The 143,428-nt window shown below is 43.5% G+C and overlaps 3 protein-coding genes and 1 long non-coding RNA gene across 5 annotated transcripts; 3 read left to right on the top strand and 1 right to left on the bottom strand.

The window, feature by feature from the left end:
• The first annotated feature begins 40,009 nt into the window (after positions 1-40,009).
• OGT (O-linked N-acetylglucosamine (GlcNAc) transferase) lies at positions 40,010-91,097 on the top strand. Of its 2 annotated transcripts, none has more exons than XM_045847374.1 (22): positions 40,010-40,265; positions 43,121-43,271; positions 44,326-44,569; positions 52,890-52,958; positions 56,225-56,341; positions 59,179-59,258; positions 60,085-60,280; positions 60,541-60,681; positions 62,307-62,407; positions 62,558-62,711; positions 62,801-62,902; positions 63,250-63,429; positions 64,809-64,967; positions 65,123-65,212; positions 70,097-70,222; positions 71,461-71,631; positions 71,747-71,863; positions 71,954-72,124; positions 74,660-74,812; positions 85,216-85,468; positions 85,923-86,046; positions 88,816-91,097. In XM_045847374.1, exons 1-22 carry the CDS (start codon positions 40,229-40,231, stop codon positions 88,988-88,990), a joined length of 3,111 nt encoding a protein of 1,036 aa, XP_045703330.1. In that variant the 5' UTR covers positions 40,010-40,228; the 3' UTR covers positions 88,991-91,097. The 2 variants fall into 2 exon arrangements, with proteins under 2 accessions (XP_045703330.1, XP_045703329.1); XM_045847373.1 differs by having other exon boundaries at positions 43,091-43,271.
• Positions 91,098-91,391: 294 nt separating this feature from the next.
• Positions 91,392-116,672, top strand: GCNA (germ cell nuclear acidic peptidase). The gene is made up of 15 exons (XM_045847377.1): positions 91,392-91,423; positions 92,793-92,850; positions 96,103-96,299; positions 102,130-102,166; positions 104,974-105,052; positions 105,975-106,031; positions 107,523-107,662; positions 107,832-107,933; positions 108,204-108,282; positions 108,945-109,194; positions 112,072-112,216; positions 113,393-113,528; positions 114,862-115,066; positions 115,348-115,504; positions 116,595-116,672. Exons 1-15 carry the CDS (start codon positions 91,392-91,394, stop codon positions 116,670-116,672), a joined length of 1,752 nt encoding a protein of 583 aa, XP_045703333.1.
• Positions 116,673-118,429: 1,757 nt separating this feature from the next.
• On the bottom strand, positions 118,430-121,199 carry CXCR3 (C-X-C motif chemokine receptor 3). Its single transcript, XM_045847449.1, has 2 exons — positions 120,960-121,199; positions 118,430-119,977 (listed from the first exon to the last, which is right to left on the bottom strand). The coding sequence occupies exons 1-2, from the start codon at positions 120,969-120,971 to the stop codon at positions 118,880-118,882; spliced, it is 1,110 nt and encodes a 369-aa protein (XP_045703405.1). The 5' UTR covers positions 120,972-121,199; the 3' UTR covers positions 118,430-118,879.
• A 13,899-nt stretch (positions 121,200-135,098) lies between these two features.
• Positions 135,099-138,377, top strand: LOC123824402. The gene is made up of 3 exons (XR_006786684.1): positions 135,099-135,231; positions 136,388-136,570; positions 137,881-138,377. It is a non-coding gene; the product is annotated as an uncharacterized LOC123824402 (long non-coding RNA).
• The last annotated feature ends 5,051 nt before the right edge of the window (positions 138,378-143,428 follow it).

Genomic DNA, 143,428 nt, shown 5'->3' with positions numbered 1-143,428 from the left:
TAATCATGCATATTTTGTCAGAAAGGAGTTCATACTATACATACTACTCTGCAACTTACTTTTTACACTTAATCCATTGTGAATGTGTCTACACACATACTTCATTGTTTTTTAATTGAAATTTGTATTGAGATAATTGTAAGAAATAAGAGATCCCTTGTCCACTTTGTCCACTTTGTCCAGTGACGACATTTTGAAAACCTATAGTATAATATCACAAGCGGGATACTGACATTGATACAACCCAGCATTTCCCATTTGCCTCCTTTTTTTAACATCTTATTGATGGCCACTTAATCTTCCAGTTTTTTCCCAATTTTTTGGTCTTAACAATACTCATGTTTCCTGGACTCTACTTAGTTGTGTTTAATCTTTTTATTTATTTCTGGACCACTATAAAACTGTTTTATTTACTATGCATTTAATTCTATCTGGTGTGTCAAATGACTTTATTATTCATCCTTTAAAGTATTTTCTTTGGCTACTGTGGTAGACAGATGGCCGCCAGAGATTCCCACCTGCTGGTATTCTTGCCTTTGTATAACTCCTTCCTCTTTAGTGTGGGCTGGACCTAGTGACGTAACAAATAGAATATAGCAAAGGTGATGGGGTGTGGCCCTGGCTGGTGTGGCTCAGTGGCTTGAGTGAACGGCCTGTGAACCAAAACGTTGCCAGTTCAATTCCTCATCAGGGCACATGTCTGAGTTGTGGGCCAGGTCCCTAGTTGAGGGTGTGTGAGTGGCAACCAAGTGATGTTTCTCTCGCACATCGATGTTTCTGTCGCTCTCTTTCTCTCTCCCCGCCATTCTCTCTGAAAATAAAGAAATGAAATCTTTAAAAGAAAAAGGTTATGGGATATTACTTCCAAGACTAAATTATAAAAGACCGTGACTTCCATCTTGCTAGCATGCTCTTGCTTGCTCACTCAGAGGAGCCCAGCTACTGTGTTGCGTGCTGCCCAATGGAGAGAGCCCACAATGGCAAGTACCTGAGGCCCTCAGTCCAAAAGTCCACGGGGAATGAATCTTGCTGTCAACCACCGAGTGAACGTGAAGGCAGATCTTGCTCTAATTGGACCTTGAACTGACTGCCGTCCTGGCTGCCAGTCTGCGGCCATGCGAGACTAAGCTGTAGAGCTTAAGTAAACAGTGTTCAGTTTCCTGACTCATAGGAATAATAAGATAATAAGTGTATGGTTTTGCTTTAACTTTTTATTCGGAGATAACTGTTGACTCCCAGACAGGTGTAAGAAAATATAGAAAGCCCAATTATCCTTCTCCTAGGTTCTCCAATGGTGGCATCTTGCAGAATGATTAGGCAACACTATACAACCAGGAAATTGACATGGACACAATTCACAGAACTTATTCAGATTTCACTGCTTCATGTAATACTCGTGTGTGTGTGTGTGTGTGTGTGTGTGTGTGTTTGGTTCTATGCAATTTTATCATATGTGTAGATCTGCACAACTACCAGCACAGTCCAAATACAGAGCAGGTTCAACCCTGGATGGCTCGTGCTACCCTTTTATCACTACCTCATGTGGAATCGAGGTCGGCAGGTGGGGGGGGGGTTTATTTCTTTCAGTACTGAAGAGATGTTTCTCCACTAACTTTTGGTTTGCATTTTTTTTCTGACAAGAAATCTCTTGTCATTCTTAACCTTTATTCCTGTGTACAGAACATCTTTTTTCCTCTGTAAGATTTCATCACCGGTTGTAAGCTCTGTAATTATGATGTGCTGTGGTGAGTGGGTTTTTAAAAATTGTGGTAAATATTATAGATATACACACACACATACATAGAGTTTTCCATTTTAAGTGTGCAATTCACTGGCATTCATTAGTTTCACAATGTTGTGCAACCATTGCCACTATCAGCTTCCAATATCCTTTATCATTTGAAATAGAAACTCTGTACCCATTATGCAATAATTCCCTGCTTCCCTCTGACCCTGGGTCCTAGTAATGACAATTCCACCTTCTGTCTTTATGAACTTGCCTACTCTAATCACCTCCTGGGAGTGGGATTTTACGGTACTTTGTCCATTTGTGACTGGCTTGTTTCACGTAGCATAATGTCATAAGTTTTGTGTGTGGATTCTTTAGGGGCTTTTTCTCTATGCAAAATTGTGTCATCTGTAAGTGGAGATAGTTTTATTTCTTCCTTTCTACTTTGAATGCTTTGTACTTCTTTTTTTTTTTTTTTTCCTGATTGCTCTGGCTAGGACTTCCAGTACTATGTTAAATACAAGTGGTGAGAGTGGACATCCTTGCCTTGTTCTGGATCTTAGGGGGAAAGTTTCTAGTTTTTCACCGTTCAGTATGATGTTCGTGGTGGGTGTTTCAAATGTTGCCTTTATCATGTTGAGGAAGTTCTCTTCTATTCCTAGTTTATTGAATTTTTTTTTATCATGAAAACATATTAGATTTTGCCAGGTTCTCTTTCTGCATCAACTTGAGAGGATCATGATGTGCCTTCTTTCTTCATTCTCTTAATGTGGTGTTTTATATTCATTGCTCTTCATATGTTAAACCACCCTTGCGTTCCTTGGATAAACCCCTCTTGGTCATGGTGTATAATCCTTTTAATATACTGCTGAATTTTGTTTTCTATTATTTTGTTGCAGTTTCTGAATTTATATTCATAAGGACTATTGATCTGTAGTTTTCTTGTAGTGTCTTGGTCTGGCTTTGGTATCCAAGTAACGTTGGCTTTGTAGAATGAGTTAGGAAGGATTTCCTAGCCTTCAATTTTTTCCCAACAGTTTAAGAAGGCTTTATGAGCCCTGGCTGGCATAGCTCAGTGGATTGAGTGCGGGCTGCAAACCAAAGTGTCGCAGGTTCAATTCCCAGTCAGGGCACATGCCTGCGTTACAGGCCACGGCCCCCAGCAACCGCACATTGATGTTTCTCTCTCTCTCTCTTTCTCCCTCCCTCCCCTCTCTAAAAATAAATCAATAAAATCTTTAAAAAAGAGAAGGCTTTATGTTAATTCTTTAAATACTTGGTAGAATTCACCAGTGAAGCCATACGGTCCTGAGTTTTTCATTGTTGGGAGGTTTTGATTACTGCTTCCATCTCCTTGTTAGATTTTTAAAATTTTTTCTTGACTCAACTTTGAGAGTGTGTGTTTTTCTATAGATTTGTTTTATCTAGGTTGTCCAATTTGTTGGCCTACAGTTTTTTCATTTTACTTCTGTGAAGTCTGTAGTAAAATCCCCTCTTTCTGGTTTTAGTAATTTAAGTCTTCTCTCTCTCTTTATCTTAGTCTAAAGGTTTGTCAATTTTGTTGATCTTTTCAGAGAAGCAAATATTGGTTTCAGGGAATCTCTTTATTGTTTTTCTATTCTCTGTCTGGTGTGTCTCTTCTCTGATCTTTACTTCCTTCTGCTAGCTTTGGGTTTAGTTCGCTCTTCTTCATGGCGTCGTTTTCCTCATGTTTGTGGTGCTTGGGATGGAGTTCCTTGGGATAGTTTTCATCACATGTGGAAAAATTTCACCCATTATTTCATCAGATATTTTGTCTGTCCTCCTTCCTTTAGGGACTTTGATAGCACATATGCAAGGCTGCTTGGCACTGCCCCTCAGCTCACTGGCGCTCTTCTCTGTTCATCGTTGTTGGTCTTTATTTCCCTCCGTGTTTTACTTAGTTTCTATTTCTAGGCCTTCAAGTTCAGTCATCTTTTTCTTCTGCAGTATCTGACCTGCTGTTAATCTCATCTAGTGTATTTGTTTTTCATCTCAGACATTATTTTTCCATCTCTAAAAGTTTGATTTGTACTTTTTTATATCTTCTACATTATCTACTTAATATACTCAGTTTCTTATCTACCACCTTAAACATATGAAATATACTTATGTAATAACAGTTTTATTGTCCTTGTCTAACTTTGCGCCACTATCGCCTGTGCCACTTCTGAGTCTGTTTCTATTGATTGATTTTTCTCCTCATTGTGGGTTATATTTTCCTGCTTCTTTGCATGCCTGATAATTTTTTATTGGATGTCAGACATTGTGAATTTTATCTTTTTGGTTGCTGGATATTTTTGTACTATATACTATATATGTGCTTCAACTTTGTTTTGGAAAGTTAAGTTACTTAGAAACTATTTGATCTTTCTGAGGCTACCTTTTAAGTTTAAAAAAAATCCTCACTCATTGTTCATTCACTTTAGAGAGAGAGGAAGAGAGAGAGGGAGGGAGGAAAGAAAGGGAGAGACAAACAGACAGACAGACATCTATGTGAGAGTGTATGAGAGAAACATTGGTTACTTCTCATACTCTCCCTGACCGGGATCGAACCCACAACCTAGGTAGGCATGTGCCCTGACTGAGAATCAAACCCACAACCCTCTTGGTGCATGGCATGATGCTCCAACCAACTGAGCCACCCAGCCAGGGCACTTTTAAGCATTTTTTGAAAGCCAGAATCAAAGCAGCCTTTTAGTCTCAGGCTAATTCTACTGCACTACTGAGGCCAAAACCCTTCTGAGCATTCCACCCAGTGTCTTGCAAATTACAAAGTTTTCTCACTTGGGCAGGTGGGGGCACAAACTCTCTGGTCCCTGTGTGAGCTTTGAGTATTTTTCTCTAATCTGCTCAGGTGGTTCTTTCTCCAGCTTCATGTAGTTTCTTTATACACATTCACTAACCCATACTCAGTTGAAGACTCAAGGGGCATCCTCTGCGGATCTCCAGAACTTTCTCTCCATGCAGCACTCTGTTCTCCAGGACTCTGTCTTGTGATCTTTAGAAACCTTGGCCTCCCTGGACTTCTAGCGGTCCTCTCTGCACAGAGAGACTGCCAGCCTCTGCCTGGGCTTCATCTCTCTGCCCTTTGACTTAGAATCTGTCTCACACTAGCTATCCTGAGACCCATCTTGTAACCCTGGCTGGTGTGACTCAGTGGATTGAGTGCCGGCCTGTGAACTAAAGGGTCACTGGTTGGATTCCCAGTCAGAGCACATGCCTGGGTTGCGGGCCAGGTCCCCAGTAAGGGGCGCATGAGAGGCAACCACACATTGATGTTTCCCCCTCTTCTCCTTCCCTGCCCTCTCTCTAAAAATAAATAAAAATCTTTAAAAAAAAGACTCATCTTGTTTCACAGCTCTCTGAGATCGTCATCATGTGCTGCCTGATGTCAAATGTCTGAAAACTGTTGCTTCATACAGTTTGTCCATTTGTTATTGTCGTTTCAAGCAGGAGGATAAATGAGTCAGTCTTGGCCACAAGTGAGAAAGTCCTCTCTGGCTTTTTGTGAGACTGGGATTTAAGATTTTAGGTATCATATTTTTCTGGCCAATAAAGAAGCCCGGGATGGCCTCTGAGAGTGAAGGCCGAAATGGAATGGAGAACAAAGTTCCTGGAGTAAAACCCCAGCCAGTGTGGCTCAGTTGATTGGTTGGATATCGTCCTGCAAACCGAAAGGTTGCCAGTTCGATTCCCGGTCAGGGCACATGCCTGGGTTATGGGTTGGTGGTCCCTGGTCGGGGCAGTGTTTCTTTTTCACATTGAGGTTTCTCTCCCTGTCTCTCTCTCTCCAATCAAAAAGTAAGATAAAAATGAAACAAAAATGTAAAAGCCCTTGTAGTAAAGGCAGAATAGGAAGTAGAAAGGTAGGTTGTTAAATGCATCATTCATAGGGCTGCTCAACAGGCAAATTAGGCGCGGGGTGGAAACTGGTATTACAGAGGGATGAGAACGGTAAAGGGCCTCGAGGAACACATTAGCCATTAGCAGTGCATTTGCAGAACTGTAGAGTATTTTCTACAACTGGAATATAAAGTACCTGAGAAGCCGTGTCAGGAAATAAAGTAGACTGGTGACTGTGTATGAACGATGCTATCTGTCATACTATGAAATTTGGATATTTCCTTTTTTTCGATTGCTTATTCTATTACAGTTGCCCCAGTTTTTCCCCTTTTGCCCCTTTTCACCCAGCCCACCCCTCTAGTTGAAGCCAATCCCCTCTCCCTTGTCCTTGCCTGTGGGTCATTCACACAGGTCCTTTGACTAGTCCCTTCCCCTTCCTTCCACCATCCCCCGTCCCTCCTCCCCTCCTACAGCTATCCGTCTGTTCCGTATTTTATTGCTAGCAATTGAGACTGTCAAGAAATTGGGAAGCCAGGACTCAGATGGTTATCTAGATTAATCCTGGAGTTTTCTACGTGACCACAGGACACGGGGTAGAAAAGAAAACTGAAAGCTGGATTTAAAACTTACCGAATCAGGAGGCTGGGATGCCAGTTTTGAGTTTGTGTAGACAGTTATAAACCCAGAAACCGTGAGCCTCACAGGAAGAGAAATTGTTTACCCCGTCAGTGGTAGGCGTGGCAGTAGGGAGCAAAGAGAAAGCTTCCCTTATCAGCTGCCCCCCCCGGCCTCTGCCCCCATCTTTGTGGTAGAACGTGAGAGAAGAAGCAATCCCTTCCTGCAGGGGGCTGCAGGCAGGCAGGAGCTTCCGGAGACGGAGACAACCCCAGTTCAGTTAAGGCAGTGGATGGAAGGGAACGTTCAGTGAAGAAAACCAGGGTGGAGGATAGTTTGCTTTTTCCAACAGCAGGGAAAACAAGCCGAGGGTGGTTGCGGAGGAAAAAGAGCATCTGACATTCTAATATTAGTTTCCGCCTCTCTTCCAATGCTGCAAAGGTGGCAACGGCTCCTCTGTAGTAGTCTCCCCTTCTCTGTAGCTTCGCTTTGTGTGGTTTCGGTTACTGGCAATGAACCATGGTTTGAAAATATTAAATGGGAAATTCCAGAAATAAACAGTTTATGAGTTTTAAATTGTGCACCACTCTGAGTAGCGTGATGAAATCTCAAGCCATTCCACTCTGTCCCGCCCGAGTCGGGAATCATCCCTTTGTCCAGCATCTCCACACTCTGTGCTTCCTCCCTGCCAATTGGTCACTTAGTAAGCCGTCTCTGTTATCAGATCAATCATCAAAGAAACAGAGACCGCATACACAGAACTTTTATTCCAGTACATTGTTATAAACTCTTCTATTTTTTTTTAACTAGTATTTATTGAGCATTTTTTTCAAATCTTGGAATTAGATGTCTTTTTTTAAAAAGATTTTATTTATTTATTTTTAGAGAGGGAAGGGAGGGAGAAAGAGAGAGAGAGAGAGAGAAATGTCAATGTGCGGTTGCTGGGGACCGTGGCCTGCAACCCAGGCATGTGCCCTGACTGGGAATCGAATCTGCGATGCTTTGGTTCGCAGCCCGCGCTCAATCCACTGAGCTATGCCAGCCAGGAAACTCTTCTATTTTCGTATTAGTTATTGTTGTTAACCTCTTGCTGTGCCTAATTTAGAAATTAAAGTTTATTGTAGGCGTGTATGTATAGGAAAAAACATAGTATTCCGGTTGGGGCAAAAGTAGGTTTACAGATGTTTGTATAGAAAATATTGATAATACAATAATCAAATAATAATACAAGAATGAACTGTTTCACATACAACTGTAAACCTACTTTTGCCTCGCCCTGTGTATAGAGTTCAGTACTATCTGCGGTTTCAGGCATCCTCTCAGATAAGGGAGGACTACGGTATTGTCATTTTTTCTTTTAATGACATTCTTTTTTTTTTTTTTAATCTTCAGCTGAGGATGTGTTCATTAATTTGAGAGAGGAAAGAGAGAGACAGAGAGAGAGAAAGAAACATTGATGTGAGAGAGAGACACTGATTGGTTGCTTCTTGTACATGCCCTGACCGGGAATCGAACCCACAACCTAGATATGGGTCCTAACCGGGAATCAAACCCTCAACCTTTTGGTGTACAGGATAATGAATGCTCCAAACAACTGAGCCACCAGGCCAGCGCTAATGCCATTCTTAATGTGCTGCATTACAATCGATTTTATTTTCACTTGACCATATTTCTAACTCCTTGTTTTCTGTTTAAAAACTATATAATCAGATTAGAATGTTCCTAAGTTAATACTCTCTCTAGCCCTTAAGAAATGTGCTCTCTCGGTAGCAGAAAAACCCAGTCATTCTAATATCTTAAGTCATGGTGCAAAAGGCCACGTTTTCTCTGATACCATCAAACAGCTAGGCGTTCGCCCCTACTCACATGCGCCTGCTCTTCCCAAAGCCCTGCTTTCGGTTGGAGGACAAAATGGAAATGCCACCTTATGTACCCAAGGTTTACAGCTCCCAGGCATCGTTTCGTAGAAGTGCTTTGCAGCTTCCCTGTACAAGTGCCCTTCAACTGTGTCTGAGGCACCAGGAGCAGACAGAGATCAGAAAGTGTGATAGATTCTATGACATCTTCCAGATTCACAGTTCTGGACGACAGCACCCATCCCCTTTCACCGTTCCTTCCCGTACAGTATTTCAGTTTTTGTATACATAATTAATGTATAGTGCCAAGATTAAAATCTACAAAAAGGTACCATGTATAATGTACACTTTCTTGCACAAATTTTTAAGGGGAAAATAAGGATGCGCATTATACATGGGTATAGTGATTACACACACACCATGGGTATAATAATTGGGTGTATAATGCGCACAGAAACCGCGGGTGTGCATCATACAAGTGAGTTCATTATACACGGCAAAATACAGGTATATGGTAAAGAATAAGTTTTCCTCCCCTCTCTATCCCCCAATTCATTTTCCCTCCCTGGAGGCAACCATGATTATCAATTTCTTGTGGGTTCTTCCAGAAATACTTGATACATTTACCATGTGTCTGTCTGTATACTCCTTGAAAAAAAAACACAACTTGTAGCATTACATGCCCACTGTTTCGCACCTTGCTTTTTTCACTCAACAGCATGTGCTGGAGGTCTTCCCAAGTTAGTCCACGGAGAGTTGCTCATTATTTTGGGGACTGCATAGTATTACACTGCTAGCGGTACCATGGTTTATTTAATGAATTCCCTACTGGTGGAATTCTAGGTTACTTCCAGTCTTTAGCTCTTATAAACAATTGTTTTAGTGAATATTTGTGTGCGTGTGTCATTATTCAAACATATTTACAGACTATATAGAGAATACTATATATACTCTAAAGATTCTTTTGAATTAGTGTTTCAGGGTTCTTAGGGTATAGTCCCAGCAGTGCAATTGCTGGGTCAAAAGGCAGTTCCATTTTTAGTTCTCTGAGGAAAGTCCATACTGTTTTCCACAGTGGCTGCACCAGTCTGCATTCCCACCAACAGTGCCCTAGGGTTCCCTTTTCTCCACATCCTCGCCAGCGCTTGTTGGATGTGGATTTATTGATGATGGCCATTCTGACAGGTAAATTTTTATTGAATTTATTGAGGTGACATTCATTAATAAGATTATATAGTTATCAGGTGTACAATTCTATACCACGTCATGGGTGTATTGTGGTATGTGTCACCACTCAAGTCAAGTCTCCTTCTGTCACTGTGTATACCCACCCCCGCCTTCCAGCCTCCTTCACCCCCCATTACCCTCTGGTAATCACCATACTATTGTCTGTCTATGAGAGGTTTTTTTTTTTGGGGGGGAGCGGTTGCTTAGTTTCTTCACCTTTTTACCCAGCCCCACTACCCACTCCACTCTTGACAACTGTCAGTCTTTTCTCTGTATCTGACTCTGTTTCTATTTTGTTTGTTAGTTTATTTTGTTCATTAGGTTCCAGTATAAGTAAAATCATATGGTATGTGTCTTTCTCTGACTGGCTTATTTCAATTAGCATAATAATTTCCAGGTCCTTCCATGCTCTCACAAAGGGTAAGAGTTCCTTCTTTTTTATGGCTGAGTAGTACTCCATTGTATAAATGTACGCAGCTTTTTTAGCCACTCATCTACTGATGGGCACTCAGGCTATTCCCAGATGGTGGCTATTGTAAATAGTGCTACTGTGAACATAGGGATACACATATTTTTTCAAATTAGTGTTTTGGGCTTCTTCAGATATATTCCCAGAAGTGGAATTTGGGGGTCATAGGCAGTTACATTTTTTAATTTTTTATATTTATTCATTTGAGAGAGAGAGAGAAAAACACCAATTTTGTTGTTCCACTTATTTATGCATCCATTGGTTGATTCCTGTATGTGCCCTGACCAGGGATTGAACACACGATCTTGGCATATCAGGATGATGCTCCAATCAAATAAGCCACTCAGCCAGGGCCCAATTTTAATTTTTTGAGGTAACTCCATAGTGCTTTCCATAGTGGCTGCACCAGTCTGCATTCCCACCAACAGCGCATGAAGGTCCACTTTTCTTCACATCCTCACCAGTACTCATTGTATGTTGATTTATTAATGATGGCCATTCTGACAGGTGTGAGGTAGTATCTCATTGTGGTTTTTTAATTTGCATTTCTCTGATGATCAGTGGTATTGAGCATCTTTTCATATCTCTATTTGCCATCTGTATATCCTTTTTGGAGAAGTGTCTGTTCATGTCCTTTGCCCACTTTTTAATTGTATTTTTTTCAGTGTTCAGTTTTTATAAGTTCTTTTTTTTTTAAGATTTTATTTATTTATTTTTAGGGAGGGAGGGAGAGAGAGAGAGAGAGAGAGAGAGAGAGAGAGAGAGAGAGAGAGAAACATCAATGTGCAGTTGCTGGGGGTTATGGCCTGCAACCCAGGAATGTACCCTGGCTGGGAATCGAACCTGGGACACTTTGCTTCCCAGCTCGCGCTCAATCCACTGAGCTACGCCAGCCAGGGAGTTTTTATAAGTTCTTTATAAATTTTGGCTATTAACCCCTTATCAGATGTGTCATTGGCAATTATGCTCTCCCATGTGATGGGTTGTCTTTCCATTTTGTTGATGGTTTCCTTTGCTGTGCAAAAACTTTTCAGTTTCATTTGTTTATTATTTATTTTATTTCCCTTCACCGAGTTAATAAATCCGAAAAAATATTGCGACGAGAAATGTCTGAGATTTTACTGCCTATGTTTCCTTCTAGGATTTTATGTTTTCAAGTCTAACATTTAAGTCTTTAATTCATTTTGAGTTTATTCTTGTGTGTGGTATAAGAAAATGGTCTAGTTTTTTTGTTTTTTGGTTTTTTTGCACATTTCTGTCCAATTTTTCCAACACTATTTATTGGATAGACTGTCTGTACCTCACTGTAAGTTCTTGCCTCCTTTGTCAAATATTAAGTGACCATAAAGGCATGGTTTTTTTTCTGGGTCCCTATTCTGTTTCATTGATCTATGTGCCTCTTTTTATGCCAGTACCATGCTGTTTTGATTACTATGGTGTTGTATTATAGTTTGATATCAGGTAGTGTGAGTCCTCCAACTTTGCTCTTCTTTCTCAAGGTTGCTATGGCTACTCAGGGACCTTTGGCATTCCATATACATTTTTTGAATATTTGTTCTAGTTCCTTAAAATATACCATTGGTATCTTGGTAGGAGTTGTGTTGAATATATAGATTGCTTTGGGTAGTATGTACATTTTAATGACGCTAATTCTCCCTATCTATAAATGTGACGTGTGCTTCCACTTAACTGTGTCTTCTTGAATATCTTTCTTCAGTGTCTTATCATTTGAGTACAAGTCTTTTATATTCTTTGTTAAATTTATTCCTAGGTATTTATTTTTGATGCAGTTGTAAGTGGGGTGGTTTTCTTACTTTCCCTTTCTAACAGTTCATTTATTGGTGTACAGAAATGCAACTGATTTCTGTATATTTATTTTGGATACTGCTGATTGAATTTATTTTTCAATTCTAGTATTTTTGATGGAATCTATAGTGTTCTCTATAATACAGTATCATGTCATCTGCAAATAATGACAATTTTACTTTGTCCTTTGCAATTTGGATGCCTTTTATTTCTTCTTGTCTAATTGCTGTGGCTAGGATTTCCAGTACTGTGTTGAATAAGAGTGGTGAATGCAGGCATCCGTGTCTTGTTTCTGACCTTAAGGGAAATGCTTTTGTTTATTTTTATTTTTATTTTTATATTAAAATTTTTTATTTATTTATTTTTAGAGAGAGGAGAGGGGAGGGAGAAAGAGAAGGAGCGAAACATTGATGTGTGAGAGGGACATTGATTGGTTGCCTCTCATATGCAAAAATGCATGTGAGAGGGACCTGGTCCTCAACCCAGGCATGTGCCCTGACTGGGAATCAAACCGGTGACCTTTCAGTTTGCAGGAGATGCCCAATCCACCAAGCAACACCAGTCAGGGAAAAGGAAACTCTTTTAGATTTTGCCCTTTGAATATGATATTGGATATGGGTTTGTCATATATGGCCTTTATTATATTGAGGTTTGTTCCCTCTGTTTCCACTTTGCTGAGAATTTTCACCACAAGCAGGTACTGGATTTTATCAAATGCTTTTTCTACATCTATTGACATAATCATGTGATTTTTGTCCTTCATTTCTTTATGTTTATATTTATAATGTTTATTGATTTGTGGATATTGTACCAACCTTGCATCCCAGGAATAAGTCCCACTTGATCATGGTGTATGATCTTTTTATTGTATTTCTGGATCCAGTTTGCTAATATTTTGTTGAGGATTTTAGCATCTATGTTCATAAGGGATATTTGCTTATAATTTTCATTTTTTGTAGTGTCTTTATGTGGTTTTAGAATTAGGATAATGTTGGCCTTGTAAAATGAGCTTGGAAGTCTTTCCTTCTCTTGAATTTTTTGGAATAGTTTTAGAAGGATAGGGGTTTATTTTTGAATGTTTGGTAAAATTCTCCTGTGAAGCTATCCAGTCTAGGACTTTTATTTGTTGGGAGTTTTTTTTGTTACTGCTTCGATTTTACTGGTGACCTATTCAGATTCTCTGATTTTTCCTGATTCAGTTTTGGAAGAATGTATGTTACTTTGAATTTATTCATTTTGTCCAGATTGTCCAATTTGTTGACATATAATTGTTTGTAATGTTTTCTTACAATCATTTGTATTTCTGTGGAGTCAGTTGTTACTTCACTTTCATTTCTGATTTTATTTATTTGGGTCCTCTCTTTATTTCTTGATGATTCTAGTTAAAGTTTTGTCAATCTTGTTTATCTTTCCAAAGAACCAGCTCTTGGTTTCATCGATCTTTTGTATTTTTTTTTTAACTTTATTTCATCCCCTGACTGGTGTGGCTCAGTGGGTTGGGTGTTGTACTGCAGACAAAAAGGTTGCTGGTTCGATTCCCAGTCAGGGCACATACCTGGGTTGAGAGCCAGGTTCCCAGTTGGAGGAAATGCAAGAAGCAACTGATCAATGTTTCTCTCCCTCTCTTTCTCCCTCCCTTCCCCTCTCTCTAGAAATCCATCCATCCATACATACATAAATAAAATCTTCAAAAAATTAAAACTTAATTTTGTTTCTGCTCTGGCCTTTTTAAAAGGGATTTTATTTATTTATTTTAGAGAGGGGAAGGGAGGGAGAAAGAGAGGAAGAGAAACATCAATGTGCAGTTGGCTGTCATGCACCCCTTGCTGGGGACCTGGCATGCATCCCAGGCATGTGCCCCAACTGGGAATCGAACCGGCAACCCTTTGGTTTGCAGGCCAGTGTTCAATCCACTGAGCTGCACCAGCCAGGGCTGATGTTTTTCTAAAATATATTTTAATTGATTATGCTATTACAGTTGTCCCATTTTTTTCTCCCCGTTATTCCCCTCCGCCCTGTAGCCCCTTCCCACCAGCATTCCTCCACCTTAGCTCATGTTCACAGGGTCATACATATAAGTTCTTTGGTTTCTCCATTTCCCATACTATTCTTAACTTCCCCTGTCTATTTTGTACCTACTATTTATACTTCTTATTTCCTGTACCTTTTCCTCCATTCCCTCCCTCCCTGCTGATAAGCCTCTATATGATCTCTATATCTGTGAATCTGTTCCTGTTCTAGTTGTTTGCTTTCTTTTTAGTTTGTTTTTTTTTTTTAGGTTTGGTAGTTGTGAGTTTTTTGTCATTTTACTGTTAGTATTTTTGATCTTTTTTTTTCTTAGATAAATCCCTTTAACGTTTCCTTTTTAAAAAAATTTTTTTAAAGATTTTTATTTATTTATTTTTAGAGAGGGAAGGGAGAGAGAAAGAGAGAGAGAAACATCAATGTGTGGTTGCTGGGGGCCATGGCCTGCAACCCAGGCATGTGCCCTGACTGAGAATTGAACCTGCGATGCTTTGGTTCACAGCCCGCATTCAATCTGCTGAGCTATTCCAGCCAGGGCCGTTTAACATTTCTTATAGTAAGGGCTTGCTGATGATGATCTCCTTTAACTTGACCTTATCTGGGAAGCACTTTACCTGCCTTTCCATTCTAAATGATAACTTTGCTAGATAGAGTAATCTTGGATGTGGGTCTTTACCTTTTATGACTTGGAATACTTTCCAGCTCCTTCTTGCCTGCAAGGTTTCAAATCAGCTGACAGTCTGATGAGAACTCCTTTGTAGGTAATTGCCTCCTTATCTCTTGCTGCTTTTAAGATTCTCTCCTTATCTTTCATCTTGGGTAATGTAATTATGATGTGCCTTGGTGTGTACTTCCTTGGGTCCAACTTCTTTGAGACACTCTGAGCTTCCTGGACTTCCTAGAAGTCTATTTCCTTTGCCAGATTGGGGAAGTTGTCCTTCATTATGTTTTCAAATAAGTTTTCAATATCTTGCTGTTCCTCTTCTCCTTCTGGCACCCGTATGATTCAGATGTTGGAATGTTTATAGATGTCCTGGAGGTTCCTAAGCCTCTCCTCATTTTTTGAATTCTTGCTTCTTCATTCTGTTCTGGTTGAATGCTTATTTCTTCCTTCTGCTCCAAACCATTGATTTGAGTCCAAGTTTCCTTCCTTTCACTGTTGGTCCCCCGTGTTTCACTTTGCATAGCCTTCACTTTTTCCTTTATTACCATACTCAACCATTTCTGTGAGCATCCTGATTACCAGCATTTTGAACTCTACATCTGATAGGTTGGTTATCTCTTCATTGCTTAGTTGTGTTTTTTTCTGGAGCTTTGATCTGTTCTTTCCTTTGGGCCATGTGTTTGTCTCAGAGTACCTGTTATGTAGTAAGGGGCGGGGCCTTAGGTATTTGCCAGGCCAGCGGGCCATCACTGTGTTGTGGTGCTATATGTGGGGGAGGGTTCTGAGAGGGAACAATCTGCTTGCCCAGCTCTGTGCCTGCTTTCAGTCACTTCTTCTGCTACCCACAAGCAAATTGGGCCCTTCTGGTGCTGATACCTGGGTGGGTGGTTTTGTGTACATTCTAGAACCCTGTGGGTCTCTCCAACAAACTCTCCTGTGAGGCTGGGAGTTTCTCCTGCCATCTCAATCCCCACAGGTTTTCTCAGAGGTATTGAGGCTTTATTTCCCCACACTGGAACCCTGAGTTGTGCAGTCTGTCTTGCTCTCCAGTAGTTCCTCCCGGTTTATCTGCATGAAAATGTGGGACCACCCGCTCTGCCAGCTGCCGCCTTGCCAGGAGTTCTCTCCACCTTGGCTGCCCATGTCTGCCCCTCCTACCAGTCTGGGTGAATATTTCTTCTTTAATTCTTTGGTTGTCGGACTTTCATACAGTTTGATTTTCTGGCAGTTCTGGTTATTTTTGTTTTTAAATTTGTTGTTGTCCTTCTTTTGGTTGTGGGAGGAGGCAAAGTGCATCTAGCTATGCCTCTATCTTGACCAGAAGTCCATATTTCTTTTTATAGTTCCTTTAAGTGTAAAGTTACGTTATTTATTTGAGATTTTTCCTGTTTGTTTCTTTAGGCCTGTAATACTATGAATTTCCCTTTTAGGACTGTTATTGCTGTGTCCCATAGACTTTGGGTTGCTGTCTTCTTATTTTCATTTGTTTCAAGGTATGTGTTGATTTCTTCCTTGATCTCATTAACCTATTCATTGCTTAGTAACAAGTCATTTAGCCTCCTTGTGTTTGTGTGTTTTGCAGTGATTGATTTCTGGTTTTGTACCATTATGATCAGAGAAGGTACTTGATATGATTTCAACCTTCTTAAATTTACTGAGACTTGTTTTGTGTCCTAACATGCTGTCTATACTAGAAAATGTTCTATGTGCACTTGAAAAGAATGCTTTATATATTTAGGTGCTCCTATGTTGGGTGCATAAGTATTTGCAAGAGTTATATCCTCTTGTTAGATTGATCCCTTTATCATTAGGTAGTGTCCTTTGTCTCTTAGTGTAGCCTTTGTTTAAAGTCTATTATGCAAAATATAAGTATTTCTACTCAGCCTTTTTAATTTCCATTTGCATGACCTACCTCTTTTTGCATCTCTTTAGTTTTAATCTGTGTGTATCTTTCTTTCTGAGGTGGATCTCTGGGAGGCAGCACATATAAGGGTCTTGTTTTCTTATCCACTCAGCTACCCTTTGTCTTTTGATCAGAGCATTTAAGCCATTTGTATTTAAGTGATTAGTGATAGGTACCTATTCATTGCCATTTTGTCCTTTTAACCATGTTCCTTCTCCTCCTCCTCCCTCTACCCCTCCTCCCTTCCTGCTCATCCCCTCCCCCTCTTCCCCTTCTTCCTCCTCCTTTTAACATTTATTGTAATAGTTGTTTGGTGGTAATGAACTCCTTCAGCTTTTTCTTGTCTGGAAAGCTCTTGAATTTCTCCTTGAATTTTAAACGATGACCTTGCTGAATTAGTTTTGGTTGTAGAGCCTTGATTTTCATCACTTTGAATATTTCATGCCAGTCCCTTCTGGCCTAAAATGTTTCTGTTGAGAAATCAGCTGACAATCTTGTGGTAGCTCCCTTTTAGGTAACTGTCTTTCTCTTGCTGCTTTTAAGATTGTTTCTTTGTCTTTAATATTTGCCAGGTTCATTATGATGTGTCTTGGGGTGGGCTCTTTGGATTCATCTTGTTTGGGACTCTCTGCTTCCTGGACTTGTGTGTCTTCCTTCACCAGGTTAGGAAATTTATCTTTCTTTCTTTTTTATCTGTCTTTCTTTCTTGCTTTCTTACTTGCTGGCTGGCTTGTTTTTTGGCTTGCTTTCCAGCTTTCTGGCTTTCTGGCTTTCTTTCTTCCTGGCTTTCTGGCTTGCTTTCTGGCTTGCTTTCTTTCTAGTTTTCTGGCTTTTTGGCTTTCTTTCTGGCTCCCTGGCCCCTTAGCTCCCTGGCTCCCTCCCTCCCTCCCTCCCTTCCTCACTGGACGACATGCTTATTGATTTTAGAGAGAGGGGAAGGGAGGGAGGGAGGGAAGGAGAGAGAGAGATAGACAGACAGACAGACAGACAGACATCAAAGCGAGAGGGAAACATCAATCAGTTGCCTCTTTTATGCTCCCTGATCAGGGACAGAACCACGACCCAGCCATTTTCCCTGACCGGAAATCGAATCTGTGACTTTTCAGTTTATGGGATGACTCTCCAACCAGCTGAGCCACACTGGCGAGGACCAGTATTATTTCTTCAAATAGGCTCTTGATCCTTTGTTCTCTCTCTTCACCTTTTGGTGCAGATGTTATTATGCCTCATATCCCAAAGGTCCCTTAAACAATCATCATTTAAATTCTTTTTCTTTTTGCAGCTTTGACTGGTATTTTCTTCAGCCTTGTCCTTCTAATTGCTGATTTGATCCTCTGCTTCATCCAATCTACTGCTGATTCTTTCTAGTATATTTTTCTTTTTTTAAAAGTTTTATTTTATTTTTAAATTAATTTATTTATTTTTAGAGACAGGGGAAGGGAGGGAGAAATAGAAAAAGAGAAACATCAGTGTGTGGTTGCCTTTTGTGTGGCCCCCACTGGGGACCAGGCCCACAACCCAGGCATGTGCCCTGACTGGGAATCAAACTGGTGACTCTTTGGTTCACAGTCCTCTAGTATATTTTTCATTTTAGATATTGTATTCATTTCTGACCCATTCTTTTTTTCTTTTTTTAGATGTTATTTATTTATTCTTAGAGACAGGGGAAGGGAAGGAGAAAGAGAGGGAGAGAAACATCAGTGTGTAGTTTCTTTTCATGCTCCCCCCACCAGGGACCCAGCCTGCAACCCAGGCACGTGCCTTGTCTGGGAATCAAACCAGTGAGCCTTTGGTTTGCAGGCCCGCACTCAATCCACTGAACCACACCAGCCAGTGCTGACTTGTTCTTTTGTATAGTTTCTACGTCCTTTTTTGTGCTTACTATCTCTCTAAGTTTTCAATGATTTCATTTATTCTTTCCCTAAGTTTTCTGAGCATCCTTACAACCATTGTTTTGAACTGTATATCTAGTAAATTCCATTTCATTTAGCTCTTTTTCTGGAGATTTCTCCTGTTCTTTCATTTGGGCCATGTTTCTTTGTCTCCTTGTTTTGGCAGTGTCCCTGTGTTTGTTTCTGTGTATTAGGTAGAGCTTCTTTGACTCTGTCTTGGAAGGGTGCCCTTACATAGTAGGTGTCCTGTGGGAGCCTTTGGCACAGTCTCCTTGGTCATCTGCACTGGGTGCTCCTGGAATGTCCTTTGTGTGGGTTATGTGGGTCCTGTTGTACTTGGATCTTGATTGCTATTGGTCCATTCATGTGTAGCATTGACCTTCAGGGTGGCTGACTGTGAGGATATACCAACCTGTACCTCATTGTATGAGCTACTCTGCTGGTGCTGCCCACACAAAGTGCATTTGACCTCTGCAGGATCTGGTGCCTGCTGAGATCTCCCTGTGGATGTGCCACTTGGGAAGCTAATTGGATCCTGCTCTGATATGGTTTGAAAATGGCCACTGGGTGTGTTGGTTCTGGGGCCTCTTGAGAGGGACTCTGGTGCAGCCCAATTCCAGACACTGCCTGTGATTGGCCCTGGGCTACTATTTGGAGCTACATAATGATCTACAGTTTGTGACCACCTCTGCTGAGCCTATGTGTTCACAGGAATGATCAAGCTGTGCACCAGGGTCAGCTTCTACCAGCACCAGGCCTGGGGGCATGCCAGCATAATTCCCTAGGAACCTGGAGGTCCACCTCTGCATGCCTCCATCTGTGAGCAACATGTTAGGCTCTGTCACAGAAAGATCTGGTGATACTGGAGTTGCCTGCAACAGGTTCTCAGTGAGTCACCAGGTAGGGGCAAGAGGTGTTCTCTGGATCTTTGCAGGTTGAAACTTGGTGGCAGTGCTGGGTCAGAGGCCACTCAGCAAATATCCCAAGGTATATCAAGTCTAGCTACTACTCGCCGGGCACTTGCACACCTTTGTGGTGGGGCAGGGTCTCAAGGATTAGTGAGGGTGAGGCCAGCATAGTTTATCAGGCCCAAACAGGCCAAGATTTGGCCATGTGAAGGGGAAACTCTGCACTGGTTGGGTGTGCAAGGGAAAAATTTCCCCTGAGTTTCCACAACTCAGTTTGTTTCAGATTCTGCCAGGAGCAGATCTCAGCAGGGTGGGGCCACTGGGAGTCAGGAAGGTGGGGCTAGTGTATCTCCCTTGAGAGGGTGGTGCCCCTCAGGCTTGGAGGAAGTTGGGTGGTATGGTGTCCCCCTTCTCAAGCCATACAACTCAGTCTATCCTGGATTCTGCCCAGACCTCGGCAGGGTGGAGTCACCAGGAGCCAGAGAGTGGGGCTTACGCATCTTTCTTGAGGGGGTGATGCCACTCAGGTTCATGGGAAAATGGGGGGAGTCGCCCCTACCCCAAAGCCATGCCACTCAGTTACTGACACCCCCTGAGTCAGCCTTCTGGGAGGTAGAACATTACTCTCTACTTCTTTTTTCTTTTTTCAAGTGAGAAGGAAAGGAGTTTATTTAATGTTTTTTAGGAGCCAGTGTAGTCCAGTCATGTGCCTTCAGGGCAAAGGTCAGCCCATGGTAAGGTGAGCTCTGGAGGAGGCCCAGCGTGTCCTACAACAGCCCGGAGGCTCGGGATGGGCGGTGAGCCTGGGATGATTTGTTACTGGACAGAGGCTGAGACAACTTGGGAATGTAGAAGAGTGAGTCCGTGCCCCCTCAGCCATCCCCGAGCTGGGTGTGCGTACTGACTTCTAGAGACTGAAGTTTGCAAAGGGGGAAACAGTAACTTTATCATGGAGAATTCCAACACACATGACCTCAGTCAGATGGTCAAGACCAACATCAACAGTGAAAAGTCATGTTGATACTATATGTCATAGCTAGGATGCAGTGGAAATGGTATTTGACTTCTGTGGCTTTCTCCCCGAAAACCTATAACTCCAGTCTAATCATGAGAGAACAGCAGACACATCCCAGTTGAGGGCCATTCTAGAAAGTATCCAACCAGCACTCAACACTATTGAGGTCATCAAAAACAAGGCAAGTCTGAGAAACTGTCGCAGCCAAGAGGAGCCTAAGCAGACATGACGACTAACTGTAAGGTGGTGTTGTGGATGGGATTCGGGAACAGGAGAAGGACAGCTAAAAACTAAGGAAGCCTGAGTAAGTGTGCTTTGGTTAATGATGATGAATCAAAATTGGTTCACTAATTATAACAAGTGTACCATACAGTGTAAAATGTTAATGATAGGAAAAGTGAGTGTTGGGTATATGGGAACTCTTTGCACTATATCCTTTGTTTTTCTGTAAATATCAAAATGCTCTGAAAGGATGGTTTATGGAGACAATAAAAAGAGCAGTGGTTGCCAGAGGCTCACGGGAAAGGCGGGAGGAAGGTTGGATAGGTGGGGCCCTAGGTGGTTTTCATGTCAGGGAAACTATGCTGTATGATGCTCTAACGGTGGATACGTGTCATTGTCAAGGCCCATGGAATGTGCAGCACAAAGAGTGAATACTAATGTAAACAATATGCTATTATACTGTCATAGCGTATTAATATTGATTCATGAATTGTAACCAATGTACCACACGATCGGAAGATGTTCGTAATTGGGAAAACTGCAAGTGGAGATGAAAGTGGATGGAGGTGGAGAGAGAAGGTAGGGTTTATAGACCTTTGTGTAATATCTGCTGGATTATTCTGTAAATCTCAAACTGTACTTAAAGAAAAATGATGTCTACTAACATAAATGAGCAAAGGAATTGAATAGACATTTCTCCAAAGATGATACACAAACAACCAACAAACACCTGAAAAGATGTTCAACACCACTACTCATTAGGGATATACAAGACAAACCCATAATGAGAGAAAACTTGACGCCCACTAGGACGCCTGTATTTTTTTAAAGGAACCTGTTTTGGTGAGATGTGGGGAAATTAGAACCTTCCTGCATTGCTGGTGGGAATGTAAAATTTCTAGAGAGCAGCCACTATGGAAAACAGTTGGACAGTTCTACAAATGTTTTCTTAAAAATAGAATCACTATATGATTTAGCAGTTCCACTCCTAGGTATATATCCAAAGGGACTGAAAACAGGGGCCCTGGCTGGGTAGCTTAGTTGGTAGGAGCATCATCTTGATACAACAAGGTTGTGGGTTCAATCTCTGGTCAGGGCACATACAAGAGTCTATCAACACATGCATAAATAAGTAGAACAATAAATCAACATTTCTCTCTCCTTTTCTCTCTCTCTAAAAGTCAAGGAGTAAAAATGAAAATTCAAAGAACTGAGAGGTCAGTATGAACTTCCAGTCAAGATGGCAGTGTAGGTAAATGTGGTACTTGGCCTCCTCCCACAACCGCATCAAAATTACAACTAAACTACCGAACAGCCATCATTCAGAACCACCTGAAATCCGGCTGAATGGAGGTTCTACAACTAGGAAATTAAGGAAGAAACCACATCGAGACTGGCAGGAGGGGCAGAGACATGGAACAGCCTGGTCCCACACCCACGTATGGCAGATCAAAATCAGGAGGGATATATCGGCTAAGGAGGTGCCCATTGAGGAGTGAGGGGTCCCAGGCCCATGCCAGGCTCCCAGCCCTTGGTTCCAGTGCCAGGCAGAGAAGCCCCCTTAATTTTTTTTCCATTTTTTAAAATTGTATTGTTGTTCAAGCACAGTTATCTGCCTTTCCCCCCCACCTCTTGCCCCCATCCCCACCACCCTCCCTTGATCCCACCCCACCTTGGTTTTGTCCATGTGTCCTTTATAGTTGTTCCTGAAAACCCTTTACCCTTCTTCCCCCATTATCCCCCCGCCACCTCCTCTCTGGTTATTGTCAGTTTGTTCTTAATTTCAATGTCTCTGATTATATTTTGCTTGCTTGTTTGTTTTGTTGATTAGGTTCCACTTAAAGGTGAGATCATATGGTATTTATCTTTCACTGCCTGGCTTATTTCACTTATCATAATGCTCTCCAGTTCCATCCATGGTGGCACAAAGGGTAGGAGTTTCTTCTTTCTTCCTGCTGTGTAGTATTCCATTGTGTAAATGTACCATAGTTTTTTGATCCATTCATTTACTGATGGGCACTTAAGTTGCTTCCAGCACTTGGCTACTGTAAATTGTGCTGCTGAGAACATTGGGGTGTATAGGTTCTTTTGAACTGATGTTTCAAGATTCTGAGGGTATAATCCCAGCAGTGGGATGACTGGATCAAAAGGCAGATCCATTTTTAGATTTCTGAGGAAATTCCATACTGTTTTCCACAGTGGCTGCACCAGTCTGCATTCCCACCAACAGTGCACTAGGGTTCCCTTTTCTCCACATCCTCTCCAATATTTGTAGTTTGTTGATTTGTTTATGATGGCCATTCTGACCGGTGTGAAGTGGTATCTCATTGTGGTTTTAATTTGCATCTCTCTGATGGCTAGTGATGTTGAGCATCCTTTCATATGTCTCTGGACCTTTTGTATGTCCTCCTTGGAGAAGTGTCTGTTCAAGTCCTTTGCCCATTTTTAAATTTTTTTTCTTCCTACAGTGGAGTTGTGTGAGTTCTTTATATTTTTTGGAAATCAAACCCTTGTCTGAGGTATCATTGGGAGAAGTCCCCATAACTTTTCAATGTAAAAACCAGCAGGGAACGAAGCTGAGGGAGACGGAGGACTCCTGGCATCCCAGGCAGTTCCTCTTAAAGGGCCTGCACCTGGGCTTACTCAGACTCACTTGTTCTGAGCTCCAGTGCTGGGTCAGGAGCTCAAAAGGCACCAGGGACACACAGGGAGGAACTGAATTGTCCTGCATGAGAGCGAGAGCTGGGAGGCCAGCTTTCCCCCAGATAGAAGGGCTGTCTGAGGCTGTTGTTCCTTTGATGAGCCCCCCCCTCCCACAAAACCCACAGGTGAGCACCATATCTGAGATTCCATTAACCTGGCTTACATAGTTTGCTCCACCCTGGTGATTTCCTGAGGCCCCGCCCCACCTAACTTGGGCCCACCTAAGCTGTTTGCAGTGACTTTTGCATAGGAATGGCCTGTCTTGGCTCATGTTTCAGACTTTCCTAAATTCTCTCAAACAAGCAGTGTTTGGCTTCAGCGTGCCCCGTGCCTCTCACTAAGTGGCCCCAGACCCAGCACTAGAAGCAGCCAGCCTTGGTTCGCAGCTTGGCCTCTCCCAGACACCGCCAAACCCGGCAAGTAGCAGCCATCTGCAGATCTCTTTGTAGTTCATGCCAGGTGGCCCCAGGCAGAACACAGGTGGCTGCTCACCATGGCTTGCACCTCCTGGGAGGCCTTGGAGCTAGCACACACACTGGACAGCTCAGACCACATCAAAGCACCAACACCCAACCACCTCCACAAGTAACATACTCAAGGGGAAAACTAAGCAGGCACCAGAGTCCCACTGAAGTAAGTCCTGCTCTGTGGGGTGGGCCTCTGCACAGCTGATTCTCCACAGTAATTGGTGGCTGCAGCCAGTCCTTGCAGCTGGCTTTGCTGATTGGCCTGGGGGTAAATCCCTCCCACTGACATGCCAACAGCAATCAAGGCTCAACTACAAGAAGAGGGTGTCCACAGCCTACAAAGTTAGAGGGTTGCAACTTGAGTGGCCAGCTTGGTTAATCAGTGGTGCTGTGCCACTGGACCCTACAGAACACCTACTACATTAGGCCACTCTGCCAAGCCTGGGAGACATAGCAGCTCTACCTAACACAAAGAAACACAAGGAAGCTGCTAAAATGAGGAGACAAAGAAACATGGCCCAAATGAAAGAACAGATCAAAACTCCAGAAAAAGAACTAAACAAAATGAAGACAAGCAATCTACTAGATGCAGAGTTCAAATCACTGGTTATAAGTACACTCAAGGAACTTAGTGAGGACCTCAACAGCATAAAAAGAGACCAGTCAGAAGTGAAAGATATACTAACTGAAATGAAGAATAATTTACAGGGAATCAACAGTAGACTAGATGAAGCCAAGAATCAAATCAGATATTTGGAATATAAGGAGGCAAAAAACACCCAATTGGAAGAGTAAAAGAAAAAAGAACCTCCCCTCCCCCTGCACAAATGAAGATAGCATAAGGAACCTCGGGACAACTTCAAGCACACCAATATTTGCATTATAGGGGTGCCAAGAACAGAACAGAGTGGACAAGAAATTGAAAATGTATTTGAGGCCCTGGCTGGCATAGCTCAGTGGATTGAGCGCAGGCTGTGAACCAAAGTGTCTCAGGTTTGATTCCCAGTCAGGGCACATACCTGGGTTGCAGGCCACGGCCCCCAGCAACCGCACATTGATGTTTCTCTCTCTCTCTTTCTCCCTCCCTTCCCTCTCTAAAAATAAATAAATAAAATCTTAGAAAAAAAAGAAAGAAAATATATTTGAAAAAATAATCACAGAAAATTTCCATAAACTGGTGAAGGAAATGGACATACAAGTACAGGAAGCATGGGGAGTCCCAAATAAGAGGAACCCAAAGAGGCCCACATGGAGACACGTCATAATTAAAATGTAAAAGGTTAAAGAAAAAGATAGAATCTTAGAAGCAGCAAGAGAAAAGCAGTTAGTTATCTGCAAGATGGCTCCTATAATACTGTCAGCTCATTTCTCAACAGAAACTTTACAGGCCAGAAGGGATTGGCAAGAAATGTTCAAAGTGATGAAAAGCAGGGACATACAACCAAGATTACTCTGTCTAGCAAAGCTATTGAAGGACAGATAAAGAGCTTCCCAGACAAGAAAAAGATAAAGGAGCTTATCACCATCAAATGAATATTACACGAAATGTTAAAGGATCTTCTTTAAGAAATAGGAAAAAAAGATTAAAAATATGAACAAATGGCAAGAAATACACATTTATCAACAACTGAATCTAAAAAAACCAAATAAACAAACAAGCAGAACAGAAACAGTCATAGATACAGAGAACATTTTGACAATTGCCAGATGGGAGGGCGGTTAAGGGGATGGGTAGAAAAAGGTGAAGGGATTAAGAAGTACAGATTGGTAGTTGCAGAATAGTCTCGGGTATGTAAAGTACAGCACAGGGAATATAGTCAATACTATTTTAATAACTATGGTGTCAGATGGGTATGAGATTTATTGGGATGATCACTCAGTAAGTGATGTAATGTCTAATCACTGGGGTGTATGCCTGAAACTAATGCAATATTGTATGTTAACTGTAACTGAAAAAAAATATAAAAATGCTTTAAAATGAAGCATAAATAAATAAAAGGATTGAAAACAAGTATTTAACCCAAAACTTGTGCACAAATGTTCAGAGCAGCACTGTTCATAATAGCCCCAGAGTGGAAACAACCCAAATGTTCATCAATGAACGAATGGGTTAATGAAGTATGGTATATGCATACAATAAAATTTTAACCATGAAAAGGAATTAAGTACTGATACATGGTAGAACATGGATGGACCTTAAGTACATTATGCTATGTGAAAAAAAGACAGTCACAGAAGGTCACATATTGTATGATTTATTTTTACTAAATCTCTAGAATAGATAAATCCATGGAGACAGAAAGCAGATTATTGGTTGCTAGGGGCTGGGGGTGGGGAAGATTGGGAAGTGAGTGCTTAATGTGTATGGGATTTCCCATTGGGATGATGAAAACGTTTTGGAGCTGGATAGAGGTGATGGTTACGCCATATTCTGAATATACTATATGCTGCTGATGGGTTGTGTATTTTAAAACTGTTAATTTTATGTTATGTGAATATATATCTCAATGTAAGAAAGAAGAATGTACTAAGTGTGTAGAGGAAGGAACCACCAACTACTTTTGGAGAGGTCCAGAAGACGGCAGATTGGGAAGGTTTAAAGAAATTTTCCTAGCAGTTATGTTTGAATTGAGTTGAGTCAATCAGTTTATGAATCAATGATCAAACAGTTATTGTGTGCATTCTTAAAATGCCATGTATTACGGCAGGCATGGAGGAGATTTTTTACACATATAAACTCAGATTTCATTTGCCCCCTCAGAGGGCTCGCAATCTAGACAGGCAATTACAGTGCCTTATGGAGAATGCAGTGGGATTCCATAATACTAGCAGTATTTCCATAATACTCTAAGTGCTAAAGAGGAGAGTCACCCATCACAGCCGGTGGGTGTTTGGAAAAAGTATACAGGAAGTGGCCAAGTGAAGAGGGGGAACGAAAGTCATTTTCGTCAGAGGGAACAGCACAAGCAAAGGCATGGAGCCAAGAGGTAGAAGTGCGTGTGCGTGCACGCATGCAAGTGTAGAGAGTATCAGTGGTTCCATGTTGTAATAGCAAACATTTTCAAAAAAGGAAGTGGCAAGTGATGAGGTTTAAAGCAAGTGAACGACACAGCCAGGCGTATGTTTGAATTCCCTGTATTAACAGTGTGGAGGCTAGCATTGGAAGGGGACAAGACTGGAGGCAGGGAGACTAATTAAGAGGCTGTGGCAGTAGTCCCCTTGAAAAACCATCAGGACCTGAACCAGGGAAGTGGTAACTGGGATAAAGTGCAAGGTCAGAATCAAAAAATACTCAGGAGATCAAATGAGGAATACTGGAGGATTGATTGGAAGTTGGTGGTGAGGGAGGGTCAAGGGTCACTGTGGGTTCTGGTTTTGTGTGATAAACACACATTCGTGTATTTATCAGACATACTAGTTAAGAGCAACACAGGCTGACTCTAGTTGGCTGAACTGAAAAGGCATTAAAAAAAAAAAGGATATTGAGCTCTGACAATTGTTGGGAGGGCTGGAGAATGAGGTTGGAGGCTAAGCTTCCAGGAACAATGCCCCAAACCGCAGCAGAAATGGCCAGAAGATACAAAGGGCCCCCACCCAGAGCACAACAGGAAACTGCCGCCACCGCTGCTGCTGCCGCTGCTGCGAGAAGTCAACCTTGAAAACACTGGAAATTCCCTGATAACAAAGAAATGGAAGCTCCACGCAGGGCTGGTTTCTCCATTCTTGCTCAGTTCTGGATCTGAGTCTCATGCAGGTGTTTCTGAGTAAAGGAGCCTAAGTCCCCTGACTGTGTCCTGGGTTCAAGGGTAGGTCTGACTCTTACGGGAGGGAGGCAGAGCTCATAACATGGGACTTTTCCATATATAGAAAGGCTGTTCAAATAAAGAGGACAGCCGATAGTACGAGGCAGACGGTGCTGCTATCTACAAGTGTAGAGAATACCAGCATTTAGGGGCGGGGATGGAGAGATCTCATTTTGAACAAGCGGCGGTGAGCTGCCCGTAGGGCGTTTAGATAAAGATATCTAGCAGTAGCGGGAAGTTTGGAATTCTTAGCACACAGATAGCATTTTAAAACAGTAAGAGCTGGTGGCATGGTCCAGGGAGAGCTTGTCCATGGGGTGAGAAGACAAAAGAGAGGGGCCTGCTGTGGGAAATAAAACTGGGCTGGCTTTCTCAGTGGCCTTTTAAAAGCCCTAGCCATCCGAGACACAAGAGTGTGTACGGTATAAAGGCAGAGAATGGTTTGGCCGAGGTGGGGGGAGTAGTGGGGGCGGGAAATGCAGACAACTGTAATTGAACAACAATAAAATAATTAAAAAAAAAAAAGACAGAGAATGTTTGCTTTCACTTCCCCTCCGTGCATTTCACGTTTCACTTACCATGAGGATGCTGTCTCTAGCCATTTGTCTGGGTAACTGCTCTGATCCAAATGGATAATAAAACTTATCTCCCCAGGAGATCCAAATGGTTACAGCCAGGACTATGTCCCCAAGCGAAGTTCCCAAGGAGCCAGAAAGACTGCAGCGCTATCTTCATAGGTGTTAATGCTTACAAGGGGGTGAAGCTCAGACCTTGGAGACATCTGGGTTGTAAAAGCGGGAGACACAGCTTATCTGGCCCCTGGGAAAACATGTTAATGTTACAAAGGTTAGTATGAGAAGCAAGATCCTTTTTATTCTGTCTCTGAGAGCAAAGGGATTTCCCTCGCTTTGCCCCTTGCCTTTCAGAAGGGAGCAGGTTGGCTGTCTCTCCCCCGAGTGTAAGTGGAGAAAACCCACTGTTCTCCACCCCTCTTTGATGGGTGAGAACCCGCCACTCATGTGGAAAGTTCCCATCAGTTTTCTTCCTGTCACCTGTGGGTCTGGGTCTGGGTCTGGGGGGCTGACATGGCAGTGTGACTGTGATTGTTCATCTGGTTGTGAGTATTAATAATAATAATAAAAAAACCCTCCTGTCTCTGATCCAGGTGTTTTGTGGTTCTTTGGTATTCATACATATAAAGTCCATAACTGTGTACGTGGGGTAATGTCTTGAGCCCTTCACTGTTCTTGACAAAACATTGGAGAATGTGAACATTTAAATGCTGAAAGGGGGAAGCGAGTAAGAAAGGACAGAATAGTACAGAATAACCAGGAAATGGAATTCATTCAATGCGATGGAAACCTAGGAAAGAGAACATTTTAAGGGCGGGGGGTGATTATCAGCGGTATCAAATGCACGGAGAAGTCAGTAACAAGGTTGAAAAGAAGCCATTGGCTTTGGAAGCCAACAGTGACTTCTGCCAAAAGACATCCCGTGGAAACTTCCCTTCAGTAGGTTGAGGCATGAATGAATTTGGGGAAGTAGAGACAGCAGATGTGCGCTACTCCTCTCTGGAAAAGGGTAAGCTGAGAAGGTAGGAGAAATTAGCACCAGATAGAGACTTAGGATCAAGAGAGAGTTTTATTTTGTCTTTTTTTTTTTTAATGGGAGAGACCCGGGTATGTGTAAGGCTGAGGGAAGAGCATGACAGATTGAACTCAGAGAGAGAAGGGATAGTTGATGGAGCTGGGTTCTGAAAGAAATTGAAAATGGCCCTGGCTGGTGTAGCTCAGTGGGTTAAGCGCAGGCTGTGAACCAAAGTGTCGCAAGTTCGATTCCCAGTCAGGGCACATGCCTGGGTTGCAGGCCACGGCCCCCAGCAACCGCACATTGATGTTTCTCTTTCTCTCCCTTTCTCCCTCCCTTCCCGCTCTAAAAATAAATAAATAAATAAAATCTTTTAAAAAAACCTATAAAAAAAGAAAACGGTGGCACATAGGGCACAGGCGGGTGGTGGACATTGAACAGGAAGGCGGGATGGACAGAAGGATGGGTGTGAATGGGGTATCGAAGAAGACATTCTGCTCAGGCTGGAGACCATGGATTTGCCGTGGCGCTAATTTGTATGGTTTTGTGGGTTTTCTCTAGCAGGTGTGAACACCCAGGTGGAACAGAGCAGAAGGGTGGTTTGTAGGACCCACCTGAGGTGAGAGGTTTGCGTGCTGGTGAGAGAAAAGTTCAGGTGATGAAGCACGGGGTTAGGAAAGGTGGGGAAGGGAGGAAAGAGAGGCTGGCAGACTGGGAGGAAACTGAGAGCTCAGTGAACCGAAGGAGTCTCCATGACAAAAAAGAATCAAGTGGGTGGGGGCCTGAGGGAACAGGTAGGAGAGGAAATTGCCTTCACAATGGAATACTGGAGGGATAAATGTTGGAAGTGAGCAATGCTGGGCCACACTAAAGTTCAAGGTGTGGTAGTTTGTGTGTGGGTGGCCGCAGTGGAATGCATGAGGTAACTGAGAAGGATAGAGAAGTTGTCTGCTGTGTCATCTCCATGGACAATGAGATGCCCCAGCATGAGCGCCAGGAATGAGGGTGCACAGGGAGATCACGGGCTGGGTGCCAGGATCTTTACTTAAGGAGGGGAGAGTGACGGATAGGCAAGAATTTTCTAGCCCTGGCTGGTGTGGCTCAGTGGACTCAGTGCTGGCCTGTGAAGCGAGGGGTCACAGGTTTGATTCGTGGTCAGGGAACATGCCCAGGTTGCAGGCCAGGTCCCTGGTGGGGGGCACGTGAGAGGTAACCGTACATTGATGTTACCCTTTCTCTCTCTCTCCCTCCCTTCCCACCTAGAAATGAATAACATCTTTTAAAAAAAGAATTTTCTCAGCAGACTGGGACAGAGAGGATGGCCGTTCTAGACAGAGAGACGAGACTGGGAAAGGCATGTTTGGACAGGTGAAAAAGGCTGATCTTTCCAGAAAACTGAAACCAGCACGAGCGTGAGTATAGGGATGAGGCTGCATTAGCAGGTGGAGCAGATACACGATGCACAGGCACTGAGGACTTTTACTAGAGTATTGACTTAGTTCCGTTCTGATTTGCCTTTTTTTAGACTTTCTAACGTGAAGTGTGGAAAATCAGAGTCAGGTGAGGCTGGAGGCCAGTTAGACGGCTGTTGCAATTGCCCAGCCAGGATCAGGGGAGGGGGACCGAGAGTGGAGGTAGTGGATGAATCCCAGAGCTATTTTGATGGCAAGGGCTAAAAAGGTATGTGAAAGTTGAACTTGGCATGTGAAACTGACAGGCCCCGTGTAGCACTCTCCCTCCTTTTTTAGGGTTACTGCACCATGTGTGAGAGACAACTCTCCCCACCCCATGAACACACACCTCCTCCCACTTAGTCAAAACCGAATCTAGATGTTGCCGTGAAGGGATTGTGCACATGTAGTCAATTAACTTTTAAGAAATGGAGAGTATCTTTAAAGTCAGCTGACCAAATCAGGTGAACTCTTATTAAAAGGGCTTTGGTGCCCGGACCAGCGAGGCTCAGTGGGGCAGGTATTGTCTTGCAAAAGGTCACCCGTTCGATTTCCGGTTCAGGGCACACGCCTAGGGTGTCGGCCGGGTTCCCGGTTGGGGCACATGCAAGAAGCAACTAACTGGTGTTTCTCTCCTTCCCTTCCTCTCCCTAAAAAATAAGGACATTTTTTAATTTTTTAAAAAAGGGATTTGGCTCTTGGGTTACAAAAGGACAAATACTGAATGATTCCTCTCATGGGAGGTATCTCAAGTTGTCAGGTTCATAGAAACAGAAAGTAGAATGGTGGTTACCAGGGGCTGGGGGAGGGGGAAATGGGGAGATATTGTGTAATGAATAGAGAGTTTCAGTTTTGCAAGATGAAAAGTTCTGGAGATCTGTTGCACAACCACACGAACGTACTTAACACTCCTGAACTGGACACTTCCAATAGTTAAGATGGTGGTGAATTTTCTGTGCGTGTTTTTTAATCACATCTTTTTTATCTGGGCTCTTTCTGGTGATATTCAAAGTATGGGCGGAGTTTGGCCCCCAAGGGAGAATCTCCATTGTTGACTTTGAAGATGGAGGAAGCCAGGGGCTGAGGAATGTGGGTTGCCTCTGAGAGCTGAGAGCAGCCTCCAGGTGACTGCCATGAAGGCTATAGGAACCTCAGTCCTGCAACCACAAGGAGGTAAATCCTGCTACCACCACACGAGTTTGGAAGAGGTCTGTAGGCCTCAGATGAGTCTGTAGCCTAGCGGACACCTACATTTTAGCCCGTGACACGTTGAGCAGAGGACCCAGTTAACCTGTGCCTGGATTTCTAATCCATGGAAACTGTGAGAAAATAAAATGCGTGTGTTGTGTGTGTGTGTTTTACTGAAATTTTTATTGACACACTGTGTCTAGAAGCAGACACATAAATCATTACAGAATTTATTTCCAGAAATGTACGAAAAGTTACTATTATTTGTTTATAGTTCAAACAGCATACTAGAATCAGTGCACATAGGATGATTCATTCTGTGGGGTTCTCAGTACAAACCATTGTTTCAAGTACTTGAGTTGAAACATACAGAAAAAGCATAAAGTACGGCAGTCTGAATTGCAAGGATTAAATTAACTTCATGACACTTTCACATGACTATAAAATATGCTTAACCCAACATGTATACTTACTACAAAATTCTGTAAGAATTTTTCATCATCTTGACCCTGGCTGGGTAGTTCAGTTGGTTAGAGCATCATCCCGATATGCTAAGGTTGAAGGTTCGATCCCTGGGCAGGGCACATAGAAGAAGCAACCAGTGAATGCATAGATGGGTGGAACAGAAGATCAGTGTCTCTCTCTCTCTCTCTCTCTCTCTCTCTCTCTCTCTCTCTCACTCTGTCTCATTGATGAATAAAAGGAAACAAATTTTTAAAGAATTTTTCATCATCTCTAGATGTAGAGTTTATAACACTTTGCAAAAAGAGCAACTACACATTTTGCCATGTCATGGTTGATTAATAAAAAAGGATGTTGACAAAAAACCTTCTTTACAGGATTAAAAAAACATTAAAAGACACTAAATTTGTGATTGCCAGTGTATTGACACTTTATTTTAGAAACGTATGGAAGTTACTTATGGAACTGAAAATTGTTCCTTATTAGACTATTTAACAAAATTGTCTATAGAATCCAAAAATATAATCAAAATGTACTTAGCTCAAACTAGAGGATGAAATTTTATTTCATTTTCCCCCCTTCAACTAGACTGTTTATCGTATAAGGTTAACCTTTCACATTATATTTGCTACACACGCCAAATGGCGCTCTCTCTATATAAGAGCAAAACATACTGCAATGCCCTGTTTTTGTTTACAAATTTAATTAATTTCTTGACAAAGGCTTTTATTTTTATCAATATACTATCTGACAATTTCAGATTGCCTTATAACAGGGTATATTTCTTTAAAGTATTTTCTGTTATGGATATACCAAGGCACATCAAAAATTGGCTTTCTGAATAGAGCAATATAACACTCACCCTCCAAAACAACACAAAATAAACATTTTTAGACATTTAGATGAAGTTCCAAATAATCTTAACAGGATGCTAAATAGCTAGATCTTATGCACATGGTGGCATGTGAGGAAAATGTGGGGAACAAGCTACATACACATGAAAAAGGGGGTTCAGACAATCCGAAGACCTCTGAGCACCATGCTTTCTCAAATAGTACATACAAATGCTTCCAGAAACATGGAGAAGTCATTTCAACATGTATCATCAATATACGGTGACCCTCTAACTATACCCGCCATGCACCATAGACGTACAAGGACTTTTCACTCACCTAAGATACAGTCCGAATTGTCTTAAAATAAGGAGCTTTGTAAAAGAGTAGTTTAAATGTCTTACATTCATTTAATGAGTTTACAATGCTGTAATAATTATTAATCCAAACAGCTTATAGTGCACTCTTAAGTTATATTATTACAATATTCTCCATATTCCATTTTACCAGGTGAAAATGTATCAGAAAATGAAAGAGGGCTCTGGCTGGTGTGGCTCAGTGGACTGAGTGCTGGCCTGTGAACTGAAAGGTCACTGGTTCGATTCCCAGTCAGGGCACATACCTGGGTTAGTTAGGGGTGTGCGAGAGGCAGCTGATTGATGTTTCTCTCACACCTTGATGTTTTTCTCCCTCTCTTTCTCCCTCCCTTCTCCTCACTCTGAAAATAAATAAATAAATAACATCTTTTAAAAAATACAAATATACATGATTTAAAAAAAGTGCAACAGGAATCACCACAATGAGGTATAATCAACAGTCCACCAAAATTAACTACCTTTTCCCCTTGAAATCAAAATACATTTTACCAATTATGGCTTTGTACCTTGTACTGGTAGTATGTCAATTCTGGCCTTAAAAAAAAAAACAACAGAAAGAAGTGGGGATACAGATGTTTGAATGACAAAGCCAATAACTTTGACTTAAACACTCCTTGTATTTAAACTAGGATAGAGAAAGCTAAGTGACAAAGAAAGAAACATCTGGATTTATATGTGTCATTTTAGAGAGAAACATTTTCTTAAAAAGCTGTGAAACTGGAAACATTTTCTGGGCAGGGCAATTTTGAAACAATATTACAATATTGTACAATAATTCAACACTCCTTTTCAAAATAAGTAAAAAATATCAGGGATAACCAACTCCCCCATGACTACTTCTGAATCAGAGGTAAAATGATTAATGAGTCCAAATTACTCACGACTTAGCTAAATTAAAAGAAACAAAAATGTTTTTCAATGGTGGTATATAACATAGGCAATGTGACTTCCAGGTATTTGATATGGTTTTAATATTTTGTCATAATGCTTTGCAATTTCCATACTTTTTCAATTAGAGTATCTGGCCAGGGCATATTTTACTAGTTACTACATTAACAAAAATGATAGACCCAATGTAAAACATTGTTTCTTTCTACATAAGTCAATTCAAAACTTTGTAATGAGAGAATCCAATCCATGTATGAAAATTACTTGTACAGTCAAGTACTACGCAAGAAAATGCTGACTAAGCTGAAGTCGAGACAAAACATTTGCCAAAGGAAAGTACAGATAACAAAAATTGCTATCATAGGAGTAAGATTGTATAATAATTTATTTAATAATAGTGTCAGTTCCATAGGCTTTCATATGTTATGCCAATTTGCATTGTAGTGTAGAGGCAACAGAAAAGGCAACAATTTCAAAATCGGCAGTATACACTTATTTATGATGTTATAATATAAGGCCATTTAAAAAATATACAAACCATGCCCTAGCTGGGGTGGCTCAGTGGACTGAGCGCCAGACTGCAAACCAAAGGGTCGCAGGTTCCATTCCTGATCAGGGCACATGCCTGGGTTGTGGGCCAGGTCACCGGTGTGGGGAGCGTGAGAGGCAACCATACAGTGATGTTGCTCTCCCTGTCTTCCTCCCTCCCTTCCCTTCTCTGTACAAACAAACAAACAAACAAACAAATGAAATCTTTAAAATATATGCATACAAACTAGGAGATGAAAATGAAGGCAGCAGAAAAATTCAACTTCTTTTTTTAAATGCATTTACTTATTTATTTTTAAAGATTTTTATTTATCTTTAGAGAGGGAAGGGAGGGAGAAAGAGAGAGAGAGAGAAACATCAATGTGCGGCTGCAGGGGGTCATGGCCTGCAACCCAGGCATGTACCCTGACTGGGAATCAAACCTGCGACACTTTGGTTCAGCAGCCTGCGTTCAATCCACTGAGCTATGCCAGCCAGGTAAAATTCAACTTCTTACAACAAAAATATCAGCACAACTTTAAAAATAATTTAGAAAAGGGTATTGAAAAAGACACGTTACAGATCTGCATCCTGTTACCTAAGATTACATCAACTCATAATTGTAAATATTTTTAAAGTTATGAGATTTGAAATCATTTTAAAAAATCATTTTCAGTGTATATGTAAATTCTGCATCTTATCATCTGGGTATGTTTCTTCAATATTATCTTGGAAAAAAGCCATTGAAAGAGTAATTTTGATTTTAAAAGTTTTGTTCAACTGTAAGTTGCATACAGATGAAATATGTTCTCAATGCATAAAAATCACAGTGCAAGGCAGAAAAGGACTTTGGGAAGGTAAGGAGAATGTGATACAAACTCACATTGTGATTATTTGGTATATGATGGAAGAGAATTGACAATTCTAAGGTCTGAAGACTTTCCTTCAGTGAAGACACTGAAGACACTTTGTTGTCACTCTGCCACCTCTAAGGTAACTAATTGCTCTTCACGTAAAACTGAGACAGTTATGGCAGCAGAAGATGGTCATAGCAATAAAAGTTTATAAAAACTACATTCGATCTTTTTTCTTTTTTGAAAGATTTTATTTATTTTTGGAGAGACGGGAAGGGAAGAAGAAAGAGAGGGAGAAAAACATCAGTGTGTGGTTGCCTCTCATGTGGCCCCCACCAGGGGCCTGGCCTGCAACCCAGACATGTGCCCTGATTGGGCATCGAACCAGCGGCCCTTTGGTTTGCAGGCCTGCACTCAATCCACTGAGCTATGTCAGCCAGGGCTGATCTCTTTTTCTTGAAGCCAGAGTGCAAGATGCAGGGTTCTCCTAGTCTTCCAAATGCTGCTTTGGATCCTTCATATTGTTTGGCAAAGGTCATGGTGGAAAGCGCACAGGTCCTACAAAGATGGCACCTGCTTGAATGCTGGTGATACTCTATTGGTAAATTGGAGATCCAGGCACTGAGACCTTACAGAGGTCTCAGAGCTCATAACACAAAGCTCCATTTTCAGAGTCCCTGGTTAGATGTTTAAGTTGATGAATGAATTTTCCATCCATATCTGGTTGTTCACAAAAGTGGAACCTACCATTTTCTTGAAAACATTTTATTTACTTAGAGGGGAAGGGAGGGAGGGACAGACAGAAACATCAGTGTATGGTTGCCTCTCACACACCCCCCACTGGGGACCAGCCCACAACCCAGGCATGTGCCCCAACTGGGAATTGAACCAGCAACCCTTTGGTTTGTAGGTTGGGAACTCAATCCACTGAGCCACACCAGCCAGGGATGGAAGCTAGCAGGTGAGTGCTGAATTCTAGTGTGAAGCGTTTTACCATGGGAGTAAGAGTTCGAGCTTAAACAGTAACAGTCATTAGAATTACCCTGAACAAGAAATGAACGATCTGGTACAGTTACTAGCTACTTCCCCACCTCCCAGCATGTAATGTGGTTGGTTCCAGTACTGTTCTTATTGTGCAAGTTTTTTTTTCCAGCTCCCCTGTAAAGCTTGTCACAACCTCATGACTGCTACTTTCCACTGAGTCAAACTCTTGCAACCCTGGAGGAGAGTCAGGATAAAAATATAAATGGTAGCACGTGCTTTCTGCTACATGGTCATCAGTGCTGCTTGTGAGCCCACTGAGGTTCCTTTGGATTTTTATACTTTCTGCATTGGAGGTGGCAAAGGAGAGTGTGGAGGAACATCATCATGACTCACCCTTGGGCTCTGGAATGTGACATGCGTGGTGGCAATGAACAAGCCACTGAGTGAGCCATGAAGATCTCTGGGGAAATGACAAGGTCCTGTCTACCAGATTATTGTTTTGGAGAAAGAGTCCTCTGCAACTTGAGAAGCAACAGCAGAAACTTCCATGGGAGCAGCTGTCCGGAAATAGCTGGATGATCCTTCCAAAGGCTCCATGGCCTCTTCTGCCTGCCCAGAATGCCAAACGCAGTCTTGAGGCGAAGTCTGAGAACTCCAGCACGTGTTCCTTGAGCGAAGATGCGAGTGTCCATTTTGAGATCCTGAAGTCCTGAATGAACTTGGTTCTTGGCACTCCACTTCAGGGGAAGGCGCCACGGTGTTTTCCAACATCATTCTGTGTTGGACTTGGTTTGGAAGCACTGAGCAAGGCTTTGGCTCTCACCTCCTCCATTTTGATAGTCGCCTCCTCAGAGTTTGTAGGTCAAGAGGCCAAGGGGTAGGGCAGCTAGTGATGATTGTGATGGTCTTATTGAGCTTTGAGCTTTCACATCTTGAAAACGTATTGGTGCCTAGAGAGGAAAGCTATTCCCATCTGGCAGAGCTCCCGGAGGGTGCTGCTCGGCTTGCCTTTCTGCTTTTGTTCTGCAGAAAGCAGCCTTTTAAATACACCCGTTAGGCTGTCACTCTTTGATCTTATTTTCCACCTTTTTCATATTCACTGTGGATGCCACAGCTGGCCATATCTTTACCATAGCAGCTACCAAATAAGGACTCGAGAGCTACCCAAATTCACTGGCTAGTGATGATTGTTGCACTACCATGAAATCTGTTTGTTCTTTACTTTCATTCAGGCGCAAAGATTTCTGGAAGGTTTGAGGACTAATTTTCCTCATTAAGCCTAGTTACCTAATCCGGGGGCACATGTCTCTGTGGAATATTAGCCCCAAACATCCGGAGAGACTGCGGTGGTACACGCACGTATTTTCCCAGTTTCATTTAACCTTCGCAGCCATGTTCCGCCGGCGCCGCTGCCGGCGGCGGCGCCGGGGGCAAAGGCAGCGGTGGCGGCGACAGCGGCCAGAGCTTGTCCACGCTCGCTTGCTCACTTGCCTAGCGAGGGCGCGACTGCCGCGCGACTCTGCCGAATGGGAGCTATTTAATGCCTGTAAAAGTGCTGTAATTTGTTACACAGTAACAGAAAATGAATACACCACTAGTGGTGTGATTACTGTAGCAAACTTTCGAACTGGGAGTGAAGAAGCGGCTGATTTGATATCAGATGATTCTGATTTTAGACTTGCTGCACGTAAAACGGAGGGGGATAAACAATCCGCGTCAAACGCGACACACAAAAGCGTCTCCTTCAATGCTCAGGTCAGGCCTTCTTCGTCACCCTCCTCCAGACTGACGTGACTCTTCCTTTAGCCCCCCGATATTTATAGGCACTAATGTATTTCACCACCTAAATGATATTCGTCTGTTTTATGCTCAAGTGGCTTTTTGTACCTAATTGGGCTTCAACTTCCTAGAGGGCAAAGATCTCCTCCTTGATTTTTCTGCCCCCCCACCCCTCCCCGCAGCGCCTTGCACATATACATGCAAATGTTACTTGATGAGCTAAAGTAACTCCTACTAACTAAATGACCCAGGTGCTCTTCCTGGATGGGACCTGGAGGTGGTTCTTCAGACTCCAACGAGGGCTCCTCGTTATTAAACCACTGTGAGCCCCAGCACCCAGCTTGCGCGGCAGCAATGCGAGTCATAACATCCTCCGACTCTTCTCTCAGGATAAGGACCGCAAGCATGGAGGACCCAAATAGCCTGCCTGACTGGGAACAGGACCTGGTATTTAACAACAAGATTTTTAACTTAATTAGCTAGCCCCGCTAATCAGTTATGGCCTAAACATCTGCCAGTGGAATCTGAGAAGTCTCTTTTAAAAGAAAAGCTGAGTTTATTCACCACACATGGGGCACTTAAGATAGGGGAGTGGGAAACGCATTACCAGTTAAAGAAAAGCAAGAGAAGAGGTTAGTACCCAATTTCCAGGAGAGTTACTGCATGTGATGGGGAAAACATCAACATTAGCATTTTTCTCTGTGCTCATATGCATGATTAACAGTTTATGAACTATCTCAAACTAATTAAAGCAGAACTTAAAGTGGTCATATGGCTAGGTAGTATAAAAACGTTTTGAATAGTCACTGACTTGTTTTCCTAGATCAAGGATTTTTTTGACATAAAAAGTCCTTTATAATAATTTCTTGATGATGTGGCAAGCTACCTTAAACCATTCTGGAAAAAGAGATGAGGTATAAATAAAATGTCTACACAGTGGACTTGAAATTGTAGGAGGATCGTAGCAACTGATTTGTTCAAGGAAGTGCAGGCAATTGCAATTGAATCTAGAGGCGTGGTTTAGGCAGACCGGCAAGTGAATTCATTTATCATTGTTGCACTGCCTTGAGCTAAGTGAAATCACCGATTGTGAGAATTTGCAAATCTATGAGATGAAAATGAAGTAACTCAGAAGAAAGTCATGGATTTTGACGAACATTAGTTACCATTAACATTTTTATGGCTGCCTTTGGAGTGCAAATTCTCAGCATGTCCATCAATTAGGAAGCGTTTGTCCTAATAATGTGAGAAGTTTCTGAATAGCAAAACGATTTTGAGGTTTCGGGCTGAAGAGTCACAATCTGAGACGTTTCGGTACATTTGGCTTTGTGAAAGGACCACTCTTTTTCATGAAAGTGCTTAAATCAATGGCTGAAGTCAGAATTAAGACGTGTTCAAATTGGAGCCTTCTCCTCCATCGTTTCAAACAGTTCAGTCTCTGAAAGATAACCATTTTAAATTTAGTTGCTCATAATTGACCCAATCAGCTTTGTTACCATCCATTTATTACCATCCATTTGTTTTTGTAGGAATACAGTTGATTAAAGTTTTGTAGACGCTTTTGGCATTTACGTTAACATCTACGTTATTGGTTAGGTAATAGAGTACACCACTTGGTCAAAAATGTGTTGGTCACGTGTTTCGATTTCTTTTCAACCTTCCGCCTCTTAAAAAGCAAATAAAAAAAAAAGAACTTGGACACTCCTACCCCAGACAGTGCCCTAACCCCAAAGCCGAGTTGACAGGAATACTCCATTGCTCCCTGGACACAATCCTGTTTGTCGCAATGGGCCCTGCGCGGAAGGTTACCCAGGAGCTCACAGTCATTTTGTAGGTAGCACTGCTTGCCGCGCTCCTTCCGCGCTGGTACTTGATTGTAAGAGAAAGTAGTTCCGGCCCGTGTTGTTTCGGCGGAGGAGCCGTCGCCGCCATTTCAAGACCGTGAGAGGTAGATGGGCAACCAGAATTCCTAAGGTTCGAACCCTATAAGTGCTGTCGCCGCTCAAGCCTGCCAGAATACTGGTACGGCTGCTGCCCTCTCACTGCTACCTCTAGAAACGTTCTTTCAAGTAGCGGCGGCACAGCGGGACTCAATCACTCTCTTCTCGCTCTCCCTTAAGAAGATCCAGATGGCGTCTTCCGTGGGCAACGTGGCCGACAGCACAGGTATCGGTGTCCCTTTTACCTTGGCAGATGCCCCCTTGGGGTCTCGCGCCGTCCTCTGCCTTGCATCACCCCCTACCTTCCCTCCAGCCATCCCCATGACATCAGTGGCATTGCTGAGCTTTCCGTCGTCTATAGGCATCTGATCGGGTTTTGCACAGTTGTCTGTTCTGCAAACATTTCCCCTTCTTTGCTTTTTGCTTCCTTTCTTGCTTTGTTTAAGTCTCACCAATGCACCAGCTTCCCACTGGCTCGGGACGCTTCTGTCACCTGCGCACGCTTAGAATGTCTCGGAATGGACTGCGTTGGAATCCCTGTCCTTTCACTTTCCTCCGCTACCGTTTTCTCCCCTAATTGAGCTCACCGCCCCCTCCTCTTCCCCTCTTTCATCCCCTTCTTCATCACCCTCTCCAGCCCTTTCTCCTTAGCCGGATTTGGTCCTCTGTCAATCCAGGGCGGGGGTGCCATTCCGATGTAATCATATCCTCACTTTGCATCACTAAAGGATGAGCTAAAGCGCCTCGGTGTGCTACAAGTCGCCTCGAGACGACGGGTTATCCAGCAGCACCCCGCCGGGCAGCGCTTTGCTAGTGTGTTCCTTCGGTTGAGCAGCCCCAATATAGATTGGAAATTTCCAGGGGTTCCTTTTGCCAGCGCCCAATTCCACCCAGCCTGGATTTCCCACCCGGCCCTCCCTCCCCTCCCGCGGGGAACCACACCCTTTCCTTTGCGAGGTCGCCAGTCCAGCGGTCCACTTCCTACCTTTTGGGAGAAACCACCCTGGTGCTGGTGCTGGTGCTGGTGCTGGTGCTGGTGCTGGTGCTGGTGCTGGTGCGTTGGCCACCCTGCGGGGCCGGGTTGTTGCTTTGTGCTACTTTCTCCTTGTATTCATCCGCCGCCGCCTCTGGGTCTTCCATCCCCATTCTTGAGCTCAGTATCTCTTTATTCATAGGACGTGTATTTTTTTTTTTAAGTTTTCATCCTTGCTTGAAGAGTTTGTAAAGCAACTGGAGTGTTGGCTGCACAAGTGCAAGGCGGTTGCCCTTTTAGACAATTCAGTCAAGAGCATTTGGTACTAAAAATAAGAAAACAACCAAATTATAGGAGTGTCCTTCAGCTGCCTTTCCCTATTGAGGCTATTTGGGGCGGGAGGGGGGGTAGTTTGGGCCACACTTCTAAGGTTTCCCATGAGATTCTTTTTTGTTGTTGATTCTCAGTTGAGATCTATCCCGGGTTTTATTTATTGTTTTTGGACATTGCGAGGTAATAGGTGACTCTCCAGTCGTATTTTGTCCATGATTGTAGGTAATAGGATTAATAGTTAGTGTTCCCCTCCCTCCCAGGGGTTTTCTGGGATTTAAGGTTTGTACTAGCTTGCCCTTTTTAATGTGTGTTATTCTTCTATTCGAGAGAGGGTTGTCATTTCAAGTGCTGAAACAGATAAATGGCTTTGAAAAGTTGATCAAGCAATGTGTTAAAATAAGGAGTTAAGAAGTTCTAGAGACTTGCCTAAAACATAATTTTTCTAATTTCTATTAGAGAGATAACCTCCTCCAGATTTAGATGCAAAGCCTTTCTGCCTGTGTACTAGTGGTCAGCTATGTATTCTGTTCAGGAAATTTTACTTTGCTTTCCTGAGTATACAGATCACTTGGCAGGTCTAATGCTTGGGGAGCTTGGCTCAAATATGACCTGGTCACTGTGACCTTGGTAGGATTTTAGGTAATTTGTGCATGGTCTGCCATTGCAACCACGTAGTGAAATTCCAGTAACGTATCTTTGTTTAAAGTATTACAGTTCACACTTAGGTGTGTTGTTCTGTTACCTGCTCTCCCCGCTTTATCTTTATGTATCTGAGTTAACTAACTTAGACACAGCAAAGTGCTTTCATTTATTATATTCATTCTCTTACACTGTGTCAAATGATTTTATATTTTAGTGTTTTCACGTTCTTTTAAGAAACCATTGCAGTTGTAGGTGACTGCTTGGGTTATATGGGTTGTTTGCAAGGTCTTAATGCTTTTGTCAGTTTCAGAGCTCTTTGGAAAATGCTGGTGTTAAACCAGCATGGGTGGGATTTACCTAATTTGCTTTCATTGTAAGTTTGAGATGGTAGAGAAGCAATATAATCTTGAGTATTTGAAATGTTTCATGACCCCTTTAAATATTTTGGCTCTTGACAGATGAATTCATGTTGTTTATCAGCTGCTTTAAAAATAGTGCCTTGTTTCCAGTGTTGCCTTTAATTTAAACAAATTAAACTGTGAGGTATATGAAAGCGCCAACATAATTTTCAGTTAAAAACACGCCTTGTGTTGTCACCCAGGTTAAGAGATAGATTGTTACGAGTATACCCCTCCCCCTCCCCAACCCCTCCCCCCAAAACCAACCTAAAACATGGGACAAAGTATTAAGCTTCCCAGTAGTTTATTCTGATGTTGTTAAATATCTGTGATCTTGCAAATCACGTTTTGTATTTTGTTGCTATATGTTAACTATAAGGAGTAATGTTTAATGAGTTTTTAGATGTTACCGTTCATTGATAATGTAAATACAAAGTATGCTCATAAAATGTAATCTTATTTGAAAGCAAGTATTTCTATCTAGTCTGGGAAAGAAAGTTAATGGATCAATTCTAAAAATGCCAATTCTGCACCTGATGTTAACTGGGGGTTATAAATTATGTGCAGAACACTCTAGTGCTTTACATAGTTTCAAGCGTTTTCATCTTTAAGTTTAATATGCCATGTTTTTACATTTTTTTTGTTTGCATTTCTAACTTTTTGTTTTCCCCCCTCCTTCCCTCAAATGTTTTGATGACTCTCCAGAACCAACGAAACGTATGCTTTCCTTCCAAGGGTTAGCTGAGTTGGCACATCGAGAGTATCAGGCAGGAGATTTTGAGGCAGCTGAAAGACACTGCATGCAGCTCTGGAGACAAGAGCCAGACAATACTGGTGTGCTTTTATTACTTTCGTCTATACACTTCCAGTGTCGAAGGCTGGACAGGTAGGAGATGTGGGGGTACCTTCTGGTGATTGCTGCCTCTGGATGCTGAGCTTGAAAATGATACTTAAATATTTGAACTTGAAATGTTTCCAATGGGTTTCACCCGAGCCACCAATGCACATCTGCTGTCTTGTCCACTTGTGACGTGCCCAGCTGCCAGTTTTTCTCCCTCCTTTTGTGGTGGTGGTGGTGGTGGTGGTGGTGGTGTTATCAGTATGACTGGGGACCATTAAGATTTTTCCACCTGAGTCTGCCGCTTACTTAACTCTGTTCAGGTAATAAATATTCCCAGTATAAACAACATGTGAGCATCCAGTCTCACCTTTGTAAGACATGTCATCTTGAGGGACAGAATACTTAGAAATAATGGTGTGTGTGCTGTGGTAGGAGGTGCATAAGTGATTCTAGTTGCAAAGACTGTCATTACATTATGCTTTGCTACTTTTAGCTAATCAGTTGAGTTAATCAAAAGGGGCAGAATCTGTGTTCTTGTCCTTTTAATAAATTGTCATTCTGGTTTATTGAGGCATTTTAAAGATGTGCGTCATTAAGTCTTACCAACAAATGGAAAGTGAGACTCATACCCATAGTGTTTTCCTTCTTGATCTTGAGATCATAGTTTACAGTGCGGCAGTTTAGTAATAAGACTAGTAAGAATTTTATCTCAGAAGGAAAAAAGAGCTTTCCATTTTGAAATGTACACTACCTCCACTTTTGAAAAACTTCATTTCTAAAATTTTTCCTGTGCACTAGTTAAAAGACAATTTTTTAATAAAGATTTTTATTAATTTATTTTCAGAGAGGGGAAGGGAGGGAGAAAGGAGAGAAACATCCATGAGTGGTTGCCTCTCGTGTGCCCCCTACTGGGGACCTGGCCCGCAACCCAGGCATGTGCCCTGACTGGGAATCGAACTGGCAACCCTTTGGTTCGCAGGCCGGCACTCAATCCACTCAGCCATACCAGCCAGGGCTAAAAGATGATGTTATTGTTACATAATTAGCAATAGCACAGGGTCGTGCGTACACCTGCATCAACACTTTTCGCCTTTTCCAGATCTGCTCACTTTAGCACTCTGGCAATTAAACAGAACCCCCTTCTGGCAGAAGCCTATTCAAATTTGGGGAATGTGTACAAGGAAAGAGGACAGTTGCAAGAAGCAATTGAGCATTACCGGCATGCATTGCGTCTCAAGCCAGATTTCATCGATGGTTATATCAACCTGGCAGCCGCATTGGTCGCAGCAGGTGACATGGAAGGGGCAGTACAAGCTTACGTCTCTGCTCTTCAGTACAATCCTGTGAGTATAATTTTAGTAATTATTTGCCCTTCACGAAAGCCTATAAAGAAACATAACATAGTTTGATACTTCAGACATGGAACAAAGTTAAGAGTTTACAAATGTTTGTCTACTTAAAATGGTGAAATTGCTTTGATCAGGTCTGTATCATGTTTTTTAAAATTTGTTTGATCTAGCAAGTTATACTCGAAAACATAAAAATTATCCTTATTGCAAGAAACTGTGTCTATGTTTTTATAATGCCTGTGAAAGTCCAGAATACATGACATTGTTTTTTGGGCTGTTTTGATTACATTTGGATAAGCACTGGTAGGTGTTTGCAACAGGTAATTGGTTTTCAAGGATCAGTGGACAGTTAAAACAAGATGACAATATATGGATCAGTGATAAGAAAATGAGGCTGCACAATTTGTTCCTCAAAATTCCATTTCCTTTCAACATAATTAGAAGTGGTAGAGTTGAGGTGACAGTATCCACATCAAGCTTTTTGAAGAGTTCTTGTTTATTGGTCGAAATTGCAGATGTTTTCTGGAGGATAGGGGCAGAGCTGGCAGGCATTAATTAAGTTCACATTATGTCAAAGTCTCTGAAAGATATGCAAGAGTAAAAACTTTCCCTCACAACTTTTGATGTGGTTAGGGATAAGGTAGATTGGAACTAGAAAGGTAAGAGATAAAGGGAGCGATGGAAGGAGTCCAAAAAACTTAAGAATGCATTCCCAAGCTATGTTGTCAACACTTTCAGTTTTGCAGCAACTCTGGAAGTGCTTTATAATGAGCTGTTATGGGTTGCATTTACTGAAAGTCTACTTTCTGCTCAAGACACTGGGGCAGTTGCTTCAGATGGTGGTCTTAATGCTCACAATGAGCATTCAAAATAGGTGGTATTATTTTTAATTTGACCAATTAAGAAAAAAACAGACTCTGGGGTAATGTAAGTTAGGGGGGGTCACACAGCTAGTAATGATGAAGGGGGTATTAAAACCTGAGACTGAATAGCTGGAAAGCAAACACCCAAGAGAGAAATAAAAGATGAAATGGGGGTGGCATGCCCAGAGGGCATGAACCCCTCAAACCAGCCCCCCGGAGCACAGTTTGAAAATCATTGATCATTTCCTGCTCTCCCTTCATCTCTATTTCCTATTTTATAGGTTAAAAAACTGAAGCTTGACACAGTAGTTTGTGCAAATATCTGAGATCACTTTTTCTCATGATATCTCATGTTATCATGATTTCTCATGATAACAATTATTTTTTCAGTTGATTTTTAAAACATTTTAAAAAGATTTTACTGATTTTTAGAGAGTAGGGAAGAGAGGGAGAAGAGAAGCATCAATGTGTGGTTTGCCTCTTGCGCCACTAACTGGGGACCTGGCCCACAACCCAGGCTTGTGCCCTGACTGGGAATCGAACTGGCGACCCTTTGGTTCGCAGGCCGGCACTCAATCCACTGAGCTATACCAGCCAGGACTTTTCAGTTAATTTTGAGAGTGTAAATTAAAAAAAAAATTTATCCTCACCTGGGGACATGCTTATTTGATCTTAGAGACAGAGGGAGAGAAACATCAATGTGAGAGAAAAACATGGATCAGCTGCCTCTAGCACCTGCCCCGACAGGGCTCAAACTTGTAACCCAGGCATGTACCCTGACTGGGAAATGAATCTGCGGCCTTGCGATTTACAGGAACATGCTCCAACCAACTGAGCCACACTGGACAGGGCAAAATTTTTTTTTCATTCATTGCTTTTTGTTTGAATACAGTGAAAAGTCTCCCAGCTATCCTCCTTCTTGGAGGTAGCCATGAAACCAATTTCTTATGTATTTTTCAGAGATATTAATTGCATCTCCAGGGTCCGGCAGAAGTAAGCCCTGCTTGAGTGTGGGTGTAATAATTTATAGTTTTAATTGGAACATTTTACCTAAAATGTCATTTGCTGTACTTGAGTGTGATATTGTCATGTTACAAAATTACATGCTTATGATTTTATAACAACAGATTTTGTAATAAAAGAAGGGCGTTATTTGTGCTGGCTCCTTTGTATGTAAATCTGAGTGCATTTTGTAATTCGTATTACAGTACTATGCCGCTAGTTACCAACAGAAAGTTTTAGAAAACCCTGTTGTGTGAGCTGCCACTGGGGCTCGCACCCTCTTCTCGCCAAGGCTCGGTGCTCACTTGTGCACTTAGTTGTTACAGTTCAATTCTGGCCCTTGATTAATCAGGGCTGGTTTCACCCTCCACTTGCTGATTGAGTGGAAGCTCCCTCGTGCCCTCTTCCATAGCTGTGGTTCCAAACATCTTGAACTCTGATCCCCTTGGCTCAGGTTTCCAGTTACCTCCATGTGGCGCAGGGCGGTTGTTGGCACTCACAGTACACCATACCAGAGGAGTGCGATAAGGAGGGAAAGCCGAAGTGGGAGACGGAAGCATGGTTTCCAATACCTAACCTGTTAAGAGGGAGCTTATCATTACGTCCTTCCAAAGAAGATAGCACTAAAATAAATCATGGCATTGCCCCCTGAAGGCATCACAGAGCTATGCATCTCCATCTGGTTCTGTTTCTACTAGTGGAAAGTGCTGCTTTATTTCTCTGTCTTTACCAGTAAGAATGAAAAAGGCATTGTGCAAGCTGCCTTGATTTCCCCTAAATATACCATAGCGAGCGTGTTTTAATGTATTTCGGGATATCTAGTCTTGACTCAATTTACCGTCAAATGCCAATGTCAGTTCGGTGCTGGCAAAATCTTGAGTCTGTTCCTGAGTTGTGCTCCTGCTGGCAGTGCGTTGTTGGCCTGAATTATAGATGTAGTTTGTATTCTATGAAAAATAGTTAAACACACTCAGGGTATTTTGGTTTTGCAGCAGTGAAAGAGTGTTAAGGTAGTGCTCTTTTTAAAAACATGTTTTATTTATTTTTAGAGAGAGGGGAAGCAAGGGAGAAAGTGGGAGAGAAACATCAATGTGTGGTTGCCGTGCACCCCCCTACTGGGGACCTGACCCACAACCCAGGCATGTGCCCTGGGGCCCTGACTGGGAATCAAACCGGCGACCCTCTGGTTCGCAGGCTAACACTCAATCCATTGAGCCACACCAGCCAGGGCTAAGGTAGCGTTCTTGGTAACCTGTTTTTCAGTAGTGTTTAACTCTTTAAGCTAATGGTATATCTATTTATAAGTTACTCTGTGACTTGAATATAGAAATTACTTTTAAAGCAGCTGTTTCATATTTTTGCGTTCTGAATTGTCTCTTGTAATGATGGATGATTTAATAAATAATTTCACTAAAATTTTAGTAAAAATTGTAGTCCATCATATTTGAAGGTGCTATTGTAGCTGGTAATTTTTCACACAATGGGTCAGTAGTGCTGCCCATACCTGGCAATCCCTTTTATGAATTACGTGTAAAATTGTCCTTTGTAAAGTAGCTGTCTGTAATCCTGAGTTTCTCTAAGGAACCCTGTTTCTGCGTCTATAGGTTGTTGAACCATCGCTTCTGATTTGATTGTGGATGCACGGCACTGAGAGTGACCCGCATCCTGACATCACGTGTTACTATCATGTTAATTATTCCTGTTGCTAGCCTCACTTATACAGGAGCTCTGCAGGAAATCATATATATATTTAAAGAGTTTATTTTTATTATTTATTTTTAGAGAGGGAAGGGAGGGAGAAAGAGAGAGAGAGAAACGTCAATGTGCGGTTGCTGGGGGTCATGGCCTGCAACCCAGGCATGTACCCTGACTGGGAATCGAACCTGCGACACTTTGGTTCGCAGTCCGCACTCAATCCACTGAGCTACGCCAGCCAGGCGAAATCATATATTTCTATTCCTCTCTGCCCTGCTGTTTAAATTTGCCACGTGTGTCACACTTAAATATGAGTGCTTATTGTGTGTACAATGCTTTGTTAGGAATTGGGGAGATGTGTTGGGGGAAGAAGTTGTGGATTATAATATGAGACAGGATCTGACCCATGAAGGATAAAAGGTGTAGGTTCCTTGGATGATCAGGGTTGGAGAGTATTAATCAGAGGACTTTTCTTGAGTGGGCGCTTATAACCTAAGCATTCTGTAGGAAGGCAAATAAATAGCAAGTCAACTTCCTTGGCTGAAGCGGTGAGTCAAGCAGTAAGAAGGAGTGAGTGTAGCAGAGGAGAGTCAGTTGGAAGGTTTAGAAAGAGTAGAGAGGCGGAGGAGTTTGAATTTAACTTAAGAGGCAGTTAAGAACTGTAGGTTTAAATCAACCTGATCTTACTTCATGTCCATGTGTGTGTATATTTAATAGGTGGTGAGGGTGGGGTGGGGGAGTTCTAAGAGGAAAGGCAGGAAGCAGATGCTATCTTAGGAGGCGTGGATATACAGGAAATTCTTACTCATTTCCATCTCATTACCTTTATTCATACTTTTCCCCTTGTTTACAGTGCCCTCCTCCTTTGTCTATCAAAGTCCTACTCATCCTTTAAGGCCCAGCTTAAATTTCTTTTTTTGAGTTTATGTACTCTAAAATTCTTTACCACCATCTGGGCATTTGATATGTATGTGTCTCGTCTTTCCACATAGATTGTAATCCCCTCTAGGGTGAGGATGCTATTAGTTTCTTTTCTCTACAGTTCCAGATATGATACTGAATTGAATAAAGGTTTGCATAAAAGGTGTTAACCTGGGAATGGATAGAGTGGGCCGGGTTTGAGAAACGTATTCTCAGCCTGGCTGGTATGGCTGTCAATTGAGCACCAGCCTGCAAACTGAAGGGTCGCCGGTTCGATTCCTGGTCAGGGCACACACCTGGGTTGTGGGCCAGGTTCCCAATTGGGGGCATGCAAGAGGCAACTGATTAATATATCTCTCCCTCATTGATGTTTCTCTTCCTCTCTTTCCCCCTTCTCTCTCTAAAAAGTAAAGAAATAAAATCTTTAACACATTATATAAAAAAAGAAAAGTGTTCTCTTAGACGTTGTTTTGAGTTGACAAATGAAACAACATATGCGTTAGGTTTTGAACTTTTGGGAGAGTGGTGGTAATTCTCCATTGAAGAATTGCCACCTTCATGCATAAGGTGTTCATGCATAAGGTTCGGAGCTTCAAGTGGGAGCATCAGATTTCACTGTTACATTTACTTTGTATTTAGTATGGTATGTTTTATGTTTTTTTTTTTAAACTGCCTTATTGATTATCTTACAGTGATCTTGGAGATCATCTATTTTTAACTACAGTCATTGTGCTAACGTGATTTAGTATGCTGTAATGGATCTCAATGATATAACTGAATATAGATAGATACACCGTCAGGACTGGGGTGGCAGCCATCCAAGGGTTTATAGAAACTAGAGGGTAAAATTATGCAACAGTTGGCTATGATGTATAGCCCATTAGGGTCATTGTTGGAGAATTATTGCAAGACTTGTGATTATTATGGCTCAGAAAAGACGTAGGAATTGGTAAAAGTCCAAAGCTATGTATAACCACAATAATTGGGTATAGTGGGAGCTCGTGTGAACAGAATAGATGCTCAGTCTTGGTTTGCAAAAACAGAAGGATAGCCCTTAAAGTGTAGGGAAAAATCATACGAAGTAGATATTGAGATTATAACATTCATTACTTCTGACAGTATAAATAGGGTTAAAAAGTGCTCAGACTCATGAGGGGAGGAGAAGTCTGTAATAAGAGCAATGATATTTATAATGTTTTGGGAATTACTGTTAATATTAGCTTCTTATGCTTGAGGTCAGTAGAGACAGCCATTCTCTCCCAAAACACCAGTCCCTGCTTGATGGACAGACACATGGGGTAGATCATGGAAATGACCAGTATGGCCAACCGTAAGGGTGTTCTGTACAGCTACACTGCGGGAAACCATGGATTTCTATTCCCCTCTGCTCTGCTATTTTTAAAAGATTTATCGATTGATTGATTGATGATTGATTGATTTTTAGAGAGAGGGTGAGGGAGGGAGAAAGAGAGGGAAACATCAGTGTATGGTTGCCTCTCACGTGCGCCCTACTGGGGACCTGGCCAACAGACAGCCCAGGGGTGTGCCTTAATTGGGAATCGAACCGGTGACCCTTTGGTTCGCAGGGCAGTGCTCAATCCACTAAGCCATGTCTGCCAGGGCTGCTTTGCTATTTTTTTATGGTTTCCTTTGCATCATCTGAGCCCCTAAAATTCGTGAATAGCATAAGTGTTTAGTTTCCTATTGTGGTCTGAAAAGTTACCACAAATAGTGTCTTAAAAATAATACAAATGTTTTTCCTTACAGTTTTTATAAGTCTGGGCACAGTGTGGCTAGATTTTCTGCTCCAGATCTCTTCCTGAAATGAATGTGTTGGCCAGGGCTACTCATCTTGGTCTTGGGTTCTCTTCCAAGTTCACTGGTATTGACAGGAGTCCCTTTTCCTGCTAGCTGTCAATAGGGGACAGCTCTGAAATCCCAGAGGCTGTCTGCAGTTCTTGCCACGTGACCTGCCCTGCAGGTAGTTCACACTATGAACACTTGCTTTCTTTCTGGCCTGCTGGAGCACATTTCTCTGACTTGCTCTCTGTCTGCTCTGCTGTTTAAATTTGCCATGCAAGTGTCACATTTAAATATTTGAGTGCTGCCCTGGCTGGTGTGGCTCAGTGGATTGAGTGATGGCCTGGGAACCAAAGAGTCGCTAGTTCAATTCCCAGTCAGGGCACATGCCTGGGTTGCGGGCCAGGTCCCCAGTTAGTGGCATGAGAGGCAACCACACATCGATGTTTCTCTCCCTCTCTTTCTTCCTCCCTTCCCCTCTGTAAAAGTAAATAAAAAAATTTTTTTGAGTGCTTATTTTGTATACAAGACTTTGTTAGGAATTAGGGGAGATTGTTGGGAAAAAGTTGTGGATTATAATATGAGACAGGATCTGACCTATCAAGGATAAAAGGCGTAAGCTCCTTGGATGATTATTGTTGGAGAGTATCTGCTGGCTGGCTTTCAGTTCTCCCGATAGATGATAACATATAATCACAAAAGCTGCTTATCGGTAAAATTAATCACCTGGTTCTAATGCAGTGGCACATAGGATAATATATGTGATGATACTGTGGCGCATTTGGCAAAATTTCACTTTCTGTGACTTAATGCAAGGCTCTTCCACCCATGGAACAGTTTGGAATGATAAGCCTGTACTCCCTATTGCCATTGTCTCTGCTTGTTGACTGACAGATTTGACTGACAAAGGCAGAAAAAGGATGCATAAAAATTTAAACTCACTGTTCTGATGACGGGTCTTTTTATACTGATGAACGGACTGGTGAGTCAGATGAGTCAGATGACTAGCAACACAATTGTGCTGCTAATGAAAAGCACAGCCAACTGCTTTTCATTATTCACCTATTCAGCTCCAATGGCAGTTAATACTAATGAGTAATCTGGTGGCAGGTGCCAGGATTGAAGCTTTGGTTGGATGGAAATCCTTCTTTCTAACAGTGAAATGAAGTCAGGTTTTAAATTTTTTTAAAAGACTTTTATTTATTTACTTTTAGGGAGGGGAGGGGAAGGAAGGGAGAAAGAGAGGGAGAGAAGCATCACTGTGGGAGAGATACATCAATCGGCTGCCTTTCACGCGCCCCCTACTGGGGACCTGGCCCGCAAAACCCAAGGCATGTGGTCTGACTGGGAATCGAACTGGCTACCTTTCGGTTTGCTGGCCGGTGCTCAATCTACAGAGCCACACCAGCCAGGGCTGAAGTCAGGTTTTTAAAATACGCCTGATAGCCTAGGGCTAGGTTTGCTGATAGCTAGTCATGGCTCAATACTCTTTTTTTACTATGGAAAATTTTTGGCCCTTGATAGAGGAGTGATTCATTATAAGCGTGAACAAAATAGTTGAACAAACATTTTTTTTAACATGACTAACATTTGTGGGGAAGGAGAAGCTATAGTAAGGCCCATAGTTTTTTTTACCTGAAATTGTTGGGATCAAATGCATTTCAAAATCCAGATTTTTTTAGGATTTTAAAGAGATGCTAATACCACATATAGAACTCTCCTAGGTGGGTCTGGAGCAGCGAAACAAATTTATATTTCTGCCCAAAAAGGTATGAGTGTTCACACTAAGTGGGCTCAGTAAATTATATAAATAACTTTGTGCCACTTCAGGCCAGGCTGAATCATCAGATGAGTTTTTGGAACTTTTTGGAATTTGAAATTGAGGCTGAGGGATTGCGGTTCTGTACTTAATATTTGTCAGGCAGTGGCTTTAGACGAAAATAAAATGACAGGAAGCTGGATGCATACAATTATTTCAAGCTGCTTTTGGTTGCGAATGAGTGTAACTAATGTCACCGTCTCTGGATTTCCAGGATTTGTACTGTGTTCGCAGTGACCTGGGGAACCTGCTCAAAGCCCTGGGTCGCTTGGAAGAAGCCAAGGTAGGTGTTTGCTAGAACACATTTAAACATCAGTGTTATGAACACTTGTACCTTTTGCCAAGTCTTCAACTCTCCATTGAGCTGTCTTCACAAAACAGTCCTAAGAAACTGAGGAAAACTGACGGCATGAATCGCCTCAGACTAGAGCAGGGCCAGGCTTTGGCATATCTGTTCTAAATCTGGGGGTAACGCAAGAACCTGAACGTCTTGGAGCCTTTCTGCTGAGCTAGATCATCTCTATAACAATGGGCTCCGACGTGATCTTATGTGGGAATAAATAACATTCCTTCAAATCTGAGGCTTGCCTGCTGGTGACAAGCAGAGCGCCTGTGATTTGGCTCAAGACGCCTTATGATGCAGGTGCCATTGAAAGTGCTGCTCTTCTAAGTCCTTTGTGGCTTGTAAGTGGAGAAGAACTTCATCCAAATGTTACCCTGTAATACTGGCATTTAAATTCTTATTTAACCTTCCTCCCTTCATCTTCCTCACCCTTTTTACAGTGGAAGAAAGGCTGTTAAAATGATTGCAAATTAAACAATTGGAATGTCCTGCCCCTTCTTGTCCCCACTCCCTCCTCCAAGTTCCCTTTTCCTCTTTTCCGATCCTAGTCATCTGCCTTCTTTTCTTCTTTACTTCCTTCTTTTACTCCTCCCCACCCCACCTCCTTAAAAAAAAAAAGGACAAAGCTGGTTTGTTTGGGAAATGGACTGATCGAAAGAAAACTTGCCAAAGTGGAAAGGTGGCTTTTAGCATTCTGTGTTTCCAAATAATGAATTTGAACACCAGGTTGGGTTATTAAAGCATTTGGTATAATTTTAAATTAAATTTATAAATGAAATTGCCTTGTTACAAGCCACCTTACGCAACCGCGCTGCAGGGGTGAGGAGTGGGGAGAAACCAGAATGCTTCTGAAACTCCCACCTGTTGCTCTGAGCCCCACGCGCATGCTAATGCGTGGAGTGTATGCGCAGCGTAGCTGTCTGTTTGCTTCATCCAGGGAGGAGGAAGGCTTTTTAGCACCATCTCATGTTCAAAGGCACTAGTTTTAAGTGCATAGCTTGTAAATTCTGCCGACACTTTGGATTAACCTTATGTAGGTTTCCAGCTAATGAATTGTAGTAATTGATTTCAATCTTAGCTGATAAATCCAATTGGTAATTTATAGAACAAATATTCGCTAAGCTCCTATTACTTGTCACCCCACCAAGCGGACAGCTAACATGAATTGCACTTCACTGCAGCTTTAGAGATCGGTTTAGGCTGAGACATTGCGCCTGCCTTAGGTTGCTGACTTCTTTATTTCAGAGCTCTGGAGACACCTAGTTTGAAAAATGTTATTCTGTTTTTGTGAGAACTAGTGAACAAGAAAATACTCTTGAGTGAAATGCAATGTATTTCTTTTGTAATCAGTGCATTTGAAAATTCAAGCCAGCATATTCCTAGTAGACGGAAGCAAAATTTATGTTGCCTTTGTAGAAAACCAAGAGCCTTTCTTCCAGCAAAAGTCCCTGCTGTATGCAATAGCCCTGATTAACCCTCTCCCTTCTGCATGTTTCCCATGTTACAGACTTGAGACTGTCCTCATTCCCATATGTAATAGACATCCAAAGAATTTCAATTGCTTTGTTGAACTTTTACTAATGATCTTGTTTTTATTTTCTCTCTTGTTTTTGGTTTTTCACCATTGATATTGTATTTAGAAGGTTTCAGGTGGGTGAAACCTCCTATTCCATGCGTAAGGTGCCTCGCTGAAGGGAGCTCGAGGCCTGGATCTAGGGCAGACACACACCTCCTCCTCTTCCAGCAAGGAACGCACCGAAAAGTCACATGATGAGAAATATGGTAACGGGTTTGTAACTGCCACAGCGAAACAATTTGCCTCCATGCCTGAATCTTCTGTCTTGTGGCTTCAGAAACAGCTTAAAATAATTTGATTTACAAGCAAGTTATGTAAGAGAATGTTTTAAACTATAGCCACAATTCTGTCAAAGATAAGTAAAAGTTAATTGATATTAAAAATTATTAGATAATTTACTAGTAAAAGCTTCTAACTCTTCTCGTTGTTCATTTTTTTCCTTTTTTCTTCTTTGTTTGGATTGCAGCATTCTGCTCTTCTGATGATGCGCTGTGACCCTGCAGTAGCGCAAAGGCTGCGCAGCGTTAACGCGCAATGCGTGCGAATGAGCCCCTGTGAACGGTTGACTAGATGAGTAATCTGATTGACTGGCTCCCTCAGCCCTATTCTGTAGCCTTTTTGGATAAAATTGGGTTTTAACCTACCTCAAGTCCAGCTAATCTCATTAAGCAAATATTCTCTATGGGCCTGTCTAGTAGATTAATGGATCTGGTTGGCCGTTTGCTGCGTCTAGGGGTGTTCTATGTAGCGCAGCAGTTCGCAGCGATTGCGCAGTGCGATGCTGTTAGGTTGCGCAAGCGATGTTTGCGCTCGCATTACAGGGACCTCAACCTAGGTGCAATCCTGTCATAGGAGGTTTCAGCCTCATCCCCCCTTGGGAGATAGGGAAATTGCAAGGACGTAACTTACACCCTGGTTTTAGATCTGACTTGGCAGAAAGACTTTTCTTTTCTCAGTAGCACAGTTTCGATGTTAGTGAGGAACATTATGGTTCAGAGCAAGCACTTCCCAAAATGTGTTTCATAGTACCCATTCTAACAAGAAAATGCCCAGTGAAGGAAGAGGTCCATGGTCAGCTGAGATCAGGGAACCCTGTATATACTATTAAAGGCTTAGGGAAGTCCTGTAGTAAAGAAACCTATTTTTCTCATTTATGTGATCTTGAAAACCTCTTTTCCAGTGATACCTATTAACACCTTAGGGAACGCACTTTGGGAAACAGGTTGAGGGAGTGACGGGAAAACTTGGCTTGAAGTGGCGCCCTCTAGAGACCATTTGCAAACATAACAAGTTCTTAGGTGTTCAAGTAGGAGAAGTCTAGCGTCAAGTCTTAAGGCAATTGACTTCCCAGAAAAGTCCCAATTTAAGGGTTGGTCACTGGTTGGCAGAACTGAACATGGTGGTTTGCACTTGGGTTCTGGTGGCGCAGGCGCAGGAGCAGCCAGCTGTGGCAGCGCTTTAGTTTTGGCGCAAGCGAGCCTATGCTGCAGGGTCACTTTTGACTGGTCAGAGAAGGAATAATGATATCACCTTCTTCCCCCTCCCCCAATCTTTTTTTTTCCCTTTACAAATTTCCCCCTTTCCCTTTACCTCCTTCCCCTCCCATCTTCTTTCATTAACCCCTCCTAAGGCATGTTATTTGAAAGCAATTGAGACGCAACCGAACTTTGCAGTAGCTTGGAGTAATCTTGGCTGTGTTTTCAATGCACAAGGAGAAATTTGGCTTGCAATTCATCATTTTGAAAAGGTTAGTCATTAAATTAATAATTGGTATTATGAAGTGCTCACGTGCGCAAGATATTTTTACTAGAACTAAATAATAAGCCTCTACTTAACCAGGCACATAATGTCTTTGCTGCTTTGACAGTATTACTACAACAGCATTTGCTGGTTGGTATATTATATGACAGTTTCCAGTTTTGCATTGAAAATATATTTTAGTAATAAAAAAGTCCTTTTAAAAGAACAGGCAGCTTTATTGTGAAGAAGCAGGGCTTCTTGGCACAAAGGCTGGTTCCAGATCTAGGGTAGGGAATGTACAAAATTAACCTGGGATGCTTTACCAGAAATTAATCAATCTGGAGTGTCATACCAGAAAGCCAGGAGGCTTTGATACATTACCTTGATCATGTCGAAAAAGACTTAGGAGGCAAGTGGAAGAGGCTTCTACTGGCTAAAGATGGGACTTCAGCATCAGTAAGAAAAAATAACTGAAATATATTGAAACTTGTCAAATACATTAAGATACATGAATTCATGATTATACGCAGAAGGAATTCATTGGTAACCTTTGGATGATAAGGAGTAACTCATTTCAAAATGGATGAAAAGGGAAGAATAAAGCATATGTCCTCCTTTGTATGAACTGACCTTGGGGTAACCCAATAGTTGATAGGGGAAAGTTTCTTTATAAAAGTATTATAGCTAATAAATGAAGGACCCTGGCTGGTGTAGCTCAGTGGATTGAGTGGGGGGGGGGCCTGTGAACCCAATGGTCGCTGGTTCGATTCCCAGTCAGGGCACATGCCTAGGTTGTGGGCCAGGTCCCCACGAGAGGGCATGCGAGAGGCAGCCACACATGGATGTTTCTCTCCCTCTCTTTCCCTGCTCTCTAAAAATAAATAAAATCATTAAAAAATTAATGAAGAAGGAATTACAGAATCAGAGTATCACCATTAATAGATTTAAGAATTTATCAGTGGCACAAAAGAGACAAATCAGACATTTTTATGTACCTTGTGATAGAAATAAATAATTCCACCAGGGAAGTAGCCTTGCAAAAAGAGAAAAGAACCCAAATTGGATTAAGCTTGTAGCTCTAAGTACCAATTTATAGGAAATACATGGGAGAAGGAAACATGTTAAAACACTTTAGGGATGCACTCAGCAAAATCCAACCCATGAGAAGTTATATAGGAGAGTGATCCGATTTCTTCAACAAATTACAGGGATAAAACTGGAGATTTAAATGAAAGCTTTAATTTAAAAGATTAAAAGAAACCGACAAAGTCATGTTGACAAGTTGGATGGGTCTCACTTGGATCCCGAATCAAAGTTGACAAGGACTTGCACTACCGAACGGCTATTTGATGTTAAGGAATTGCTGTCAGTTTTGTAGGGGTGATATTGGTGGTGTGGTTCTGTTGGGAAGAGCAGGTGTTCCGCCTAGTCCCTGAGATACATTTGGAAATATTTTCAGATGGACCGTTATGTCTGGAGTCAGCTTCACAGTGATCTGGGAAGAGGGGGAGTTAGACTGGAATATAGACTAAAAAAGATTGAATGTGATTAATTATTGAAGCTGGATAATGAAGACCTGGTGGTTGGTTATATTCCTATGCTTTTATAGACGTGCGAAATTTTTCATAACAAAATGTTAAAAGTTTTAGGGGTGGATATCCGTGACTATAGACAATCCAAGTTAAGTGCATCATGCTGTCTTTGTTTCCTTTTTATTGCATTTATTGGAGTGACACTGGTTAAAAAAAATTATACAGGTTTCAGGTGCGCAATTCCACAACAGCATCATGCTGTCTTTAGAGTTGCCATCTAAGTGAAGAGGAAGTGTTCTTTATGAATCTTTAACATATTCACAGTTAACTACCTTTACCTTTTCAGTGTTTCAGTTAAGGTTTGCAGTTATTGCACCTCTCTTTTTTAAAAAAAGATTTTATTCAGTTTTAGACAGGGGAAGGGAGGGAGAGGAACATCATGTGTGGTTGCTGTGCGCCCTCTACTGGAGACCTGGCCCGCAACTCAGGCATGTGCCCTGCCTGGGAATCTAACCGGCAACCCTTTGGTTCCCAGGCTGGCACTTAATCCACTGAACCACACGAGCCAGGGCTTATTGCGCCTCTCTTGCTCACTGATTGCCTACCTTGGTTGTATACAAGAAGCTTATAAAAAATATGGTTGTCCTGGCCCCATCCTTAAAGAGTCTAATTTCACTGGCCTGTGATGAAGGCTGGGCACCTTTTAGGAGGCAAATTCTTAATATACTGCCAAGGTTGAGGATCACTGCTCTAGGTATGTCTAGCTGTATTTTAAGACAACTTCAGAACTGTCTGGATGCAACCATTTAATGGTTAGTTTCTCCTTGAAGTAATGTGTCTTAGTGAGTATACCTAATTACATAGCTTATTAAGATCTTACTGAGTATATACTTATAGTTGCTGAGGTTTATATATATATATATATATATGAGGTTTATATACCACTTTTTCAATTGGAGTTTGGTGCTTTCTGCCATTATTTTTTAAGAAGAATTAGGCTGATTAATCATTAATAAAATAAGGCCAACCATTAGAAGTACTCAGCTCCATGAAATTGGAGTAGACCCAACTAAAATTTTTTCCCTTCGGGACACATTTTGCCCTTGTATTACATGAGAAGTTATTTTGATCACACTGAGATTTGTGAGTAATGAGTAGGTAGTGCAATAATTGGGCTTTAAAAGTGAAAGAAATAAGATTTAATATCCTAGAAAAGGTAATTGGAGGTCTAAAATGATCTCAATAAAAATTGTAATAGGGAAGCTAATCTGAAACTTGAACTTGCTCTTAGTAACTGTCTTGTACCTTTCAGGCTGTCACTCTCGATCCCAATTTTCTGGATGCTTATATCAATTTAGGAAATGTCTTGAAAGAGGCACGGATTTTTGACAGGTAAGAGAATGTTCTACCTGATACTTTTCTTGTGTCTTTGTTGTATTGACACTTGAGAGTTTAGGCTGAAATTATGATAGTGATCTCCTGAAACCCATTTTCCTTTTCTAGTATGTTGCTTTGTCGTGATCAAGTCTGCTTCATTACCTTTTATTTATAGGTATTGTTGCCTGACTTGATTGTTGGCTTTCCACAAAGCCATTATCCTCATTGAGAGTTCAGTTGAAATTTTATTTATTTAAGAAATGTTGAAATGGGTATCTTTTATTTTCTTTTTAATAAAATTTATTTTTAGAGAGAGGGGAAGGGAAGGAGAAAGAGAGGGAGAGAAACATCAATATGTGTTTGCCTCTTGCGTGCCCCCAATGGGGACACAGCCGGCAGCCCAGGCATATGCCCCTGACTGGGAATCAAACCAGCAACCCTTTGGTTTGAAGGCCTGTGTTCTACCCATTGAGCTATGGCAGCCAAGGCTGCAATGGTTACCTTTTAGACTAACTTACTCCTTTGAACTGATTCACAGAGCTAGGTAAATCTTGACTTTGAACTTTTGTGGTGTTATCAAAAAGAAAGCCTATTTCTTATATGGGAATAGAAAACTCTTCTGTGTAAAACTATAGTTTATAAGTGTGCAATTTTGATTCAGGGTTAAACTATATTTTATAAAGGTGCAATTTTGATCGAGGTTAACGATACTATAGCATGAATTAATTGTAACTAATTTTGATTAATTGATATACTTAGGTATACTATAGCATGAATTAGTTGTAACAAAGCATCCATTAAAAGTTAGTCGCATTTTGTGTGTGTGTGTTTTTATTCACAGAGCTGTGGCAGCTTACCTTCGTGCTCTAAGCTTGAGTCCAAATCATGCAGTGGTGCACGGCAACCTGGCTTGTGTATACTATGAGCAAGGCCTAATAGATCTGGCAATAGACACCTACAGGCGAGCTATTGAACTGCAACCACATTTCCCCGATGCTTACTGCAACCTAGCCAATGCTCTCAAAGAGAAGGGCAGTGTAAGGATTTTTATTCAGTTTATTTCCTTGTTACCTTGTATGATTTTAAAAAGTCTTTTTTTGTACATACTGTATTAAGTATTGAGGTGGTAAATTGTTTTCCTTTGGAGTTTTGGTTGAGAGGAAGAATGGCAAAAATACCCGTTTTCTGGAATCTCACCAGCCATTATTAGGCTTAACTAAGCAATTGTTAGAACAATATGAGTGGTGGTTCTGGGATTCCTCTGTATAGGTTTTGAATAGCGTGCTTTGTTTCCTAGGTTGCTGAAGCAGAAGATTGTTATAATACAGCTCTCCGGCTGTGCCCCACCCATGCCGACTCGCTGAATAACCTAGCCAATATCAAACGAGAACAGGGAAACATTGAAGAGGCAGTTCGCTTGTATCGGAAAGCATTAGAAGTATGTTGAAGGTGATGGGGCTGGGTATTTTGTCTCTGAGATGGTAAAGGAGGGCAGTTCAGGTTGCCCTGTTAACCACCTCTTTTGTAAAAATAGTGGGTGACTCAGTCATTGAACCAGTAGTCGAATACCTAAGGGATGAGTGAGGTCCTGTGTGACATTTAAGAAAATTCCTACGTTGCCTTTGGTAATTTATGGGTTGATGAGATCTGCACAGAAAAATGGAGCAGCAGTAAGCTATGGTTCAAGAGAAGTTACCAATAAATCTAGCATTTCAGTGCCTGGTGGCTTTAGTAGTGGTTGGTAGGTGTGGTAGGACTTTGGAAGTGAGATTTCAGAAGAGAAAGAAGCTGGAGTGATCATCATAAATTAAGATGAAGAAAGGTCTATCTCATTTTTTAAAACAAGAAGAGGTATAAAATAAGAGGTATTGGGTTGGCCAAAAAGTCCCTTTCGTTGTTTTTTTTTTCCCCCATAAAATAAAAGGTGAATTTTTCATTTTCTTTTTAAAAAATATTTTAAAAAATTTTAAAAGATTTTATTTATTTACTTGTTTTAAAGATTTTGTTTATGTTTAAACAGAGGGGAAGGGAAGGAGAAAGAGAGGGAGAGAAACATCAATGTGTGGTTGCCTCTTGTGCACCCCCTAGTGGGGACTTGGCCCACAACCCAGGCATGTGTCCTGACTGGGAACTGAATTGGTGACCCTTGGGTTTGCAGTCCAGCACTCACCCCAGTGAGCCACGGCAGCCAGGACTTCATTTTCACCAATAACTTTATTGATTTGGATATTTTGAGTATGTTGGCTATCTCCCGCTATTGGCTTCTAGTGGGTAGAGGCCAGGGGTGCTGCTAAACATCTTCCAATGCATAAGGCAGCCCCACAGCAAAGAATTATTTGGCCAAAATGTCAGTAGTACCAAGAAACTTTGCAAACCACTTTTGACATGTTTGATGAGTTGGAGCACCTTCTTAATATGCTGCACAAATCTTTTGCATTTCAGTTGCATTTTTACCTTTCTTGAAATAATAATGCACAATACACCAAAAGTGTTGCATATCCTCTTTCACCTTCCGTATTAAAATGGCTGCACAAAGTTTTTTTAAATGCATGCTGGTATGACAGCTGTCACTATACAATCTTGACAAAATTGTTTTTTAAGATAATTTTTAAAAAGATTTTATTATTTTTAGAGAGGGGAAGGAATGGAGAAAGAGGGAGAACAACACCAATGTGTTGTTTCCCCTCAAGCACCCTTTACTGGGGACCTGGCCCGCAACCCAGGCATGTGCCCTGACTGAGAATTGAACCAGTGACCCTGTGGTTTGCAAGCCCATGCTCAGTCCACTGAGCCACACCACCAGCCAGGGCTAACAAAATTGTTTTGAATGAAGTCAAAGACAAGTAAGCACTACTAGAGCCATCATACAGAAAAAAAGTAAACAAACTTTTTGGCCAACCCAGTAGAATTTGAGCTACTCATCTTTGATGAATGAGTAGGCTTGGGGAAGGCGGAGAGAAGTGTAGGGGTATAAAGGTAATTGAGCAAAGTTCTTGTTGTGGTTAAGTCATTACTGCTGTTCTAGCAGTTCTTTTGAACCTCAGTTTTCTTGACTCTTTACAGGTCTTCCCAGAGTTTGCTGCTGCCCATTCAAATTTAGCAAGTGTACTGCAGCAGCAGGGAAAACTGCAGGAAGCTCTGATGCATTATAAGGAGGCTATTCGGTAAGGGACTCATAGCCTTCTCTTTGTCTGTTAAATTTTTGAATGATTGGCATGCTGAAATGACTTTTGATAACAATAGACTAAATTCACATTGCAGGGGGTTTAAAGGTTTTTGTATCTGGTAAGTGAAACCTGTGTCCTCTCCTTTAGAATCAGTCCCACCTTTGCTGATGCCTACTCTAATATGGGGAACACGCTAAAGGAGATGCAGGACGTCCAGGGAGCCTTGCAGTGTTACACTCGGGCCATTCAGATTAACCCTGCATTTGCAGATGCCCATAGCAATCTGGCTTCTATTCACAAGGTACTCCTGTTTATTACACTGCTTTCATCTTGGCCCCTAATGTTTGATTTTCAGCAACATTTTAACCACTCCACTCTCTTTATTTCCAGGATTCGGGAAATATTCCAGAAGCAATAGCTTCTTACCGCACTGCTCTGAAATTGAAACCTGATTTTCCGGATGCTTATTGCAACTTGGCTCATTGCCTGCAGGTAAAGAATAACAGGCCAGTGATTGGCTTGTCATGTTGTGGTCACTTTTGTTTTTGTTGGTGGGGGGAGCCGTTGAAGATTTTATTTATTTATTTTTTACAGAGAAGGAAAGGGAGAAAGAGATGGAGAAAAACATCAATGCGTGGTTGCCTCTCGCACGCCCCCTACTGGGGACCCGTGTTGTAATCACTTTTGTATTACTATGTGCCATATTAATCAAAGCCTGCCTGGAGCCAGCCTTGTTGAATAGGTTATCTGACTGACATTCTTTAGGCCAACGACAAATAAAATGTGAAATCCTGCAATAGGGTTTTCTGTATAACTTTTTTTTTTTTTGCCTCCTCCAGATTGTCTGTGATTGGACAGACTATGATGAGCGAATGAAGAAGTTGGTCAGCATTGTGGCTGACCAGTTAGAGAAGAACAGGCTGCCCTCTGTGCATCCTCATCATAGTATGCTATATCCTCTTTCTCACGGCTTCAGGAAGGCCATTGCTGAGAGGCACGGGAACCTCTGCTTGGATAAGGTGTGACTCTTTTTGCTTTAATTTTTTGGTTGTAAGGTAAAACATACAGAAACTACATGAATCTCATGTCCTGCTTCGTAAGTCATCATCAGGTAAACCCCATCCAAGATGAGACATGAAACTCTGTCAGCCACCACAGAAACCCCTTCCATTGTGTCCTGTTTCAGTTAGAACCCAGGTCATCCCACAAGGTGGAATTCTTTTTTTTTAATAGAATTTATTTAATTTTAAAGATTTTATATATTTATTTTTTGATGGAGGGAAAGAGGGAGAGAAACATCAATGTGTTGTTGCCGTGCGCCCTCTACTGGGGACCTGGTCCGCAACCCAGGCATGTGCCTTAAACTGGGAATCCAACTGGTGACCTTTGGTTCACAGACTGGTGCTCAATCCACTGAGCCACACCAGCCAGGGCGAAATTCTTAACTGAAATACTGACAATGGACTGATGATGTTTTCCTTTAATTAGAAAACTGCAATGTTCGTTAGATTCCACATGTAAGTGAAATCATATGGTATTTGTCTTTCTTTGATTGGCTTATTTTACCGAGCCTGATACTCTCCAGGTGCATCCAGTGAGCAAAAGAAAATAGAAATAGGCTCATAGGTACAGAAAGACTGGCAGCTGTCAGACGGGAGGGGGATGAGAGGGTGGGTGAAATAGGTGAAGGGATTAAGCCAAAAAAAAAAAAAAAAACCCAACCCTAAAACAACTCATAGACACAGATGACTGCATGGTGATTACCAGACGGAAAGGGTGCAGGAGGTAGAAGAGGATAAAGAGGGGGGTTAAATGGTGATGGAAGGAGACTTGACTTGGGGTGGTGAACACTCAGTACAACATACAGATGATGTATTAGAGAAGTGCACCCCTGAAACCATATAATTAAGCGATATCACCCCAATAAATTCAATGGAAATTAAAAGAGAAAGAAAACCGTGATGTTTAATAAAGTGTGTGGTATTTTATACTCACTTTTGAGAACTAGAGCACTACATACTTGATCGAAGGTGGAAATTTGCTTGGCAGAATATATTGGACTTCTAGGTATATATTCTGGTTTTTTTTCCAAATACTTCCCTACAAAATTTTCTAAAACGCAGGGCTTCTCATGCTCTGTCTACACTACCTCCTTCCTACAACTGTTAGATTTGCTCAGGCTATTTCTAAGAGAATAGGCAAAAGTATGAAGCATATTATTATAAACCGCTAAAGTTGCATTGAACTGGCTATGTGAATTAAAGGAAGTACGTTGGGCAAACCATTCCCAACAGGAGTGACGTGCAGGTTTGGTGGTGTGTTTTTAGTCATTTTTTTTCTGGTCGAATATTTGCATGTAGACTCAACTTGACTAACACACATTGGGTTCCATTGGTAGATTAATGTCCTTCATAAACCACCATATGAACATCCAAAGGACTTGAAGCTCAGCGATGGTCGACTGCGTGTGGGCTATGTGAGTTCTGACTTTGGGAATCATCCTACTTCTCACCTCATGCAGTCTATTCCAGGCATGCACAATCCTGATAAATTTGAGGTAAGATCTGTGTTTACCTACCGTCACTCTTTGTTTATAAAACAAACCAAATAGATCCACAGTGTGTCTTTATTGGCACCGTTAGGTGTTAAGCCCGGTGTCCTTTGGAAAGGTTCGGGCCAAGGCCATTAAATACACTGTGTGCTGCCTTTCAGGTGTTCTGTTATGCTCTGAGCCCAGATGATGGCACAAACTTCCGGGTGAAGGTGATGGCAGAAGCCAATCATTTCATTGATCTCTCTCAGGTGCGTGAAATGCTTACACTGCTACCTTTTTGTTTTGAGCAAATAGTAACTGTGAAACCATTGGCCTATTGCTTATATTTTTCATGACAAGTATTTAACCTCAGCTCCTACCTCCGGGCAATTGCTTAGATCGTATTTCCTTGATCATTTACACTTATAAGAGGCATGGATTTTGCTGAGCGAAATGAAATAGAAATGTGGTATGTTTGTGCTTGGACATAAAACTTTTCTGGGGATTGAGCCAGCACTTGTGACAGTAGACACTTAATATTAGCTGAATAAATTGAACAAAATGGTGGCCTGGAAGAAGAAGAAATAGGTCATTTCAAAATGGTTCATCTATTTTCATGGACCTTTGCCTTTGGTTTTTTCATTTCTATGCTTGCTCTATTGCTGTTTCTTCCAGGACAGGGGTGTCAAACTCATTTTTACTGGGGGCCACATCAGCCTTGTGGTTGCCTTCAAAGGGCCGAATGTAACTTTAGGGCTGTATAAATGTAAATACTCCTGAACAGTTAAGCGAGAGCTTGGTGCTGCTGCCAGGTAGAAACAAGGTGGAGGGCCTGATTTGGCTCTTGGGCCTTGTGTTTGCCACCTGTGTTCTAGGAGCTTAAGTTTTATGCTAAATTAAGATTGAAAACTGTGAGGTTACTAATTTGCTGAGGGTATAGACTAGAGTGATTTTTGTATAGACTCTGTCGGCCACTTTGGTGACTGATAGTGATATGCAATGTATAGTATATCTTGTAATTCATATATGAGTCTTCAAAGTCTTAGCAGGAGCATTATGAGACTTGTCATTTAATACATAACATGTACCAACATCTTTTGCAATGTAGCTATTGCTTCGGAAGTATACATGACCTTTTTTTGATGTAGGGTTGGAGTCTTTGTGACTGAGAGTCATACATACCACCATCCATCTCTGAGATATTCAGGGATTCACTGCTTATTTTTTAAAAGGTTTTATTTATTTTTAGAGAGGGGAAAGGGAGAGAGAAAAAGGGAGAGAAATATCCATGTGTGGTTGCCTCTTGCACACCCCCTACTGGGGACTTGGCCTGCAACCCAGGCATGTGCCCTGACTGGGAATCGAACTGGCAACCCTTTGGTTTGCAGGCTGGCACTCAGTCCACTGAGCCACACCAGCCAGGACAAGGACTCACTGCTTATTGGCTGAAGTCTAAACTCCTCAGCATGGCCTTCACAACCTTTCTAAGTTTGACAACAACCTTGTTTGCCAATACTTTTCACCCACCATTCACCCTCATGTATACCCTATACCAAATGGAAGTGCTCTACTCATGATTTTTTAAACCTACCATACAATTTACTCTGGTTCTTTATTCCTACTGTTCTCTACCGAGAGTGCATTCTGCCCAACAACTCCCTTAAACGCCCATCCATCTTTGAAGGCCCATTTCAAATACCACCTACTCTATGAACCCTTGTTATTCCGACATTCAGTCTGGAAGTAAACTTCTGTATAGCTCACCCTTGAATAATGCAGGGGTTAGTGATGCTGGCTCTCGTGTAGTCAAAAACCCATGTGTAACTTTCGACTCCCCCAAAACTTAACTACTAATAGCCTACTGTTGACTGGAAGCCTTTTAATAACATAGTCAACACACCTTTATGTCATATGTGTTATATACTGTATTCTTTCAATAAAGTAAGCTAGAGAACAGAGAATGTTAAGAAAGTCATAATGGGGAGAAAATATATTTATAGCATTGAATTGTGTTTATCAGTCATGTAACATTGTTTATACAAAATGAATCATCTGTCAGAGCCCGTCTCAGTATTGGCTCATGTGATTCAAAACACTGTTCTGTGTTTTACTAACACTGGACATGAAAAATGAAAAGATAATGTGAAAAACAGACATTTACTTACAAGCATAACAATTCATGCCTTGATAATGAAGCAGTATCAATATGATTGCTTTATGGTAGCGTAGCCTATACACTCAAGAATAAATCGCTATAAAGTTTTTGTGGCATGTAGTGTTATAGTTGTATTCATAACAGAATATTGGAAATGTTACATTTTTACAAAACCACTTACCTGTGATTATAGCCTGATAGGTGTGCTGTATGGTAATGTAATTCTTTAAAAAGCAAAGTTATAAAACAGTAAGAAAACTAATGCATTTTTAACATGAAATGGTACTCACGTAATATCTATTTAAGGATAGGCTACCCACTTCCATACAAGTCTTGCACACGATGTTCTGCATTGATGACTACGTAGGCGATGATGATGACACAGAAATGAGTCATACCGTTCTTGCCATTATTAACTGTACAGCAAGATAGTTTCCTGTGTTCATTAAGTGAGTCATCATAAAGGCCTTCATCCTCGGATTCGCATTGAGTCGATGGAGGAGCAGGAAGGAAGTGGAGGGGATGGTTTTGCTGTCACTGGAGGTAGAGGTGGCAGAGGAGGTAGGGAGAGGCAGGCACACTCATAACTTTTCCAGAAATACATTTGTAATTTCTGTCTGCAGTGTTTGCTTTTTCATGTCTCTAAAAATGTTTTTATATGGTGCCAACCCCTCTTCCACTGTTTGCTTTAGTTGCCGTGTCCGCATCATAGCAAGGCTCATGGCGTAAAAGAAGTCAAAAGCCGCCTTGAATAATCGGCACCCTTCTGCCAGATTGCCTGATGTCAGTTTCTTTTCTTGCGCTGCTTCTCTGCCGTCTTCCTCGTTGATTGGCACTGCTCCCGAAGCACTCATCTCCCTGAAGTCATCTTCTGTTAATTCCCCTGGGTGTGGTGCCCGTTAGCTGTTCAGTTTCTGTAAGATCCATAACCCTTCAGCCCCTCTCCCCACCTTTTTTCCTCCATATCCACAATCTCTTTCACGATTTCCTTGATTGGCTCTGTCGTGAATCCTGTGAAGGTCACGCACAACATCTGGTCACAATTTCTGCAGCAGGAATTTATTGTTTCAGGCTTGATGGCTTTCATGGCCTTTCCTGTAACAACGATGGCATCTTCAGTGGCGGAATTCTTCCAGACTTTTCATGATGTTCTCTCAGTTGGGGTTCTCTTTCTTTCATAGAGTTGACAAATATTTCCGTGGAGTACCATGCGTATGAGCCTTACAGGTCCTTATGACCCTGACTCCCTTATTTAGAGGCTGAGGTAGAGGTGTTGCGTTTGAGGGCAAGTAGTCCATTTTGACACATTCACCCAGAACCCCAGTTCAACTTGGACATTGTCCAATATCAAAAAAGCCTAAAAAGCAGGCTCTTATTGGCCAGGTACTTAGGGTTCTGGTTGTCCAGGTCTTGTAAAACCGAAAGACTGCCAGCTGGTGTTTATTTGTTCATTCAATGCTGGCTGGGGGTGGGGTGGGGGGTTAGCAGCTTTATAGATAGGGGCAGTCCTGAACATACACGCAGCTGCATTTGCACAAAACAGAGCTAGTCTGTCCTTTCCTGCTGTAAATCCTGGCGCCTGCTTCTCTTCCTTATTAATAAATGCCCTTTGTGGCATCCCTGCCCACCCCGCTGGATTAGGGTACTTGCATCTGCATTAAAAACCTGGTCAGGCAGATATTCCTTCTCCTTAATCATTTTCTAAATGGTGTCTGGGAACTCGTCTGCCACCTCTTGGTTGACAGAAGCTACTTCTGTTACCTTGCCGTTTTTAAGCCAAACCTCTTTCTAAAATGATCACTCCTTATTTTGCTAGCTTTAAATTCTTCATCTTTAGATCCTTCACCTTCTTTGTGGTTTAAGATTGTCATATAACGACTTTGCTTTTTCTCGAATCATACTAGAACCTATAGGGATGCCTTTCTTACAGCAGTTGAATACCCGCATAAAAGCCGCACTTTCAATACAAGATAGCAAGGTACTTCACAGAAGTGCAAGGTTTTTGAGACTCTGGCATAGCCGCAGAGACACTTCACGAATTTCCATTTCTGTTTTTTAATGGCCCCTGTGCTGGATTCATGTACTTGAAATGGCAGGCAACTACAGCTGCAGACCTCCATTTACAGTGCTGCGTAACAAGCTGTTCAGTTTTTTTTTCTTACCATGTCGTGACTTGACTTTGCTTTTTGGGAGCACTTTCAGCATTACAAGTGGCACTTTCTGTGGGTTGCCTGGTGTTTTATTCAAGGTTTATGGTATTGTTCCAGACATGATGGAAAGCACACAAGAACTGTGAGAAGTCACTTTCGACTGCCATATGCAGTTACCGGAGACAGGAACTTTTCACACAGAGAGGATCAGCATCACACAGTGTTTTAAGCAGATGCTCGCAGCAGTGGAGCTCACTGCGATAGCAACAGGAGGTGGCTGTGAAATTATTATTGCTAGTGCAATATGTACTACAGATAATTTTATGCAGTTATGATTTAATACCACATCTTTATCTTTGTTTACATTTCTCTCAACTGCTTATAAGTATGTACGTTTTGATCAGCTTTATTTATAATAGATTCGTGTATATCTTATGGGAGTATGAGAAAATAGACTAGTATCTATCTATTTATCTACCTTACGCACTCGTGGCATAACTAACTTTTTCTTAATTGTTTTCAGCAGTTCTAGGCTATTTGATTTGTCTGTTGAGTTTTTCCAAATGATCACAAATCTCCAAAAATTTTCCAGTATATTTATTGGAAAAAAAACCTGTGTCTAAGAGGACCCACACTGTTCAAACCTGTGTTGTTCACAGGTCAAATATATTCAGTTTCTGTAATGCTTTGGGCCTATTTTACTGCCACGTAACCATAGCTTTACCCTGCATTACTATAATTTGTGTTCTTACCACTTGTGCATCCGGGAATCTGAATTCTTCTTAAGGCCATTAAAACTAATTGGATTAGTCTGAGATTACACATAATGTTCTTACTCTATTCCACAGATTCCATGCAATGGAAAAGCAGCCGATCGCATCCATCAGGATGGTATACACATTCTTGTAAATATGAATGGTTATACCAAGGGTGCTCGAAATGAACTCTTTGCTCTCAGGCCAGCTCCTATTCAGGTAAAGGAATTAACAATCGCTCACAATGTTTATTGGGCTAAAAAGACAGTAATGTGCTGCTTTTTCCCCCCTCTGGTTACCTTGTATTGGAAACAATAGAGCCGACATGCCTGATTTCAGGGAAAAAAGTATAGGTCTTTTTGTTGTTGTTGTTTTAATCTTCACCCAAAGACATGTTTATTGATTTTTAGAGAGAGGAAAGGAGAAGGTTGAGGTGGGTGGGGGTGGGGAGAGAAACATCGATGTGAGAGAAACATGGATCGGTTGCCTCCCGTATGTGCCCTGACTGGGGATCAAATCCACAACCTAGATATGTGCCCTGACTGGGAATTGAACTCACAACCTTTTTTTTGGTGTATGGGACAATGCTCCAACCAACTGAGCCACCTGGCCAGGGCAAAAAGTAGAGTTCCTGAAATGCACAGGGACAGAGAATTTTGAGTGTAGAGCACAATGCTCACAGTGCATGTATACAGAGACATGCATTCCATAGTGTATAAATACAGGGGTGGGCAAAAGGAGGTTTACAGTTGTAATGCAAATAAATAATACAATAATTAATAAATAATACTACAAGAATAAATTCTGGCCCTGACCAGGTGGCTCATTTGGTTGGAGCGTCGTCCCGAACACCAAAATGTGGTCTGATCCCTGGTCAGGGCACATACCTAGGTTGTGGCGTTCGTCCCTGGTCCAGGTGCGAATGGCGGGCAACCAGTCAATGTTTCTGTTTTTCTCTGTCTCAAATCAATAAACATATCCTTGGGGGAGGATTAAAAAAAAAGTAATAAACTGTGTTTTGCATACTCACAACCGTAACTGTAAATCTCCTTTTACTTGCCCCTGTAGTTGTTCTGTCTTGTTTTGTAAATTGGAAAAACATTTCAGCACTGACGTTAGTCCGAAATACTATTTGATTGCTCCTGGCTATCGAAGTCAGTCCTCCTTATTTGTTTACCTATTTAATTTTGGAGCCTTTGGATGAAGGTTCTTAGTTTTTGGTCTGATTTGTTTTCTTTCTTTCTTTTTTTTTTTTTAAGATTTTATTTATTTATTTTTAGAGAGGGATGGGGGGGGAAGAGAGAGAGAGAGAGAGAGAGAGAGAGAGAGAGAGAGGTATCAATGTGCAGTTGCCGGGGGTTATGGCCTGCAACCCAGGCATGTACCCTGGCTGAGAATCGAACCTGGGACACTTTGGTTCCCAGCCCGCGCTCAATCCATGATTTGTTTTCTTTTAGGCAATGTGGCTGGGATACCCCGGAACAAGTGGGGCGCTTTTCATGGATTATATCATCACGGATCAGGAAACCTCACCAGCTGAAGTGGCTGAGCAGTATTCTGAGAAATTAGCTTATATGCCCCATACTTTCTTTATTGGCGATCATGCTAATATGTTTCCTCATCTGAAGGTAGGAAGAGAAACAGTGCCGTGGGGGAATTGCACAGAGCTGTAGTCATGTGTTTTCTTGCTATTGTCCCTGTATGTCCTAAAAGACATGTCTACAACTTTTTCTCCCCACCTAGAAAAAGGCAGTCATCGATTTCAAGTCCAACGGGCACATTTATGACAATCGGATTGTTCTGAATGGCATCGACCTCAAAGCATTTCTTGATAGTTTACCAGATGTGAAAATTGTCAAGGTCAGAACCTGGTCAATGTTGTCATTGAAATAAAGTTATCTGCATTTGGGATCTTTTCCCTAACGATGCACTTTGTGCCATTTTTTAAAGATGAAATGTCCTGAAGGAGGAGACAATGCAGACAGCAGTAACACAGCTCTTAATATGCCAGTTATTCCTATGAATACTATTGCAGAAGCAGTTATTGAAATGATTAACAGAGGACAAATTCAGATAACAATTAATGGATTCAGTATTAGCAACGGACTGGCAACTACACAGGTGAGAAGTGAAAAATACAGCATAATATGTACCACCAGGTATTCATTCATCTCCTTGAAATCTCATAATTATAAGTCTAGCAGGTAAGTGAAATTATTCCTGTTTCATAGATGAGGAAATGAATTCAGAGGAAATTGGCATCTTATATAGGTTTGTCTGATTTTTTAAAGGTTTTATTTTTATTTATTTTTAGAGAGGGGGAAAGGGAAGGAGAAAGAGAGGGAGAGAAACATCAATGTGTGGTTGCCTCTTGCACACACCCCCCACCTGGGACCCCAGCCACAACCCAGGAATATGCCCCGACTGGGAATTGAACCGGTGACCTTTCGGCTCGCAGGCCAGTGCTCAATCTACTGAGCCACACCGGCCAGGGTGGCTTGTCTGATTTTAAAACTCTTCTGGATTCAGCCAGCAGGTTACACTAGTGAGAGTCTGCTGTGTTCACATCTCATTATTTTCTGCTGGGGTTTCACTGAGCAATGGTGAACTTGGTTCCGTACCTAAATCATCTTTTTCCCTAGTTAACTCTTACTCATCTTTAAGACTTTCGGTTCAGAGAGCTCCTCCAAGAACCTGTTCCTCTCATTATCCTTAGATGTGTTCAGCTAAATATCTGGAAGTGGGATTGCTGGGTCATATGGTAGTTCTATTTTTCAAATTTTGAGGAACCTCCATACTGTTTTCCACAGTGGGTGCGTGAATTTACAATCCCACCAACAGTGCATGAGGGTTCCCTTTTCTCCAGCATCTCGATAACATCCTCGCCAGGATTTGTTTGTTGACTTATTGATGGCAGCCAAGTATGAGGTGTTACCTCATTGTGGTTTTAATTTGCATTTCCCCGATGCCTTTGTGTACTGTAACTTCTGTAATATTTGGGATCTGTCTTTACATCCAGTGCAGCACATTATAATTTTCCTGGTTTTATATCCTCCACGGAATTTGGGACCTGTGTCTTAGCCACATATATAATGCATACTTGAATAAGTGAATATGTAACTTTTTTTTTTAATTCTAGATGTCTTATAATAATTATTTCTTAATTCTTTTTTTTTTAAATTTTTAAAGATTTTATTTATTTATTTTTAGAGAGGGAAGGGAGGGAGATAGAGAGGGAGAGAAACATCAATGTGCGGTTGCTGGGAGTTAGGGCCTGCAACCCAGGCATGTACCCTGGCTGGGAATCGAACCTGCGACACTTTGGTTCGCAGCCCGCGCTCAATCCACTGAGCTACACCAGCCAGGGCCAATATGTAACTTTTTCAAGAGATCATATGGCAAAGATCTTCGACCTCTCAGGAGTTAAAATTTTTTACTTGTACAACATTTTATCCCAAGGGTGCTTAAAATGAACTCTGCTCACAGGCCAGCTCCTTAATAGAAGGTAGAGGAGTTGATAATAATCGCTCATTGTGTGTATTGGGCTAAAAAGACAGTGTTGTGTTCTTTTTCCCTCTAGTTACCTGGCATTGGAACCAATAGAGCAGACATGTGAGCAGATGTGTTTGACTTAAAGAAAGTATAGTTCTTGAAATGCACAGTGACAGAAATTTTGAGTGTAGAACACAATGCCCATAGGGTGGGCATTGTGTCTTAGAAGAAAGAAGAACACAAGAAATGTTACATAACAATGTCAGGCAGTACTCAGGTGTGTGGGAATTGCAATATAAAACTCAAATCGGGCACATAGATGCTCAATAGTAAGTGATGATCAGTTTGAGGAGAGAGTCTTAGTAAGAATATTTGGAGGAATAATTTAAGCTTAGCCTTGAAGGGTGCATATAATTTAGAAAAGGATATTTCATTTATGAAGAAGAGGGAGCAAAACCATGCTTTTGGATTAATAGGGTTTTAAAGATAACTTTTTGGGCCCTGGCTGGTTGTAGCTCAGTGGCTTGAGTGTGCGCTGTGAACCAAAGGGTGGCTTGTTCAATTCCCAGTCAGGGCACATGCCTTGGTTGCAGGCCAGGTCCCCAGTTGGGGGCACACAAGGGGTAACCACACATTGATGTTTGTCTCTTTCTCTTTCTCCCTCCCTTCCTCTCTCTCTAAAAATAAATAAGTAAAATATTTTAAAAAATTTAAAGATGCCCTGGCTGGCATAGCTCAGTGGATTGAGCGCGGGCTGCGAACCAAAGTGTCGCAGGTTCGATTCCCAGTCAGGGTACATACCTGGGTTGCAGGCCATGACCCCCAGCAACTGCACATTGATGTTTCTCTCTCTCTCCCTTCCTTCCCTCTCTAAGAATAAATAAATAAAATCTTAAAAAAAAAAAAAAGGAAAAAAATTTAAAGATAACTTTTTGGCTGGAGTGAGAAGTTCCATAGTGCAGTCTTCCCCCACTCCTGCAAATTAATGCTGCAACTTTTTTCTTTCTAACTTAATATGTCATGAATATTTTCTCGTTATTATAGTTCAGTGACATGACTCCTAATGGTTATACCGTTTTGCATCTTGAAAATTCTTCACTGCTTAAAAAATATTGGACTATGGTGACTTTGAATATAATTATCTTATGCTTTTTCTTGTTCTAGATCAACAATAAGGCTGCCACTGGAGAGGAGGTTCCCCGCACCATTATTGTAACCACACGTTCTCAGTACGGGTTACCAGAAGATGCCATCGTGTATTGTAACTTTAATCAGTTGTATAAAATTGACCCTTCTACTTTGCAGATGTGGGCAAATGTGAGTATGTGTAGATTCGACATTAATATCGAGAGACTGGTAAAGATTCTGTAGACGGGTCATCTTGCCGAGGCTGCCTCCACACGCACTCATGAGCTGCTGTGCTCATTTCTTCTTTTCAAAAACAATCGTATTTTCCAAGTCGAGTTGACGTGCAATCCTATTTCAGACGTACAACACAGTGATTATACATTTATATACCTTACAAAGTGATCACCCCTGATAAATCTAGTACTCACCTGACACCATACATAGTTATTACAATATTGACCGCGTTCCCTGTGCTGTGCTTTACACCCCCATGGCTATGTTTGTAAATGGCAATTTGTACTACTTAATTCCTTTCACAACTTCTTCACGCATTCCCCCAACCCCCCTCCCATCTGGTGACCATCAGTTTGTTGTCTGTATCTATGGGTTAGTTTGTTTTGTTGGCTTATTTGTTTTGTTTGTTCTTTAGATTCTGCATATAAGTGATACCATATGATATTTGTCTTTCTCTGACTTATTTCACCTAGCATAATACCCTCAAGGTCTAGCCATGTTGTCACAAATGATAAGATTTACAGGATTTCATTCCTTTTTATGGCCTAGTAATATTCCACTTTATATATGCAGTGCACCTTGATCAGTCATCTACCAGTGGACACTTAGGTTGCATCCATATGTTGGCCATTGTAAATAGTGCTGCACTGGGCATCCGAGTACATATATATATTTTCAAGTTAGCGTTTTAGGTTTCTTCGGATAATTACTCAGAAGTGGAGTTGCCGGGTCACACGGTAGCATGATTCCTCCAAGTTTGTTTTTCTTTGTCGAGATTGCCGTGACTATTTGGGGTCTTTAGTGGTTCCATATAAATTTTTGGAATATTTGTTCTGGTTCGGTGAACTATGCCATTGATCTCTTAATAGGAATTGCATTGAATCTGTAGATTGCTTTGGGTAATACGGACATTTTAACGATGTTAATTCTTTCTACCCACTGAACATGGTATATATTTCCACTTATTTGTATCTTATTCAATTTTCTTCCTTCAATGTCTTATAATTTTCTGAGCACAGGTCTTTTACATCCTTGGTTAAGTTTATTCCCAGATAGTTTATTATTTTTTGATGCAGTTGTCAGCAGTATTGTTTTCTTAGTTTTTCTTTCTGATAGTTCATTATTGGTGTATAAAAGTGCAGCTGATTTCTAGATATTGTATACTGCTAATTTACTGAATTCATTTATCAGTTCTAGTATTTTTTTTAAATCTCTTTAGGATTCTCTATATACAGTGTGAAGTCATCTGCAAGTAATGACAGTTTTACTTCTTCCTTTACAATTTGGATGCCTTTTATTTCCACTTGTCTGATTGCTGTGGCTAGGATTTCCAGTACTGTGTTGAATAAGAGTGGTGGAAGTAGTAGATATCCTTGTCTTGTTCCAGATCTTAAAGGAAACACTTGTAGTTTTTCCCCGTTTAGCCTGGTCTTAGCTGTGGGTTTGTCATATATGGCCTTTATTATGTTGAGATATGTTCCCTCTGTTTCCACTTGGCTGAGAATTTTCATCAGAAATTTTTCACCAGAAATGGGTGCTGAATTTTATCACATGCTTTTTCTGCATCCAGTGATATGACCATGTGCTTGGTTTTTGTATTCACTTTGTTTATGTGGGTGTGTCACATTCGTTAATTTGCAGATGTTGTACTGACCTTGTATCCCCGGAATGAATCCCACTTAATCATGGTGTATCATCTTTTTAATGCACTGCTGGATTCGGTTTGCTAATATTTTGTTGAAGATTTTAGCATCTGTGTTCATCAGGGATGTTGGCCTATAATTTTTTTTCTTTGTAGTGCCTTTATCTGATTTTGGAATTAGGATAATGCTGGCCTTGTAACATGAGTCTTCCCTCCTCTTGAAAGTTTTGGAATAGTCTGAGAAAGATAGGTGTCAGTTCTTTTTTGTATGTTTGATAAAATTTACCTGTGGAACCATTTGCCCAGACTTTGGTTGCTGGGAATGTTTTGATTACTGGTTTGATTTCGTTAGCTGTAATCGGTCTATTCAGATTTTCTGACATTGGTTCAGTTTTTGAAGATTGTCTGTTTCTTCCAGGAATTTATTCATTGTCTCCAGATTGTCCCAATTCGTTGGCATGTATTTGTTGGCAAGGTTTACTAACAGTCCTTTGTATTTCTGTGGTGTCATTTGTTACTTCTCTTCTTTCATTTCTGATTATAGTTATTTGGGTCTCTTTTTTCCTTGATGCGTCTGGTTAAAGGTTTGTCAAACTTGTTTATCTCTTCGAAGCACCAGATGTTTTATTCATCGATTTTTGTATTGTTTGTTAAATCCTGTTTATATCCGCTCTGAGCTTTACTATATCCTTTCTTTTACTAACTTTGCATTTGGTTTATTGTTCTTTTTCAAGTTCCCCGAAGTCTTAAGTTAGACTGTTTATTTAAGGTTCTTCTTTTTTCTTGGTGTAGGCCTGTAATGCTATCCATTTCCCTCTCAGAACTGTTTTTTTGTGTCTCATAAATTTTCAGTTGTTTTGTTCTCATTTTCATTTGTTTCAAGGCATTTTTTTTTTAAATTTCTTCCTTGACCTCATTGTTAAGCCATTCATTATTTCGTGACATGTCATTTAGCCTCCATATCTTTGTGTGTTTTTCAGGGGGTTTTTTTGTTGTGATTGATTTCACAACAGTGGTAGTTTCATACCATTGTGGTCAGAGAAGATACTTGATAAGATTTCAGTCTTCTTAAATTTATTGAGACTTGTTTTGTGTCCTAATGTGTATATCTTAGAAACTGTTCCTTCTGCTCTTGAAAAGAGTGTATATTCTGCTCCTTGGGGGTAAAATGCTCTGAAAATATCAATTAAATCCATCTGGTCTACTGTGCCATTTAAGGCTGCTGTTTCTTTGTTATTTTTCTCTTGGGAACATCTATCCAGTGACATCAGTGGGGTGTTAAAATCCCTTACAGTGACTGGATTATGGTCAGTTTGTTGGCATATCTCCCATTATGTCCATCAATATTTGCTCCATATATTTAGGTGCTCCTGTGTTTGTTTTAAAGTCTTTTTTATCTTGTATAACTATTGCTACCCCATCTTTTTTTTTTTCATTTGCACGAAGTATCTTTTTTTATCCCTTTATTTTTTCTGAGGTGGATCTCCTGTAGATAACATATATGTGTCTTGTTTTCCTATCCATTCAGCAACCCTATGTCTTTAGGCTGGAGCATTTAAGCCACTTACATTTAAAGTGATTATTGAGCCCTTGCCGGCATGCCTCAGTTTGCTGGGGTCATCCTGCAAAGTTAAAGGGTCACTGGTTTGATTCCCATCGGGGCAAATGCCTGGGTTGTGGGCAGGCTGGTCCCCTGTCAGGGTGTGTGTGGGAGGTCGCTGATTGATACTTGCCTTGGGTGTTGATGGTTCTCTCTTTTCCCTCCCTTCCCCTCTGAAAAGAAAGTAAAGGAAGGAAATATTAGATTATTGATAGGTATATAGTTATTGCCATTTTATTCTTCATAACTATGTTCCTTCTTTTCTTCAAGAATATCCTTTAACATTTCTTGTAATAAGTGTTTGGTGGTAACGGACTCCTTTAGCTTTTTCTTATCTGGGAAGCTCTGTATTTGTTGCATTTGAAATGATTGCTTGCTCGGTAAAATGCTGTTGGTTGTAGGTCCTCGCTTTTCATCACTTTGACTATTTCATTCCTATCTCTTATGGCCTGACACGTTTCTTTGAGAAATCAGGTGCCATTCTTGTAGGAGCTCCCTTGTAGGTGGTAAACTGCTTTCTCCTTTCTGTTTTTAAGTTTTCTCTTTAAACTTTTGCATTTTAATTACGATGTGTCTTGGTGTGAGCCTTGTTAGGTTTATTTTGTTTGGGACTCTATGTGCTTCCTAGACTTGTGTATCTTTTTCCTGTATCAGGTTAGGGAAGTTCTGGATCCCTTGCTGTCTCTCTTCTCCTTCTGGTACCCCTCCCTATAATGCGGAAGTTGTTATGCTTCATGTTGTCCCAAAGTTCTCTTAAACTGTTCTCATTTCTTTTTAACTTCTTTTTCTTTCTTTTTTTTCCCCTGTTCTGATTAGGTGTTTCCACTACCTTGTCTTCCAAATTGCTGATTTGAGCCTTCCCTTCACCTAACCTACGGTTTATTCATTCTGGTATATTCTTCATTGCAGATGAGATCGGGCGCGTTCAGGGTGGTCTGGCTGTAGACATATTCTTCATTTCAGATAATGTATTCTTCATTTCTGACTGGTATTGCGGATGCTTTCTAGGTCCCTTTTCATGCTTTTGAAGTTCTCACTACATTCCTTGAGCATCCTTAAAATCAGGGTTTTGAACTCTGTATCTGGTAAATTCCTTGCCTTGATTTTATTTAGCTTTTTTTCCTGGAGATGTCTTTTGTTTTGCCATTTGGGGCATGTTTCTTTGTCTCCCCATTTTGGTTCCCTCTTTGTGTTTGTTTTGATGTATTAGGTGGATCTGTTTTGACTCCCAGTCTTTGTGGGGTGGCCTTATGTAGTAGGTGTCCCGTGGGACCCAGTGGTACAGTCTCTTTGATCACTTGATCTGGGTGCTCCAGGAATGTGTCTTTTGTGGGTTATGTGGTCTTTCCTGTTGCAATTGAGTCTTAACTGCTATTGGCCTGTTTGTGGGGAGGAAGGACCCTGAAGCTTGCCGACTGTGAGGATCAAGCCTGTCCACAGTGTATGAGGTGCTATTTAAGTGCTGACCACCACTAAGTGGATTTTGCCTCAGCGGGGTCTGTTGCCTGCTGAGATCTTTCTTTGGCCATGCTGCTTATGAAGCTAATTGGATCCTGCTATGATATTGTCTGAGTCTGGCCACTGGGTGTGTCTCTTTTGGGACCTTTCGGCAGGCCCTCTGGTGTGGGTTAGTTTCATTCGTTGCCTGTGACTGGCTGTGGGCAGCCTGTTTGGAGCTACAGAACGATCCATAGTTCGTGGCCACCCCTGCTGGTCCTTGGTGTGCATTGGAAGGACCAACCTGCGCACCAAGGCTGGCTTCCACCAGCACTGGATCTGGGGGGCAGGACAGCAAAAGGCTCAAGGCACCCCTAGATCCGGCTCTGCCTGCCTCCACCTGTCCACTGCCTGTTAGGCTCAGTCACTGAAAGAGCCTCTGGCAGTACTCAAGTTGCATGAGGTAGGTTCTCAGTGAGTCATCAGGTAGGTGTGAGTGCTGTCTACCAGGTTGATGCAGATTCAAACTCAGTGCCAGTGCTGGGTCTGAGGCTGCACAGCAAAAGTCCCAGGGTACACCAAGTCTAGATGACCACTGCTTGGGTGCCCTTACACCTTGGTGTTGGGGCAGGGTTTCAGGGAGTCATCAGGGTGAGGCCAGCCTATTTTATGAGGCCCAAACAGACCGAGATTTGGCCATGTGAAGGTAAGGCTCTGCACTGGTCAGGTGTGTGAGGGGAAAATGACCCCTGTTGTAGAGCCAAGCAACCCCATGGGTCCTAGATTATGTGTTGACCCTGAGCTCAGCAGGGTGGGCCTACCAGGAGTTGGGAGGGTGGGGCCTCCAGGAGCCCCGAGGGTGGGGCTGGCAGATCTCCTCTGCAGGGCAGGTGCTGCCAGTCACATTCTCAGGAAACTGCGGGAATGGCCCCTGCCTCAAAGCCACACAACTCAGTCACCGACATCCCCTGAGTCTGCATGGGCCTGTCTCTACATGCCAGCCCAGGCAGCTGACTCCTGAGCATGGTGTGAGCTCCACATTGTGGGGCGACAGGATTCCAGAACGTGGCGTTAATGTATTCCCCCTAGGCTGATGCCGTAAGGAGGGGAGTGCTCCACCCAAGAACAATGTTGTCTGCAGTGTGGGAGATGGACTCAGCACAGGTATCCTGACGGCTGTCTCTTCAGGGCTTTCCCCAGAGCCACAAACCCCAGTCTCTCCTGACACGACTCTAGTCTACTCCACCCTCCCTCCGCCGGAGCCCAGGGTGAGTGGCCGCAAACAAAATTTTGTGCACTAGCACGTTAAGAGGGTGCCTGAGTCTCTAAGCAGAGTCCTGACTCTCCCTGGCGGACCAGATAGATCCCCACCGCTTTTCACAGGCAGATGCTATGTGGGTACCTCTTTCTGGCTCCAGGGAGCCCATCGTGGGTTTGAGACCCCACACTTCCTGGGGGAACCTGTGCAGCTGGGATATCCTTCCGGAATCTCAGCCGCCACCCGTGGGAATGGGGCCAATCCTTTTTGTGTCTCCACCTTTCATGCCCGTCTCAATGTGGCTTCTTCAGTAAATCCTTGGTTTTGAAACTTCTCTCCAGCTAGTCTTCAGTTGGTTATTCAAATTGATTGTTCTGTATTTTCGTGGTAATTTGAGTTTGGCCCTGGAGGGAGGTGAGTGTAACATCCACCGATTCCAGCGACATCTTGGATCACTCTTTTCTTCACTTTGACAGTTTCTTGCCAATCCCTTCTGGCCTGAACTGTTTCTGTTGAGCAATCAGGTGACAGTCTTAATCAGAACTCTCTTGTAGGTAACTGACTGCTTTTCTTTGAGGCTTTTAGGATTCTCCATTTGTCTTTAACCTTTACCATTTTAATTATGATGTGTCTTGGAGTGGGCTTCTTTGAGTCCATCTCCTTTGGGACTCTGTGCTTCCTGGACTTGGGTGTTATTTTCCTTGACCAGATGAGGGAAGTTTTCGGTCTCTATTTCTTCAGATAGGTTCTCTCTCTTGCTCTCTCTGTTGTCCTTCCAGTGCCTCTGTGATGCAAATATTGTTATACTTGGTGTTGTCCCAGAGGTCCCTAAAACTATGCTCATTTTTAAAATTCTTTTTTCATTTGGCTATTCTGATTGGGTGTTTCCTACTTACTACCTTGCCATCCAAATCTCTCTTTCAGTCTCCTGCTTCATCTAATGTGCTGTTTATTCCACCTAATGTATTCTTCATTTCAGTTATTTTGTTTTTGATTTTTGACTAGTTCTTTTTTATGGTATCTCTCTCCTTACTAAGTATTCTTACTAAGTTCACCTGTGTTTGCCCTAAGTTCGTTGAGCATCCTTATAAGTGGTGTTTTGAACTTTCTATGTGATAGATTGCATGCCTCTATTTAGTTCTTTTTCTGGTGTTGCATCTTTTTTTTTTTTTTATTTGGGATATGTTTCTCTCTCTCTTCATTGTGGCTGCCTCCCTGTGTTTATTTCTATGTATGAAGTAGATCTGTTCCGTCTCTTAGTCTTGACCTAGTGACCTTATATATTTTTATATAGAAAGGTGTCTTGTGGGGCTCAGTGGCACAGTCTCCCACGTCACCTGAGCTGGGTCCTCCAGGGGTGTTCCTTGTGTGGGTTTTCCCTCCTGCTGTAGTTAGGCCCTGGTTGGTGCTGTATGTCAGTAGGTGGAGGTGGCTGTGTGGTCTGGCCGTGCCTACCGCAGCCCAGCTGCTGTCTGGGGGTTGGCCCCTCGTAGTTGGAGTTACTTCAGTGGGACCCTTATTCAAGCTGATTTTGCCCTTTGGGTGTGTTTGTTGGGGAGCTGGTTGGGTGGGGTTTTGATGCACTCTGAAGCTGGCCACTGGAACCTCTCGGGAGGGGCTCTTGATTCAGGCTGAAAACAGACGCCATTTGTGCAAGATTTGGGGCTGCTTGGCAGGAGTTATAATTTATGCCGAGGCCGGCCCCTGCTTGTATGGGGCTTGTGGACCTTGGAGAGAGTGTTGCGTGAGCCTAGGGTGCCCACTACTTTTGTGCCTCTTGAGGACCTTGGAGAAAGTCAGCAGCACAGGCCTTGGACAGCCACCACTCCTGTGGGGTTTGTGGTCCTCTGAGTGAGTCTGCAGCGTTAGCCGAGGTAGACCATTCCTGTGGAGGAAGCACTGGAAGAGGCTCGGGCCTGGCAAAGAGACTTGGCTGGGGCAGGCTCTCAGGGAATCCCCAGGGCAAGATGTACAGTGTTAGGCAGGTTAAAGGAGAGCGCAGATTTGGCATCTGCCTCCATTGGGCTGTCTGGGTGGGAGGAGCGCTCAACGAAGGGACAGTGGTACTTGGCAGTGCTTCAGTCCCCAGAGACAGTTGCCCTGACCACTGCCCCTGCAGCCCTCACCATGAAGATAGTCAGTTTAGTTCTACGTCATGAGTCCCTGGTGCTTTTCGAGCTGCTGCCCTTCTCCTGGAGCTTAGAGTGAAGGAGTTTGTGTGCCGGCCCTTTAAGAACAGCCTGTCTGTCTCCCGCAGCCCTTTGTCTGTCTGCCCACACGATCTCCTTGGTTTTCACAGATGTTATGGGGACTTTTCTTCTCATCACTGGTGTGGTGGGCTGGGGAGCCTGTTGTGTGCCTGGGACCCTGAGCTCCTCATGGGGGACCGCCACAGTCAAGACAGCCCTCTTCTCTCTTAATCTTAGCACACCCTGGGTGTGGGGCTCGCCTCCTCCACGTCTCTGCCCTTTCTACCTGTCCGGTGTGGCTTCTTTACATCCTCAGTTATGGGAATTCTGATCAGCTAGTCCTCAGGTGGTTCTCAATGAGGATCGTTCTGTCATTTAGTTGTAATTTTGATGTGGTTGTAGGAGGAGAGATTAATTTACCTACTCGGCTGTCTTGACCTTCTGGTGGGTTGTGCTCATTTTGAATCTTCAAAAGAGTTGTAACTTTTCTAGCCATTTTTTAAATTTCTCCTTCCAGTGTCTAAATAACACCTTATGAACCCTTTTAATTTATGTATTCAAAAACAGGCATCAGCAAACTTTTTCTTGAAGGGCCAGACGGTTAAAATGGTCCATTTTGCAGTCCTTACTCCCCGTCACCTCTATTCTTCTCTACCATTGCAGCAGGAAAACACCATAGACACTCTGTAAATGAACGCGTGTAGGTGTGTTCCAGTCAAACTTAATTTTCAATACACAGGCAACATGCGAGATTTGGCTCATAGGCTGTAGTTTGCCAACCCATGGTTTACACTGACAGCAGAAGTTGTCACGCTTACTCACCTGTATTTAACTTTCTCGCAATATTATCGACCCGTACCCAGGAAGGGATGTCATTACCTTTTAGCTGATTAGACCAGTTTGCGTAAGTAGGACCTCTGAAGGTTCTAACCTTTGGTATCCATAATTTGCTTTTCTTCTAGAAAGCTGAAATGCAGGTGATTCTTGATTGATTTCTGTTCTCATTAATGTCTGTTTGGTTATTTTTTTTTCTGTGGAGAGGGGAGGGTGGAGGAGAAGCGGCAGCAGATGCATGCAGGCTTACCGTCCCTTAATCTTCACCTGTCAGCATTCCAAAAAAATCTGATAACGAAAAAGTTTTGTCATACGTTTGTGGCAAATACATTTGGCAGCAAAACTACCCAAACTACTCTATCAATGGTCTTTTATTTATTCCATTTAGTGTGAATATTCCTGCATCTCGATACAGAAACACTGATGTGTTTATTTACAGGGACTCACCGCTGGGTGTAACGTACTACACGTGCCCTGTACAACTTTTTAAAAATCTGAAATATTCCGAATTCTGAAATGTCATCTGTTCCTATGGCTTTCGGAGAGGGGATGGTGAACGCGTGAGGTACCCTGAGTGAGGCAGACTCAAATCGGGGGTTGGCAAACTGTGGCCTGTGGGTCCACTTTGGCCCACTGCCTGCTGTTGTGAATAACATGTTATTGACCCACAACCATGCCTGCTTGTTTCCGTGTTGACTGTGGCTGTCTTCCAGTGACAAAGGGAGAACCGAGCCTAAAGTTAGCATGCAGTCCATGTGGTCGGAAGGCCAGAAATATTTGCTCTCTGAACCTTCACAAAAAAAAGTCTGCTGACACCTGATCTGGATTAGGCAAATAAAGTTAGGCAAGTGTGAGCTAACTGTTGTGTCACAGTGGGTGATGTAAAATTTGAAGTGGAAAATTACTGTCTCTTCTACAAAATCTCTGCCAGTACCAGTTCCCACGGGACATAGCAGCCTCAGATTTTGCCAGTTTATCTTGTCTTGCGTCTTCTTACATCAGTGTCCTCTTTTTTTTCCTTTTGTTATTTAATTACTGATTTGAGAGAGAGACAGAGGCATTGATTTGTTACTCCACTCATTTATGCATTCATTCGTTGTTTCTTACATGTGTCCTGACCAGGAATCGAACCCATGACCTTGGCATATTGGGACGATGCTCTAACCAACTGAGCTACCTGGCCAGGGCCCTCTTCTTTCTTTTAACTCTCTTTGGAGTCAGCAGGACAGTAACCGATATTCAGTTGATTAATTCATCTGTGTGAAGGAAAGACCAGTTCATAGTAGGCTGCTATCTGGGTGAAAAGAATAGAGTGTGGTCGAATTATTAGAGATCTATAGGAACCTTTCTTGAGAAGGGGAGAGCTGCTGTTAATAACTATTATTTTCCCTGTTTTAGATTCTGAAGCGTGTTCCCAATAGTGTGCTGTGGCTGTTGCGTTTTCCAGCAGTAGGAGAACCTAATATCCAACAGTATGCACAAAACATGGGCCTTCCCCAGAACCGTATCATTTTTTCACCTGTTGCTCCTAAAGAGGAACATGTCAGGAGAGGCCAGCTGGCAGATGTCTGCCTGGACACCCCACTCTGTAACGGGCATACCACAGGCATGGATGTCCTGTGGGCTGGGACACCTATGGTGACTATGCCAGGTAAGTTGCAGCGAAATCATTGGAATCTTCCTTGTTATTTTTTTAAAAGATTTCATGTATTTATTTTAGACAGAGGGGAAGGGAGGGAGAGAGGGAGAGAAACATCAGTGTGCGGTTGCCTCTCACGAACCCCCTACTGGGCACCTGGCCTGCAACCCAGGCCTGTGCCCTGACTGGGAATCAAACCAGCGAGCCTTTGGTTCACAGGCCAGCGCTCAGTCCACTGAGCCACACCAGCCAGGGCTTCCTTGTTAATTTTTGAATCTCCTTTAGGGGAGATAATTCCAGGTGAAATTGTGTGTACTGGGGGAGGATGATAAAAAAAAAATGAGAGTTCTGAGCACTTGGCTCCATCCCCCTTATTTACATTGTGTGGATACTTACCGTAAATAACATGAATAACCATGTGCTATTTGCATTCTCAGATGAGCAATTTTTCTCCTTCTTATTACAGGAGAAACTCTGGCTTCTCGAGTAGCAGCTTCCCAGCTCACTTGTTTAGGTTGTCTGGAGCTTATTGCTAAAAATAGACAAGAATATGAAGATATAGCTGTGAAACTGGGAACCGACCTAGAATAGTAAGTAAACTTTCCCGTTAACAAACCGTATGATCAAATCATATGAAGGGAATCAGGAAAGTTTAAAGAGAACGCAGGTGCTATAAAAGGAAATAACAAAGTGAGGGTAATATAAAATAGGTAAATTAGTTGTGTGATCTCTGGATGGGAGACGAACTTTCTGAACTTTCATAAATGAAGTGATTGATAGGTTTTACTCTGTAAAGAGTTAAATGCCTGAATGAAAGTAACTAAAAAAAAATTAAAAGGCAAATAAAAAAATCTTTGTTTTTTTATGTCAGATATTAATAGCCTGGCTATATAAAGACTGAAGCACATTTACATTTTAAATCCCTTAATAGGAAAATAAACAAGGAAATCACCAGACAACTCACTGAAGTAGAAATACAAAAGCTTAACAAGACAAAGTTTCATCCTCTGTAGTAGAAATGTAAATTAAAATAACATTGAGGCATACCCATTATTTGCCAATAAAACAAACGATTTTTAATATGATACCCATGATGAGGGAGCATTGAGGCGCTGGCCTTTTCATACATTGGTGAGTAAATTGGTGTAACTCTTCCTCAAAGTTATAAAATTCTTTTAAAAAAGCCAGAGCTTTGGCCCTAATAATGCTACATCTTCACTATAGCGCAAGAAAGAAAAAGTGTAACTTAAATGCCCTCAAAGGGGTGGGAAATAAGAGGTGGTGCTTTACCCATACAATGAAAAAACATTTATCTCTTCACTGAGGTTTTTCTTTGGGTACTGTGTGTGTGTGTGTGTGTGTTTTCTAAGAAGTAGCATATTATATAGAAGTTTAAAGGAGCATCTCCTCTTTGAGTCAGATTGCCTGGGTTGGAATCTAGGCCATCCCACTCACAAGCTTGTGACTTTGGGCAAATTGCCAGTAGGGTCTACAGGCCTTGGTTTTTCCATCTGCAAAATGGGGATGAATGATAGTGCCTACCTTGCAGAGATGTTATGAGGATTAAAAAAAGGTGTTCCGTGTAAAACACAACAGTTTTTGGCACATAGTAAGCGTTCAGCAGATGTCAAGTGTTTTCATAATTTTCTCCTTTGAACATCATATACACCTAAGGAAAACAAATGAAAATTTTGAGCCCTGGGCTTAAAAAAATTAAGATTCATGTCCATCATCCCAGATGGGTATAGCAAATAATGTAGTGTCTTTTTTTTTTTTTTAACTTTTTGGAACAGAGTTGATTTCATGCAATATTTTTTGTCAATATTTTATAAGGAAAACTTAATTTTATAGTAAATACATATACATATATATGTATGTACTGTTTTATATTCCACCACTAACATTTACTGTGCTTGTTTTATTACATATCTGTCCATCTATTTATTTCTTTATCCATCTAGCAGTCATTTTATTTGATGCGTTTTGAAATAAATTGAAGATAGCAGTGCTTTTCTCCCCAAATACTTCAGAATGTGGATACCATTAACTATAGTTTAATATCCTTCTTTTTTCTTTTGAGGCAAACTTTATGTACAGTGGAATGTATAAATCTTACACTAGTTTTCAGAAATACCTTTATAACCCAAACCCTTCACAAGATATAGAACACGTATATCATTCCAGAAAGTTCCCTCATGCCTTTTCTCATTCAGTCCCCTCAGCAACCCTTAGGCAACCACTGTTCTGAATTTTTCCCCACCATAAATTAATTTTATGTTAGCAAATGGAACCTACATAGCATGTATTCTTAAAGGCCTCTTTCACTTGGCCTAATATTTTGAGAATTGTCCATGTTATTCGCTTCTCTTAGCATTCATTCCTTTTTATTGCTGAGTGGTAGTTCATTCTATGGATGTATCACAGTTTACTCATTCTTTTAAAAAAATATTTATTTTTAGAGAGAGGGGAAGGGAGGGAGAAAGAGAGGGAGAGAAACACCAGTGTGTGGTTGCCTTTCGTGCACCCCCACTGGGGACCTGGCCCACAACCCAGGCATGTGCCCTGGCTGGGTATGGAACTGGCAACCCTTTGGTTTGCAGGCTGGCGCTCAATCCACTGAGCCACACCAACGTAGGGCTAGCCATTCTAGTATTTGCATACAGGACTTACACAAATAGAGCACAAAAGTATTTTTATTTGGAAGGTAGCATGAATAAGGTCACGGTTGGGTTAAGGCCAGCAGCAATAGATATATACACAGCCATTTCACTAGTTCTGTCACAACAAACATTAAAGCCACTTTTTATTTTTGTTTTTGTTCTTTTCTTAAAAGGTTTTTTCTATTGCAGTTTACATTTAATACTTTGTATTAGTAAACTCAATACTCTGCCATGTGTATGTGCCTTAGAAGAAGTAGCATATTACAAATGCTGCTTCAGTGAACATCTTTGCATGGCCAGGTGTATCTGCATCTCTGATTATTTCTTCTGAATAGACTTGAAAGTGTTTTTGATTGTCAGAGGGTTCTGAACATTTAAGGTTCTTAATATACACATTACTAAATTACCATGATGGTAAGCAGTTTACATTCTAACCAGTGGTACGTAGGAATAGACGTGTCATATTTTAAAGGTAGAAAGGAGATGAAATGGAAAAAGTGGTCTCTCCTGGATATACTTGTTTAAGAAAGAGCTAATTTCTTCAGAGGATGTGAACTCAATTATAAGTGTTAGCATTATGTTAGGTGTAACCTTTTTGTAGCATTGAGGTCATGTAAAGTTTCATCATGCATTTTACCAAAGATAAAGTTTCTGCTCTGTTGGTAAACTTGGCTCTCTCTCTCCTTTTAAATTTCTCAGCCTGAAGAAAATTCGTGGCAAAGTCTGGAAACAGAGAATATCTAGCCCTCTGTTTAACACCAAACAATACACAATGGAACTAGAGCGGCTCTATCTACAGATGTGGGAGCATTATGCAGCTGGCAACAAACCTGATCACATGATTAAGCCTGTCGAAGTCACTGAGTCGGCCTAACTAAAGACTGTGCACAGGAGAATTAGCCCTCTACCTGAGCCTCAACCTTCGGGGGAAAGGGAACTAGAAAATGGACTTTTTACTTATCTGTATAGCATCATGTTAAAGATGAATGACAAATGATGAGCATAGAATAGCACAGCCGGAGTTGCTTCGTGCTTGATAGGGAGAGACCCACGAGCTGGAAACTGCTGTTCTACAAGGAATCTCCATAGAATTTTGCAGCAACCAGGCGGTGCATAGGTCTGGAAGGTCTGCTCTCCCTTGGTCTTCTGCGGGATGGTTAGTGTGGAGGGGAGACCTAGACTGTCCAGCCGTTCTTGTGATTCCGTGGCTTGATTGAGTCTTCTCAATTAATTTTTTCTTTATATTTTGGGTATTGGAGTTTTTAAAAATGTTTGGTTTCAGGTGTTTTTATTCATGTGAAGTACATATGATTCTCTTGAGATAAGGTTTTAGGGTAAAATGTTGCTCCTCGTTTTAGTTTCAGAACTCAATCGATTAATGGGAACTTTGCTGGTGTAGTCTTTTTATAGGTTTTATAAACCACTTGAGCCTATATCAGTCGTTTGAGTGTCTGACCTGATGTTTGGAGCTACCAGTGCTTTGTTGGTTTAGATGGTGACTCTTTTTTTTTTCTGGTCCATTTCCTTCCCCTCCCCATAGTACTTTAAAATTTCTCCTGTAACTCAGCTAACAAAACCAAGTCTGATGCAGAATATCCCAGAGTGTTTCTCTGAAACACATTATCTGGTGCCAAATGAAAATTCATAGGAATGATTACTAATTATGAAGGGCACAGTTGTGGTACTGTCATTGATGATAATAATAATAATGTGTGTTTTTTTGGCCTAGTTTTCACCTATTTCAGCAGTGTTTTATCTTCTTCGACTGCCCCTCTATGCTATTGCCAGAGTGATAGTGTGTAATAAGATATATTTACCTTTCTTTCTAAGGTTTGCTTTTTTTTTAAAGTGAGTCCTGTTCTTCCTAGTTCTGTCAGCAGAAATGAAATCCCAGGTAAGTATAAGTATTCAAATATTTGATCAGTAAGTTAAAGTTATTTGTGACTATGTTAAATAACTTTCATCAAAAACATATTCTAGGTAAAAAGCACTGAAGGACCAGCTATGTGTACGAATCATTGTTTTTCAGACCTTCTAGGAATTTTGTAGTAACTGTCTTGTGGACTTTGGTCTTGAAGTCGTGTATACTCGGGCTCAGCAGTAGCGAACTGTACTGCTGCTTGGTTTGGAGTACAAATTAGACTAGGCCACCTGGAGCTTGATTTTTAAACCATAGGAATGAAATTATTGAATTTCAACAGAGGATTGAGGACTCGAGGCTTAAACAAACCAACATATGAATATGTTTTGTCTTGCTGTACTGCACTTATGCTATCCAGTAACAGATAATTTTTTGTCTGCTAGTAGTGTTCTAGATTATAGTGTCTTTCCAAAGCACTGAGGCAGTGTACCTATTCCGTAGTTGCAGCTGATGCCTGAATGTATCCTAGCTGACAAATTATTAATAAGAACTTGAATTTCTGAAAGTCTTACTGTTAACCAAAATCTGAGCAAGGAGTCTCAAGTATAATTCTTAGCCAGAATTATGTGTTAATGAACTGTGTATCTTTTAACGGCGTGAATCAAGGAACATCACTTTAGGGAGTTTCTTAATTTATTTTTTACCTGATTGAAATACTAGTTAAAAAGGTTGCCAGCATGATTGCAGATAAAGTGATATTTGCAATTCACCAAACTACTTAACGTGGAATAGGATGATATACTTCTAGTGCCCTCAAGGCTGCGGCCTTCCAGCCCTTTCACATAGCACATCATTCCTCCTATAGGGATGACTTTTTTCCTGGCACGAAAAGTAGCCGCTCTGGTTAAAGCTTTGCTTATTGTAACAGGCTTTGGTTTCCAGGTAACATGTCTATGGGAGACTAATTATGAATAGAGATACAGATATTACTGGAAACGAATTGTTTTTTTCTATTATGCTATGCTTTATGAAAAAAGTAAAACATTTAAATCGTGCTACAGAAATCAGGTGTTGTCTTGTGATCTTTAAATAATAAATGAATGATTTGCCCTTAACATGGCTGATGTTGTTTGTGTTCTGTTAGACGGAGTGTTGGACAGAATAATTTGGTGACCCTTTAAGATGACAAAGCCGGCACCCCCCCCGCCCCGGGCACGCTCATTCATGCTTGTTTTTGTTTTGCTTAAGGCTGCTCTGGCTTCACTACCCTCACAGTCTTTCTTTATGTGGACTTGTCCTTCCTGCTCAGTACAGTGGTTGAACTCGGCCCCCTGGTAGGAGGGGGGGAACCAAAACAAATGGCAGTGCACCAGGGACTGGAACAGGCTGCTTAGCTGCCTGTTTTCTCGGAGACATGAATGAAAATCCTTTTCAAGAAAATTTCAGGTAATTTACCTCTGGACTTCTGTGAATTGCGGCCCTCAAAGCCCTAATGCGGATTAGTGTGTTTCCTAAAAGATAGTGGGGGAAGAAAGTTGTCCAGTAACCTACTTGTAATAGATTTTATTCCCACGCTCTTCTATTTGTTAGGAATCTGCAATAACTGTTAAAGGAGTTGCTTGTACACCTTGAATAAACTTGTGTAATTTAAGATTTGATTCTGATCCTAACCCACTCATTACTTGAAGCACATGGCTCTTAATATTAACAACAGCTAACATTCAGGTTCGTCGTCCAAACCCCTGAGGCACACAGTTCTGTGACCCCCATTTTTATAGAAGAGGCTTGCAGAGAGGTAAAGTGGCAGTTTGTTCAAGAGGTAAGATGATAATGACAAAGTGTCTTTTATCCAATTTCCTATCAACTCAAAGTACTTTCATATATGTAGACAGTTTGGTGCTGAAGCGTTTAGGTTTTGGAACTAGTGTTTCTGGGGTTGGGATCCCGGCTCTGCCACTTTCCAGCCATGGGCGACACTGCTGTGAAGGTAGACTGCCTGCATTGTCTACTTTTGCAAGTGTTGTAAGGATTAAATCTGCACCAGACACTGGGAGCAGTGCCTAACATGAAATAAACCCATGTTATTAACATCTTTAAATGCAAGGACATGTTTGTATTCTGATGACCAAATGGTTAAATTATGAATTGTACAGGTGCCTGCCAGAGAAACGGGCACAATCTAGAAAGCATTTACTTCCCCGGTGTGTTTTTCTCAGTATGTTTGGAGCGAGTGCCAAAAAGCTTCAAGTAACCAACCCCTCTTTATCTCCTGAGTTTGAAGGCTTTTGGAAGCAAACGTCAGTGTTGCCAAGCACTGTCGGGTTGCTGCTCTGCTTTTCTCTAGGGGTTTAGGTGCCCTCCCCCCAGCGTCCAATACTTTGGAGGGCAAGCAGACAGCCTTAGAGGTTCCAGCAGTTCAAGCAAGGAGCGAACTGGCCTCACCTGTCCAAGTCCTCACAAGGATGGAGAAACTTTGCAGAGATGCAGCTCAGTTTTCTCCTGTCACCCCAAAAGTTGATTTAGGAGTTGCCAAACTGCAGAAATGAACCTGGGGCCCCTGAGCTCTGCAGGAAAATGGTGCTTTCAGGACGGATAAGCAACCCCCTGAGAGGGGGGAGGAGCACTTGTGACTGTTACAAATTTCAGTTCATAGCGCGAAGTTTGAATCTGCCTTACGACCGGATCATATTAGTGGACTGTGATAGGTGGGTACAGGGAGGGCGGACCACGCAAAACCCTACCTCCCGCCCAGCCGGGCTCTATAAAAGCCGGGGTTCGAGGAACTTAAGTCCTTTTTCGCTGCTCCGGATCTCAGCCTCCAGCCAACGTGGAAGCTGAGCGGCAATTGGCGACTCCAGAAGCGGCAGAAACAGGTAGGTGACTGAAGGAGCTGAAGTGGGTAGTGAAGTGGGAACAATCTTGAAAGCTCATCCTAGTTGAGGAGACTTAATTCAGGAGCGCTGCACACCCTGGGCACTGATTGTCTGCGAACCAGGAGATGGAGATTCTGGGAAAACAGTTTGCCTGTTTGAACTTTTAAAAAAGGGCTTTCGGAAGAAGGGGGTTTTGTTAGCGATATTAACTCTGCTAAATTGAAGATGGGAAATGTGTGAAGGGGTGCAGGGGAATGTGGGAGCCTGAGAGTGAGGCTGTGGGGATGCTGTAGGCCTGAATGGTGGAAGAACTGCCCGGGGAGTGAGGCGTGAGTTGGGGGCGGGGGTGGGGGGGTGGACGGTGTTTGCAGGTGGTCAGTGCCTGAGCTGTGGAAAGCTGGCTGGCTAAAATGGGAATGGGGGGTGGAGGTGGGGGCAGGTGGGGGAGTCGATGCCTAATCTGGCTGGGGGCAAGAAGCGGTGTAAGGGGCGCGCGGCGGGGTGGGGGTGGGGGGTAAATGAAAGAGTCAAAGCCTGGGTGATGCAAGACTGGTTGGGGGTGGGAAACGGGAGTTGGGGAGGGGTCTAGCCCTTGGTGGAAGCTCTCCTCAAGAGAGGAGGCAGGAGGAAGGGGCATGCATGGGTGGGTGCTGGGGAGTGGAGGAATCAATTCCTGATTGGCTGGAAGTGGGAGTGGGGGAGGGGTCTAGGTCTGCCAGCATCAGCCCTCCTGATGAGGAGAGGCTGAACGGACGGGCTGGTAGTCATGGGGTGGTGATTGGAAGATTCGAGGCCTGGTTGGCTGGGAGTGGGGGAGGGGTCTAGGCCTCAGTGGAAGCTCTCCTCAAGAGGGGAGGCAGGAGGAGGGGTGTGGGTGGGGGAGGGTGAGTGGAGAAGTCATTGATTCCTGATTGGCTGGAAGTAGGAGTGGGGAAGGGGTCTAGGCTTCCCTGTGTGAGCTCTTCCTGATGGGGAGAGGTGGAAGCAGAGAGGTGGTGGTCATGGGCGGGGTGACTGGAAGATTGGAGGCTTGGTTGGCTGGGAGTGGGGGAGGGTCTGGGCCTCAGTGGAAGCTCTCCTCATGAGGAGAGGCAGGAGGAGGGGCAAGGGCGGGTGGGGGCTGTGAGTGGAGGAGTCGTCGATTTCTGATTGGCTGGAAGTAGGAGTGGGGGAGGGGTCTAGGCTTCCCTGTGTGAACTCTCCTGTTGGGGAGAGGTGGAGGCAGAGAGCTGGTGGTCATGGGCGGGGTGACTGGAAGATTGGAGGCTTGGTTGGCTGGGAGTGGGGGAGGGTCTGGGCCTCAGTGGAAGCTCTCCTCATGAGGAGAGGCAGGAGGAGGGGCAAGGGCGGGTGGGGGGCTGTGAGTGGAGGAGTCGTCAACTTCTGATTGGCTGGAAGTAGGAGTGGGGGGAGGGGTCTAGGGCTTCCCTGTGTGAACTCCCCTGATGGGGAGAGGTGGCGGCAGAGAGCTGGTGGTCATGGGCGGGGTGACTGGAAGATTGGAGGCTTGGTTGGCTGGGAGTGGGGGAGGGTCTGGGCCTCAGTGGAAGCTCTCCTCATGAGGAGAGGCAGGAGGAGGGGCAAGGGCGGGTGGGGGCTGTGAGTGGAGGAGTCGTCAACTTCTGATTGGCTGGAAGTAGGAGTGGGGGAGGGGTCTAGGCTTCCCTGTGTGAACTCTCCTGATGGGGAGAGGTGGCGGCAGAGAGCTGGTGGTCATGGGCGGGGTGACTGGAAGATTGGAGGCTTGGTTGGCTGGGAGTGGGGGAGGGTCTGGGCCTCAGTGGAAGCTCTCCTCATGAGGAGAGGCAGGAGGAGGGGCAAGGGCGGGTGGGGGCTGTGAGTGGAGGAGTCGTCAATTTCTGATTGGCTGGAAGTAGGAGTGGGGGTGGGGTCTAGGCTTCCCTGTGTGAACTCTCCTGATGGGGAGAGGTGGCGGCAGAGAGCTGGTGGTCATGGGCAGGGTGACTGGAAGATTGGAGGCCTGGTTGGCTGGGAGTGGGGGAGGGTCTAGGCCTCAGTGGAAGCTCTCATGAGGAGAGGCAGGAGGAGGGGCAAGGGCGGGTGGGGGCTGTGAGTGGAGGAGTCGTCAATTTCTGATTGGCTGGAAGTAGGAGTGGGGGAGGGGTCTAGGCTTCCCTGTGTGAACTCTCCTGATGGGGAGAGGTGGCAGCAGAGAGCTGGTGGTCATGGGCAGGGTGACTGGAAGATTCGAGGCCTGGTTGGCTAGGAGTGGGGGAGGGGGTCTAGGCCTCAGTGGAAGTTCTCATGAGGAGAGGCAGGAGGGGTTCGGGGAAGCCCTCCTGATGAGGAGAGGCGGAAGCAGAGGGCTGGTAGTCATAGGCGGAGTGGATGTTTTGAGGCTGGATTGGCTGGAAGTCGAGGCGGGGTCTAGGCTTCCCGGTGCAAGCCCCTGGTTGGCTGCAGGCAGAAAGCCGGAGTCTGAGGGAGTCAGAGGGTGGTGGTTGGCTAGAAGAGTGTGGGGGGTGTGAGGGGTGTGGGGGGTGTGGTGGCCTGGTCCGTGTGAGACTGCTAGGAGCGGGTGTTAGGGAGATGGAGGGGCAGGAGGAGAGGTTAGAAGGTTCAAAACTTGATAAGTAGACTTCTTTGAGATGTGAAGCAGGAGTAAGGGAAGTAAAGGCATTGGGAGAGTGGAGGGCCGGTGTGGGGGTAAGGAAATTTGGGGAAAGAGAGCACTGGACCAGAGACTGAGTAGGCGTTAGTGCATACTAAAACCTTACCACGTGGAGGAATGACCATCTTCCTTGCACATCTGCATAACACGGCGGTTGAGATGACTGTATCAGCTGCTTTGGGCTTTCTCATCGATCGGGGGCAGGGTGGGAGAGAGGTATGGTACTCCTTGTCAGTAATTTTCTCCATCCAGGCTTTCTGCAACAAAGAAATTTAAGTACTTCTCATTTCACAGAGCAAAGTTTTGCTTTTAAATTAGGGTAAAGAGGCTGCTCAGAGCTAAATGCACAATGTATCTTTGTCTTGACTACAGGCAAGAACATGTCCAGAAAAGGGACTGGCCAACTAAAGATTTGGGACAATGATTGGTGAGATCTGAAAAATTCTCTTTTAGTTTAGTTCTACTCTGTTGGCAAAACGGCTTTCTCAAAAAGTATGTTTGTTTTATTCAGAGCCTGTACAGTGTATAACTTGGTTAGTTATAACATGAGAATTATAAAAAGGGATCTTAGAATAAGAGGAATCCAACCTCCTACGCAATACGTTAATTTTCTATATCAGAGGTCCCCAACCTCTGGGCCACGGACCAGTACTGGTCGCAGCCTGTTGGGAACTGGGTGCACAGAGGCGGGCTGCGGCCGAACGAGCAGGCCAGTTTACCGCCTGAGCTCCGCCTTCTCCGCCTCCTCCCGCCCCATGACCATGACCCCGCCCCCTGCAGTTGTTGGAAAAATTGGCTTCCACAAAGTTGGTCCCTGGTACCAGAAAGGTTGGGGACCACTGCTCTATGTCACATCTCTGTTAGTGGCCAGGAACTCACAACTACTAAATAACAGTGGCATTGTTGAATATGTGTACAGGGTAATTTCTGAATTTTTTTTCATGCTGAGGAACTTCAAACCTCCCTTTACATTTCTTCTATCCCATTCATACTGCAGACCTCCAGAGGTATAGAGATGGAGCATTTTTCTCCTCCGTGGTGAGGAGGTACAGTTTTTTAAGATGTGTTATCTCCTCTAAGTCTTCTCCTGGGACACTGTTCTGTTTTCCTCCTTCCCAGACAAGCAAGTATATAATATGGAAGAATATAGAAACCACAGAACACAGAGTCTGGGAAGAGATCCAAATACTTCAAAAATTTTAGTTCATGATAAAAATGATATTTCAAATCAGTGGAGAAAAGGTAGATTAATCAGCAAATGATTTGAAGATAATTGACTGACCATTTGGGAAAAAATAAGAATTGGACTCTTACCTCATTACTCTTATACCAAAACAAATTACACATGGATGAAATATTTTAAAATAAAAATTGAAACCATTAAAAATATTAGAATATAGAGGTGGATTTTATTTCTAATACTTTTGGAGTGGAGAAGGTCTAATTTTGATATTAAACAAAAGCATAAAAATGACATAAGATACAAAATATTTGCATTACCTACAATAAAAAGCTATTTTCCTTAATCTACAAAGAATGTTTATATATCAATTTTATTAATTAATTAGCTTATTTTTATCCTCACCTGAGGACATTTTTTCATTGCTTTTTATATAAAAAGGGAGAGAGGAAAACATTGATGTGACAGTGAAGCATCAGTTGGTTGCCTTCCTTAAGTGCCAGGACCAGTGATCACATATGCCTGGACCAGGGATTGAACCTGCAACCCAGGCATGTGCCTTGGTCAGGAATAAAACCCACAACCTTTGGTTATGGGATGATGCTCCAACCAACTGAGCCACACCAGTCATGGCTACATAGCAATAATTCTAAAAAGGGGAAAAGACAAATAGATAATGGATTATAAGATATATACTCTGGCTGGTGTGGCTCGGTTGGGCATCATCCTGTAGGCTAGGGGGTTATGGGTTTTGATTCCAGGTTGGGGCACATGTAAGAGGTGACTGATCAATGTTTCTAACATCAATGTTTCCCTCTTTCACCTTCCCTTCCCCTCTGTCTAGAATCAATAAAAGAAAAAGAAAGAAAATGGGTAAAAAGATATAGAAGATAATTCTCAGGGAAAAATACAAATGTCTGTAGGCATTAAAATGATTTCAACTTTTTTTAAAAGATTTTATTATTTATTTTTAGAGAGGGAAAGGAGGGAGAAAGAGAGAGAGAGAGAAACATCAATGTGCGGTTGCTGGGGGTCATGGCCTGCAACCCAGGCATGTACCCTGACTGGGAATCGAACCTGCGATGCTTTGGTTTGCAGCCCGCGCTCAATCCACTGAGCTACGCCAGCCAGGGCTTTCAACTTTTAATTATATTTAAAGAAGTGGAAACTTTTAAATGAGATATGATTTTTCATATGTCAGATTAGCAGAGATTTTTAAAAATTTGATCATACCCAGAATTGGCAAATTTATAGGGAAACAGGTGATTTTATGCAGTCATGGTGGGGATATAAATTGGTACAACCTTTTTGGAGGGCAGTCTGGCAATATCAAAATGCCCACATTTTTTTTTTAACCCAGTATTTCTGTTACCGGGACTTTTTCCTTTAGAACAATTTTATTTAATTTCTGTATACATATACTTACATAAGTACATAAATGTGGTCATAGCATACACGCTCTTTTTGTAGTTGACTTATTTTCTCTCAATTCCTTTCCCCCTTTCCCATGTCCCTTCTCCCGGTAATTCATGTTCATTTAATCACCTGCAGACATACACAGATTGTTCTGGCCTTTGTTCAGTTCTGTGGAAGAAGGATATATGGCTTAATTACCAGTACACAGATGAATACATACAAGGATATTCACTGCGGCATTGTTTGTAATAGCACTAATGTGGAAGAAGCTTAAATGTCCTAAGGGTATAATTGAATAAATTATGGTTCATCCAAAAAATGTGACAAGAGCTATATATACTGATAATGGAGAGACTACTAAGATATAGCAAGTGAAAAATTGCAAGCTGCAGAACAATCCATACAGCATAATACTATTTTTTTAAGATTTTATTTATTTATTTTTAGAGAGGGAAGGGAGGGAGAAAGAGAGAGAGAGAGAGAAACATCAATGTGTGATTGCTGGGGGCCATGGCCTGCAACCCAGGCATGTGCCCTGACTGGGAATCGAACCTGGGATGCTTTGGTTTGCAGCCCATGCTCAATCCACTGAGCCACGCCAGCCAGGGCGCATAATACTATTAAACAAAAGTTGTGTGGCCCTGGCCGGGTAGCTCAGTTGGTTGAAGCCTTGTCCTGTACACTAAAAGGTTGTGAGTTAGATCCCCCATCAGGGCGCATTTGGGAGGCAACCAATCAATGTTTGTCACTTTGATCTCGATCTCTCTGTCTCTGTCTCTGCCCCCTTACTCTGTCTAAAATCAATAAACATATCCTTGGGTGAGTATTAAAAAGGAAAGTTGTGTGCATTTGACTTGCGTTGGTATGTGCATATGCTTAAGAACTTTCTACAAGAATAAATAAAATACACTGTTTAGGGAGTGGGACTGTTGAAAGAATAGGCACAAAGTGTCCCTCTTCCTCACTCTTCAGTGTTCTTTATCAGTCACAAAACTGGTAAACATTATTTTGTGATAGTCATTAAAATGGAGATTAACAAAAGAATTCAGCAAACAAACTGTATTCCATTATGTAAATGTACTAGCTTTTTTACACACTTGTCTGTTGATGGCCGCTCAGGTGGCTTCCATAGCTTGGCTATTGTAAATAATGCTGCAATAAACATAGGGGTGTATATGGGAAGAGAGGGAGAAAAACATCGATGTGCAAGAGAAACATTGATTGGTTGCCTCTTGCACGAGCCCTGACCAGGGACCGAACCTGCAACCCAGGATGTGCCCTGATGGATTCGAACCAGCCTCCTTTTGCTTTGCGGTACGATGCCCAACCCACTGAGCTACACTGGCCAGGGCTCTGTTGTATAACTTTTTGTGTCATGTTTCTAATCCTTTAATCCTTTTGCCCAACTTCTAAAAAATGTGTGTGTCTTTGTGTAACACAGAAAATAGTTGAAGTATAGGGTTTAATTTGTGTACATTGCTTTTTATCAATAGGTTTCAACGTAACCAAGGTTGCATTTTGACCAAAACCTAGGAAAGCTTACACCTAGCAAAATTGTTGTTCTTGATTTAAAAAACAAAGCAAAACAACTTGAAGCCTTACTACTTATTACTACTTAATAAGTCCAGTGTACAGTGATGAATAAATGAATAGGAAAAAAACTGAAAAGGCGTACAATCAGTCAAGTAATCAACCTCATGGCTAAAATAGAAGTCTCCAAGAAGTGGTTAAGGCTACCTTTCCATATGTAAAACCTTGTGACTATTATGTAAAACCTTATAAATATTATGTAAAGCCATATAAATACATGTAAGCCCTTATAACTATTATGTCCACCTTCTTTAGCACTTGTGGTGTCTTCGGTGAGCTCTGTCACAATAACTAATGCTAAGATGACCTATGATTATGTCCTAGGATGTAGCTGGTTTCAGCATTGCAGCATGACTTCTCCCAGCTGGATTTTGGATCTTTATCGGGCATGGCTGATGATGGGATATCCAGTCAGCTGCTATCTGGTGTGCTTTGGCTTCACCACAGGCTGCCACTGGATGGGGAAGAATGAGTATGAGGGTCCTGGCAAATTGTGAGGCAGAGAAGCCACAGGCCCTAACATCATAGCTCAGGGCAGAGCACACTGCTCCCCAGGAAGTGCACTGCAGCCTTTGTGTGTTTACCTAGATACTAGTCCCAATGTAGGTGGAATTAGGTTCTTGCTTGGAATCACAAGGAAAGCGTTCCACGGACCCACGCATAGGAGATTGTGGTGTGGCATGGTTTATCTGTGTGGAAATAGAAGGTGCCCCTGGGGTTTCGATGTCCCATTTCCCTCTGTCCCACAGTGGATAAGGTTCAATCTTGTCCTCAGTAGGGTCAACAGAAAAGCCAGTGTCCAGAGTTTCTGTTTCCTGTTAAAGCTTAGTCTTTTGGAATCTGCAGGCAGCTGCTAAGCGGTCTCAGTCCCCATCTAGGTAGCTTAGCTTGTTCCCAGCTGCCCCGGTGGCGGAGTCCACGTGAGTCTGTAGCAACTGCTATGGCCACATAGCTATAGAGTGAGAACGCATGAGCACACAGGGTGAGGGCATCACTGAGTGGGCAAGAGAGACAGAGCACTTCTCATTTCCCCTGGGATTATAACTGGGAGCTTGGGTTTGGGTCGGACCAGGTGCCTTTTCAAAAGAACCAGTCGACTCCCCAGACTTGTGTGGACCTTGGATGGGGTTACACTCCTTAGTGGGACTGACAGGCCTCTTTGGTCTGGCACCTCCTTCTGTGCCCCCCAACAATCTGGTTCTGGAGAGGGGAGGGGGGGGGTTGATCTCCTCCTTGGAGCAATGCTGTAATTCCCTGGGGTGTGAAGCTGTAGCTTCCTGGCTAAGCAAGCAAACACATTTATGTTCCCCATTTTGTTAAGCTTAATGTCTAGTTCCCTTTGCTCCCCCTTTCTAGCTAAATACTGGTGGTAGCACTGATAATAGTTCCTTCAAGCAGTTAGGTTCCAAAAGATGTCCTTCTTGTTGTTGCGCCCTTTTCATTTTTAAACTGTGTTCTCTTCATCCTTAAGTCCTTTCCCCTGTGGTTCTTTTCTCAGAATTCACTTTTATATCTTTATTTTTTTTTATCCTCACCCCAGGACATTCTTTTTTTCATTGCATTTAGAGAGAGAGGATGGAAGAGAGAGGGAAACGTCGATACAAGAGAGAGAAGCATTGATGGGTTGCCTTCCGTACGTGCCTGGACCAGGGATCAACCTGCAACCTAGCCATGTGCCCTGACGGGGAATCGAACCAAGAACCCTTCGGTTATGGGATGATGCTCCAACCAATTGAGCCACACTGGCCAGGGCAGAAGTTACTTTTATGTCTTTAAATAGAAAGAAATCATTAGGCAGAAAACAGACTTCTCACTGATAGCTAATGATACTCAAATAACATTTTCCCCCTGTCTTTGATTCTCTGATAAAGACCAGGTTACTTCTAATTTTTCTTAATTTCATAAGCCCATTGTGTTCCTAATTTCATAAGCCTTTAAAACCAGTTTGCACTTTAGAAACTATGATTAGGTGTTCTCCTCATTTGAGAATTTTGACATTTAGTTGCTGACGATCTTTGTAGTTTTCCTTTAAAACAATATTTATTTTATTTTCGCTATAGCATTCTTGTGGACTCAAGCAGTGATGAAGAACCTGATTCCTGTAAGTAGACTGCACTCAAAACAGTCATTTGCATTTTACAGTGTAATTTAACCATGTCTTTGTACAGATGACTGAAATGTGATTTGGGAAATTGAGTGTCAGCTGGTCCTGGGTTTGTCTCTTGTAGGGCTCTCTCTGGAAGTTCCTTATGCTCCTTTTCTAGTTTTCTTCCTTTACCTTTTTCATTCTAGGTCTCCTTACTTTTATTTCTGTATCTCTCATGGGACATACACAAATCCACCATCAATTTCAACCAGCTCCAATTTGTGGCCTTTGGTTTTAGAGAGTTAAAAACATGGGTAAGCAGATTTTGTCATGCTTCAGGTCCTTTCTGATGCCCTGTTTCTCTCTCTGATTTAGTCGTTGCCAGAAGGACCATGAGGAACGGGAGTGTGAGGTAAGTAGGAGAATTAGTGAAATTTGCTCTTTCTTAAGGAACAACGTTTTGGGTAAGATTTCAGAATAGACATAATTTTTCCTCTGTGAACACTGTGTTCAGGGTCATAATGAGTTCAAAATATTAGATTCCTTAATTCTGGCCCATTATCTATCAGTCAGATTTTCCTTCAAAATGTCTGTGAACCATCCCTTCTAGTCTCTACCATGAAGGCGCCGATCAATTTTTATTCTCATGTTAGTGCAAGAGTTGTTGTTTTTTTTTTTTTCCAAGAATTGGGGAAGAGCTTTATGATGATGGTAATAACAGGCAGTAGATCTCTGAGTGTTGTTCCTGCTTTTAAACTCAGGGTCAATTACAGATTGTAGGAAATGTAGCTCAGGATATCCTGAAAAAATGGAGCCATTGGCAACAGAACCATTTACAAGGTGGAACACATTTTAACTCCAGCTTTCTAGTGGAGAAAATAAGTAGATTCAAGGAGATCCATACTTGAGAATGCTGACACAAATGTTAGCAATAACAAACTAAAGTGCAACAGAGAAAAGCATATTGAAGTAACTCAAGTAGTGGAAGTATGTTCTGGTTAGATTGCAGCAGTAGGGTTGAGAAGCGTTTTCTTTTTTTTAAGTGGCTCTTCCCCTTGATTTCTTCTTCTGATCCAGCCTGCGTCCCACTTCCAGATTAATTTCCAGAGGCGCTGCTTTGGCCATATCGATGCCCTGTTTAGATTGCTTGTCACAGGAAAATCAGAGTGTTTATCCCAATAGTTAAAGTCCTCTGTGGTCCGACCCTCTCCTCTCTTTCAGCATCATCTGCTACTCTTCTTGTTAAGGAGCCCTCTGATCTAGCTGGAGCTAGATGAACAGGTGTTGTCCAGGTGCCAAACTAAAGGAGGTGCTAAAATAATTACTGGAACAAATCCAAAATATGCTGCTAGATGACTGTGGTTTCCACATTGACTCCTTAAATTTCTGTAGAAATGTGAATTGGTCATCCCTGTCCTCCCCTTCCCCACCACCAAGCTAAATAGCACTGTCAAGCAGGAAAATTGTCTCTAGCTAGCTCTGATTTATCTCCGCTGATTGTTTTGCAGCATGTAAGTGGTCAGGCATGACACCAGTGTGTGAAAAGTGATTTGAAGCCAGTAGTTGCAAGCAGGTGAAAGGCTAGAGCCAAATAATGCATTGCTTATATGCAAATAATGCTTTTAATGCTTTAAAGCCATTTATTGGAAATGATGGGTTTTATTATTTATCCTTAAGAGGTTTGGTTTACACACAGCAAAATTCACACTCTTTACACGTACAGTTTGATGAATTTTGACAAAATTCACATACTGTATTGTGTACTGTAGTGTAACTGACACCACGATCAAAGATGAAGAATACTTCCATCACTGTCATTTATATTTTAAATAGTTTATCACGGACCCTGAGAAGTAGTCTGGTTTATAGTATTATATATACTAAAGTCCTTATTTGATAAATTAAAAAGTATCCCATTTTTAGATAGAAAAATTGCTTTCTTCCTGCCTCTACTAGACTAAATAAGTAAAGAAAATCTGTTTTAAGGGGCCTGCTGGGAGTGCCCACAGGTCTTGGTTCAGTGCCAGGCGGCTTCTCTCTATAGGGTACTGTAAGAGAGGTGGATTTGGGGAGGAAAATGATGAGTTCGGCTTGGGGCATGTTAAAATTAAGGGGCCTGTATAAGGCAGGGCTGATATTCAAAACATTTACCAGCCAATAGAGTACAGACAGGGAGTAGGCAGGATGGCTGGCTGAGTGGCCAGAACAGACACCATCAATCTACAGTCGGGAAGGCTATTTCTGTTCATGCTGACGAAAAATCAGCGACATCCAGGTAGGAAATTGGAATTGAGGGGCTAAGAGTCAGAAGCAAAGTTGGGTTGGCTAGAATGGATTGGGCCGGCAGATAGATGATGCTTACCCAGACCCGAGGAATTGATCGGGTAGGTATGAAAGGGCTGTGGCTGAACTTCTGGGGGTGAGTTGGAGAAGGAGTGGCTGGAAAGTTAAGAAGAGAACCGACAGAACAGTATCGTGGAAATCAAGAAAAGAGAAATTTTAAGGTCAACAGGATAGCAAAAGCCCATCAATTTGGTAGCTTAAAAGTGGTGAATGTGGTGGAAACAGATGGACAGATTTGTATCTGTAATAGGTGTAGACAAGTCCTCTAGCTGTCCTCATCATAAAGGTGTATCAGGCTTATTGTAGGCTATTTGGCAAATACAGAGAGGTGGCAAATTTCAACCTTCCAGAACCTCTGGCCCAAACACTGGGGCCAGCTGAGGGCCCCAGATGGGTACATGTTTGGCACCAGCACCCTGGGTGGCGCAGGGGCGCTGCTGAGGCCGGTTCCTGCCAGAGCAGTCTGTCAATGAGGGCAAGGGGTGCTGGCTGCGGAGAAACCTGCCCTCTGCCCTTCTCAGGCAGCTGGATCTCAACATCGATACAGAAAAATGGCGATTAACTCGACATTTCCCTATACAATTTCCCCCTGCACCCAAAGTGTTTGAATGCATACCCTCTGGCAGCCCATTTCGTGCTCAGTACTTGACAGATACCTCTTTTGGAAAGCATTGAGACAGATGGAAAGATTGAGTAGAAAGATGGAAAGTCAGGAATATGACTGAGTAGTTAAACAGAGTTGCTGCGGGAAAACAAACGAACACAACATTTCAAAAATGATCCCAGTCGTTGTAGAAAAGGGAGAAAATGTCATGAAAAGAATGTCGCATTCATGCTTCTCTTTGGCGTTTCCCCATCTCACCCTTCAGTTTCCAGGTGATTGACTTGGACACAGATGATGATGATGCTCCACCCCCTGAGAAACAGCAAAATACCTCCAAAGTCACTAACCAAGGCAAGTATACCCCAGCCTTAGGGAAGCGGCTGAGCTCAGCTCTGCTGGCTCGTCTGTCTCCCACAGGCATTTTGGGATAAGCCAGCCAGTGTTCTGTTCTGCCACCATTTCTTTCCTCCTGTGTGCTGGGTAGTGGATGCAACTGGATGCCCACAGCCCTTGGTAGATTTCCTAACACAGCCGCAACTGTTCTGCTGCTGCCTCAGACCACGGGCATTTCTCTCCGTCCACTTCTCATCTATGTCACAGTATATCAAGGGATCAGAGGGAAGAAAGTCAAGTCCAGGGACTGAGGAGAATGAAGGCAGGCTGCTCTGCTCCTCCCCCTTCCACCTTTCTTCCTTCTCTCTCCATGGGAGTGACAAAGAGGAGGAAGGAGGAGTGAGGGAGTGGCACACGCTCCTTCCTGTGTGATGGAGCCCTGGGTGGGTGATGGCCGTGGGCCAGCAGGCAGTGACTTCTAGGGCAACCATGCTTTCTCCATCTATCTCCTTGTCTTTGCCTTTTGCGAATCCCTTTATACTTTCTGGAGGTTCCCGTTTTTCTCACAGCCTGTTTCCTGCAGCAAACCCTTGCTTCTTTGGATTCAGAGGTCCTTTTAGGCTTGTGGGAGACGTGGAACTTGACTCCCAGCTCAGAACCTCCTCAGTAGATGTGAAATGTAGGAAGACTAGGAGCTTCTTAAGCATCAGGGATGCTAGTTTATTTATCTTTGTTCATTTAGTACAAGGGGTAGGCCATGATGCCTAGGTGCCTATTTAAAGTACTGGCTATTTTGGTAACGACCCAAGAGCTACTGTTTGCTAGAGTTTCCTAGCTAACCTGGGATATCAGAGCAGGGGAAGGAGAGGTGACTTAGAACCCTAGTCTGCCGTTTCACCACCTGTCCACTCGAATTTCATTTCTTTCTCCTTTTCTCTAGCTGCGCCTGAGCAGGACGGCGCTCCAGGTGCTGAATACGAAGGGAGCCCCCAAGAAGGTAACTGTAGAGCACGAATGAGTGACAGAGCCAGAACCCAATTCATCGCCATGGGCCATCACGTGCTGACTCTTTAAGTCAGAAGACCCATAGTCTTTTGGGGGTGAACTTGCAGCTCAGGCTGCTCTTGCCTCTCTGACCAGTGGACCGTAACTGTGGGCATCCGCTGCAGTCTTGGAGGGATGAAGAAGGCTCCGATGGACTTTCTTTGTCTCTACTCTTGTCCCTGTGCCATATCCTTTGTTACTGTAGTGAATTTTGATGTTTTTACAGAGAAAAAAAGGGTCTGAGGAGCTTTAACACATACTTCTAACCGCATGAGGTCATCTTTAGGGATTGTAAGCAGTGTGTCCTTCCTGTTTTTTGTCTTTAAAATTTGAACTGCAGGTGGGAAATCTTAAAGTTTTTGAGGCAGAATTACTTTTTACCATAGGAATTTCCACTCCTTTCTCTTTCCTTATTACATGTCTAAAGTTCTTTGATAATTAATTCAAATACTGTATTTTGCTTTGCATAATGCACAGCCACATTTTTGTGCACATTCATACATGGGATTATTATACCCATGCTAAGTAATCATTATACCCACGTATAATGTGCATCTTTATTTTTCCCTCAAAAATTTGGGCCCAAAAGTGCTCATTATACACAGTAATAGATGAGCAGCTCATACATTCTCCCAAATCTGCAATTTTACTGTAATTTTTGCACCATAAATATGTTTTCACATCTTGCCTATGCTCTGGTTTATATTTTTTTTGCATCCAGGATCATAGAAACCTGGAAACTCAGGTTTGAACAGACTCCTGAGAGCATGTGGTGTTAGACATGCTACCCCTCATTTTCAGGTGCAGGGGACATTCACCTGAGGGCGGTGACCTTCCGAATGTTCCCAGGGCCCCTCAGCGTCTTACATCAGTGTTTCTGAGTGCTTTGCACTTACAGACTAGTGAGAAAGTGAAATTGTGGTAGCAAGCATACAATTGCCAATTTTTAATTTGTACGATGATGGAAATATACTCCAACTATTATCTACTATCACCATAATTTTATAAAGTAAAAAGCATCGAAAATTTCGTGAGGACCTAATCTCAAACTGAAGGACAGTCCTTTAAATTACAGAAATTGAACCTGATGGGAACAAACCCACTCTATTGTTCTATTGTCTCTTATTTTCCCATGGACCAGTGAAAATATGCAAGTCTGCAGAGCTGCTGTGTTTGGGAACCTCTGAGCACCTACATCGTGCTGTTCAGAGAATGTCATTTGAAAATTGCCACTGGACTTGGATTGATGTTTTATCTGGCCCTGCTCTCTGTAAAGTAACAAACTAATAGAGGGAAAATAATCTCGAATAACTGATTCTTAACTGTGATTCATAATGCAACAGTTCCCTGCTTGTTTAATTTCTGCTCGATAATCCAGTTGAATGTCTCAGGGGTGGGGGTGGAAGAAATCTGCTTATATGTGACTGTGCCTCTTGAATTTCAGATGAGATGCTGGAATCGTCTTCTGATAGTCTTACAAAGTTTGTGGAACAGGAGATGCCGATAGTTATCACCAGTGATGATGATAGTGATGTGGATGTTCCTGTGATCATAGAAGATAGTGCCTCCGATGACGACCAGATGGCCTCAATTAAAAAGGAGATGATGCAGTTTACTATCTCTCCCCGTAATTCATCTGATACTCCTAGCCAACCACTAAGTGGAAGTCCCAGCCAGCCACTAAGTGGAAATCCCAGCCAACCATTAAGTGGAAATCCCAGCCAGCCACTAAATGATCCTGAGGCTAAACTAGAGATTCCAGGTGAAAAGATGCCAGCTGATGGAGAGGCTCTACCTGCGGTGGACCAACCAAAGAAAAGGAAGTGTAAAACCAAACATTTATGTGTGCCACCTGGTAAGCTTGTCAACCCAAGTACCCCCGTCCCCTGACCCTCCCCCCCAAATGTGCCCGGCCCACCCAGTGTGCCAGCTGTGTCTGACTTGTCCTTTGCCCTGAATTTGTCTGTCTTGTTGGGTCTGCCTTCTCTGCCTCCCAGCCCCGTGCCATTTTAGCAGCTGCCTGGTAGCCAAGGGAGGCCACCATCCCAATGAAGGTCTTTCTAGGAATGGGTGGGGGGAGCGGGAACACCCAAGTCTTAGTATTCACCATTCCATCTGCCTGGAGTGCTTTGTCCCTGACCTCTTTGTCCCAAGGATATCTCATTTTCCTGAGGACCCAGCCCTGTTGTTTCCTGTAAGAAGCGGTAAGTCAGAGTCACTCCTTCTTCCTGGGTTCTCATGGTTCTTAGACCCCGCCTCTGTTAAAGCACAACCGAATCTGCCTCCCTGGTAGACGGTGAGCCTCTTGGTTGGAGTGCAGTTACTGGTGTTTCCATCTCTCCCAGGGTCTAGCATGGTGTTTGGCACGAAACGGATGCTTACTAAATGTTTTAAATGAATGCATGTCACTACTGATACATAAGTCACTGACTAGAGCCACCGGCAGCATGGGTGCTAGATAATGGTGGGAAGATCTGGCTTTCCTATTGGGTGAAGGTGCTTCTTAGGACAGGAGCTGCTTTGCTCAGAGCAAGCATGTGAGAGAGGCCATGCCACTCCTTATACTGGTCACGCCTTAGCTGCCCTCACAGTCCAACCTGGACACTTGCTCCTGTGACCTCATTATAGGTCTCAGGGCCTGTGACGGAGTCCTACCCAGTTTATTCCACTGGCAGCTCTGCGTCACAGGTGTAAAATCTTTCATGCTGACAGAGCAGCATGCAAGCTTCAGACTGACAGTTGTCACTTGCAGATGTTGCCCAGGACTTGGCTGTGGGGGCTGCTCCTGGGTTTCTGCCAGTTGCTTGATGGGACCAATTTTCAGGGAGCAAATGAACTGTTATCTCTTTGATTGTTATCCCTTCAGCTGTTGTTAAAGGACAAAAGCGGACTCGGTCTTTGGAGGAAGTTCCGCAGCCACAGCCAAAGAGAAAGCGGACTAAGCCAGCTAAGTCTACTTCCAAGAGAAAGGGGACTGAGTCAGCTGATCCTTCTTCCAAGAGAAAGCGGGCTGAGCTTCCTTCCAAGAGAAAGCGGGCTGGGCTTCCAAAGAGGAAACCCCGAGCAGAGAAATCTCCACAGCCATCTCACGAGCATGAGCATGAGCACAAGCATGAGTATGTACTGTTTTGTTTGTGTTCAACCAAACAGGAATTGATCGCCTGATTGTCAGATGTTAAGCAGCCCACTGAGCACATGTCAGGGGATTTAAGGGAGTGAAGGAGTCTGGTGGGGGACGGGGACAAAGTTTCCATCCCTGAATTGGGAAGGCATAAGCAGGAGGTGGCTGTGACTGCTCCCCGCTGCTGCCCTCCTCACTTTCCCCTAACAGAACTGGGCAAAGACCCCTTCAGTTCCCCAGGCAACGGTGGGGGGGGGCTTCTGCTCCCACAGCAGCTCTGGCCTCTGAGGTTTCCTTTGCCTTTTAACTTGGGTTAAAGAGTGATGTGTAAGCAAACAAGATACTCTTTTTCTTCAGCCTCGTGGCTACCAGTTTGCCGTAAACCAAAGCAAACTCAGCGGCAATGGTGAGAAGGCAGAATGGGCATGTTCCAATCCTCTGGAATCGGAGGGAGGGCAGAGTCAGGATTGTCTTCCAGGTTTTTCTGGTGCTTTGCATGAACTCAGTTAGTCTCACTACTTGTTTGTGTTCTTGCAGGATTTTTGAGCTTTATTAGATATTAGGATGAAATAGATTGTAGTTCCTCTATTTTTATTAAGCTGTATGTAATTGATACCGAAAACAACAGGTCGTTTAGACCAAAGGCATGCTAATACTTGCAGGAAGCGAGGAATTAATAGGTTTTCTCATTTACATTCCAGAAACTTCTCAGTTTGTCCCTTAATAACATGATGTAGCAAACAGAATTTCCTTCCTTTGTTTTTACTTGCATTTGGGAGTAATATATACTTAAGATGTTTGTCTTACAAGAGAGGGGGAAAACATTTGAAGGATTGTCTGTTTATTGCTTCACCTGTATTATTTTGGGTCCATAAATGCATCTGAAGGGGAGAAGAATGATGCGTCGAGCACTGGGCAGCGGAGCAACTTGGGCCTAAGCAAAGAGGCTCTGGCTCTGAGCTTCTCGCCTGGCGAGGTAGCTGACAGCAGTTTGGCTTGTTCTCCATTAAGGTGGCTCCCCTTTCAGCAAACTTTCTCGCCTGGATTCCCAGATACCTCTCTAATCTGCTTTGCCTATAGGAATGTGTGTTTTGGGTTGCTCCCAGGTTGCTTGACTGGCGAGTGTAACAAAAGAAGAGAGAAGCTCCCCTTTTGACATTGTGCTCTGCATCATGCAAGGGAGGCTAGCCTGTATGGACTGCTGCTCCCTGTTGCTGTGGTACTTCCTGTTTCAGTCTCTGGGCTTCCTGTTGTGCTTAGCGTTGTACCTGTGGGGGCTGCTTACTGGTCATGTTTCCATGTGGGGTCTTGTTGACTCCTCTGATGTGGAGATGCTCAGCCTGCAGTAAAGTGGCACAAACATTGAGGTAAAAGTGTGCTAAGCCACAAGGCCCACTTGATGTGTGTACAAACATGCAGGGTCCTGTTCTCTGCAGAGGTCTGCAGATGGCTCAGGTATTCATCTGTTACCTTTTCTGATGCATACTTGCTTTCCGAACTAAGTAACTCGAGGCAGAAATACTCGTCCTATCAGGCCTTGGGATGAAGAACCTTCCTTTAGCCATGTTTGCCTGATCGGGTCCTTTTTCCCTCTCTCTATCCCAGCCACCTCACACGGGGTTTATTTTGTGGTTTAAGGGTTAATGAGTGTCCTGTTAAGTCAGAAACTCACTTCCCCATGTATGCTCCTGTTTTTTTCTTTCCAGCTCTGTGGCTCATCTCTTTGGACTTGGGAAGTGTTCCAGCCAAGATAAAAACACTTCAGTGTCAATAAATAGGTACTGCAAGTGTCAGTCCTTCATGTGTGGAGCACTACTTTTTGTGCACTTAAATTAGGGCCTTAAAAAGTGGGGCAGCAATAGTAGTCTAATGGAAAGACCATGAGATTGGTGGCAGAAGATTGTGTCTCTGTGAACTTCGCATAACTCACAACCTTTGAGCTTCAGTTTCCTTCTCTGCAAAGTGGAGATCATAAGACTGGTGATGGTTTCTTTGCAGGGTGGTTATGAGGATTGGCTGTCACGATGCAAAAGGAAGTTCTTGGCAGATTAGAAAGTGCTATACAGAGAGTCGTTCTCGGTGCAGATATGGTCATTCTAGGCTATGGGCAAATAGGTTGTACCGAAGCCCAAAGGAACTGTGGCATGTTTGAGTGGCCCACTTTGGCCACAGTGGGAATGGCAGCTGGAAATAGACATCAAGACTAGCTTGCCCTGGGCCTTGATCACCAGGCCAAGAAGTCAGTGGGACATAATTGGGATGTGACTGAGGAAAATTAATCTAGAGGTATGGCTGTGGGTTCCGTTAGAAGAAAAAGAGTATGAAGGCAAGGGACACGGAGGAATGCTGTCATATCCTGCAAAAAGGGAAGGACAGGAACTTGATCTAGGGTGACTGAGGTGCAGGATGGACGAGGCGGTGGGAAGGAGACAGCAGTGTGTCTTTGTGCATAATCGGGTCTAGGGTAAGGGAGGAATGAATGAACAAATGTCTGAGGTTTTTGGCCTGTTAAAACCCAAGTTGGATCATTGAACACACTGAGCCAGAGACGTGTTCATGTCAGTCAGTTGGAAAATTGCATCAGACAGTTACTTGTAAACTCAGAACTGGGTCTCAGGGGAGAGATGGAGACTAAGGATGGAGGCGCGGGATCACTCCTGTTGAGGCTGAAACCATGGGCTTCACATCTCTGACAATATGCGAGGAGTGAAAAGCAAAAGGCTATAAATAGAACCTTGGGAAACGCTCTCATATAAGGAGTTGTTAGGAGGAGGGACTAGCAGGTTTTCCAAGTCTCTCTTGACCTATATGTATGCAGTTCTTCTATGTATTTGTTTAGCCATACAAGATTGGTTTGAATTTCCTTTTGCAGGAATCTTAATTGCAACATACCTGGATGTTTTTTGCGTGACATTGAAAAGCTGAAGGAGTATACTGGAAGGAACTTCAAGAGAAATAAAGATGAACTGGTCAGGAGACTGTATGTCCTGTTCAATGAGACTGTCTTTGATAAAAAGGTAAAATCAAGAAAGATGCCCTTATTGAGTACCTGCTGTAGGCCCAGCACTCTTGGGTGTCGTGAGGTGTGCAGATATGCTAACTGTATATTTCCTGTCCTTGAGAAGTGTCAGTCTAGGTGGGGAGATAAGATGTACTCATGTAAAAGTGAGAACGTGTGTGGGTTATAATATACAGTACAGGCTGTTATTGCCACGGGAGGTCAGCAGAGGGGGAAATCACTGAGTGCCTGAGTGGTCAGGAAATAAGATTGCTTGGAGGAAGTGAGAGTCTTTCTGGTTCTTGAAGGATGATAAGCGGAGAAAAAAACAGTGATGGGGAAGAAGGCAACTGAGGCTTGACTATCTGGAAGAGGGGGTTCCTGTTGAAGTATAACATAACCTTGGGCAAGGGACTTAAGTCCTTTTAGCCTCAGTTCTCTTGTCTGTAAAATGGGGACAATCAGAGTACCTCCTACTTCATAGAATTATTGTTTGCCCTGGCTAAGTGATACACCTGCAGGGCCTTCTTAGAACAGGACTTGCCACATAGCAACACACATTAGCTCTTTTTTGGGCGGAGGGATAGTGTAGGACTAGATCATGGAGGGCCCTGGGAATCAGCTTGGAGGAGCTTAAATTGACATGAGTAGGCACCACTGCACAGGGACGCGATATGAAGTGGCTGCTGAAAGAAATTAATCACTTAGAAGCAGGGGTGCCCACGAGATTGGAGAGGACCTTGAAGCAGAAAGATAGACCCTTGGGACATTACATTTTTCAGGCTTGATCACCTCTGCAGGAAAAGTTCTACTGGTCTAAAGGTTCCCTATTCTTTGGTGCCCTTCCTGATGCCACATCAGATGACTGTTGAGTGGAACCTTAAGTTCCGAGTTGCGTTTTCAGTTGTGCTATGGCACTCTCATATAAGGGTCACGTCCAAGTCAGCTGGCTTGTCCTTCTCTCCTTGTCCGCCCCTGGCTTGGTCTCCATGCCAGGGGACACAAATCCTGCGCGCTCTCCAGGGCTCTCTGAGCAGTCCCCCTCATGTCCTGATGGCCTGCTAGTTGTCCTTACCTGGGTCTCGGCTTGGCTTTTATTCTCTCCAGAATGTTTTGATTTGCAAAACTCTTGAGTTAACGTTTTCTGGCCCACTTAGAACTGCTTGCTGACTCCCTGTTTGCTTGTCTTTCTCAGCTGCCAGAGAAACTGGAGATCTGCTGGAATAAGAAGATGCTGAGAACCGCTGGCCTATGCAGCTCTACCCACTCGTCTAAAACAGCAAAGCGCCAAACTAAGATTGATATTTCTCTGAAAGTCTGTGACTCTGCAGGTAATGGCAGGAGCATGGCAGCTGTCCCGATGGGCTCTTTCCTTCTGACACGACGCCTGCTGAGTTACGTTTAGGTGCTGGTATTCTCTGGCAGCCCACATCACAGCTCTGCGTATCATTCCTAGGGGGACACACCTACTGTGTGTTGCTTAGAGGACACTATTATTGGATGTCTCACCATCCCTGGGAGTCCCACTTGTCCATCTTTCTAGTAGGCCTCACTTTCTGTCCACAGCTCCCTGTTGCCTGCAGCAGCAGCTCCCTTCTCCCAGTAACTGAGGTTCGAGGTTGCCTCTATCTGTCTAGCCAATCACCAACTCTTCATAATGACTCTGCTGTCATTATCCATTGTCTGTCTTTGACTCTGCCCAGGTTATGGGCCCTCATCACCTCCCTCTTCTCCCTGCCACGTTCAGTCTCCTGCATAATGCATTGTTTTCCTGCTAAGAAGCCTACAGCTGGCCAGTGCCTAGAGCCTGGCTTTCGGGGCCATCCTAGTCTGCCTCTCCACCTCTCACCTCTCAGCCAGTCTTGATTCCCACTGCTCCACCACCAGCCTGTGCTCCTGCAAGGCTGGCTTCCCACTGGCTTTTAGAATGGACTCTACGCTTTCCTGACTTCCACCTTTGTTCGCATTGTTCACACCTAGAATGGCTTTTCTAATTTTGCAAGCCCACTGCATTGTGAAGGGCCCAGCTCAGGGCCCAGCTCAGGTCCCAGTTTCTCCATGGCAGTATTCTATTTTTGTATATATACATATTTTTTTTAAGATTTTATTTATTTGTGTTTAGAGAGGGGAAGGGAGGGAGAAAGAGAGAGAAACATCAATGTGTGGTTGCCTCTCACGTGGCCCCCACTGGGGATGTGACCCGCAACCCAGGCATGTGCCCTGACTGGGAATCAAACCTGTGATGCTTTGGTTCGCAGTCCACGCTTAATCCACTGAGCTACGCCAGTCCATAGCACTATTCTTGATCAGATCCCGTGGCCCTGGTGATTGCTCCCCACCCTGCCCACTTATGGTCCCGGAGAGTGGAAAGCTGGTCTTGGCCGGATGTGTTTCTGACAGTGATGTCCCACAAAAGATGAGCAGGTTGGAGCTGCTCCGAAAACACTCACCCACCCCAGGTTCTCTGCATTGACCATATTGGCTGGAAGTGGGTGGAAATTTTACTTTCAGAACCTTGGGAAGATAACACTCACTCCTGCTTCTTCCTGTGCTTACCTGTGATGGCTTTCTGTCTGGTGAGGTGGAGAGTCCAGGGCAGGTTGGGTAGTGACTTGAAAGGAGTTGGTTGAAGTGCTCACGGTTTCTTTTTATTCCTCTTCCAAGACCGAATCCGGGATACTTTGGCCCATGAGCTCTGCCACGCAGCCTGCTGGCTGCTGAATGGCATCCGTACTTCACACGGTTACACATGGAAATACTATGCCAGGAAGTGCAACTTGGCCCATCCAGAGCTGCCCTTGGTCACCCGTTTCCATAACTACAAGATTAACTACAAGATTTACTATGAGTGCACTCGGTGCAAAGCCAGGTAAAACCCTTCTCAGACTTTCCCCAGTGGTGTTTTTTACCGTAGCTTCCAAGTGGCTCTTCAGTGATTCTATTGACTATCTGACTTGACAAGTAAATAAGACCTCTCTGCTCCTTTCACATGCTCTTTTCTCCAACCACTCCTACTCTGAGCCAGCCTGACTGCTGCTGCTGCTTTGGTGCCCCGCTCTCTGAGAACCCCCAGAAAAGTCTGCCTTTGAGCCCAAGGCCAGCTGTTAAAGTGACTGACCCTTTGCTGTGTGCTGTCGCCTTCCTGTTTAGGATTGGCCGCTACTCCAGATCACTGGACACCGAGCGCTCTGTGTGTACCTCATGCAAGGGCCGTCTGGTCCTGCTGCCGTTATTTCGCAAAGATGGAACCCCCATCAAGCCGCATGTTAGACCCTTTGCCAAGTATGTGAAACAGCATTACAGAATCGTCAGGAAGAGAATGAGAAATGCAACCCATGGGGATGTGATGAGAAAGCTCAGCAAGGGTTATTTCATCTGCAAAAAAAACAACACCCTTTAAGCTTATGAGAGGGTGTCCGTGTGAGCCGAGTCCTCTGCTTATGAAGAAGTTTTAGGAAAATGTCTTTGTTTTTATGATGCTATGATTGTTAGAATTTAAATCTTTTTTATAAAGTTTCATATTGTTAATGATTGTTCTTTAACCAAGTGTTCCTTCATTCAGCACTTTGTGCCCTTGATTGTACTTGGAGGTCCTTTGGACCCACCTTGTGTTTTACACTCCATAGTTGTGATACATGGAACATATTTACTCTCTGTAATTGTAATGTGTGGAACAAACTTAGACCCTGTAGTTAACATGTGTGGAACATACTTAGACCCTGTAGTTAAGATGTGTGGAACAAACTTAGACCCTGTAGTTAACATGTGTGGAATATACTTAGACCCTGTAGTTAAGACGTGTAGAATAAACTTAGACCCTGTAGTTAACATGTATGGAACATACTTAGACTCTGTAGTTAAGATGTGTAGAATAAACTTAGACCCTGTAGTTAACATGTGTGGAACATACTTAGACTCTGTAGTTAAGACGTGTAGAACATACTTAGACTGTGTTGTTAACATGTGTGGAACAAACTTAGACCCTGTAGTTAAGATGTGTGGAACAAACTTAGACCCTGTAGTTAACATGTGTGGAATATACTTAGACTCTGTAGTTAAGATGTGTGGAACATACTTAGACTGTAGTTAAGACATGTAGAACATACTTAGACTCTTTAGTTAAGATGTGTGGAACATATTTACGCTCTGTAGTTGTGAAGTGTAGAACAAAAGCAAATTAGATTTTTGAGATTGACCGCTTGAAAGAAAGAGAGTAACTGGAAAATGAACATGTTTAAAGGTAGTTTCAAAATGAGGGCTCCTGGCAGATGTAACCTGTTATACTTTGTTAGAAATAAAATTCATATTTCATGAAATTACTTTTGCCATCTGAACCAATGTAATTGTTCATGAAATACCAAAAAAGAATAAAGCGTTTTCTGCAATTCACTTGTTAGCAAAGTGTGTTCATTGACAACCTGTGCCAGCAGCAGAACAAGCTGTCGGGTCTCCCGTCCAGGACCCCGGACAGCTGAGGCTCTCCTGCATGTGTCGGGAAGAGCATTCTGTGTTTTGGGTTTTTCTCTGATTCTTGCAACTTCTCACAAGGTTTTCAGAAGCCTCCCCACCTGTGGGAGCTGTCTGGGATGTGGATGGAATCAATGCTATATTTGTTGTCGATTGGTGCTCTAGCAAATGACCACAAGCTTAGTGACACGCATATTGTCTTACAACTGTGTGGGGGGCGGGAGTGGATGTAGACCTCACTTAGCTGGAATCCAGGTGTGGGCAACGCTGCGTTCCTTTCTGGAGGCCCTGGGGGGTAGGGGGTAGCTGTTTCTTTGTCTTTTCCAGTTTCTAGAGGCTGCTGTAGTCCCTGGTGTGTGGCCTCTTCCTCCATCTCCAAAGCCAGCTGCCTCTGTTTCTCTGGCTTTCTCTCTCTCCATCTCCCTCCTCTTTTCGCTTTTAAGGGCCACATAATGACACTGGGCCAACCTGGGTAATCCAGGAGCAGCTTCTTTTCAGGCCAACTGGTGAACAACCTCAGTTCCCTTTGCCACATAAAGTAACATCTTCCCAGGTTCTGGGGATTAGAGTGTGGGCACATCTTTGCTGGTCTGGCGTCACTGCTCTTTAGAGGCTGGGTGTGTTCTGTCGTCGTCCCTCCTGCCATCCTTTCATTTTGCGGATGCTCAGTGACCCTTTAGTGTCGACCAATGGAAGTCTCCCCACCAGTCTCGGAGGGACTGGGTGTGGTACATGGGGGTGGTACGAGCTTTCCCAGCTAGATCTTTGTGCCTCCTCCTCCGCCCCACCTCCAGCCGGCCTGTGAGACTGGATTTCTGCTTGCTGCTGACCCCTGGGCGAGCTCACAGTGCTGGGGTTCCACCCCTACAGAGGGAAGGGCCTGGCTTTTGTTTGAACTCAGTAACCCTGTCAACCTGCCTTTCTGGGGAGCCCTGGGGATTTCTTCCACTCACTTCCACCCTAGCTATAGCCGTGGGAAAATGCTGCTCCCAGCTCCCAGCCCACCCATGCCTCCAGGGGGCCTTTGTGCTAATGATTGTCTGCCTGTTATCTGATCTCATAGCTTGTCTTCCATCCCACTGCCGTTTCCCTAGTAAAAGTCCCTGTTACCTGTAACCTCACTAATCACGACTGCCTTCTAATTGGTCCCTAGAATACCATCACCTGACCCCGAACTAACTTTCACTCTTGCGTTCAACCCTTCTCCTCCTGAATCCTTCAGTCTGTTGGGACCACTTCTAATTCCTCCAGGAAGCGTTTCTGTTTTCAGCCTTCCCACCTTTGCCTCTACCCTCCCTTCTGCCTGGAAACACCATCTTTCCTTCTCTTTGCCCTTGAGAATACCACTTGCTCATTCCTGTCTTCAGGAAGCCATCCCAAACAGCTCTAGCCACAGTGTTTGCTGTGTGTGCTCCACATATTTGCCTCGTGGCCTAGATTGTGGGGTGTTGTTATGTCTTGCCACATCCTCAGCTTCTGGAGTACAGGGACCATGTCTTATTTATGTCTGAAAGCCCCTTCCCCAGAATATGCCAGTATACTCTGTCCAGCCAGCCGGTTGATTGCTTCCCCTGTACCCTTGTACCTAGGTGCTTCCCTGCCAATGACAGGAGTGTCCAGGAGGACGGAGAGCAGGCCAGATGTGAATGTTAATACAGGCATCATAGGCTGACACAGTCACCAGGCACAGGCGAGGAGAAGCAAAACGTGCGTCCCAGAGCCTGGGCAGGGTGGGTTGGAATTATGTACTACTAGCATACCATGGTACTTTACACTGCTGTTTATTGAAAAGTTTTAAGCAGAACTTTGGACATAAAAGTGAGCAAATACAGAGGTTTGGGGGGTCATAGCTAGTCACTGCTGGGCTGGAGGTCTGGGCCAAGGCCCCACAGGGGCAGCTTCCACCATACTGTGTGCCTCAAGCTCCTTGCATATGGGGAAGGCCAAGGTCTGGCCAAGGTCTAGTTACTGCATAAAGAAGATGGTGGGGCTCTGGGCAACCAACTCTGAATTGGCACAAGGGGGCTTGGCAACTAAGGAGCAGCAAAGTCCCCGGAGTCAGGAGGGTGCCCCCTGGGAGATCTGGCAGTGCTGGGGCTACCAGGAAACCCCAGGAATGTACATCTGGGGAGCCAGACCCTGGGCAGAGGGAGGGAAGAGCCTGGAATGGCGGGGAGTCAGGCTGCGTGGTGAAAGGCTTGCCCCCAGCCCAGCCTCACAAGCCCTGGAAGGAGGAGGCCTCTGTGGTCTCAGACCAGGATGAATCCCGGCGGGAAGACGGCAGGTTCCGCTGGTGCCCGCTCTGGCCAGGGCAGCCCAGGCGCAAAAGTAGCATCCACATCCGCTCTCGGAACTTGACACCCACGAAGGCGTAGAGCAGCGGATTGAGACAGCAGTGCATATAGGCCAGGCCAGAGGTGATGGACTTGGCCACATCCACACGGCTTTCTCGGTTACAGTCTCGGGCCAAGGCCCCCATGTTCATGAAGATGTCCACCAGCACCACCAGGTGGTAAGGGGTCCAACAGAGGGCAAAGGCCACCACTACCACCACCACCAGCCGCATGGCTCGCAGCCGCCGCTGGCCCCTGGAGACCAGCAGCACAGCTAGGATTCGGGCATAGCAGTAGGTCATGACCATCAGGGGCAGCAGGAACCCGGCTACCAGCTGCACTAGGCGCACAGCTGTGCGGCCCACCTGCGGGAAGTCGTGCTGGCACTGAGTGACATTGAGGCGGTAGTCACGGTGGACCGACAAGAAGATGAACTCAGGGAGGGCAAAGAGCAGACAGAGCCCCCAGACAATGACACAAGTGAGGGCCACGCGGGTGGGGGGCCCCCGGCGGTAGAGCTGGGTGGCATGCACTATGCTCAGGTACCGGTCGAAGCTGATGCAGGCCAGCAGGAGGGCCCCAGCGTAGAAGTTGATGTTGAAGAGGGCACCTGCCACTTTGCAGAGCCCAGAGCCGAAGACCCACTGGATCGCAGCGTCCACTGCCCAGAGGGGGAGGGTTAGCACCAGCAGGGCATCAGCCACGGCCAGGTGGAGCAGGAAGGTGTCGGTGCTGCTCAGGGCTGCCCTCTGGCTCAGCAGCACAGCCACCACCGCGCCATTGCCCAGTAGCCCCAGCACAAAGAGGATGCCGTAGATGGCTGGCAGGAAGGCCCGGTCAAAGCTCACGCTGAAGTCTTGTAGGCAGGGTGGGGCTTCGCAGCACAAGTCGCTGTCATTTTCTCCTACATAGTCGATCAAAGAGCTATAGTTTTCCAGCCATGGGAAACTTTCAGGGCTTAGGACCAGACGTTCACTGATCTGTGGAGAAAGGGAGGAAGGGAAGGAGGGTAGAGACCCTGTAAACAGACCCCTTCAGAAGTTTCATCTGAGGAGTTTCTGAGGAGCCTTTCTAGGAGCGTCTCTACTGCAAGGCAAGCCCTGAGGCCAGGGCCACACCCTGTAATTGTTCCCATCTTTCTTCCAAGGCCATGCGTCCTGAACAGCATCTACCCAGCCTTGGGCTAGGAAGTTACTCTTTATCAAAGGATGATTCTCCTATCCCGTTAGCCCGGTAATTGTGGGCTGGATGAAAGCTTTCCTCCCTAGCCAAGAGCCGTCCCTGTCCCCTCTCCTCTTTCTCCTTTCTCTTCCTTCAAGGCATGCTATTGTCAATGTCCCAGCCACACCTACCACTTTCCTTCCCAGGTGCCACCCCACTGTCCCCTCTCCCAGTCACTGGCCCTCCTCTTCCCTCCTCAGCCCTTCTCTGGGGACCCCAACTACCTGCTCCCTGTGGGAACCTCTATAAATCTCTGTGCCCTCCAAGCACACTTTCTGCTCCTCCTCCCCCTCCCTTACACCAGGGACTGCCACCCACCAGGGGCTTCTCCACCAAGCTCTAGCAGAGATAGGCCTCCCCCCCTTTTCCCACAAACTACCCCGGAGCTCCAGGCCTTCTCAGGGCCGGCTCAGTCCTGCACAGAGGAGTCAAAGTCCCAAGTCAGAACCAAACGGTGTCTTGGAGGGTGTCAGGGGTAATCCTCTATCCCCTGCATTTTGCAGGTGAGGCACCAGCCAGAGAGGGAAGTGACACCCGGTGGCCATTGGCACAAGTCAGCAGCCACAGTGGGCTCTCGATTTCCCCGTCCGGTGCCCCTTCTACTCAAGCGCTGCATTCTCGACCTACTCCCCCGCCCCTCTGCTGGTGCTGGCTCATGGGCCAGTCCTGCTAGCCCCCTACTGTCTGTCCTGGGCTCTCCACACTGACAGTGGTCTGTCCCCGCTGGACAGAGGCACTTACCTCAGGGAGCATGGTTGGACTGGTGCACCAGCTGCTAGGCGCGTGCTACCTGCCCCTCTGCTTGGGGCTTGTGGTTGAGAACCTGCACTATACAGAGGAAGTCGGGGTTTCGTGTGTTTCTCCACCGCTGCCTCTTCCATGGGGTTATCTACACAGACCTCTCTAGAGCCAATGCCGTGGAGCTTCCCCTCTCAGCCATTCCCCTGGCCAGGGAAGCTTCCTGGGGCCTGAAAGGCTGAGGCCTCCGGAAGGGCTGAGGCAGGGCCTCCCAGGGGACAGATCTGAGGGAAACACAGAGTGGTGGGGAAGTGAATGAAGGCCAGCCCTGCCTGCAGTCAGGAAAAGAACTGCTTCTCTTGCACTAGTGTAGGCAATGCTCAAATAAATGAGAACTTGCGCTCCTCAGTCCTGGGCTGGAGTCTATTTTCGCCTGATTGTGGACTGGATTGCTAAACATGTTAAGTCTGTAAAGGACCTTGCCGTTCTTTAAAGAATCAAAGTGTTTAAAAGAAATCAATTACATTAAGTGTAGTCCTTTACTATTGCCCCTTCCTGGTAGTCCACAGGGGCAAGGATAGGGTATTGCTAGTAGTGACCTTGCTGTGTGCCCAAGGTTGCTTTTGGTGCTTTCTCTGTCACTGCCTCGTTCCAGCCACACAGCTCTGTCGTCAGGCGGGGGTTATCCTTATGACTAACCCAGAAAGGAGAAAGGTCTTCTTCACCAGGTGGGTGCTAAGACTGAACCCACAGCTGTCTGACTCTTCTTGTACCACTCATCACATTGCCTTCACTGTTTTTACGTTTTTTATCCTCACCTGACGACATTTTTTAATTGCCTTTTACAGAGAGAAGAAGGTAGAGAAAGAAAGAGAGAGAAACATCGATGTGAGAGAGAAACATCGATGGGTTGCCTTCTCGTATATGCCCCAAGTGGGGATTGAACCCACAACCTGGGTGTGTGCCCTGACCAGGGATCAAACCTGTCACCATTTGATTTATGGGACAATGCTCCAATCAACTGAGCCACATGGGCCAGGGCAGTTTTTTTTAATAGATGAACTATGTTATATTTGTGCAGCTAAAACACAGTGAAGTTAAGCTATATATTGTAGCATACATACATCTAAAAAAGCCAGTGACCACATGGTAGAATAGGCAACATACAGAATATTGTGTATAGTTTGACACTGCTTACGTAAATTCTAAAAACCACACATGCAAAACAAGGCTGAGTTGTTTTGGATACAGCGGTTTGTTCTAGAAGTCTAGAAGAGGGGCTGGCGATACCACAAGTTCATGAGAGCCGTTCCCCCTGGAGCAAGAAGAAAGGGACCGGGGAAGGAGAAGAGGACATGGGCACCTCCTGATTTTGAGAAGTTGTAAACAGCATTTGTGGAGCCAGTCAGTCCCTTTTTGGCTGCGTACTGTGGGGAGTCCTGTTCCCCATGTTGCCCTCAGCTCTGCCCTGCCCTCCTCTGCCCTCCCTATCAGCCCGTTCTCATTATCAACAGGGAAAGGTGGCCCTTAACGTGCTTTTCTCCATGGAGTTTCTTCTTTCCCTCTCCCTTCAGATGGAAAGGAGACACACAGACAATGCTAGCCCATGGCCGTGGGGTCTGCTTTTCGGCCAGAGCACTTCACAAAAGCCTCCAGCCGAAGGCCTGGGATTCAGTTCAAACTTACTGACAAGATACACAGTGGTGAAGCCCCAAAGCCCTTCCCCACCTTGTATGATCACAAGGTGTGTGGCTGTCAAGATTCTTAGAAGATTTAGCTGCGGCCTTTGTTGCTGCAAAGAATGAAGTCCTTCATGTGGCTCTCTTTGCTCCCAACAACTTGTCACCTGCACGGGCCATGCCAGAAGGAACTGAGGGCCTGGAGGAGGTCAGGAGCAGTATCTGTGGAAGGGACCGGGAGGGTTCCAGAAGCCATAGAGGTTAGGAGGGACTTGGAAAGTGGCTGCCTGTCAGGGGAGGAGCAGATGTGGGAGCCAGGACCACAGCTTCCTGATGCCGGTGCATGAACAGTTTCCATTCACTGGGTTTCTACGCATGAGACAAAGGAGAACAACAAAAAGCTCTATTTGTTCAGCCTGAAGGAAGGTCTGCTATTCTCTGCAAGTTTGTCCTTCGTCTCCTTTTTGGTATTAAAAGGATTTCTTCCTTATAAGAAGTTAGTGGAAATAGCTGAGTTTTGGAAGTATCTCTCGTTGGCAGCAGTTGACACCCCCCTGTGGGCCCTCCAAATACATGTTGCACTGTTATCGGTGCAAGTGGAATTGCACTCTAGGGACCCCTGGTCTCCTTCCTGGGCCCCAGTTTCCTTGTTTGTCACATGGGGACAATGATCCCCACCTTCCTGGGCTGCTGGGAAGGAGAAATGAGAGCACGTCACGCAAGAGCTTCGCAAAGGTGCAGAGAGCTGCTCCCCATGTGGCCACTTGACTGTGAAGCCATGATGCAGTGGGAAAAATATTGAACTGGTCTGCCTCCAGCCCTGACTCCACTTTTTGAGCTCTGTGACCTTGGACACATGACATAACTGTTTTGCGCTGCTCTCAGCAGGGTTATTGTAAGGTAATTCAAGGTAACCAAGGCTGGAAGACCCTTGGCACAGGCCTTTGCTCTTTGCAGGTGCACAGTTGAGAGTGCTGAGCAGGGGGGATATTGGCTACAGACCTAGAGTCACTGGGCACCTGCGTGTCAGGGGCACCCTGGGATAGGCCGTGCTACCTACGCATGGGGCCAGCAGGCGTGGGTTTGTCCCGGGGGTGGCTCATCCTGAATGACTACCACTCACCTTAGCTGGGAGGGTTTGGCCAGTCCCAGCCTAATGCTCTGGCTTCCCAGCTGTGTAATCTCAAGCAAACCATTTTGCTTTCCTTCCCCACTTTCCTCATCTGAAAAGGAGGGATAAAGAGAGTGCACGCGTGAGTGGGCTGCTCTGTGGACTGCAAGTGATGCATGTGGGAAGGTCTGGAAGAGGGTAGGGGTCCAGTGAGCAGCAGTTTCCTTCCCACCGAGGCCTCAGAACGGCAGCTGTGTGGTGGGCTCCGGCAGTCTCTCCCAGCCCAGTTGTCTTGCAAGGAAGGTGTCTGTGTCATGGTGGCTGAGGCAAGCCCTTGCCAGCCCCTCTGATTTGGTCCTCTCCTTTCCCAAGCAACCCCCAGAAGAGGTCAAAGGCAGGCCCAGCCTTTGGGAAGGCATATCTGGCCAGGAGTTCTGATAGAGGGGCCCGCCTGCTTCTTGCTTCTGCTCTCCTGAGCAGCCGCTGGGGAAGCTTGAGGAGGAAGTTAGTCAGAGTGAAGCTGCTCCGGGCTCCGCCTGTGGTCAAGGTGTGAAGTGTGCACCTGTGTGTTCTCTGCCACCCTTCCCCCTGTTTTTTTCTTTCTTTCACACCTTTGGGCTGTGGTTTGGGAGATTGGAGGCTAGGAGGTCTGAGCCCTGGGCCCAGCCCCTCACAGGAAGGAGGGCCTCCACAGCGTCTGTCAGACTAGCCAGGGAAGGGGGCTACTTCCTCCTCCTTCCTCTCAGCATCTGCAACCTCACAGCCTGTCTTGAAGGTCCTCAGAATGACTCTGGAGGTTGCTCCCAAAGTCGCTGGACTCAGCCACTGGCCCCAGGCTGTCTGAGGAGCAGGCTTAGGGAGGCTCAAACTTCTGTGGGACTCTGGCAGTGGCCTAGGCTGAGGCAGACCCTTCCTTTCATGAAATTAATCAGAGTCCCGCCTCCAGGCAAGGGTGGGAGTCTGCCCTAAACTATGCGGGGGCTCTAGACCTCCTTTTCCTGGCTCCAGATTTCCCAAGAAAAGGAGAGCTTTAGTCACCAGAGGCCTGGGGACTGGGGACTACCCCCTCCTGTGCCCATCTTCCTGCAGCTCTGAGCCCTACTGGGGGCCAAGCCCTTTCTAAGTGCTGGGGCCATGAGCTGGGGCCTGGGAAGTCCAGGCCCATGGGGGTGAGTTTGCAAGCTATGGGGCGCTCATTCTCTCTGGGGCCAGGGAAGGAGGATGTTGCTGCCATTTTTCAGGTGGCCAAGGGAGACAAGGCAATTCAGGCTGTGCGAACAGCAGGTGCCAAGGCAAGGAAGTCAGGAAGAGCCTGTCAGCCCAGGGGTAGTCAGTGTTCTTGGAGAAGGTGCATGTGAGAGAAGGAGGGTAGAGGGGCTTGGAGAGTAGTTCAAGACCCAAGCCCCGCCATTAAGCATCATGACCTTCTTGTCAGCCTGTCGCCAGAAGTGCCTGGAAACTGTTAAATAACAAATAGCTCCCATTCAGCAAGTCCTAATTTTTGTACACATGGTCTCTTTTCAACCCATCAGCCACCTGAGGAAGCAGAGGTTACTGTACCCATTTTGCAGAATGGAGGTGGAGGCTCAGAGTGGTGAAGTGACTTGTCCAAAGCTAATCAGTCAGTAGGATTTCTGGCAAGATCCCTATCCAGGCTGCATTCCAATGTGCTATACTAACTGATAGGGTCGAGATTCCTGCCTGCCTCCTGCAAGAATGAATAACCTGGCTCTTTCAGGAGTGGTTCTTTCAGGAGCCACACCAGATTCACCACATTGCCCCAACCAGACATCTTGTATTGTGTCATAAAGGAAGCTTTGGTAAACCTCACCGCATTCTCATTCTTCTTGCACCACTCCTCCCCAATCACCAGGAAGCAGAAATGTCAGAATTTCCAGGGTGAGGGGCTTGGAGGACCAAGCAAAAATCTGCCCAGTGCCACACCCCTTTTGCAACACCCCCCGGGACAGTCTGTAATGCTCCCAGAAGTCTCCAGCCCATCCCACGCCAGCTCCGGAAGGCCTGGCTGAGGTACTCCCCCACCTCTGGGCTGGGTGTGCATCTGTTCCCATTCTGCTATGTACCTGGAATTCCACCTTGGCTCACACCTGTCCAAACTCTTCAGAGGTACAGGTGGCAACATTGCCAGTGCACAAAAGTCTAATTATAGAAGCCTGATCTTGGTGAATACTTGAATTCCAGTTGCTCCCACAGTGAACAGGAGGAGGCTGTCCCCCTGCACTGTTCGGCTGGGCCACCCCTAGAAAGGAAGTCATCGTCATGCCCAATGTTTGCTTCTTAATATTCCCTCTGGTTGCCCCACGGAGTGAAGTCAAACAGGATAAAAATAACAGCTGACGTTTACTGATTACTTAACTACGTGCTGGGTACTTTCTAAGAGCTTTACTGGGATGAATTCATTTAATACCCATAACTGTGTAGTAGCTATGACCTTGTTGCTATTAGCATTCATTCCTGTTTTACAGATGACAGAAACACAGAAAGTTTAAGAAATTTGCTCAAAGCCACACAGCCAACAAGTGGCAGAGACGTTGCGTTCTTCCTGTTACACTGGAATGCCTGTTATGGTTAGAGGGAGCGGGATAGGGGGAGCAGCATAGAGAGAGGTGTTCACAGAGAGCTGCTTTGGCCTGTCTGTAATGTTTTATATGGAGACTATGTTCACGAACAGCCAGCCATCAAAAAGGAAATTAAAATTAAGCTAACAAACTGGAAGAATTGGTAACATTTGATTCTAGCATAGGGATTTGGGAAAAATCTTAGATCCATGCTATTTTGCTAGTTTCAACAATGTAAAAGAATGTCTTTGTGTGTAGGGAATACCCATTGGAGTTATTTAGGGGTAAAGGGTTATCACATTGGCAACTTACTTTTGTGTGACTTGGAAAACGTGCAGAGTGAGAGGATGCGCAAATGGGGAGCCATGCTAACAGCTGGTGACATGGGGGGGAAAGGGCATGACAAAGTTCTTTGTATTATTCTTGCAACTTTTAGGCAAATTTGAAGTTACATCAAAATAACAGTTGCTGAAAGAATATCTCTCATGCACAATGGGTTTATTATCAGATGCTATTCCCAGGACCAGCTTAGAGGCCTTAAAGAGAAGAAGATGGAGAGAAGGCTGCCTGGGAATAACGGTCCTGGTCTGGCCTCTGGAGACAGTTCAGTCCCTACCTCTCCTCCACCAGGCTCACTTTGCTTCCAGCATCATGGGTGGATTTCTTTTCCCACTCTAGGTAACTCTGCTTTTCTCTTGCTGCTTTTAAGATTTGTTTTTTATCTTTAACCATTGGCATTTTAATTATGATGTGTCTTGGTGAGGTCCTCTTTGGGTCCATCTTGTTTAGGACTCCTCTGTGCTTCCTGGGCTTGTAGATCTATTTCCTCCACCAAATCAGGGAAGTTTTCTTTCATTATTTTTTTCAAATAAGTTTTCAATGCCTTGCTCTTTCTCTTCTCCTTCTGGCACCCTTATGATTCAAATGTTGGTATGTTTGAAGTTGTCCCAGAGGCTCCTTAGCCTCTTTCTTTTTTTTGGGGGTGCGTTCTTTTTTTCTTCTTGCTGTTCTGGTTAAATGTTTTTCTCTTCCTTATATTCCAAATCATTGATTTGATTCTCGACTTCACCCACTCCACTATTGATTCTCTGTGAATTTTCTTTATTACACTTAGTGTAACCTTCATTTCTGCCTGGGTCTTTTTTATGCTGTTGAAGTACCCAGTGAGTTCATTGAGCATCCTTACAATCAGTGTTTTGAACTCTGCATCTGATAGATTGCTTATCTCCATTTTGTTTAGTTCTCCCGGTTTTGATGTGTTCTTTCATCTGGGCCATGTTTCTTTGTCTCCTTGTTTTGGCAGCCTCCCTGTGTTTGTTTCTATGTATTAGGTAGAGCTGCTTTGACTCCATGTCTTAGTAGTGTGGCCTAATGTAGGAGAGCATACCTGTAAATTGGATGGGGTGGGGCCTTAGGTAATCACAGGGGCAGGGTAATCTGTGTGAACCAGGTTGATGGAGTTTCCAATGTAGTGTTGTGCTCTGTGGCTCTGTGTGGGGGAGGGCTCAGAAAGGAGACAATGCCTCTGCCTGGCCTCTGGAGTTTTGTCCAGGAGGAAGCAATCCCCTGGCACCCACTGTGACACCAGACACTTCAATTTCTCCCTATGTGCCACTGGTGGCCTTCCAGCTGCTGCCCTGGTGCTGGACTCCAGAAGGAGTGAGTCTGCATAAGTCCTAAGTCTGTTATGGGCTCTTTAAGAGGACACACCTGAGAATCTCACAGTTTCTTCCACTGCTGCGATACTCACTGGTTTTTACAGCCAGAAGTTATGGGAACTTTTTTTTTTTCCTGGCACTGGAACACTGGGCTGGTGGTCTGGTGTGGGGGTGGGATTCCTTGTTCCTAAGATATCCCTCCCAATTTTTATCCACCACATGTGGGTGTGGGACTACCTGTTCTGCATCTCTGTGCCTCTCCATGCTATTCCACCTCTCTGTGCTTCTCCACATGTCTGCATACCTCCACCCGTCCTACCCAACTGGATGAATGTAACCCCTTTAATTCCTTGGTTGTTGGACTTTCATACAGATAGATTTTCTGATGATTCTGGGTGATATTTGTTTGTAGTTTAGTTGTAATTTTTGCTGTGTTTGTGCGAGGAGGCAAGCCATGTTTACTTATACTTCTATCTTGACCCAGAGTTGACAGCCTGGAGTTCTTTTTCCCCAACAGAAGTGGGCCTGTGAAGCCAAGGAAGCCCCTGCAAGGAAGGTCATTGTCAGCCTGGCAGTCGGAGCAGCAAGCAGTCTGTGCTGGTGTTCTTGGTTGCTGCTGGGATCCCACAAAGAAGAAAAGGTGTACTCAGAAAACCACAATGGCCACCCCAAAGGTACTCCACTGAGTGAAAGCTGCTGAGGAGTGTCCATCTATGGGTCCTTACCTTGGGAGGTACCCAGTTGTGCTTTAAGCCGCAGCCCCAGGACCTTGTATGAGGCCCCTTGATGATGGGCTTGACTCTAGTTTGGATTTTACCTGCCTGGACTCTCCAGATTCCTGGAAAATTTCTCAGTCAGCCAAAGGAATTTCCTAAAATCCCACCAGCATGTGATATTGGCCTTAGGGGCTTTACCTACAACATCCTGTGCATGGCTGCCATGGCCCGAGCTCTGCCTGCTATTAGTGTTGAGCTCCTGTTTCCCCAACTAGCACCAAGTCAACTGTACAGGCACAGGCATAGGTGCTTGTCTGGCCAGAGCTGGGCTGACCCCATGTGAGGAAGTGTGGCAGAGTGGATAAGCACATGGACTCTGGGTCAGGCTGTCTGGATTGCATTCCTGGCTCTGAAGTGTAACTGGCTGTGTGACCTTGCACAGTTTGTGTCATTGCTCTGTGCTTTAGTTTCCCTCTTTGGATGAAAAGAGTCAATATGCCCATATATGTAAAAGTACTCAGGACAATGTCTGGCACGTGGTCAGTGCTCTATGTGAATTGGTAGTGACCTTTCTCACTGTGGCTGCTGAGGTCCTCCCCAAGACTAGGGACTCCCATGGGCCAGCTTCATTTGCACTGAGCTAGCACACTTCAAACCAGAGAGCCTAACCCTGGGCCCTGTCTTAGCTCTAGAGCTGGTCAAAGTGCTAATGCCTTTGGCTGTGCAGCTTGAATGCCACTTTGAGTCCTGTGCCCAAGTCTTCAGGGTTAATGGGGTGGGAAGTCCCTTTCAGATGCTGAGCCCAGCTGGGTGGGCTGTGTACCTGTGCTGTAGCTGCAAAAGGGACTGGGCCGAGAAGTTGGACTTAATAGGAGTTTGAGGAGACGCCGAATTGAAAACCTGCTTTCCCCTGTGATAACCACAGGTTCGTCACTCACAGAATACCACATTAATTGCTGACTCAACCAAAATGTCTGTGGATGATGTGACAGACGGGCAACAACAACAATAATCTTAATTAGTAATGCTTACGTAGGACTCACTATTTGCCAGATGTTGTTTGAAGTACTTTTACACATACATATCCTCCTGATAAGCCTTTGAGATAGGTTCCATTTTTATTCCTGTTTTAAAGATAAGGAGACAGCCCTGGCTTATGTGGCTCAGTTGGTTAGAGCATTGTCCCAGAACCAAATGTTTGTGGGTTCAATTCATGCAAATCAGGGCACATACCTAGGTTGCTGGTTTGATCACCAGTATTGTCCGAGGGTGTGTAGGATCTCCTGTCCCAGCACATATGGGAGGCAGCCAATCAATGTTTCTTTCTCACATCGATATTTCTCTCTCTTCCTTTCTCTCTAAAAACAATGAAAAAATGTCCTGGGGTGAGGATCAAAAACAGAAAAACAACGAGAAGACAGACTCAAATAAGTTAAGTAGGTTGCCCACAGTTACACAGCTAGTAAGTGACAGAGTCTGGGTTTCAAAACAAGCAATCTGGTTTAAAGTCCACACTCTTAACCACCCTACCTACTGTCTGGGTTTGAAAAGGCCATTGTGTGAATTTAAGAGGAGCAAAGGAGTCTGAAATTGCTTGGCCCCCCTCCCCCACACTGGGTCTGGCCAGGGTGTGCTGTTCATTATGCAAATCCCCAAGCAAGTTTCCGACTGGCTGAGCCAGTGCAGGGGCTGGGCCCCTTCCTGGAACAAGGGAGCTCTTCAGGCATTCCACAGTTGGCCACCAGGACAGAAGATGAAGGACAGGAGTCAGGACCAAGGGATAGTTACTATGGAAACCAACAGCACCAGAGAGCTCAAAGCTGAGCCTGTCTGGGTCTAAAAAACCACACGATATTTTTAAAAAAGATGCTAGAGTTTTGGGAGGATGGCTTAGGACAAACACTCTGTGGAACTTGCATGAATTATATTTTTGCATATTTGCTAGTAAATAGTGGTCTTTCACACAACAATCCCAAGTATTTGTATATTATTGTAGCTTGTAGCATAGCTAGAGCAGTGCTTGCATATGGAGGAAAGACACAGGATACGATGGTAGAGGAGGATAGAGAAGGTGGGGTTAGGGGAAGAGCTGGAAGAAAGGACATAGTTTAGGGGCCAGTAGGTTCAGGGAGAAAAGTTAGAAGGAGGGACAGTGTTAGCCGAAGTTGGGGTGGCAGGATGGGGAGAGAAAAGGTGATTTAGAAATGGAATCCATAGCACTGATTGGCTAGCCCCAGCCCAGTCTGCTCTAGTGAGTCTCCATGTATCTTTGTCATAAGGATGGCATTCACTGTGGCCTCTTGGCTCTTTCTTTGTTCTCATATCAAGTCTTGGCAGTCTGGCATAAAAAGGATCTGTTTAGCCTCTTTCAACTCCAACTTATTGACAAGGAGCCTTTACCTTCTCACACAACCTGCTTTCCTGTTACTGCTATTATTATTCCTAAACATGAGTGGTTTGCAGGACATGCTTTGGCAAATACCAGCCCAGAGGATAGAGGCTGTTTTCCTGGCCTGCCTTCAAGGCCTTCCAAGGTCTGGCCCCAGCCTTCTGCCGAGCCTGATTCTCCACTCTGCTTTCTGCATCTTATATTTTAGCCAAACTGGGCCACATACTGTTGCAAGCATACCCAAGTTTCCACTGCTTGGCCAGTCTCTGCCCAAGTCCTGTACATTCTTCGGGATTCAAAGGTGCAGCTCAGAGCTATGAAGGCCAAAAATGTCCCTTTAGCTAGATCCTGAGGCTACCCCCACCCCAGTCTGCCTCTAGTGAGTCCCTGTGACTCTGTCCTGAGGGTCCCTGATAGAGCAGAACAGAAAGGAGAGGTGAGAACACCCAGGGGAGGAAGCAAGAAGTTTCAGTACCCTATGCCTACCTTCCAAACATAGAAATATGTTGAAGTAATTCTACAGGGCAAGTCTCTGACTAGAAGTATCCTTTGCCATCTGATTTCCTGCTTCCAACTTTTTCACCCTCAGAACCATTCACTCCACTGGGAATCATTGAACAAGTATAGAAAGGCCAAGGCAGGCCAATTCGATTTGCTGGCCGAGGATCATAATGAGAGTCCAACTGAATACAGGAACCATGTAGCATGGTAGTACTAGATGAGCTTTGTTTGGTGTCTGGTGGGCCTGGGTTTCAATCCCATGTTAGCCACTTAATAACTGTATAATTTGGCAAAATCACTTCAATTCTCTGAGCCTTAATTTCCTCATCTGCCAAGTAGAGATGATACCTACCTCATATAATAAAGATGAAATTATTGTTTAAACAATGACATGAGATTAATTTTGGTAAATCACCTGGTACAATGCTGGGCATTCTCTGACACCCACTTGAATGTAGCCAACCCCCATCCTTCTCTATCCCTTTAGCTTGTTTTATATTCTTCAGAATATCCATCTGCTGTTTATTTGCTTATTTGCTTATTGGCTACTCCACTAGAATATACTTTCATAAGAAAGATGATTTTGGTTTCTTAAATCACTATATACCCAATGCCTTGTATCATTTCTGATACACAGTAGGTGCTCATAAATATTTACTGAGTGGACAGTAGATTCTGAAGGGGTAGATGCATGAGATTATATACATATATAGGTTTTCCATGCATACAACTTGCAGTGCTGTGAGTTTGGGTCATAGCTGATGACTAGCATATGACCTCACACCACATGGGTTCTAGAGAGCACTTGTCCAGGGCCTGTGTTTGGGAACAATGCCTATCAGCATAGAAAAGGTTTCAAGAAGTTCTGTAAAGACAAGAGTTACCAGACTCATTTGGTCACTGTAACAGCTTCCCAAGGCTGCCTTAACAAATTGAAAGGCAGAAATCCATTCTCTCAAAGCTCTAAAGGCCAGAAGTCCAAAATCAAGGCAGGGCCATACTCCCTGCAGAAATGTAGGGAAGAATCCGTCCTTTGCCTCTCCCAGCTTCTGGTGGCTGCTGGCCAGCATGCCTTGGCTTGTGACCATATCACTCCAATTTCTGCCTCTGTCTTCATATGGCCTCCCTGCTTTTTGTGTGTCCCATCTCTCTCTGTCTCTCTCTTATAAGGACACTTGTGATGGCATTTAGGGCCAAGCCAGATAATCCAGGATAGTCTCAGCATCTCAAGACCTTTAAATTAATCATATCTGTAAACACCATGTTGCAAATAAGGTAATATTCACAGGTTCTGGGGTCTAGCACTGGACAGATCTTTGGGAGCCACTATAAGCCAACTGTAGTCACTAACTACCCTATTCTCACCAATGTTCCTATTATCATTATAGAGCACAGTTTGAGAAATGGTGATTTGAAAAAAACGAGCTTTTAGAAAAACCAGGGGTAGAGATGGGGGTAGAGTACAGAAAGAAACAACTTCTTGACATTTAAAAGGTACTACAATTGTCAGGCCCTCCTCAGGATGGGAGAGATGGGATGAATATTGACTAAACTCTCTTGCTGATTCTTGTTGTGCATCAAGGACTGGGCTCCACTGGTACAATAACAAGGAGAAGTAATTATACCTGATGGAGAGTAATTACTGTTCTGTTCCTCTTGTTTAATTAGGCCAGAGAGGGTGTCTGGGCATGGATGGTTTTCAAGAGCTCTCCAAGTAATTGTCATGCATAACAAGAGTGGAAAACCACTAGACAATAGTGTTAAGGCAATGAGAATTTCAAAATACAGCTGTTAATGAACATTTATCTTTCTGAGTAGTGATAAAGTTCATAATGTTGACATCAATAATTAACCCTCTTGACCATCTCAGTGAGATAACATCAAATTCGCACATGTCAGGAGCCCTGGCTACCTATGGAGAGCGGTATGGGAAGATGCTCAGCAAATATGAGGTGCAGAGAGAAAGCAGGAAGCATCTCTGAAGCCACTGATACTTAAAAGCCTTAGCCCCCAGATGGAGACTACAGGGCCAGGGCTGGGGGTGCATAGGAAACCAGCAGAGAGAGCTGACAAGAGTTGCCAGGAAGAAAGAGAAGGTGTTGCTTATTGAATAAAAAAAAGGAGAAGTCCTTGGTCTTGGCCCACTGGACAGGGGCATGGACTCTCTTATGGCCCAGCAGAAAGGAGGAACCCTGCCATGACTGTGGTGGGAAGGGGAGGGTCTTTGGAAACTCTGCTGGCTCCCCGATGGTTAGAGAAGTTGGCCTTTGGGATGGCCCAAGTGCTTTTTGTGCCAATGTGTTAAATGTACATGTGAGGTTCAAGCTAACTGCTATGAGACTTCACAAAGGATGGACTAAACCTTTAGAGGTTGGAGCTTCCAAAAAGGAATCCTCCTTCCTTTTTCTACAGGGTCTTATCTAAGTCTTTCCTATCCATATCTGTCTAAGCACCCCCCACCCAGCTCCCTGGGGAGATAAGCCAGACAGGCATTATTGTTATTTTTTCTCACTTTAAAAATTGTGGCAAATAGTCCTGACCGGCATGGCTCAGTTGGTTGAGCATCATCCTGTCCCACAAAATGAAAAGTTGCTGGTTTAATTTTTGGTCAAGGCATATGCCTGGGTTGTTGGCCAGTCCCTGGTGGGGGTGTATGCAGGAGGCAACTGATTCATGTTTCTCTCACCCATGGATGTTTCTCTCCTTCTCCTTCTCCCTCCCCTTCCCTCTCTCTAAAAATAAACAAATAAAATCTTTTTAAAAATTGTGGCAAATATATATATTTATATATATATAAACATAAAACTTACTATATTAACCATTTTTTGGACAAGGAATCATAGATAGATGTTTATGATAGACAATGTATTCTTCACATATAGAACATCACATTAACCTCAAAATCCCAAATCATTTCAGTATATTGAAAAGATAAAATGGCATATGTATTTGAAGCTGCTTTTTGTAAACTTTAAAAGCCTACATTATTTTGAAATATTATAAATATCAGGAAGAATACATTATTTATTACATTTTATGCCTGACTCTCAGCTTTCTCTCCCCTACACTTATTGGGTGGAGTAGGAACTGTATGTCAACATAGAATCAGACACTTTGTTTGAGTCATTTAATTGAGACACTTAATATTTTAATGTAAGTGCTTTTACTTTGGTAGTTGACATGCAATTTTTAAAAATTATGTCAAAATATACATAACTTGAAGTTTCACATCTTAACCATTTTTACACGTAAGGTTCTGTGACACTAAGTATATTCCCAAGTTTGTGCAACCATCACCATCTCCAGAACTCTGTTCATCTTCTTCAGCTGAACTTCTGTACCCATTCAACACTAACACACATTCCCCCTCCCCCTCCAGCCCCTGGAAAGCACCATTCTACTTTCTGTTTCTATGCATTTGACTACTCCAGAGACTTCATTATCAGTACAGTCATGCAGCATTTGCCCTTTTGTGACTGGTTTCGTTCATGCAGCATAATGTCTTCAAGGTTCTTTATGTGGTAGCATATGATATGATTTCCTTCCTTTTTTTTTTTTTGCTTATCATCAACAGAAATGTATTTCTTATAGATCTGAAGGCTGGGAAGCCCACGATCAACATGCTGGCAGATTAAATGTCTGGTAAGAATCCACCTCTTGATCATAGTTAGTCATCTTGCTACAATTTCATGTGGTAAAGCGGCTAGGGAGCTGTCTGGAGCCTCTTTTTAAAAAACTAAAAAAATTTTCAATTACAACTGACATACAATATTATATATCAGTTTCAGGTGTATACCCCAGTGATTAGACATTACATAAATTATTAAGTGATTATCCCAATAAATCTTGCACCCGTCTGATACCATACATAATTACTGGAATATTATTGACCAAATTCCCTATGCTGTACTTTACATCCCCATGACTATTCTGTAACAACGAAGTTGTACTTCTTAATCCTTTCACCTTTTTTGCTCATGCTCCCAACCACCTTCCTATCTGGTCACCATCAAAATGTTCTCTGTATCTCTGATTGTGTTTCTTTTCAGCTTTCATTTTGTTTCTTAGATTCAGTCGTTGATACGTACATTTTTTTTTTTTACCATTTTGTTGTTCCTATTTTTGACCCTTTTTCTTCACTGTTTTCTTAAAGAAGACCCTTTAATATTTCATGTAATCCTGGTTTGGTGGAGGTGTACTCTTTTAGCTTTTTCTTGTTTGGGCAGCTCTTTTATGTGTCCTTTGATTCTAAATGATACCCTTTGTTGGGTAGAGTAATATTGGTTGTAGGTCTGTGCTTTTTTAAAAACAGTGTTTTTAGCCTCACCTGAGGACACTTTTTAAAAAATTACTCTCATAGAGAGAGGAAGGTGTCAGGTGAGGAGAGAAATATTGATGTGAGAGAGAAACATTGGTTGGTTACCTCTCGTAGGCTTCTTGGCCTGGGGATTGAACCCACAACCTAGGTATGAGGGGGACCCCCCAAAACAGGAAATATCTTGTAGAAGGTGGGCCCTTTGTAGTACAGCTTCCCCCACTAGGTGGGTGTTCTAGGAACCCATCTGTATCAGTGTACCTGCTATTGTTATTGTGAGAGGCTGCATTCATCTTCAGTGAGTTTTTTTAAACGACTCATTCAACGCATCTGCGCATTTCATGTTGGGTGATTTACGAGTGTACCTGCTCACACCACACTGAGTGTTCCACGGTTTTTGACCAAAAAAATGACATGACCCCCTTGTCCTACCCTCCCTATTCACCTGATCTCACTCTGCGTGGCATTTTTTTGTTTCCCTAGATGAAAATTCCTCAAAGAGAAAGATTTTGGCATTGTGGAAGAAGAGAAATAAAAAACAGTAGAAGCACTAAAAAGCATCAAAATCGAAGAGTTCAAAAACTGTTTTGATCAGTGGAAAAAGTGGCTCAGTGGGTGTATTGCATCAAATGGAGAGTACTTTGAAGGCAACTGAAATTTAAACGTGTAAGAACAAATACATAATTTTTAATAAATATATTCCATGTTTTTGGGGGTCCCCCCTCAGCTATGCCCTGACCAAGAGTTAAACCCACAGCCTTTCGGTGTATGGGATGATACTTCAACCAACTGAGCTACATTGGCCAGGGCAGTCCTTCCTTTTACACTTTGAATATTTCTTGCCTGTTCTTTCTGGCCTTCAAAGTTTCTGTTGGGAAAAATCAGCTGACAGCCTTATGGGATCTCCCTTGTGGGGAACTAACTGTCTCTCTGTTGCTGCCTTTAAGGTTCTCTCTTCGTCTTTATCCTTTGCCATTTTAATTATGATGTGCCTTGGTGTGAGCATCTTTGGGTTCATCTTGTTTGTGACTCTCTGATGATTTCCTTCCTTTTTAAAGCTGAATAATATTCCTTGTATAGGTATACTACACTTCATTTATCTATTTATCCATCCACAGACATTTGGGTTGCTTCCAACTTTGAGCTATTGTGAATAATGTTGCAGGAGAGGAGAATAAGGTTTAGAAAGGATCACACAGCAAATCAGTGGGAGGGTCAGGGTTCAAATGCTGGCTTAACCCAAATCCTACTCATTGGCTGGGCTGGGTGGCCTCCAAAGAAATAGTTGCCTTGTTCTCCACCTTTTTACCTCCAATAGTCTTAGCTATCCTGGAGCTGCCCATTCGCCTTCCTCAGGATCTTGTACTGTGCCCACTAGTAAAAACCTTCATGGAGAAACCTTTCTTTTTATCTTTCACAGGCACCTCTCCCTCCAACCCCAAGCCAAATGGCTAGACTCCTCTGACTGGGTGACATTTATGCCTGTTTATGACCAAAAGGAGATGTTGGGGGTCTCTCCTCCTCCCCTGTGTCCTGCCTCCTAAGCCTTCCTGACACCCTGGCCTCCAATAGGGCACATTTATTCTTCAACATTACTACTATATCCCCCAGGAGAAGTTGGAGGGAGAAAGAGGCAAGCGAGTTCCTGCCTGGAATTCCCTGTCCAGGCTAGGTCTGAGAAGCAAGTTTTTTACAGGTGATATTGCCCTCATTTTTTCCATTCCCCACCCTGCTACTACCAGACATGTAGGCAGCAAGTACCTCACCAAACCTTTGCATGACACTTTTGAAAACTCCTTCCCAGCTAAGTGTGTGGGAAACCTCCTCAAAGTAACCCTATTTTTCTTGTCTGCCTCAAAGGAATGCCAGCACCTCTAACAATCACAAAAGTTAGAGGAATCAAAATTCTCTAAGGACTCCCATTAATCCTTCAAGTGATATTTCAGCTACAAGTCATACTTCATTTTGTGGCTCAGGTGTGCCGTAACCCAGGTGGTCATCTCACCAGCAGTGTGTAAAGGAGCAGAAGGAACAAGCCCACACCTTAGAGGGAATCACGGGGTCACTTGTCATGTGAGAGGGAGCAGGATGTCCAGTTGAAGACGCTCCTGTGGACAAGCAAGTAGGATGAATCTTGAGCAGATGGTGGTTCTGGAAGACTTTGGTTGTCTGCCTGACGTCCATGCTCCTCCCCTTCTTTTCCACTGGAAAAAACTTTCTCCCACAACACAGACTGGAAATACCAGGTACTCACTTTCCAAGCCTCCCTTGCAAGTAGGAGTAGCCAGGTACGATGACTGAGTTCTGGACTGTGATGTGTAAGGGGAAATCAGCTGCATGGCTTCAGGCAAAGGGTTTCCTGCTTTAAAAGAGAACTTGGTGAGGAGTGTCCTCCCCTCCCCCCCACACCCCAGCTTCTTGTCTTTGAATATGGCTATATAAAGCAACCATCTTACAGCTATGGTATGACAAACCCAAGAACAAACATGAACATGCTTAGCAAACCTGAAGTCTTGGAGCTCCTGAATAAACCCTGGGACCACTCTGGATTTATGAAATGAGGGGATAAAAATCCGTATCACTTACTTGTATGTATGTATGTATGTATGTATGTATGTATTTATTTATTTATAGAGAGGGAAGGGAGGGAGAAAGAGAGAGAGAGAGAAAGAGAAAGAGAGAGAGAGAGAGAGAGAGAGAGAGGGAGAAACATCGATGTGCGGTTGCTGGGGCCATAGCCTGCAACCCAGGCATGTGCCCTGACTGGGAATCTAACCTGCGACACTTTGGTTCACAGCCTGTTCTCAATCCACTGAGCTACGCCAGCCAGGGCATCACTTACTTGTTTTACTCACAGCAAAAAAGCATCCTAACTGATACAGTATTCCAGAGTAGACCACAGGAAAGCACAGGTTAGTGGAGTCAAGTGAGGCAAAGGGCATGAGGCTGGGGCCAGAGTCCATGTTGTACAAGTTCGTGTCTGAAGTGAGGAAGCTCAGGTTCCACCTCTTGTGGCCATATGAATAAAGAGGTTGACTAGGAGAGAGTGCTCCAGATAAGACCCAGGTTTGTCAATACAGGCTAAACAAGGCTATGCTGTGATAATGAAAAATCCCCCAACTCCAGAGGGTTAACCAAACAGAACTTTATTTTCCACTCACATTAGATGTTCAACGGAGCTTGGCAAGAGCATGGCTCACTGTAGTCACTCAAGAACCCAGGCTGCTGGTGGCCCTATCTTGGCACATGCTCTCCTGGTCACTGCAGCAGTGGGTTAAGAATGTGATGAACTGCACACTATCTCTTAAAGCGTCATTGGCCACTCCTAACTTCAGTGGGGACTGGCAGTTCAGTCCTGCCATGTGCCTGGAAGGAGGACTTGTGTGTAGGCCCAGCAGCTGTCAGCAGTTGTCTCTAGCCAAGACTTGGCTTTGGATGGAAAGGACATTGATTCCTAAACATTCATGTGGCCAGGGCCAGAGGTGGGCGATCTGTTCTAATCCCACCCTCCATCACCCTGGTAAAGGGAGGAGAGAGGACTATGGGTTCCTTGACCCTGCTTCCTAATAGTGCTCTGAGGAGCTGGTAATTTCCCAAAGTGGAGTGGCCCACCCTCCCATGTTCCTCCAGAAACAGCAGGGCTCCCAGCCATCTGACAGATTTCCTCAGCTTCCTTACAGAGCAGCAATGGACAGGGGGTGATGACTGGCTGAATGGCAACTTTCATCCTCCAGACAACCGATAACCAGATGTCTGGGACTGTGGAAATTTCCAAGACCTAGTCTTCATCTCAGGGAGGCAGCAACTGCAAAAATGACTCAGGTAGAATTTCCCAACACTGCCGAGATGGGGTACAGAATTGAAATTAAGTTGATTTACAAAAGCAATAAAGAGGCAATATTTCTTACATACCTAGATTATGGTCTGGGACTAATAACAAGAAAGAAACACAACTTTCAGTGTGCTGAAGAGCTTGGGCACAGTGGGAGAGAAGGCAGAAGACAGCCATATGGTTACATGGGACATCACATGCTTAAATAATGAAGCTTTTGATTTTCTTTATCCACAGTCAGAGAATACAATCTCCTCCATGGACCAGTTTATATGAAATACCATTATAGGTAGCCTGAGAGAGAATGAAAAATAGTTGGGGTTCTCTAAAGAACATTGCTTATATAAACTGGTCAGCATTTTTGGAGAGCAGTTGGGCAGTCTCCAGTAAACAAGCACGACTTCTATGATTCAGCACCCCCAACAGCACAAGTGCTCAAAAATATACATACAAGGGTGTTGTCAAATAGCTTTACTCCTCTCTAGGCTTTCTCCTTGTTCAAGCTGGCATCTGTCACCTGGCCCACTGTGACAACCTCCTATCTGATTTTCCTGTGCCCACTCTTGCCAATCTACAGAGAGACTGCTCAGAATACAAACCCAGTCACATCACCTCCCTGTTCAAAACTCAACAATGCTCTGTTTCACTGTCCTCTGTACAGGGGTGGGCAAAAGTAGGTTTACAATTGTTTGTATGGAAAAAGACATGCAGGTTATGATTATTACAGTAGCTTTATCAACTCAAAAGGAATGTCACAGTGTTACTATAGACCTATTTTTTCTCATCCCTGTATATAGGCTGATGCTCTGAGCTTGCCACACAAGACTCCTATTACCAGCTCCTTAACAACAATTCCACTTTCCCAGCATGCTGCAAATTTCATTCACCAAATGGGTCAGTGCTCCTCTCTGTGCCTCTGTGCATGCTGTTACCCCCTCCTCTGCCTTAACACATTTGCCTCCCTATCCATCAGGAAGCTACTCCTTTCAGAAGATGGTCTTGAATGTACAACATAGTAACTGCTTCTCCTTTGGGTTCTCACAGTACAGTGGGCACCAGAATGGAATGGATATTAGTGTACTGGACTGGAATTTGAAAAAAAAATTTTTTCATCTCCACTGATGAGTTCTTTGAAAGTGCAGGCTATACCTGTTACTTGTTATTTCTGCCATTTGGTAAGATTCTCAATGGTTTCAGGCACATGGAACTCATTCTTTCAGACCACTTCCTTCTGGTCTCAGTACCCAGGAGCTGGAGCTGGAGAGTTCTTCAACCACAGAGTGATGGTGGAGGGCAGGGCAATAATCCAACATTCACCTCGATGACTCAATGGAAGAACACAATATCAGACTGCTCGCCTGTGTCTGTGACTCCCTGTGCCATCATGGACAAATCAGCCTTTGAGCTTCTGTTTCTTCTCAGGGAAATGAAAAGAATAACAATAATTGCTACCCTCAGAGACTGTCATGAAAGTAAATAAAGAAGTGAAAGTGTTCTGTAAATTGTCATATGCTACACACCAATAATAATCTCCAGAGAAGTATCTTAGTTAAAAGTGGCCCAAAACAAGAGATAAAAATCCAGCCTGTAATTTAAGAAGCGGGTCTCACAGATGAAAGCCTCCTTACTGTATTTCTTTTCCACTGTTCAAACTAACTTTGTGCCTAATTGTGCCTTGTCTTCCCATGCCATCTGTTTGACTCTCTCCTTAGTGACAGAAAAGCAGCACCTCTCTTCTATTACATGGTTAACTGGATAGTGGAGTCACAGATCTGGGTTCAAATGTCAAGTCTGCCATTTCCTGGCAGCATGCTTTTGGACTGGCTACTTAACCTCTTGGTGCCTCTGTTTCTTTATCTTATATTTCCCAGGCATGTGATGAGGAAGAAATGAGACCATGTAACTGTTCCTTTCGATTTCAGTAAGCTCCATATCTAATGTTACTCAGCCTCCCACACATTTAATCACACCTAGGATGCCTCCTTCACTCAGAGTTTCACTTTCAAGAGTTTAAACTTGGAAATCCTCTTTTCTGAGTACAACCCCTGGTTCTTTCCATTTTCTCCCTTCCACCCAAGTCACTTATCTTCAGCGTGGCTTCTCGCCCCTCAAACCATCCTCATTCTCCCAGGCCATCTTGGTCTGGTTTCAGCCACCTCTCTCACAAGCCAGAACTCCTTGGCTAGCCATGCTCTCACTGCCACCTTGCACTTCCACACCCACTTTCTCTCGATGGCCTCCAGGCCAGGATAACTCTCTCCTTATTGTTTTAGCTTTCAGATGTCCATGTTTACAGAAGTAATTTCCTTCTATGCTATGGGAGCACCCTCCTCACTGAAAAGCTGGTCTGCTTCTCCCTGATGACCTCTTGCCCCAGCTGAGGAAAAACCATCCCCCTCCTTGCCTACAGTCTCCCCTAATGGGCTCCTTGGCTCTCACTGCATAGAGCCTCCTCCAGGCCTTTCTTCTCTGTAATTTGCCTCTTCAGTTGTTCTTTGTACATCTCCTCTTCCTCAGCATATAAAAACCTCATATCTCCTCCATTCTAAGACCACCTTCTTGGCCTTCCACTCAGATACCACCCTATGTCAATCCATACCAACATTAAACTTCTTCAAAGAATATTCTATACATGCTCCCCACCTGCTCATCACCTATTCACTTATTAATTCCTTAAATGACTTCTGCTTTCACCACTTTTGCCACTCTATTTGGTTGCCAATCTAATGACCCCTAAATATGTCCTAGCTGCCAAACTCAGGAGGAAGTTGTCATCCTCCATACAGTACTTGGCACTTTGGCCTAGCTCTTTTTTGAAGCACTCTCCTCCTTTGATCTCCATTGCTGCTTCTTTATGGGTTTCCCTCCCTCTGTTCTCTTCCTTACCTATGATGCTGTTCCTTTGACACCACTCCCTTGGTGGGCACCTTTACTCTCATGGGTTCAACCAAGAGTTGGCACACTTTTTCTCAAAAGACAGAGAATAAGTGTTTTTGGCTTTGTGGGCCAAGAGGCAAAATCAAGGCAATTCTGTAGGTACTTATGGAAAAATTGTTTCTAAGCTCAAAAGCTCTACAAAAACAGGTTGTGGGTTTGATTTGGTCTGTGGGCTATAGGTGACCCCTACTTTCAACCAGCACCTCTAAGCAGAAAACTCCCACTCAACACCTCCAGCTCCGACCTCTTTGAAGGGAAATTTGCTGAATTCCCCACTTGTGCTTCCAATTGCCTACCACACATCTATACTTTGCTATCCCATGTGCTCCTCAAATTGTGTTCAAAACAAAATTTGTCACCCTGAATCACTTTCTTTTCCTTAGTTACCTATTAGTTACCTAACGGCATCATAATTATCTTAGTCACCCAGGTTCAAAATCTCAGCCACTTCTGACTTTTCCCAGCTTCCCCAAACTACTGGCAGTGTTGCTTCCTAAGCATCTCTTGAAAACCTCACCTCATCTCCATTACACTACTTTTGTCCTGGTCCAAGTCCTTAGCATCTCTCTTGTGGACAATTGTACTAGATTCACTGTCTCTAATCTGTGCCCTAATTCAAGCCAGGTGCTATACTGCAGTCAGGGATTTCCTTTTCTAGGTTATTTTTTAAAAAAGAATTTATTTACTTACTATTTTTAGAGGGAGGGGAAGGGAAGGAGAAAGAGAGGGAGAGAAACATCAATATGTGGTTGCCT

The sequence above is a fragment of the Phyllostomus hastatus genome, unplaced genomic scaffold (genome assembly GCF_019186645.2).
Source record: "Phyllostomus hastatus isolate PE091 unplaced genomic scaffold, TTU_PhHast_1.1 phas_contig_551, whole genome shotgun sequence".
Lineage (NCBI taxonomy): Eukaryota > Metazoa > Chordata > Mammalia > Chiroptera > Phyllostomidae > Phyllostomus > Phyllostomus hastatus.
Note: the sequence above shows the minus strand (reverse complement) of the source record. Positions and strands in the feature narration are given on the sequence as shown.

What these genes read in the sequence shown, in the direction of transcription:
- OGT (XM_045847373.1), top strand. Translation starts at nt 40,229, where the DNA reads ATGGCGTCTTCCGTGGGCAACGTGGCCGACAGCACAG. An exon ending in CAATTCATCATTTTGAAAAG is followed by an intron (nt 56,342 to 59,178) that starts GTTAGTCATTAA and finishes TGTACCTTTCAG; the next exon opens with GCTGTCACTCTCGATCCCAA. An exon ending in CATTATAAGGAGGCTATTCG is followed by an intron (nt 62,408 to 62,557) that starts GTAAGGGACTCA and finishes CCTCTCCTTTAG; the next exon opens with AATCAGTCCCACCTTTGCTG.
- GCNA (XM_045847377.1), top strand. Translation starts at nt 91,392, where the DNA reads ATGAATGAAAATCCTTTTCAAGAAAATTTCAG. An exon ending in TCCAGAAGCGGCAGAAACAG is followed by an intron (nt 92,851 to 96,102) that starts GTAGGTGACTGA and finishes TTTCTATATCAG; the next exon opens with AGGTCCCCAACCTCTGGGCC. An exon ending in ATGAGGAACGGGAGTGTGAG is followed by an intron (nt 102,167 to 104,973) that starts GTAAGTAGGAGA and finishes TTCAGTTTCCAG; the next exon opens with GTGATTGACTTGGACACAGA.